We start from the raw sequence: 144179 nt of genomic DNA, 5'->3' as shown, positions 1-144179 counted from the left end.
TACAACTCAGTAAAAAACAACAACAACAACAACAAAAAAAAATCCTATTAAAAAAATGGTGTGTGCTTTGGTGAGTGCTGTGAAGTGTGTAAACCTGGAGATGCTTTGGTGAGTGCTGTGAAGTGTGTAAACCTGGAGATTCACAGACCTGTACCCCTGGGGATAAAAATATATGTTTATAAAAAATAAAAAATTTACAAAAAAAGAAAAAAAAATTGGACAGAGGAACTGAATAGATGTTTTCCCAAAGAAGACATATGAATGTCCAATAGGTACATGGAAAAGTGCTCAACATCACTAATTATGAGGGAAATGTAAATTAAAACCAGAAGGAGATATTACCTCTCATGTTGGAATGACTGTCATGAAAAAAAAGAAAAAAAAAAAACGAGAGAGCAAGTACTGACAAGAATGTGGAGAAAAGAGAACCCTTGTACACTGTTAGTGGAATTGTAAATTGGTGCAACCTCTATGGAAAACACTTTGGAGGTCCCTCAAAATATTGAAAATAGAACTACCATAGGGGCATCTGGGTGGCTCAGTGTGTTAAGCCTCTGCCTTCGGCTCAGGTCATGATCTCAGGGTCATGGGATCGAGTCCCACATCAGGCTCTGTGCTCAGCAGGGAGTCTGCTTCCTTCTCTCTCTCTGCCTGCCTCTCTGCCTACTTGTGATCTCTCTCTGCCAAATAAATAAATAAATAAAATCTTAAAAAAAAAATAGAACTTTTTTTTCATATGATCCAGCAATTCCACTTCTAGGTATGTATCTAAAGGAAATGAAAACAAGATATCAAGGAGATATCTGCTCTTCCATGTTCACTATTGCATTATTCATGATAGTCAAGACATGGAAACAACATAGATGTCTATCAATAGAAGAATGGATAAAGAAAATGTAGTGTATGTATACAATGGAATATTATTTAGTCTTGAGGAAGAAGGAAATACTACATTTGCAACATGGATTGAACATGGATTGAACACATAATGCTAACTAAAATAAGCCAGAAAAAACAAATATTGTGTAATATCACTTATATATGGAATATATAAAAAAAAAAAGTAGAAGAAGAAGTCAAACTTATAGAAACAGAGAGTAGAAAATTGATTGCTAGGGAGTGAGAGGTGGAGCAAATAGGGAGAAGTCAGTAAAAGAATACAAAGTTAAAGAAAATAATTTGAAAAAAATCCCAACACAAAAACCGGCCAGATTTAAAACATACACCCATACATTAATTATATGAATCATGACTATGTGCACATGTTATCAAGGGAAAATATTTAACTCTGAACCACAATTATATGTTATATCCAAGTAGGAGGTAGACCTAAAAGCCATTCTTAAATATGTGACAGTTGATGAAACCTGTCTCCCCAGTCCATATCTCCCATTTTCCACATCATTCATTTCACTGAATGAGTGAATGACTGTTCCTTTTAGTCCTTTTGGATGGTCAGGACTTTTGGGGAACATCAGTGATATGGGCCTCATATTTGCCAATTCGTAAGAACAAAACAAAGGGCTTGCCCACATTGGCCCTCATGCTTTGGGCGTCCTGAGATCCAGAGCTCTGGGTTTGCATATGCCACAGGACATAAGAAGAAAGTGGTGAGTTCATCGTTCGTAGTGATACTTGTTGAACTCTTCACTGCAGCTTTTTTTTTTTTTTTAAGATTTTATTTATTTATTTGAAAGAGAGGAGGTGAGAGAGAACACGAGCGAGGAGAAGGTCAGAGGGAGAAGCAGACTCCCCGTGGAGTTGGGATCCCAATGCGGGACTGGATCCTGGGACTCCAGGATCATGACCCGGGCCGAAAGCAGTCGTCCAACCAACTGAGCCACCCAGGCGTCCCTCTCGCTGCAGCTCTCTTAACTAAGGGTTGTGGCTTCCCCACAGGACCCCCTTCACTTCTCAGGACGTCTCCTCCTCTCTTAAATCTCCTTTGCTCTTTCCCAACACTTCCAAATAGGAGCTGTGCTTCTCACAGGACACTGCTGCTCAAGGTCACTGCTGATGAACAGTCCCAAATACTGTTGGCAATGTACTCTTTGCACACGGTTTCTACCTCAGGAAATGCAGAATGATCCTTTTGCATAAACTGGGGGCATTTAAAATCTTTATGATTTTTTAAAAACATGAAAGTTAAGAGATCATGAGTGTTTTGTGTACTTGTTACTTCTTTCGTGGGTGGTACTCAGTACCACTCAGCACATAATTGTTCTCATGTGTAGGGCACCGCTCCTTTTAATTTTCTCATTTTGGCACGTTTATCCTTCAGAACTGCCAGATCAGAGGACATCATCATTGACAGACACTGAAATCCTCTCTGTTCTAAAGCCAAGTATACTACCAGACTAATGGGAATTAAAGGAATCAAAAAGGCTTTTGGCAAGATATTATCGGCATTCCCAGAACTTTAAAGGAAGGAACTAGCAGGTAGAGCGCCTCTACATCAAACGATTAGGGCCAAGAAGAGCTTCTCAGATTGGGGTGAATGTGGTCATTTGGTGGTAGTTATCTCTGCTCCCCCAGCCAGCTGAATCTGGCTCTCCTTAGCTGTCAAGTGAGAAATCTCCTCCATTAGCATCCTAGTAGGAAAGTGGTTCTCACGGGTCATTTGTCTCTAGAGGGTTATTATTAACGTACACATGTCATACATTCTGTGGGAGCAGCCCTATACATCCATCCTCCTTCTATAATACTCAAGGAGCCTCTGGATTTGCTAGTTAGCCCTTAAAATCTGAGGGCATGAGAACACACCAACTATTGGAGTTATGAGTAAGGGAAAGAGTACATGCTTTAGGTTGGGGGGATAAAGATAACATAAAGATGGCGAGTCAAGGATGACCAAGTTAAAAGGAGGAGTTTGGGAGGCCAAGGGATTGCCAAGGGTGGAAATCTTCACAGAGCTTGGTAGATCCTTTTTTTTTTTTTTTTTTGAAGATTTTATTTATTTATTTGACAGAGAGAGAGATCACAAGTAAGCAGAGAAGCAGGCAGAGAGAGGAGGGGAAGCAGGCTCCCTGTTGAGCAGAGAGCCCGATGCAGACCTTGATCCCAGGACCCTGGGATCATGACCTGAGCAGAAGGCAGAGGCTTAACCCACTGAGCCGCCCAGGCACCCAAGCTTGGTAGAGCTTAAGGGAGAGGGAAAACAGAGATTAACAGAGAGAAAAAAAGAAGGGATACTCAAACCAACTTTACTTTTTTCCATTTTTATTTCAGTTTAGCCTAAGTCTTATTCTATTTACTATCAAACTGATTCTCACCTTCTCTATTAATACTTTATTAATATTTCCCAGAAAAATCAGAATAGTTTTCTCACTCTTGTTCACTGGATTTGTTGGGGGCAGCTCCACTTCCAACAGTTCTTGTGCTAGTAAAGAGTTAAAAGAAAGATCTCTGCCTTAGCAAAGGGAAAGTTTTAATTTTTAATTAATAATGTATTTTTCAGTGAATCGAAATAAGAAACTCAAAGATCTCTGAAGGTTGCTGAAGGTTATAGAGAGGCAAAAGCACGTATTGCACTGGGTGTTATATGTAAACAAGTGTAAACAATGAATCTCTGAAATCCATCGAAAACTAGTGATGTATTTTAGGGTGACTAACATAACACAATAAAAAAGAAAAGAAAAGGACTTCATTATATTCCCTAATTTTTCTTTTGTGGCAACCATTTGTAACTGAATTTATATGTTAATCTGAGACTATTTCTTTCTCAGAAAAAGAGAGAGAGAGAGAGAAAGGGAGAGAGATGAAATGTTTGTAGTGAGACAGTCTGCAGCGGTGGATGTCACACCAACTGAGCAGAGGACTCAGTGGTCAGAGGCAGTAGGCATAACTTCCCAGGCATAACTGACACTTTTCAAGTGCTGTCATCCCCATGATGTCCAGTCTCTACATTATCAGTCTCTCTTTCTCTTACAAATTGAAATGTTGATTGCTTTTTTGATTTCCTACTTACTTTCAAGCTACTTGCTATCTTTCAAGCAAGTCTCCTAATGATTATGAAAGAACTTTACAAGAAGAAGAAATAAATGAACCAAGGATTACTCACAAAGTTCTCTGGTCAAGATGGGCTGAAACATTAACAAAATATCCACCATCCCATAAAACCATTTTACTATGACTTTGTACACATTCACAGGACTGAGGACCCATATATCTCCTTTATATCCATCCCTACGTGTGTACTTTCAGCTCCCTCAAGTCCTTTCTTTATACCCAAGATAGCAGGCTCTCATGTAGTCTGAGTCCTGGGTGTATAGTGTATAAATTATGTGGAGTACATTGACATTCGCTCAGAGTTTTTGATTTTTGATATCTCTTTTGAGCCTTAAAAAGTTAGTTCTAGCCAGATGTGAGAATAATCCAGGAGAGTATTATTCTAGAGTGATCTGAATGGTTTAATGTTGAGAAGGATGGACTTATAGAATAAGCAAAAAACCAAAAAAACTCTCCAGAATCTATTGAATAATAATCATCTAACATCTTGCATTCTGCAGAGTGCTTTTCTCAGACATATATTATGTTGTCAGTAAGTTTGCATGATAACTACCGTACGAGAAAGAAGCGGAGGGATAATTCATGTCTTATAAACATTTGAGGTTCAAGGACAGTGCAAGTCTTATTCAGGACCACACTGACTCTCTGTGGCTCATCTGGAACTTGAACCAGATCTTTTGATGCCCAGTATGAGATTTATGTCATATTTCCACCCAAAATTCTGGCAACCTCATATTTCCTTCATGGTATGTCACAGGTTGGGATCTCCAAAAAGAAGACCCTCAGTTTAGTTCAGGGGTCATTATTAGGGAGTACCCTCGGGATCAATACCTGTGGAACACATAAGGAAGGAAGCAGATAATGCAGAAAGAGAAGTGAGCTGGATGTGGGGCCAGTAGCCTGGGCTGATGCCATGAGGAGCACCAGATATGAGGTGACTCATCAGAGCTGTCATGCATGGAAATGCACTGGGCCAAAATGGCCAACTCATCTCAATCAGTTATTGATACCAGCCACCCTTGGGAGATCAAGTCTTTGTCTGGTGATTCTGGCGATGAAGTGGTCCTTGAAAGGGCTGATAGCTGAAGGCTGCTGACTTCACTCACAGCAGCTGGGACAAGAAGTCCTGCCTTAAAGGGCCATGTGGGCAGGTGGGGGGCATATCTATTTCGCCACTACAGAGAACAAGTAGGAGTTGCAGTTGTGACTCATTCTGCGTAGCTTCCCCCAAGCAAAACAAAAACAAAACAAAGCAACAACAACAAACCAAACCTAACCCAAACAAAAGCCAAAGAAAACCCTGTAGTGACCTTAACTTCAAGTAGAAGCTTTGAAGAATGTTTGCTACTAATGGCCACACACATCAACAGAAAACTCTAGTTCACATTCAGCAAATCTCACCATTTTAGTCTCAGCTTTGCTTATTTGCATTCCAAAATAAACTTGCTAAGCCTTAGGTAGGTGTTAAAGAAGAGTGAGAAGAGAGGTCTTTATGTTCAACAAGTCCATTGTCAAAGAGCACAAGCCCTGATTCCATTTTTAGTGTGCCCTTGCATTTCTCAGACCTACTGTACCTGTCAATCACCTAGGGAGCTCAGATAATGCAGATTGTGCTTCAGCAGGTCTGAGGTGGGGCCTTGATCCTGCATTTTTATTAGATTCCAAGCTACTCCTAATGCTGCTGGTCCTTTAACCATACTGAATATCAAGGTCACCTATGGAAATTTCAAGTCTGTCTTCAAGGGCAAAGGAGAATCTACCTTAGGTAAGCTGATGGAAAGTGATTTGATTACATGCCACCAATTAGCATCTGCCATGTTTGCTAATTACTGTCAGGGAATTTTCCTCTTGGAATGATTCATGTGTGCTGAGACAGAAAGGAGTTATGACAAAGAACTTATACTGACATTTACTTGTGTAACTTAGCTATTGTTTTCAAAATTATGGAGGTTTGCTTTCTTTATTTTAGTTTTATTTTAAGGCAAATCTTTCAGAGAGAATAACTGTCTCTAAAGACAATTGACAATTGATTTCTGTGTTGTTACTTTTTAATAATCTTAAGATATAAATTCTACCCTAACCAACGATTTGGGGTCCTTTCCAAAATGTGTATTTGGCAACAAATCAACGTAGTGCCTTTCTATTCTAGTGTTCATCACCTCTGTTATAGTAACAATCTTACAGCACAGACAAGGAGAACTGTAGGGAACCTTGAATAACACACCACCCACATCCTAATTTTCAGAAAAGGTACAATATTCACACAGCTATTTAAAAGGAAAGCAAGAACCAACACTTTGGTTTCCTGGCTCTCAAACAGCTCTCTTCCTACAATGTTATACTTCTATTGTATTCCTGAAGAATTCTTGTGGATATCTACCATACCCATTTGTAGGTGGGAAGGTTGATTTTTTTTTTTTTTATAGGCTATTTGTGTCAGATTCGGAAAGAAAATCAAGTATTTATTCTTCTTATACTGTCATTTTCTCATCCTGGTCATATCACTTGCACCAAATCAAAGAACACGTGTAGTAAATGAACCTGAATAAAATATTTATGAATAAAATAATAATGTGTTTCGAGCACTTTCTATATTCCAAATACATTCCATGTGTTGAAAATATATTAATTCCTTTAACTTCAAATCATCTAACTTGAAGGGGTGAGGAAACAGCCACAATAAGGTTCAAGAGATATGGTGGAGCTCCAAGAGCTAAGGATTGGTGGACCCAGCATTTCAGTCCAGGCAATCTGGCTCCAGACCCTATTAACTTTGAGTTTGCAACTGAGAAAATTAATGAAAGGAAACCTCATTTAGAATGGAGTTGGGAGGCCAGTAGCTGTCCTCTCATGCTCTACCATTCCTTGTCAATTGCGGACCTAATAGGAAAAGAGGGACCTTGCATGTGGATACTACTTTACCACCCCAGGAGGAGAAAGCAGGGCTTTTCTCTTCCCCTAGCAATATTCCAGCCAATGAGAAACTGTCACATCTCAGCCAATGAAAAGCCACTATACTTCGACCTCCCCGTTTACTCCAATTAGCTTTTCGTTTATAACAGCCCTTCCAACTCCCAACTTTTTTCTAGAAGAGTGTTCCTCTCTTTTGTTCTCAGGTCCTGCCTGTGGTTTGCTGTAGCTTGCTTGTGAAAAAATTGCATTTCTCTGCTACTCCTGAATAAACTTATTTTTGGGGGTGGTGGTGGTGAAATAACTGGCAGTTTTATTTTTTTTTTTAAGGTTAACAAAGTTACGTAACCTGCAGAAACTATTTACCATACAAATGGCCTTTTCCATACTGATAACTTCAGCTGTGTGAGAAGTAATTTATTACAATCCAGTGGGAATAAATTCCAGATAGTTTCTTGTGAGAAGGTCTTCACAGGGCGGAAGGGGAAGAAACAGTAGGCACCTGTGGGGTTTTGAGAGGAGGCAGTTACAGCATTCTGACAGATGGTGTAAAACAGGCTAAGGAGGCTAACAGAAGTAGAGGTAGCCTCCCCTGTTCTCCAGTGTTTCTCCGCAGTGGTGGTGTGGTGGTATTAACTTCCTGTGGCCGCTTTGTCAAAGGACCACAACGTGAATGGGCTTAAAACAACAGAAATTTATTTTCCTACGGTTTGAAGACTAGAGGTGTGAAACCAAGATGTTTGTTGGGCCATTCTCCCTCCAAAAGCCCTTGGGCGGGATCCTTGTCTCTTTCAACTTTGGGTAGCCTCTGCTGTTTCTTAGCTCGGGCGGTGTAACTCCAATCTCAGCCTCTTCTTCACATGATTGTCATCCTTCAGTGTCTGTGTCCAAATTTCCCTCTCTTTATAAGGACACCAGTCCTTAGATTAAGGATTCATCCTAATAACCTCAATTTAACCTGATTACATCTACAAAGACCCTATTTTCAAATAAAACATTAACAGGTACTGGGGTTTAGGGCTTCAATATATCTTTTGGAAGGACATAATTCAACTCATAACAGTATGTTAGTCAAGATTCTGCAAAGAAACAAAACCAATAGGATGGATATCTATCTACCTATACATATAGATATAGATATAGATAGATACAAAATCATTATGGAGGCTGAAAAGTTGCATGATCTGCAAGCTGGAGATTCAGGATAGCTAGTGGTATAATTCAGTCTGAGTCCAAATGACTGAGATCCAGCGAGTTGGTGTATATCCCACTCTCAGAATGGAAGATAAAATGAGATGTCTTAGCTTAAGTAGAGAGGGGAAAAATGGGGTGAATTCCTCTTTCCTCCAACTTTTGTTCTATTCAGGCCCTCTGTGGATTGAAGGATGCCCAAGGACAATCAGAGGGCAATCTACTTTACTGGGCCACTGATTCAAATGCTAATCTCATCTGGAAACACCCTCAAAGGAAAACCAGGAAATAATGCTTAATCTGAATGCTGAAAGCTTAATCTGAATAATGCTTAATCAGACTGGCCCAATGTCCAGTCAAGTTGACACATAAAATTAACCATCACAATATCCATTCATTGCTGGGAGGGATCCAGCAAGTAATTTAAACATTTAGGAAACATTAACAGCAAATCAATTCAGTGCTGTAGTACATTTGACACCGATTTAATTTGTAAAATTGTCAAGGATAATGCTGTGCATGAAATACGCAAACTCAGACTCTGGAGTGATGTGTTTATTTGTCCAGTCTGTTTGCCTACCTGCTTATATTATGTACCAGAGCAGCTTTCCTCAGTGTCTACCTGGTAAGTCCTCTGGCTAATTCTTGTCTTGGAAAGGATCCCGAGATAGAAGTGTATGAGACACTGTAGTAGACCACATGCCCTCCTGGAAATTCATGACCACACTGGCTGTGGTCAAGAGCACAATTTTTTTTTAAATCCTATGTTTCATTTTTGTTGCATTCTAGCTCTCTTACAGCATACTTGACTTTGCAACCCCTCCTTTAAAAAAAAAATATTTCCCTTCCTAAAAATTTTCAGAAATGCTAATCAAGACTTCAAAAACTTATTTTTGATGTCTGACCCTTTCATTGCATTCCTTGCACTGTGTTTGTGTCCCCTTTTAGTGAGCACATCTCTTTCACCCAGCACTTCTCAAGGGCAGAGACTATTTCATCCATCCATCCATCTATCTATCTACCTACCTACCTTTGTTTCTTACTTTTCTGTCCCTAAAGTTAGTGTGATGGTTGGTACATTAAAAAATGCTTCATGCCTTATAAATGAATGAACAAAGTCAGAAAGATACAAAATGTTTCACAGCAGGAAAGTAGTTAAATTAATTAAGATTAATACATCCATGGAAAATCATGCATCTCTATATAGAAAAATAACAAGTATGAAAATTGTGTAACAAAAAAAGTTTTGCAATACAGCAAAAAGAAAACAGTATAATGCAATCATATGTACTGTACACGAGTTTTACAATGATAATATTTGGGTAAAAATCTCATGAGAAGTGCCTGAGATCTCACAAGATTTAGACCATGATCTCATGAGCTTTGGATTGAGATCGCATGATTTCCCTGTGTTCTCACGATATTTGAAATGAGTTCTCACAAGATTTCTATCCAAATTGAGTCACAGTCTGCATGATGGTGGAAGATGACGAGCCAGTGGGTCTTGGGACCAGTGGAGGCAGTTGTGAGCTGTATTGGGAGATGCTGGGAGGCTCATTCATGCCACTGGAGGGAGTGGTGAGCTGCTGTGGAAGAGTCACTGGAAGGCATGGCAATGCCGCTTGCCACCATTGGAGGCAGTGGTGAGCTGCAGTGTGAAAGACTTAGGAAGATGGATCCGTGCAGCCTGCTGGCACTGAGGGCAGTGGTGAGGTGCTGGGTGGGGGACCCTGAAAAGTGACATACTACTGCTTGTTTCTACAGGAGGGAGTGGTGAGCTTTATAGCCTCTCTTTCCTCAGGCTCAGAAGTGGTGGTAACAACCCCTAGAGCCATCTGCCAACTCAGCATTGTGCCCCGTGTCCCTGCGTTTGGTGATAATGGGCTGTCAGGATGGTGCAGGAGGTGCCTCCCAGTGGGGGTCTGGAGCCTGGAGGAAACGAGACCCGACTCATGTTGCATTTGGAACTGATGAGTGTGTTTTTGGAAGAGTAACATCACTTCTCCAAAAAGGACAATAGCATTGGTCAACTTTAGAATGAAACTAATTACTATTTAAGAAATAAGCATGTGTCTCCCCTTGCCCAAGAACTGAAACAGGTGTACAGGCCTTAGATCGGAGGTACTGTTGTATCCCCACCTGACAACACTTCTCGATTCTGGCTCCACGAGACCCGATGCTTTGAACAGCATCTGAGTCAGTCATGTAGCTTGTCACAGGATGTCAGCCTTCAGAGAAAGCATCAGGTACATTGGGCACAATGTCACATCCATGTGAGGACAGGAAGTAAAACTTCTCTTCAACCCCAAACCTCCTGGGCTTTTCTCTTGTCTCTAGTGGAGCCACAAAGTCACACTGAAGCAGCTGTCAGCAATCTAGTGTGGTACAAGAGTTCCTTAGTTTCCCTGTAGGGAGAACATGGCAGGGGATCCCATTTTCTCTCTTCACTCTGGTTTATGAAGGTATTTGGAACATCTCTTTCCTAGGCAATTGCTTTGATTAAAAAGGGAAAATGAGATTTACTCTGTGTGTGTTTTAAACATATAATCTGTTCCTTCATCTAGCAGTGTTTATTCCACTGGGCCTAGGCTGTGGTGGAGTGGCCAGCAGAGTTACGTGGCTTTTTGCGATCAGATGGAGACTTGGATAATGTCATTTGTCAAAGGTGATGTTTTCCTAACTGATTAGTCTTTTCATCCAAAGAGTTACAATGAGGGTAGAGAAAAGATTCAAAATGATTCTAAGGAGATTTTGATGATTTAAAAGTGAAGCTTGACTTTCTAGTTTCACTAAATGGATCATCTGGATAGTTGGACAGGCCGTATTTTCTCTGTAGTTTCATTTTTGGTGAAGTCAGAAAAAGAGTCTTTTTAAAAAAAGATTATTTATTTATTGATCCCCCCCCCAGAGAGATCATAAGTAGGCAGAGAGGCAGGCAGAGAGAGAAGGGGGAAGCAGGCTCCCTGAGAGGCTCCCAGAGAGATCCCAATGCAGGGCTCGATCCCAGGACACTGAGACCATGACCTGAGCCAAAGGTAGAGGCTTAACCCACTGAGCCACCCAGGCACCTCCTGAAAGAGAGTGTTTGGGAATTCTCCTGGATAGAAGCACGCTGGTGGCTTCAAAGGGCTTGGCATCAGGAACCTAAGGTGAATTTCTATAGCTGCTTGCCTGACCCTGGGTGAGTCAGATTATGCCCCAGGTTTTCCATCTCCTCCTTAGGAAATTGCTGGCAGGTAATGCTCTGCTTAAAGCAGAACCGTCCTGCACTGTTGGTGGGCATGTGGGCTGCTGCAGCCACTCTGGAGCAGAGTATGGTTATTTCTTCAAAAGCTAAGAATTGAACAGCCCTAGGATCCAGCAATTGCTAGTATTTACCCAAAGGACACAAAAATGCACATTCAATGGGGGTACAAGCACTGCGATGTTCATAGCAGCATTATCAACAACAGCAAAACTGTGGAGGGAGTCCCAATGTCCATTCACTGATGAATGAAGAAGATGTAGGAGATAGAAACACAATGGAATAGGACCCAGCTTTGCAAAGAATGAAATCTTACTATCTGCAAGGATGCGGATGGATCTAGAGTACATTAAGCTCAGCAAAATCTGTGAGGAAAGACAAATACCCACTGACTTCACCCCTCTGGAATTTCAGAAAGAACACGAATGAACATCGTGGGAGGAAGAAGATAGGTAAATGAGGAAAGAGACTTAAACTTAGAGCACAAACCAAGGGTTGCGGGAGGGCAGGTGCATGGGGGGAAGGGTTAAGTGGGTGATGGCTATTGGGGGGGAAGCACTTACTGTGATGAGATCCAGCTGTTGTATGCAGGTGAGGAATCACTAAATCCTACCCCTGAAAGCAAAGGAATTAACACTGGACAGAAATGAATTGGAATTGAAGTCAATGAAGAAAAGAATAAGACCATGTTCTGCTTCATGAAGAGTGAGGTAAAAATGGAGTGATTTTTCACTTTCCTATTCTGTAGATGATAGTTTTCAAACACACTGTGGTAGGATACACTAGTTTCTTATTGCATAAGGAGTCCTCGGAAAGCTGCAATGAAAGATTCAGATCCCAGAGCGTGTTCATTTTCCATTGATATGTTACTTACCATTTGCCCAGGTAGAAAGGTAAGTGCAGAGAAATATGACAGAAAAGGAAAGAGGATGTTAACCATTCATGAAGTAGCCTTCTCCCTTTCTCATGAAAGCCATGGGCCAGTGTCATTTTGAAAGGGGGGTGGATCCTGGAGCTTTGCAGCAGGCAGGGGAGTTCCAGGTCTGGGTAGAGCTGACAGGGGTCCTGGAGGAGAGCGGAGTGCATTCTGCAAGAGGTTGTGGGCAGGGATGGCTCCAGGGGTGGCTGTGTGTCTCCCGTGTGACAATTGTGACAGGTCAGGGTGGCAAGCAGGTTCCTGGCTGAGGACAGGTGAGGCCCGGGTGGAGAGCTGGCAGAGCCCCTTCTTCTGTGCCCCCAGCCCCCACCTACACACACAACCTTATCATCTGTCCCTGTCACTCTAGTTCAAACTTCTCCGCGTTACCAGGCCAAGACATTGGTTTGTGCTTCTTTCCTTGCGTGTGGGTGAAGTTTTCAAAGTTAGATGGTGGAAATGATGGGTCACCAGAACGTCCGTTACTCTTCTGTTTCCTGCTCTCCTTTCAATCACTGAAGTGGATTAGACCTGCTAGTGGAAGGGGCAATCTGTGTGGGGTTTTTTCCTGTTTTAATTAAACAATGGGGGGTGCCTGGGTGGCTCAGTGGGTTAAGCCGCTGCCTTCGGCTCAGGTCATGATCTCAGGGTCCTGGGATCGAGTCCCGCATCGGGCTCTCTGCTCAGCAGGGAGCCTGCTTCCTCCTCTCTCTCTCTCTCTGCCTGCCTCTCTGCCTACTTGTGATCTCTCTCTGTCAAATAAATAAATTTAAAAAAAAAAAAAAAAAAAAAAATTAAACAATGGGAAAACAGGCATCTGAAATAGTCAAAGAATCCTTTGTGGGAGTTCATGTTTTTCTCTTCCATGAACCACTTTCTGATATTTATAATTATTTTTGAGGGGCACCCTGGTGGCTCAGTCATTCAGCATCTGCCTTCAGCACATATCATGATTCTAGGATCCTGGGATCGATCGAGCCATGCTTTGGGCCCCCTGCTTGGTGGGAAGCCTGCTTCTCCCTCTCCCAATCCCCCTGCTTGTGTTCCTTTTCTTGCTGTGTCTCTCTCTGTCAAATAAATAAATAATATCTTTAAAAAAAATTAGTTTTTAAAATAAAGCACAACCAGGGCGCCTGGGTGGCTTAGTGGGTTAAGCCGCTGCCTTCGGCTCGGGTCATGATCTCGGGGTCCTGGGATCGAGTCCCGCATCGGGCTCTCTGCTGGGCAGGGAGCCTGCTTCCTCCTCTCTCTCTCTCTGCCTGCCCCTCTGCCTGCTTGTGATCTCTCTCTGTCTAATAAATAAATAAATAAATCTTAAAAAAAAATAAAATAAAATAAAGCACAACCTTACAGCTGTAACAGGGTGTGGTGCGCTCTTTGAGCGGGAGAAATGGAGGAGGAGTGTGGGTTGTTTAGGAGCCCAGGGAGTGGCTCATTGTACTCCCAATGGAACACAAGCCCCTGTTAGCATTCCCTAGCTGGCAGGGGGCGGGGGCCGGAGCGGGGGTGGGTGGGTGGGGGATGCAGTGTGTGTGTGGCTGCTCACCTGGTGGCCCACCCTGGCCTCTGAAACCTGACCTGGTGAATCTCTTGTGACTTGAACTGGAGAATTTATGAAGAAAATAGAATGAACCCTGGAGGGTGTCTGCATCCTTTGCACTCAGACAACTCCATGGAGCAGAGGAACCCATCACCTGTGAGGTATGTCAGGCTCCCTGAGGGCATGGGCTTTGCTTCCTGGGAAGAGGTTGTGTCTTCATCCTTATCTGAACCATAGCCATGTTGTTTGGTTATGGAGATCCAGACCTTTATGTGACTATGTCATCATTATTCTGGTTATTTTAAGAAAGCAATCTGGATATTGACTTCAGGATACAAATATCCAAAGGAAAACCACAAGGACAAATACATATATGAGAACCGAACTTGTGGTGCCACTCATTAGTATGGGCAATGTTGGGCTACCCATATGAGAAAAAACACAGAATTCTATTTGGATAGAAGTGTGCTGTGCACACATAGTGTTTGATTCTATCCTTTTCCTTACTTCTCTCAAGGAAAAATAGAGAGTGATTAGAGCTTGGTTTCTGGCTTGAAGGGATGGGAGACAAGAGATTTGAAAGAGCAGTGTTCATGCTGACATGGTGGTCCATGCCCAGTGAGTGAGTGAGTGAAGCTTGGACTTGTTCAGGGAGGATATGGTCCAAGCTTCCTGCACACAGAGTGACTTGGCTGGTCTGCCTCATCGGACCAGTTCCTGCCTTTTGAAGGGCAGCTTGAAGGTGGCTCAAAAGCCTAGGGCGCTGGAGGAATGATCTGGAAAGGACACTTGAGTAGGCCAGTGGAGACAAACCCAGGGAATTCCAGAGCTAACGATGAACACGTTTCTGAGACTGGAATTTGCTTCTCTGTGAGCAGAAGTGAGCTGGGGTGGAAAGCAGTCACTGGGTCTTAGGAGTCATCATGTCAGCAGGTGTGAGCCTGGCAGGAGAGTCCAATCAGATAGCTGGGAGACTGTGAGCCATGGCAGAGGGCCTTCACTCTTGATACACAGGCCAGCTTGCTCCAGGGGCAGAGCTCTGCTCCTGGCCGGCCCTCCTGCTACAGATGTGATAGGAAACTTGCCTCTTGTTGGGTTCTTAAGGCCTCATCTCAGCAGGTGGCTTGGTGGGAAGCAGCCCACAGGCAGCATTATAGATTCTTGCCCAGTGTGCCCCTTGCTGCCTCGGATGTGGCACCACAGATGTCCTCTGCCTGTTGTCTGAATTCAGCCAGCAGCGGCACTTCTTCCAGATCCACAGCCCTGAGAAATCCTTCCTTTTCCTGTGCTGTGTGGAAGAGGTCAGTTTTCATCTGGAACTGAAATCTCAGCTCCTGCCATTAGCTTCCAAGGCCACATGGCACACCAGTCTCCTTGAAGCTCTCGTTCCACATGGGGCCTGTTGTGTGAGACTGAGACCAAACCTGGGCAGCCTGCTGCTGCTGCTGCTGCTGCTGCTGCAGTTCCTTCCTGAAAACTGGAGCAAAGTCTGGTTTGTGATGACGTCCCAGGAAAAAAGGACAGGTGCACCAATCTGCCCCAGGACAGGAGGACAAAGGACATCAATCTCAGGTGTCTGGTGCAGGAAGGAGAGATATCTGTTTACCAGAAACATGGCCAGAGGGAGATTTGGACCCTGGGATGCTTCTCTGCTCAGTTTTCTCAGATGAGCACATCAGACCAGGGGGGAAGTGTGTGTGCTCACCTGGAATTGAGGAAGGTGTCTGGTTTCAGGTTTCACGTGCAAGTAGATTCCTCTTATGGCTCATTTTCCTGATGGCCTGCAGGGTGCAGTAGGGGAACCCATTGTCCCAGGCATCCTGGCTGTGCAAGAGCTCTGGTCACCTTTTACCCCAGGGCTCTGGACAAGGAAATTGGAGGGAGTCAGTGGTGAAACCATCTAAATAGCCCTCTGTTTCTCCCTTGCCAAGATGGACTGGTGACTATGATAGCTACTCTAGAAATATAAAACAGGAGACAGACTGGGGTGTTAAAGGGGATATGGAGATTGTGCTTGCTATTCACATGGCGCCAGATGGGTCTTTACTAGGAAGGTGATGCTTGAGTCAGGTTCTAAAGAAGGCAAGTGATTATCACATCAAGAGCCTTCTAAATCGAAGGGAAAGCATATGCAAAGGCCCTTGGGCAGGAGAATACCAGGTATGTCCAGGAGCAACAAGAATGCCCTGTGGCCACAGGAGACAGCTTAGGGCATGACCTCAGGGAGGTGACAGTAGGGTGACAAAAAGCCATTACAGGGCCATGACCCCATGGGACCTCTTTCACTGGGCCATCCTGGCTAGAGTGTTGAGAACAGATGACACAGTGTTAAGAATGGGCAAGAGAGGTCAATGATGAAGCTTTTCCAGGAGCTCAGGCAAGAGATGGGCTCCTGTGTGGACTAGACAAGTGGTCTTAGAAGGAGGGGTTAGTACTATTCTGGGTACCTATTGAAGATGGAGCTCACAGGATTTGCCAGTGGGTTTGCTATTAGAATTGGGAGGAAGGAGGAATTGAGGTAAATCTGAGCTCTTGTGGGTTGTCCTGAGCGAGGCAAAGAAGGTTTCTGGGTGTAGGAGGTAGTCCGTGTTCCACCTGCTGAGGAAGATGTCTTTTACAGTGTATCTGCTGATGTTTGTGTCCAGGAGAACTTTTAACTTCTACCCCCTCAGCAACTTTCAAGTACAAGTCTCCCCCCTTTTCTCAAAGTTCATGGTAAGATGAAATTTTTGGGAAGATCTATGTTACTACTTAGCTCCAGTAGCAGGAAGAAACCTGAAGAGGATTTCCCTCTTATGAAAAAAGTCAAGAAGTTGGCATCGTGTTCAGCATCTGTTTTGTGGGGAATCACAACAGAGGTGGTGTGCACACCAACCAACTCCTTCCTGGGCACTGCTAGCCACATCCAGCCACAGCACTTTGAATTCCATCTGTGAGCATCTGCTGTGCTTTATCTCCATATATTTTGGGCATCTGTTAGGATGTTTTGTCCTGAGGCCGAAGAAGAGCCAAAGAGAAGGAACTTTTGGTCTCTGAGCATGCTCACTCACTTTTCTGTAAAAATGAATGGTACTTCCTTTTTCAGTTTACACCATTTTTGCTGTGAAAGGTTTCCTAGGAACACTGTACTTTCTTTTTCTTTAAGTTTATTTTCAGCACAACAGTATTCATTATTTTTGCACCATACCTAGTGCTCCATGCAATCCATGCCCTCCCACCCCCCGCTGCTTCAAACCTCTCAGATTGTTTTTCAGAGTCCATAGTCTCTCATCGTTCACCTTTCCTTCCAATTTCCCCCAACGCCCTTCTCCCCTCTAACTCCCCTTGACCTTCATGCTATTTGTTATGCTCCACAAATAAGTGAAACCATATGATAATTGACTCTCTCTGCTTGACTTATTTCATTCAGCATAATCTCTTCCAGTCCTGTCCATGTTGCTACAAAAGTTGGGTATTCATCCTTTCTGATGGAGGCATAATACTCCATAGTGTATATGGACCACATCTTCCTTATCCATTCATCCGTTGAAGGGCATCTTGGTTCTTTCCACAGTTTGGCGACCGTGGCCATTGCTGCTATAAACATTGAGGTACAGATGGCCTTTCTTTTCACTACATCTGTTTCTTTGGGGTAAATACCCAGTAGTGCAATTGCAGGGTCATAGGGAAGCTCTATTTTTAATTTCTTGAGGAATCTCCACACTCTTCTCCAAAGTGGCTGCACCAACTTGCATTCCCACCAACAGTGTAAGAGGGTTCCCCTTTCTCCACATCCCCTCCAATACATGTTGTTTCCTGTCTTGCTAATTTTGGCCATTCTAACTGGTATAAGGTGATATCTCAATGTGGTTTTAATTTGAATCTCCCTGATGGCTAGTGATGATGAACATTTTTTCATGTGTCTGATAGCCATTTGTATGTCTTCATTGGAGAAGTATCTGTTCATATCTTCTGCCCATTTTTTGATATGATTATCTGTTCTGTGTGTGTTGAGTTTGAGGAGTTATTTATAGATCCTAGATATCAACGTTTTGTCTGTACTGTCATTTGCAAATATCTTCTCCAAACACTGTACTTTCGAATAGCGGGGGAGCCTGTACCCCATCCTGCAGGGTTAGCTTTAGTCTCTATACTGCACAATACATTCCATGACCTGTGGATTTTATCACTCAAATATGGCAGCTTTGACAACCTTCACCCCTTTCCCCCACTCCCTGAATCTGGCAATGACCAATCTGTTCTCAATATGTATGCATTCAGTACTTTTTGGATTCCATGTGGAATGTCCATGAGAACCTCTGGTATTTGTCTTTCTGTGTCTGAGTTACTTAGCATAATGCTCCCAAGGTTGATGTTTCCATGTCTGGTTATTGTGAATAATGCTGCAGTGGCCATGGGAGTGCATCTCTCTTTTTGAGGGAGTGTTTTGTGTTTTCCAAAGAAATACTTAGTAGAGCAATTACCGGGTCACAAGGCAGTTGTATTACTTTTTTCCCAGAACCTCCATAACTTTTGTCGCAGTGGCTACACCAATTTCCATTCCCATCAAAAGTGCACAGGGTCCCCTTGTGTACACACCATTGACCACACCTGGTGTCTGCCTCTGGGACGATTGCCATTCCAACAGTTGTGAGGTGATAGCTGATTTTGGTTTTGACTTATGTTTCCCTGACAACATTTAGTGATATTGAACAACTTTTTCCGTATCTGTTGGCCACCTGTATACCATCTTTGGAAAGGATCTACTCACATTTTCTCCCCAGTTTTTATTCAGTTTTTGTTTGGATTCGAAGGAGTGTTTGTGTATTTTGGATATTAGCCTCTTCTCACACATAGGATTTGCAGATATTTTTTCTCATTGGGTAAGTTGCCTTTTAAGGGTTTGATGGTTTCTTTTGTCATGGAGAAATTTCAGATTGATGTCATTCCACTTGTTTATTTTTGCTTTTGTTACCTTTTCTTTTGGTGTCTGATGTAAAAGACTCTTCACCAAAACCAATATAGAGAAACTTACTACCTGTGTTTTCTTCCTGGAGGTTTATGGATTCAGTTCTTATGTTCAAATCATTCATCCACTCATAATTTTTATGTGTGGTGTAAGAAGGTGATCTAATCACGTTCTTCTGCATTTAGTGTTCAATTTTCCAGTACCATTCACTGAAGAGACAGTCCTTTCCCTATTGTATATTTTCTGCTGCTATGTCATAAATTAAGACCATGCATGTGTAGATTAGTTTCTGAGGTTTCTTCCTTCTTTCCTTCTTTTCTTTTTCCTATCTTTGTCTCTCTCCCTCTTCTTTCCTTTTTATTTCCTTTCTTTTCCTTTCCTTTCTCCCTTCCTCCTTCCTTCATTCCTTCTTCCCTCCCTTTCTTTCCTGTATTACAGTTTATTTGTTGGGAAAATATTTTTCCAGTCAGAATATATGCAGTGCTGACTTTACTGTTGAGATCTTTGTACTCTTTATTAGGACTTTCCTCTGACATCTGTGTTTTTGTAAATGAGTAGCTGGCTCTATAACTTTCAACAGGTTGAACATTTGGGCAGAACTACTTAAGTAGTGTTATATTCTTCCATCAGATACCAGATTGTGGTTCTTATGTGATGTTCTCAGTTGTCATGATGGATATCTATATTTCCTTTTCATGGTAGGTTTATTAAAGTGCATTTAATTTCTCTTAAAATGTGGATTCTAAATCTTTATTTTATAATATATATTTATATAAAGCAGCATGTTTAAAGAAAGGCATTTATTGGAAGCAACAGTTGGAACAGGACATAAGTATTATTAATTCCCATTCAGAGTTAATAATTCTATCAGAACTAAGTTTAAATATACCTTTAATATATTAATGAATAGGGGCACCTGGGTGGCTCAGCAGGTTAAAGCCTCTGCCTTCGGCTCAGGTCCTGATCCCAGGGTCCTGGGATCGAGCCCCACATCGGGCTCTCTGCTTAGTGGGGAGCCTGCATCCTCCACTCTCACTCTCTGCCTGCCTCTCTGCCTACTTGTGATCTGTCAAATAAATAAATAAAATCTTAAAAAAATATATATATATTAATGAATAATCTTTGCCAAAATTACTATGATTATCAGTTTCTGAACATTCTATTTTGTTTCATTGACCTGTGTGTCAGTCCCATACTGTTTTGATAACAATAGCTTTGTAATCTAGCTTGAAATTGGAGTGTGCTGAATCCAGGTCGCTTAATTGCTTGTTTGCTTGCTGTCTGTTGGTCTTTCTTTCTTTCATCAATGAGATTGTTTATTTATTTATTTATTTAAACTTTGTTTATATTTATAATCTAAATGTTTTTTCTTCACTTCTTTATTATTATGATCATATAATGTGTTATTTGTTTCAGGGGCATAGGCTTGAGATTTTTTAGTTTTACACAACACATAGTGGTCACCACAGCACATACCCTCCTCAATGCCCATCACCCAGCCACCCCATTCTCCCACCCTATCTCTTTCAGAAACCCTCAGTTTGTTTTCTGAGTCTAAGTGTCTCTTGTGTTTTATCTCCCTCTCTGGTTTCATCTTGCTTCCTTTTTTCCTCTTTTCCCCTATGACCCTCTGTCTTGTTTATTAAATTCTGCATATAAGTGAGACCATATAATAATTGTCCTGCTCTGATTGATTTATTTCCCTAGCACAATACCCTCTAGTTCCATCCATGTCATTGAAAATGGCAAGATTTCATTTTTGATGGCTGTTTAATATTCAATTATATATATAATTGAATATATATATATATCATATATATGATATATATATATATATATATATATATATATATATATATATATATCTTATATCTTTATATATCCTTTCATCTGTTCATGGATGTTTGGGCTCTTTGCATGCTTTGCCTATTGTGGCCATTGCTGCTATAGACATTGGGGTGCAGGTACCCTTCATATCACTACATTAGTATCTTTAGGGTAAATACTCAGTAGTATAGTTGCTGGGTTGTAGGATAGCTCTATTTTCAACTTCTTGAAGAACCTCTACACTGTTCTCCAGGGTGCATTCACCAGCTTGCATTCCCACCAACAGTATGAAAGGGTTTCCCTTCCTCCACATCTTCCCCAACATGTGTCATTTCTGACTTGTTCATTTTAGCCACTCTGACTGGTGTAAGGTGGCATCTCATTATGGATTTGATTTATATTTCCCTAATTTCGAGGGATGTTGAGCACTTTTTTATATGTTTCTTGGCCATTTGGATGTCTTCTTTGGAGAAATGTCTGTTCATGTCTTTGGCCTATTTCTTGATTAAATATTTTGTTCTGTGTGTGTTGAGTTTGATAAGTTCTTTCTAGATTTTGGATACTAGCCCTTTATTTGATATGTCATTTGAAAATATCTTCTCTCATTCTGTTTATTGTCTTTTGGTTTTGTTGACTGTTTCTTTGCTGTGCAAAAGTTTATATCTTGATGAAATCCCAACAGTTCATTTTTGCTTTTGTATCCCTTGCCTTTGGAGACATGTCTAGCAAGAAGTTGCTGTGGCTGAGGTCAAAGAGGTTGCTGCTTCTGTTCTCCTCAAGGATTTGGATGAATTCCTGTCTTACATTGAGGTCTTTCATCCATTTGGAGTCTAATTTTTGTGTATCTTATAAGGAAATGGTCCAGTTTCATTCTTCTGCATGTGGCCATCCCATGTTCCCAGCAGCATTTATTGAAGACACTTTGTTTTTCCATTGAATAGTCTTTCCTGCTTTGAGGAAGATTATTTGACCTTAGAGTTGAGGGTCCATTTCTGATTTCTCTATTCTGTTCCATTGATTTGTGGGTCTGTTTTTATGCCAGTACCATACTGTCTTGATGATTACAGCTTTGTAATAGAACTTGAAGTCTGCAATTGGGTTGCCACCAGCTTTGGTTTTCTTTTTCAACATCCCTTTGACTATTTGGGGTCTTTTATGCTTCCATACAAATCTTGGGATTATTTATTCCAGTTCTGCGAAAAATGTGGATGGTATTTTGGTAGGGATTGCATGGACTCTTTGGCTTGTTCTAGGGAGCATAGATATGGTTAGATGGATTCCTAAGTATCTTATGATTTTGGGTGCAATCCTACATGGGATGGACTACTTAATTTCTCTCTCTCTTTTTTTTTTTTTTGTCACAATGTTGCTGTAGACAAATGCAAGTGATTTCTGTGCATTGATTTTATATCCTGCCACTTAACAGAATTCCTGAATGGATTCTAGCAATTGTGGGGTGGAATCTTTTGGGTTTTCTACAGAAAGTATCATATTGTCTTCAAAAAGTGATAGTTTGACTTCTTTGCCAATTTGGATGCCTTTTCTTTCTTTTCATTGTTTGATTGCTGAGGCTACGAATTCTAGTACTATGTTGAATAATAGTGATAAGAATGGGCATCCCTGTGATGTTCCTGACATGAAGGAAAGGCTCTCAGTTTTTCCCCATTGGTAATGATATTTGCTGTGGATTTCTCATAGATGGCCTTTATGATGTGCACGTGTGTACCATCTATCCCTTCACAATGAAGAGTTTTGATCAAGAAAGGATGCTGTAATTTGTCAGATGCCTTTTCTGCATCTATTGAGAGGATCCTATGGTTCTTGTTCTTTCTTCTATTAAAGAAGAGTATTCCATTGATTGATTTGCCATTGTTGAACCACCCTTGCAGCACAGGAGTAAATTTGATTTGGTCATGGTGAATCATCCTCTTAATATACTGTTGAATCCTATTGGCTACTATGTTGGTTAGAACTTTGCATCCATATTCGTCAGGGATAGAGGTCTGTAATTCTCCTTTTGGGTGGGGTCTTTGTCTGGTTTTGAGATCAAGGTAATGCTCACCTTATCAAAAGGGTTTTGAAATTTTCCTTCCAGTTCTATTTCTTTGAAAAGTTTCAGAAGAAGAGGTATTAAATCTTCTTTAAATGTTTGATAGAATTCCCCTGGGAAGCCAACTGGTCTAGGACTCTTGTTTCTTAGGGGATTTTTATTTTTTTAAATTAAAAAAAATTTTTTAAAAGGTTTTATTTATTTGACAGACAGAGATCACAAGTAGGCAGAGGCAGGCAGAGAGAGAGGAAGGGAAGCAGGCTCCCTGCCGAGCAAAGAGCCTGATGTGGGGCTCGATCCCAGCAACCTGGAATCATGACCTGAGCCAAAAGCAGAGGCTTTAACCCACTGAGCCACTCAGGCGCCCCAGGATTTTTATTTTTTAATTTTTTATTTTTTTCAGTGTTCCAAGATATATTGTTTATGCACCACACCCAGTGCTCCATGCAATATGTGCCTTCCTTACTACCCATCACCAGGCTCACTCATACCCCTACCCTCTCCCTTCTAAAACCCTCAGTTTGTTTCTCAGAGTCCACAGTCTCTCATGCTTTGTCTTCCCCTCTGATTTCCCTCAGTTCACTTTTCCTTTCCTTCTCCTAATGTCCTCTGTGTTATTCCTTATGCTCCACAAATAAGTGAAACCATATGATAATTGACTTTCTCTGCTTGACTTATTTCACTCAGCATAATCTCCTCCAGTCCCATCCATGTTGATACAAAAGTTAGTAACCTCTTTGACATTGGCCACAGCAACTTCTTTTAAGACATGTTTCCAAAGGCAAAGAAACAAAAGCAAAAATGAGCTTTTGGGACTTCATCAAGATAAAAAGCTTCTGCACAGCAAAGGAAATAGTCAACACAGCAAAGAGGCAACCCACAGAATGGGAGAAGACATTTGCAAATGACACTGCCAACAAAGGGCTGATATCCAATATCTATAAAGAACTCCTCAAACTCAATGCCCCCAAAACAGATGATCACATCAAAAAATGGGCAGAAGACATGAACAGACACTTCTCCAAAGAAGACATACACAAGGCTAACAGACACATGAAAAAATGTTCATCATCATTAGCCATCAGGGAAATTCAAATCAAAACTACATTGAGATACCCCCTTATACCAGTTAGAATGGCTAAAATTAACAGGACAGGAAAGAGGAAGTGTTAGAGAGGATGTAGAGAAAGGGGAACCCTCTTACACTGTTTGTGGGAAAGCAAGTTGCTGCAGTCACTTTGGAAAATAGTGGAGATTCCTTAAAAAATTAAAAATAGAGTTATCCCATGACCCTGAAATTGCACTACTTGGTATTTACCCCAAAGATACAGATGTAGTGAAAATAAGGGCCACATGTATCCCAATGTTCATAGCAGCAATGGCCACAATCACCAAACTGTGGAAAGAGTCATGATGCCCTTCAACACATGAATGGATAAAGAAGGTGTGGTCCATATATACAATAGAATATTATGCTTCCTCAGGGATTTTTGATGACTGCTTCAATTTCCTTGCCAATTATGGGGCTCTTCAGATTTCCTTTTCTTCCTGGTTTATTTTTGGTCATTTCTATGTTTCTGGGAATGCATCCATTTCTTAGAGACAGCCTGATTTGTTGACATAGAATTGCCATTCTATGTTCTTATAATTGTTTGTATTTCTTTGGTGTTGGATGTGATCTCTCCTTCTTGATTCATGCTTTTATTGATTTGGGTCCTTTCTCTTTTCTTTTGGGGAAGTCTGGCCAGGGGTGTATCAATCGTATTAATTCTTTCAAAGAACCAGCTCCTAGTTTCATTGACCTGTTCTACTGTTCTTTTGGTTTCTACATTATTTATTTTTGCTCTCATCTTTATTTTTTCTCTTTTTCTTCTGGGTTTAGGCTTTTTCTGCTGCTCTTTCTCCAGCTCCTTTAGATGTAGGGTTAGGTTGTGTATTTGAGACCTTTCTTGGTTCTTGAAAAAGGGTTATAGTGCTATATTCTTCCCTCTTGGGACAGCTTTTGCTGCATCCCAAAGATATTGAACAGTTGTGTTTTCATTCTCACGTGTTTCCATAATTTAAAAATTCACCTTGAATTGACTGGTCGACCCATTCATTCTTTAGTAGGTTATTCTTTAACTCCATGTATTTGAATTCTTTACAACTTTCCTTTTGTGATTGAGTTCCATTTTTAAAGCATTGTGGTCTTAAAATATGCAGGGAATGATCCCAGTCTTTTGAGATGAGAATGAACATGGTGGCCTCCCAATCTCTGGCCCCAGAGCTGAGAGCTTAGGGCCCCCCTCCTCAGTGCACCTTCACAGAAATGTGGCCAATCTTTCATGTCTCCCTGGTTTCTGTCCACAGTCTGTGCTCACCGGACCTGTTACCAAGTGTTTCTATCTCTGGCACATGACCCCGTTTGGGGTCTCCAAACCCAGCAGACTCCTGCAGCATGCTCAGGTACCACTCCTCCTGGGAAAGGAAGGGGCTCTCCCCAGTTGTGCCACTTCTTAGACCCCTTCTCAAAGAGCAATAGCCAGACTGTGCCATGGATCCCAGTTTATGGCAGCCTGTAGCTTTAGCGCCCACTCCTGGGCTCACTCTTTGCAGACAGCTTCTCTCCTCTGATGCCCAGGAGCTATGCTGCCCACAAGCAGCCCTGGTCTTCCTGGGACCTTGAGAATCCTGAGACCACACTGTCCCATTGAGGGTTCTACCCCCTGCTTAGCCACCAGAGTGCCATCCCTCACCAGTGCAGACTTCTAAAGATCCTGATTTCATGCTCTGCTTCCCCTAGCACTTGGCAGTGGCTGGCTGACAGAGGCTCCCTCCCCCCACAGTTTATCTTCCCAGCTATCAACTTAGAGTCACTTCTTTGTACCTCCTATCTTGTGGGAGGTGGTCGCTTTTCTGTTTTAATAGTTGCAACTATTCTTTTCTTTGATCTCTCGTTGAATATGCAGGTGTTCAGAATGGTTTGATAGCTATCTAGCTAAATTCCTTCGACCAGATGAAATTAAGGTCTCCTACTCCTCTGCCATCTTGGACTCTCTCTCTTCTTCTTTTTCCAGATTGCTTTAGGGTTTTTGTGATTCCATAGGAATTTTAGGACTCTTCTATTTCTTTGAATGAAGAATTGGAATTCAGATAGAGATTTCCTTAGACCTGTAAATTGTTTTGGGTACAGTGGACATGTTAACATTATTAACTCTTCTAGTTAATGAGCATGGCATATGCTTCCACTGTTCTGTTTCTTTGAATAAAGAATTGGAATTCAGATAGAGATTTCCTTAGACCTGTAAATTGTTTTGGGTACAGTGGACATGTTAACATTATTAACTCTACTAGTTAATGAGCATGGCATATGCTTCAATTTGTGTCATTTTCCAAATCTTTGGCCAATACATTCACCTGCCAACATGTGCATGTTTTTCCTTCCTTTTCTGACATGTGTTTAGTATACCAGGTCTTTCTCATTCTTGGTTACTTGTATTCCTAGAGAGACTTATTTATTTATTTATTTATTCCTTGATGCGATTGTCAATGGCATTGATCTCTTAATTTCTCTTTGTGAAAGTTTGTCATCAGTATACAGAAATACAAGTTGGGGCACTTGGGTGGCTCAGTTAGTTAATTGTCTGCCTTCATGTCAGGTCATGATCCTAGGGTTCTGGGAATAAGCCCAGCATTGGGCTCCCTACTCAGCAGGGAGTCTGCTTTTCCCTGACCCTCTGCTGCTCTCCCTGCTTGTGCTCTCTCTCTCTCTGTGTCAAATAAATACATTCTTTTAAAAAACGAAATGCAACAGGTCTCTGTATATTAACTTTGTATCTTGCAGCTTTATGGGATTTGTTTATTCTAATAGGTGTTTTCTTTCTCTTTTCTTTTCCTTTTTTTTGTGGACTCTTTAGGGTTTTCTACATATAGTATCATGTCATCTGCAAATAGTGACCATTTTCTTTTCTTATTCATATTTTATATCTTTTTTTTTTCTTCTAAATAGTTTGTCTTGGTCTTTCAATATGATGATGAATGAAAGTGGTAAGAGTGGGCATCTTTATCTTGTTCTTGATCATAGTGGAAAGGTTTTCAGTATTTCACCCTTGAATATAATGTCAGCTGTGTGCTTTTCATATAGAGCCTTTGGTTGAGGTATATTTCTTCAATACCCAGATGGTTTAGAGTTTTTATCAGAAATACATATTGAGGAGGAGTCAAGATGGTGGAGAAATAGCAGGCTGAGACTACTTCAGATAGCAGGAGATCAGCTAGATATCTTATCTAAAGATTGCAAGCAGCTACAAATCCAATGGCAGATCGACAAGAAGAAGAACAGCAATTCTGTTGTTCAACCACTTTCAGAAAATCAACTTCTTTCTGAAAGGTAGAACTGGTGGAGAAGTAAATCCAAGGTGACAGGAAGATAGACCCTGGGGGGAGGGGCTGGCTCCCGGCAAGCAGCGGAGCAATGGAGCAGAAAATCAGGACTTTTAAAAGTCTGTTCCACTGAGGGACATCACTCCAGAGGCTAAACCAGGGTGAAGCCCACACAAGGTCAGCGTGGCCTCAGGTCCTGCAGGGTCATAGAAGGATCAGGGATGTCTGAGTGTCACAGAGCTTACAGGTATTAGAATGGAAAAGCCAGCTACAGAGACAGAGCTGAGGAGTGAGCTCCCAGCTCAGGTTTACCTTGAACCAGTCACAGGCTTGGTGAGCTCGGAGTGTGGCCAGAGGCCACGGAGATGGGATTAATTGGGCACTGTTCTCTGAGGGCGCACTGAGTAGTGGAGCTCCCGGCTCTTGGCTCCTCCAGGCTGGAGATCGGGAGGCCGCCATTTTCATTCCTGTCCTCCGGAACTCTACGGAAAGCATTCAGGGAACAAAAGCTCCCAAAAGCGAACCCGAGCAGATTACTCAGGCCGGCCCCTGGTAAGGGCGGTGCAATTCTGCCTGGGGCAAAGACACTTGAGAATCACTATGACAGGCCCCTCACCCAGAAGATCAATAAGAAACCAGCCAGGACCAAGTTCACCTACCAAGGAGTGCAGTTTCAATACCAAGGAGAGCAGCGGAATTCCAGAGGAGGAGAAAGCAAAGCACAGAACTCATAGCTTTCTCCCCATGATTCTTTAGTCTTGCAGTTAATTTAATTTTTTTTCTTTTTCAATTTTTTTTTCTCTTCTTCTGCTAATTTTTTTTTAACTTTTACCTTTTCTTTTCTAATGTTTTTAACTAGTTTATCTAATATATGTATATATTTCTTTTTCATACTTTTTCATTATTTGTTTTCTTTTTTTAACTGTTTTTTTTCTTTTTTTTTTTCCTGAACCTCTTTTTAACCCCCTTCTTCCCCCTCATGATTTGGGATCTCTTCTGATTCGGTTAAAGCATATTTTCCTGGGGTTGTTGCCACCCTTTTAGTATTTTACTTGCTTCTTCATATACTCTTATCTAGACAAAATGACAAGGCAGAAAAATTCACCACAAAAAAAAGAACAAGAGGCAGTACTGAAGGCTAGGGACCTAATCAATACAGACATTGGTAATATATCAGATCTAGAGTTCAGAATGACGATTCTCAAGGTTCTAGCCAGGCTCGAAAAAGGCATGGAAGATAAGAGAAACCCTCTTGGGAGATATAAAAGCCCTTTCTGGAGAAATAAAAGAACTAAAATTAACCAAGTTGAAATAAAAAAAAAGTTATTAATGAGGTGCAATCAAAAATGGAGGCTCTCACTGCTAGGATAAATGAGGCAGAAGAAAGAATTAGCAATATAGAAGACCAAATGACAGAGAATAAAGAAGTTGAGCAAAAGAGGGGCAAACAGCTACTGGACCATGAGGGGAGAATTCGAGAGATAAGTGACACCATAGATGAAACAACGTTAGAATAATTGGGATTCCATAAGAAGAAGAAAGAGAGAGGGGAGCAGAAGGTATACTGGAGAGAATTATTGGATAGAACTTCCCCAATATGGCAAAGGGAACAAGCATCAAAATCCAGGAGGTTCAGAGAACACCCCTCAAAATCAATAAGAATAGGTCTACACCCCATCACCTAATAGTAAAATTTACAAGTCTTAGCGACAAAGAGAAAATCCTGAAAGCAGCCCGGGAAAAGAAGTCTGTAACATACAATGGTAAAAATATTAGATTGGCAGCAGACTTACCCACAGAGACCTGGCAGGCCAGAAAGAGCTGGCATGATATATTCAGAGCACTAAACGAGAAAAACATGCAGCCAAGAATACTATATACAGCTAGACTATCATTGAAAATACAAGGAGAGATTAAAAGCTTCCAGGACAAACAAAAACTGAAAGAATTTGCAAACACCAAACCAGCTCTACAGGAAATACTGAAAGGGCTCCTCTAAGTAAAGAGAGAGCCTAAAAGTAGTGGATCAGAAAGGAACAGAGACAATTTACAGTAACAGTCACCTTACAGGCAATACAATGGCACTAAATTTATATCTTTCAATAGTTACCCTGAATGCTAATGGGCTAAATACCCTAATCAAAAAAATCACTGGATATCAGAACGGATAAAAAAACAAAACCCATCAACATGTTGCCTACAAGAAACTCATTTTAAACCCGAAGACACCTCCAGATTTAAAGTGAGGGCGTGGAAAAGAATTTACCATGCTAAGGGACATCAGAAGAAAGCAGGGGTGGCAGTCCTTATATCAGATCAATTAGATTTTAAGCCAAAGACTATAATAAGAGATGAGGAAGGACACTATATCATACTCAAAGGATCTGTCCGACAAGAAGATCTAACAATTTTAAATATCTATGCCCCCAACGTGGGAGCAGTCAACTATATAAACCAATTAATAATAAAATCAAAGAAACACATCAGCAATAATACAAAAATAGTAGGGGACTTTAACACTCCCCTCACTGAAATGGACAGATCATCCAAGCAAAAGGTCAACAAGGATATGAAGGCCTTAAATGACACTGGACCAGATGGACATCACAGATATATTCAGAACATTTCATCCCAAAGGAACAGAATACACATTCTTCTCTAGTGCACATGGAACATTCTCCAGAATAGATCACATCCTCGGTCCTAAATCAGGCCTCAGCCAGTATCAAAAGATTGGGATCATTCCCTGCATATTTTCAGACCACAATGCTCTGAAGCTAGAACTCAGCCACAAGAGGAAGTTTGGAAAGAACCCAAATACATGGAGACTAAACAGCATCCTTCTAAAGAGTGAGTGGGTCAACCAGGAAATTAAAGAAGAATTGAAAAAATTCATGGAAAGAAATGACAATTAAAACACAATGGTTCAAAATCTGTGGGACACAACAAAGGCAGTCCTGAGAGGAAAATATATAGTGGTACAAGCCTTTCTCAAGAAACAAGAAAGGTCTCAGGTACACAACCTAACCCTACACCTAAAGGAGCTGGAGAAAGAACAAGAAAGAAACCCTAAACCCAGCAGGAGAAGAGAAATCATAAAGATCAGAGCAGAAATCAATGAAATAGAAACCAAAATACTGATACAACAAATCAACAAAACTAGGAGCTGGTTCTTTGAAAGATTTAATAAGATTGATAAACCGCTGGCCAGACTTATCAAAAAGAAAAGAGAAAGGACCCAAATAAATAAAATCATGAATGAAAGAGGAGAGATCACAACTAACACCAAAGAAATACAAACAATTATAAGAACATACTATGAGCAACTCTATGCCAACAAATTTGACAATCTGGAAGAAATGGATGCATTCCTAGAAACATATAAACTACCACAACTGAACCAGGAAGAAATAGAAAGCCTGAACAGACCCATAACCAGTAAGGAGATTGAAACAGTCATCAAAAATCTCCAAACAAACAAAAGCCCAGGGTCAGACGACTTCCTGGGGGAATTCTACCAAACATTTAAAGAAGAACTAATTCCCATTCTCCTGAAACTGTTCAAAAAAATAGAAATGGAAGGAAAACTTCCAAACTCATTTTATGAGGCCAGCATCACCTTGATCCCAAAACCAGACAAGGATCCCATCCAAAAAGAGAATTACAGACCAATATCCTTGATGAACACAGATGCGAAAATTCTCACCAAAATACTAGCCAATAGGATTCAACAGTACATTAAGAGGATTATTCACCATGACCAAGTGGGATTTATTCCAGGGCTACAAGGTTGGTTCAACATCCGCAATCAATCAATGTGATAACAACACATTAATAGAAGAAAGAACAAGAACCATATGATCCTCACAATAGATGCTGAAAAAGCATTTGACAAAGTACAGCATCCCTTCCTGATCAAAACTCTTCAAAGTGTAGGGCTAGAGGGCACATACCTCAAAATTATCAAAGCCATCTATGAAAAACCCACTGTAAATATCATTCTCAATGGAGAAAAACTGAAAGCTTTTCCACTAAGGTCAGGAACATGGCAGGGATGTCCATTATCACCACTGCTATTCAACATATTACTAGAAGTCCTAGCCTCAGCAATCAGACAACAAAAGGAAAGGCATCCAAATCGGCAAAGAAGAAATCAAACTATCACTCTTTGCAGATGATATGATACTATATGCGGAAAACCCAAAGACTCCAATCCAAAGCTGCTAGAACTTGTACAGGAATTCAGTAGTCAGGATATAAAATCAATGCACAGAAATCATTTGCATTTCTCTACACCATCAACAAGACAGAAGAAAGAGAAATTAAGAAGTCAATCCCATTTTCAATTACACCCAAAACCTTAAGATACCTAGGAATAAACCTAGCCAAAGAGGCAAAGAGTCTATACTCAGAAAACTATAAAGTACTCATGAAAGAAATTGAGGAAGACACAAAAGAAAGGGAAAAATGTTCCTTGTTCCTGGATTGGAAGAATAAATATTGTGAAAATGTCTATGCTACCTAAAGCAATCTACACATTTAATGCAATTCCTATAAAAGTACCATCCATCTTTTTCAAAGAAATGGAACAAATAATCCTAAAATTTATATGGAACCAGAAAAGACCTCGAATAGCCAAAGGAATATTGAAAAACAAAGCCAAAGTTGGTGGCATCACAATTCCAGACTTGAAGCTCTATTTCAAAGCTGTCATCGTCAAGACAGCATGGTACTGGCACTAAAACAGACACTTAAATCTATGGAACAGAATAGAGAGCCCAGAAATAGACCCTCAACTCTATGGTCAACTAATCTTTGACAAAGCAAGAAAGAATGTCCAATGGAAAAAAGACAGCCTCTTCAATAAATGGTGTTGGGAAAATTGGACAGCCACATGCAGAAAAATGAAATTGGACTATTTCCTTACACCACACATGAAAATAGACTCAAAATGGATGAAGGACCTCAATGTGAGAAAGGAATCCATCAAAATCCTTGAGGAGAACACAGGCAGCAACCTTTTTGATCTCAGCCGCAGCAGCATCTTCCTAGGAATATCGCCAAAGGCAAGGGAAGCAAAGGAAAAAATGAACTATTGGGATTTTATCAAGATCGAAAACTTTTGCACAGCAAAGGAAACAGTTAACAAAACCAAAAGACAACTGACAGAATGGGAGAAGATATTTGTTAATGACAAATAAGATAAAGGGCTAGTGTCCAAAATCTATAAAGAACTTATCAAACTCAACACCCAAAGAACAAATAATCCAATCACGAAATGGACAGAAGACACGAACAGACATTTCTGCAAAGAAGACATCCAGATGACCAACAGACACATGACAAAGTACTCCACATCACTTGGCATCAGGGAAATACAAATCAAAACCACAATGAGATATCACCTCACACCAGTCAGAATGGCTAAAATTAACAAGTCAGGAAATGACAGATGCTGGCAAGGATGTGGAGAAAGGGGAACCCTCCTATACTGTTGGTGGGAATGCAACATGGAGGTTCCTCAAAATGTTGAAAGTAGAACTACCCTATGACCCAGCAATAGCACTACTGGGTATTTACCCTAATGATACAAATGTAGTGATCTGAAGAGGCACGTGCACCCAAATGCTTATAGCAGCAATGTCTACAATACCCAAACTATGGAAAGAACCTAGATGTCCATCAACAGATGAATGGATAAAGAAGATGTGGTATATATACACAATGGAATACTATGCAGCCATGAAAAGAAATGAAATCTTGCCATTTGCGATGTCGTGGATGGAACTAGAGGGTATCATGCTTAGCGAAATAAGTTAAGCAGAGAAAGACAGCTATCATATGATCTCCCTGATATGAGGAAGTGGAGATGTAACATGGAGGTTAAGTGGGTAGGAGAAGAATAAATGAAACAAGATGGGATTGGGAGGGAGACAAACCATAAGTGACTCTTAATCTCACAAAACAGAGGGTTGCTGGGGAGAGGGGGGTTGGGAGAAGGGGGGTGAGGTTATAGACATTGGGGAGGGTATGTGCTATGGTGAGTGCTGTGAAGTGTGTAAACCTGGCGATTCACATACCTGTACCCCTGGGGACAAAAATATATTATGTTTATAAAAAAAATTAGAGAAAAAAGAAATACATATTGAATATTGAATCTTGTTAAGTGTTCTTTCTACATCTATTATAACAATCCTAGGATTTTTATCTTTTATTTTGTTAAGGTGATGTATCCCATTGTTGGATGTGCAGATTTAGAATCATCCTTGCATCTCTGGAGTAAATCTCACTGGATCGTGTTGTGTGACTCTCCTGATGTATCTCGAATTAATTTTGCCCATAATTTCTTGAGGATTTTTGCATCTCTTTTTATGAGGGATATTGGCCTTTCCTTAACTTATAACGTCCTTGTCTTATTTTGGTAGCAGGGTACTGCTGCCTTCATAAAATGAGTTTGGACGTATGCCTCTCTCTTCTTTTTTAAGCCCAGTTTGGGAAGGGTTGGTATTAATTCTTCTTCTACCATCTGGTTGAACTCCTCAGTGAAACTGGTCTTGGGCATTTGTTTGTTGGAAGGATTTGATTACCAATTCGCTGATTTTACTAGTGATCAGTCTGTTCATATATACATTTTTTCCTTCAAGGCTCATTCTAGGTTGTTGTTAAGAACTTACGCATTTCTTCTAGGTTGTCCAAGGTGTTGGCCTCTACTTGGTCATACAATCTTTTGTATTTTTGTGGTGTTCATTGTAGTAGCTCATCTTTTTTTTTTGTTTTTTTAAAGTTTTTCACATTTTTAAATTTAAATTCAGTTATTCAAGGTATAGTTTTTGATGAAATGGTCAATGATTCATAAGTTACATATAATGCCCAGGGCTCATCACATGATCACATGTCCTCTCCTTAATACCCACCACCCAGTTACCCCACCCCCCAACTTGCCTCTCCTCTAGTTTGTTTCCTATGATTCAGAGTCTTCCATGGTTTTTCTCCCTCTCTGATTTCTCCCCATTCAGTTTTCCCTCCCTTCCCCTGTGGTCCTCCACACAATTCCTTCTGTTCCACATATGCATGAAACCATATGACTTTTATCATTCTCTGCTTGATTTATTTCTTTTAGCATAACCCACTCCAGTTCCATTCATGTTGATGCAAATGGGCATTCATCCCTTCTGATGGCTGGATAATATTCTATGATATGTATGTACCACATCTTCTTTATCCATTCCTCTGTTGAAGGACATTTCAGCTCCTTCCATAGTTTGGCTCTTGTCGACATTGCTGCTATGAACATTGGAGAGGATATGCTCCTTCTTTTCACTGCATCTGTATCTTTTGGATGAATACCCATTAGTGCAATTGTGGGATCACAAGGCAGCTCTCTTTTTAACTTTTTGAGGAATGTCCATGCTGTTTTCCAGAGTGACTGCACCAGTTTGCATTCCCACCAACAGTGTTAGAGGGTTCCCCTTTCTCCACATCCTTGCCAACACTTGTTGTTTCCTGTATTGCTAATTTTAGCCATTCTAACTGTTGGAAGGTGGTATCTCATTTTGGTTTTGAATTCCCTGATGACAAATGATGTAAAGCATTTTTTTTCAGGGTCTGTTGGCCATTTGTGTTTCTTCTTTGGAGAACATTCTCTTCCCATCTTTTTCCCATTTCTTGAGTGGATTCTTTGTTTCATGGGTGTTGAGTTTGAGAATTTCTTTGTAGATCTTGGATACCAGACCTTTATCTGTAATTCTGTTTGCAAATATCTTCTCCCATTCTGTAGGTTGCCTTTTAGTTTTGTTAATTATTTATTTTGCTGTGCAGAAACTTTTTATCTTAAAAAGATAATTTTTAAGTAATAAATAATTCATTTTTGCCTTTGTTTACCTGGCCTTTAGAGACATGTTTTGCAAGAAGTTGCAGTGTCTAAAGTCCAAGAAGTTGCTGCCTGTGTTCTCCTCTAGGATCTTGATGTGAGGAATCAATTATCTTTTTTACCTGATGTATTTGAGTCCTCTCTCTTTCTTGGTGAGTCTAGCTAAAAGTTCATCAGTTTATCTTTCTAAAAACGGCAGCTCGCATTTTCATTGATCTTTTTTCTTTTTTGTCTCCATTGGATTTATTTCCACATTCCTTTTTATTATTTCCTTATTTCCACTGTTATGGGGCTTTGCTTTTTTTTTTTTTCTTCCCAATTCTTTCCATGTAAAACTAGATTGGTTATTGAAAAACTTTCAGGTGGATTGCTGAAGACCTGAGTTTCTATCAAATTCCCCCTTAGAACTACTTTTGCTGCATCCCCTAAGTTTTTTTGGTTCTCTTTTTCATTAGTCTCAAGATACTTTTAAAATTTCTTTTGATTTCTTCTTTGACCATTTGTTGTTTAGTGGCATGTTGTTAAATCTCCACATAATTCTGAATGTTCCATTTTCTTCTTGTGACTGATTTCTACTTTCACACCATTGTGTGTGGACAAGATTTGAAACAGAGGGTGAAGAAAGCATTCAGTTTAATGGTTAATGGTTTAATGGTTAGTTTCCTAGTTTTGTTTTGCTTTGTTTTTCTGAGGGAAGACCAGGCATTCCATGGAGAAAGGTACATTTTGTGAGACTAGAGTGGGAGGGGGGGGTCAACTTTTGCTAGAATTACTGATTACTACCATGCAGCCTGTGTACCACCACTCACACTGTAGCCCTGATGGACTTGTACTTCCTTAGAAACATTTTTATAAGAGGTTCAGGGGTGGCCTTCTCTAACAGAAAGGTGCCATGTGGGTTCACGGCATGGTCCCAAGTCAGCAGCCAGGATGTATGGTAAATTGGGGGATCAGAACCCAACTTTCTGTGGGAAGTGACAGAAATTGTGCATGGTGAGTTTCATGACAATAGCGGAGGTCCCAAGTGACCCACAGGGTGTTGGTGGTGGGTGGGGTAGTGGGGTCTGTGGATCTGTCTCATCAGAACCTGTGGAATTTAGGAAAACCCTCCTGTTTGTTGAGTTGTGTGTAGACAGGTAGACAGCAGTCTCTGGCCAGGCATGAGGTTCACACTGGACCACCACCAGAGGGGCAGTGTGTGGTGGGAGCCACTGCTCAGTTTCCATGAAAACCGATAGGGATCTGATGATGGTGATTCCTAGCAGCAGCATGGGGAAAGGAGGGCAGTGGTGGTGCTCACTTCCTAGGGTTATGGTCAGGACTAGTCTGGAGCCCACTGAAGGGAACCATGTCTGGCACAGGAGTCACTCAGTCACTGTAGCTGTGGGCACAGTGCCCATGGCACTTTTGTGTCAGCCAGCTCCCATGCTGCTACCTCCTACTTTTCATTATCTTAATGATTATGAGCCTATGCTCTTGCCTCTTGGCCCCCCAGGGTATTGACTTCCCTTCATCTGGCCCTTATCTTCCACCTTGTGCAACCCAATGGCAGGGTAGCCTTCTTGAGAGGCAGTTCTGTCAGTCCCCTGATGGAACACATCCATGGATCCTTTGAAAGGTGAGGACGATGCCCTGACCTGGAAGGGGGCTGTAGGTTCCCAATCAGGAGAGCCACATCTTTATTTTCAGCCTGGCCTCCCCTCCCCTCAGTCCTCCTCAGGGAAGCCATCCGTACTTCCTGAGCTGACAGCTCTGACCTTAAAAACCAATACTGTTTTCTATTTCTCCATGCCTTACTTCATCTGTGGCCTGTCTTTTGAACCTCTCAGTAGGGTTTCAGCAGTCCTGCAGGTCTGTCTTCTCAAAGAGAGGATGACCTCGGAGGGGCAGCCTTCCCTGCCACCTCCCTCAGCATGTCGCTGAGCCCTGGAGCCAGCTGTCCCACTGAGTGTTGAGGGATCTGAGCCAGCCCATCCTGAGCCCAGGCTTGGTCAGCTGTGTAGACTGATGTATGCCAGGAGCCATGGGCTAGTTTCTCTTTCTCAGGCAGGCAGTTTCTCTTTCTCATTCCTTCCTCCCTCTCCCTCCCAGAGGTAGCGCAGAGCGGCCTCCATGCCCCACATCTTGAGAACCCTTGATCGGTGCCTCCTGCATTCAGCTGGTGAACTTGGTGTTTTTTCATTGCTTCTGTCTCCCATACCCATACCCATGGCAGTTCCTGAATCAGGGGAGGGATCATACCCTTCTCTGTACTTCCTCTTCCTATCCTGCACTGAACCCACCTACCTTTGTGTCTTCAATAGATGTGCTTGGAAGCAAGCTCATCCACAGGGAACCTATTAACCAAATGGATCCAGGTAATGACTACTGAATTAGTGATCTAGGATAGAGAAAAAACCTGCTCTGAAACCTGTCCCACACTCTGTGACCATCTCATACCAAAACAGAAACAATAATAGCTTTCTGGATTATGAAGTGGCATCTATCTCTAGTTACACTCTCTTGAATGCATAGATGCTGATCCTGGGTGGAAAGGGACCATGGCTCCTGTGGGCTGGGATTAACAGGTAAAATATAAGAATTCAGTGAAATTTGAAATAGAGGCATAGAGTGAATAAACATTGTTGAGGAAATACTCCCAAGTAGGGCATATGAGCATTGTGTACCAAAGCTTTTTCAAATAAGTTACTGAAAGAAAAGTCTTTTTTATTTTATTTTAACTCCAGTTGAGTTAACATACAGTGTTATATTAGTTTCAGGTATATAACAGTGTGATTCAGTAATTCTGTATATTACTCAGTGCTCATCAAGAAAAGTGTACTTTTAGTCCCCTTCATCTTTTTCACTCATCCTTCCATCCACCTCCCCTTTGGTAACCATCAGTTTGTTCTCTATTGTTAAGAATATGTTTTTGGTTTGTCTCTTTTTTCTCCTTTATTTATGTATGTTTGTTTCTTCAATTCTACATAAGAGTAACATCATATAGTACTATCTTTCTCTGACTGATTTCACTTAGAATAATAATCTCTAGATCCAACCATGTGGCTGCAAATGGCAAGATTTCATTCTTTTTATGGTTGAGTAATATTTCTCTCTCTCTCTCTCTCTCTGTGTGTGTGTGTGTGTGTGTATACACATCTATTATCTCATTTATCACTTTATCAACAGACACTTGGGTTGCTTCCATATTGTGATCTTGTAAATAATGCTTCAAGAAACATATGGGTCCATGTATTCTTGTGAGTTATTGTTTTCATATTCTTTGGGTAAATACCCAGTAGTGTGATTGCTGAATTTTAGGGTAGCTCTATTTTTAACATCTTGAGGAACCTCCATACTGTTTTCCAGAGTGGCTGCACCAGGTTACTTTTTCACCAACAGTGCGCAAGGGTTCCCCTTTTTCCACATCCTCCCAACTCCTGTTATTCCTTGTGCCATTCTGACAGTATGAGGTAATAACTCATTATACTTCTGCTTTGTATTTTCCTGAGGCTGGGTGATGGTGAACATCTTTTCATGGGACTGTTGACCATCTGTATTTCTTCTTTGGAGAAACATCTGTTCATGTCTACTATTTTTTTTTAACTGGATTATTTGTTTTTTTGGGGTGTTCAGTTGTATCCATTCTATATATTTTGGACACTATCCCTTTATTGCATAGGATATTTGCAAATATCTTCTCCCTTTCAGTAGGTTATCTTATTATTATTACTTCTTTGTAGTTCTTCTGCTGTGTGGGAACTTTTTATTTTGACACAGTCCCAGTAGTTTATTTTTGTTTTTATTTCCTTTGCCTCAGGAGACAGTATAGAAAAATGTTGCTTTGGTCCATGTCAAGAAGTTACTGTCTGTACCCTCTTGTAGAATTTTTATGGTTTCAAGTCTTCCATTGATGTCTTGAAACAGTTTTGAGTTTATTTGTCTGTATAGTGTAAGGAAGCAGAGTCATTTCATTCTTCTGTGTGTAGCTGTCCAGTTTTTCCAGCACAGTTTGTTGTAGAGACTGTCCTTTTCCTTTTGATATTTTTGCCTGTTTTGTGTAAGAGTAATTGGCCACATAATTTTGGGTTTATATCTAAGCTTCTATCCTGTTCCCTTGGTTGCTGTGTGTATTTTTGTGCCAGTACCATACTGTTAGAATGACTGCAGCTTTGTAGTATAACTTGAAATGTGGAATTCTGACTCCTCCAGCTTTGTTTTTCCTCTCAAGATTGTCTTGGCTTTTTAATATTTTTGTTGGTTCCATACACATTTTTAGGAGAGTTTTCTTGAGTTCTTTTTGTTTAACTTAAATTTAATGAGTCAACTTATAGCACATCATTAGTTTCAGATGTACTGTTCAGTAATCAGGTGTGTACAACACCCAGTGCTCATTGCATCATGTGTATTTTACATGAAGAGTCTCTCATGGTTTTTCTCCTCTGATGACTTTCCATTCAGTTTCCCCTCCCTTCCCCTCTGGTCCTCTGTGATGTTTCTTCTATTTCACATATGACTTAACCCATGTGCCAATTATCTTTCTCTGATAGGCTTATTTCGCTCAGCATAATACTCTCCAGTTCCATCCAGGTAGATGTGGTGGTAAGTCTTCACCTTCTCGGATGGCAGAATAATATTCCATTGTAGATATGGACCACATTTTCTTTACCCATTCATCTGTCCATGGACATCTGGCCTCTTTCCATAAATTTGGCTAGAGTGGACATTGCTGCAATGAACACTGGGGAACATGTGCCACTACTTTTCACTCAATCTGAATCTTTGGGGTAAATACCTAGTAGGGCAATTGCTAGGTCATAGGGTAGCTCTATTTCAGGTTCTTGAAGAAACGCAATAACATTTGGTAGAGTGGCTGTACAAGCTTCAGTCCCACCAACAGTGTAAGTGTGTTCCCCTTTCACCACATCCTCACCAACATTTGTGGCTCCCTGCACTGATAATTTTAGTCATGCCAACTGTTGTAAGGTGGTATCTCATTCTGGTTTTGATTTGTATTTCCCCGATGGCTATTGATATGGAGCACTTTTTCTTGTGTCTCTTGGTTGCTTGTATGCCCTTTTGGTAGAAAGGTGTGTTCATGTTTTTACCTATCTCTTAAACTAGGATGGGGTAGTTCCATGGAGCATGCTTAGGTGTGGAGACCTTCACAGACATCTGAATTGAAGGCTGGAGTTAAGGAGAGTATCAGCCTCAGGCTTTGTGCTCAGTATGGTATAAAAGTACAAATAAGCAGGGATTGGTTCAATTTCATTCATATTTCTCCTGCTCTAATTCCTGTCTGAAGTTCCAAAAGGCATGATTTTGGACTTTGTTATAGGATGAGCCCTCTGCTTCACTTAGATGTTCCCATTCCCTGGGGATTTGGAGCTAGGCTTCTGGGTGTGGTCCTTTAAAAAGCCAACCTAAGATTAGGGTTGGGGCCTAGGATTGTGGCAGGTTCAATCTGCCAGCTGTGTGACAAGACTCTCAGTTGAGGGTGTGGGCCAGGATGAGTGTCAGGGCCCAGGTTTTTGTCCAGTAGGCCACTGAATGTGGGGGGTTGCCTCAGGTGGGCATGCAGATTTCTTTTGCTCTGAATGGTTTCTGGAGTTTCAAATGACATGGTTTTCTTCTGGGTGGCAGGCAGAGCCCTCTGGAATTGCTTGAGTGTCTCCAGCCCCTGGGGCTTTGGTGCCAGGTTTCTGGGCCCAGACCCCTCTGAGCCCAATCTAGGGCCAGGGTTGGGGTCAGGTTTAGGGTCATGGGTTTGGGTCATGAATTAGGGTTAGGGGTAGAGGTAGGTTTAGGGGTTTGCTAGAGTTAATTTATTTGCCTTTTAATACAAGATGTCTGTGCTTAAATAAGACACTTTCTTAGAGTATTTTACAGTGAGTAAAGGTTAGCATGTAACCCAAATAGTTACAGAGAAGAACCAAATGTTCCAAAGCAACACCTAAGGCAATAATTTTTCAGTTTTATGTTTTATGGTCAAAATAATTAAAAATCAAATTGCTCTGTCACTCTTCTTACAGATGGATTCCCTGGCCCTATCTTTCTAGTCTTGGCTGAAAAGCATCTTCTCAGCGGGTTTCCTTAATGGGCCTCTCTGAATAGGATGACTCTCTTAACCCTTAGCCTACATTCCTTCCTGTCATTGATCCATTGCTTATATCCCACACTCTTTGTAAATTCCCACGTAGGACTAGAGCTACACAGTTGCACTAAGTAGATACCCTATAAATATTTGTTAATTGAACAAGTATGACTTTCTTTTTAATAAAAATATCCATGTTTTATCAGTGAATTTTCATCATTTCAGAATATATTTGGAGAAATCTATTGCTCAATGAATATACATCTGTCAAGGCTGTGACTTTATTATGTCCTGTGTCATGCTTCCCTGAGCTTGCTGGAGCACTCATGACACATGTATGAAGCTCATCTTCAAACCTTAGGGGTGAGTTCTGTGAAGGCGCTGGGGGACATTTCGGGGGCTTGTCCTGCTGGACACCACTGTACCATCTGGGGCAAGATGTGACATAAGCAGCCCTAGCTTTTCCCATCTTCCTCTACCCTCTGTCAGCATGTGGGTTTCCCACCAACCATATCTTTGCAGACAAACTCTGAGATGGCCTATGGCTTGGGACTCCACTGACATCATAGAGTCTTGTTATAACTAGTGTCAGAGCTTTGGCCCTGACATGAACTTTATTCCCAGAATATGCCACATGAACAGTCCCATGAGAGTCTGGGAGTCCTGGAAAGTTCAATGGGTAATTGTAGCTTTAGTTAAAGCCACTCTGGGGGATCATGCTGGTGGCCATCTCCCATCTCAGACTGGTACTTTTGCTGATTTCCAATATGACCTCGGAGAGTCACTTCATTGGAGCTTCAGGCTCATCATTTCTAAAATTAGGAAATGTTTTTAGATTCATTTATTCATTCAAGACTATGGAATGAACTCCTAGGAGATTCTAGGCAATCTCAAAGATGGATTCTATCTCAAGAGTTCTGACTTCCATCCCCTCCGCTCCTGTTGAGTTCCACTATTGGACACAATGGCTATTCCATGGAAATTCCCTAGGGCAACATTGGACTAGCAAGTGTCTTCAGGATGTGCCCCCATGCCTTCTGATGTGACTGAGGGACCACGAGCAATTCTCAACCTAAACCAAGGTTTTGGCTGTGCTGCCTTACTTGCACAAAAATAGTTGTGTCTGGATCAGACCTTTACTACAACAGCTGATCCAGCTTAGTGAGGACCTTGCCCAGGACACTAGCCCCATGACACTGTGAAGGCACTCAGAGTCCACAGTTGAGCCATGCAAGGAAACAGGTGATTCTACATCAGGGTAGATGATGCAAGGTGTAGTTTCATAGCAAACATGACAAAAAATATTTAAATGACAGAGTAGTATGTTGTTAAATGTACTATTTATACTATGGCAGTGATGGAAAAAGTGAACAATGAGGTCAGAAAGGAGAATGGTAGTTCCAAGAAGCAGGATGGAGTCATCAGGGGGTAGGGGATGCCTCATGGAGGAAGGGACCAGGAAAACTGTCACAGGTTATGACATTGCATCATTAGGGTGTGTGCTCTGCCTGACCCATGACCCTCAGGGGCATTGGGGGCATTCTATCTCCAGAGGATCTACAGACTGCAAATTGGCCTGAGCAGAGTTTCTATGGTCTGTCTTCTTGGTTCCTGGGTGTGATTCTTTCTCTGCTTCTGGAGGTTGTTGATTCTCCTTTTGTATTCTTCTGAGATGCATTATTTTGTGTGGGTTCAGTACTGTTAGTTGGCACAGATTTTTCCTTAAAAGAAGTGGAGTAGAAGTCATCTTTGTTTCCCAAGTTGACCTGAATAGATTCAATAGTAATGGCCTTTTCCTAGGCTCCTGGGCCTTCATCTGCTCGCCAACTCTGAGATTTTAGACAACATCATGTATTCTTAATAGGTTGAAAGAATTCATCTTGTTTTTTAAAAATTCAGCAAAGTCACAATTTTCGTAATCTATGAAATGATCTGTAAACACTGAATGAACAAGGCTTGACAGGATGAAGGAAGAATTGGCTTTGTAGCGGGGTTTGCACCAGTGCTTACTCACTGTTTCCCCCATGTGGCCACTCTCCAAATAGCATTTGGCCAAACCTGTTCCAGCTTAGATTCAAGGGAGACTAAGACAGAAGGTTGGTCCCTTAATTTCTTAGCTCCTAAAACCCATCCTCTAATTTATGAGTAATATTCTAAATTGAGTATATCTTTACTATATATTAGGGTTAGGGTCAGTGTCAAGTTGCATATCTCAACTATGGACAGCTTTTTGTATATCAATCTTACTTGCCTAAAGTGATTTTAGAAAATGAAATGAGAGAGGGTATAGTCACCAAGTTATTGTCACTGAGCACATTACCTGTCCCAGGAAATAGGTAACTAACATAATTATTGTTCCATTTTAGCTGAGGACCAGGAGCTGGTCCTACAGGTACCTGGCAGGTAACATCCGTAGCCAGGTGCCCATCTCCCCCCAAACCCCACACCCAGCTTAGCACATCCTCTGCTCTGCTCAAGGGCAGCAAACAGATGGACCAGATGCAGGTGTGACTCTCTCCTGTTAGGCATGGCTTGCTTCCAGCAGGTAGAGAAGTGGGCCAGCTCACATACACATGACCTGTTCTTTTGGTTCCTTGCTATCTGCCTCCCCTTTCTCTCGCCCTGGTCCTGAAGCTTTAGCTCCTGTGAGAACTTGGATTTGGAGATTTCTGTTGACATTTCAAAGTGTAGATCTGTGTTGCCTTTGTTCCCTGTCCTTGGGTGGGAAAAGTCATTATATTCTGAAAGCAACAAAAGGAATATCAAGTGTGCTCACCTCAGACTTGAAAGCAATGGCAAACTACATACTTCAAATTCTACACAATCAGCTTTAGGGACTCATAGACACATGTAAAATGAAATCATGCTGGAAGAAATCTTGTTACCAAACTTTTGCCTTGCAGAAGACAGTTTAGGGACACAGCCCCTTGTCCACCCTCTCATTTCCAGTCTGGCCAATGCCCAGTCACACTGACACATGTGGCCACACAAGGGGACAACTATGACATCCTCCTGGAGCACTCTTGGACCATTGCCCCTTGGTCTGGCTAACCCTGAACAATCCCAGTCCTCCTGAGCATCCCCCAGAGTGACACAGCTGTGATCATCCTCTTGGAGCATTCCTGTGCCCCTGCCCCTGAGTCTGGCCAACACTGCACAACCCCAGTCCTCCTGAGTGTCCCCTTTTGTGGCATTTGTCACACAAGGCTGTCACTTGTCTCTCGGTCTGTCCTTTCTGCTTGGAGTAGATGTCTTTCATGGATGCCTGGCTGGATAATAAGTGGGTGAATGGTTTAGGGGTTTTTTGTCCTGGAACAGCAGGCATCCTTCAAAATCCTGATGGGCAGGGTGAGTCTCTGTCCTTCTGTGTATCCCCAGCCTTGGTGAAACATAATGTCCAGGACAAGGATTTGGGAGTCCTCCCAGATGAAGTTTGTTCTATGAGAGTGGATTCCTTCTGAGATCATTATGGAACCACATTGCATGGCCGTTCCTGTAAGACAGAAAGCATGCTACTGTATTGTATTATCCTTGCACAATGTGGCTAACAAAGAAGAAACACACACTCACACTCACGAGTTCACACTTACACCTCTGTTTCTGAGCATCACTACCATGTAAACTACAGTGAATTCCCTTTGGACTGCAGACATGTAGATGTGCAACTCAAGGTGTAAATAGAAGAGGATGGAGATGGCATTGTAGCTAAAAGGGTGGAAGTCCTTGCCTCTGGGGGTGAAGAAATTAGATTTTATCCAGAAGACATTACGTTATACTCAAAGAAGTGATATGATCCTAGGATCTTTGAGACGAGGGATGGGCACAGACTTTTCTGTGAAGTCTTCTGTAAAGATTTTCTGTTAGGTGTTGAAATCCATGTAGTATCTCTGACAATGACTCCATTCTTGCATTGTGGCTTGAAAATATCCACAAACCATCCATAACTAATGTTCCAGCAATTACTGATAGACAGAATACAGGGGGAAGTCCCATTTGGCTCATGGATGGTAGTTTCCCACACCCCAGATTTGCAGCATGGTGGATAATGGGGAAAAGGGCTCTTCTTTTCCAATGGCAGAGTGGAAGTACACTGGGATCTAACCTACCTAACACCAGCCCCTCCACTTAAAAGGAAAAAAAAGATGATAGTGAGATTGGCCAACAATAAAGGCCTCAAGAATTCCCCCACATTTCTCTGTAGGCTTCGAGTATTCCATGTTTGTCTGTGATTGAATTCCATGTTGGGTATTGTTTGGCTGAGGATGTCTCCATTGCCTGGCAGATATATCTGGTGTGTTATATACCATGCAGATGGTCATCTTGTTCCGGCCAAGACCATGAGCATATTTAGGGTTCTGAGTTAGCAGAGGATCTAGCATGTGCGGGCTTCAGGACAAGTCTGATTCAGCCCTTAGCAATGTTATGGAGCACCTGGCTTCCTAGACCCTCTGTGGCATTGGCATAGGCCTGGCCAAGGCCACTTCTGTAGTCACATTGGACAAGTCCCTGGCTTGGATGGTCCACCCCACTTCATTATCTGGGACCAGGTCACATGTTCATGGATGAGCCAATTCCTGGAGCCAAGGAATTGAGCTGTGTAGACTGCCACAGGTTGTTATGATCTCTGTTGTAATGATTTTTCTAATGGTGGTGGTGGTAAGATCTTCTGGAATGCCTCTATTAATAAAATGAATATTAATTTCTAATAGTAAGTGGGTCCAAGGTGCTGGCTTAGCACCTAGCATCTCAGTCCCAGCACCTTGGTAATACTGTACTACTCTGCAGAGACAATGGATGAGAATGAACAAAGTGGATGGAAACTGGTCTGGAGTGCACAAGGGAAGCATGTGTGGGTATGTGTAGGGGAGTGGGGATAATAGCTCTGGCCAAGCTGTATCTCCAACTTAACTAGGTTTGAGAAGGTGCAAGGAGTCTTTGGTATTTCACCACCCATCATTTTGCAGATGAAGAATATGCCTTTTTCATGGAGTATGGCAAGACTTGTTCCAAGTATTCTCTAGTTGGTATAGAAGTCAGGAAGGGCAGCATATTCCATCTGCTAGGATATGTGTGAGAGGCTGAGTGCTCTCAAGAAGGTATCTGGCTTTCGCAGGGCTCACTGTGAGCCTATACACAGGACTGACAAAGACAGTTCATGATTTTGTTCTGAGGATGGAGTACTGGAAGAATGTGGTGCCCTGTGTAATCTTGGGAAGGGGGCAGACCTGGAGTCCACTGTAGAGTTACTTTGTGGGAGTGGTGGTGATCTGCAGCATCCACTTCATGATATGTCTGTCTTTTATTGAGTTCTGGGTGTGGTTTCTGTGACTTTGTCCTAATGGCTGTGATTACCAAGGAGTGGGATTTTTTGACTTCCCTGTAAGAGTTGGTCCACCAGGACTGGGGCAAGTCCTATTTTGCTGCTGAGAAGTGTGTCTCTAGTGGTTGGAGTGTGTATTACAAGCCTAGAGGTCAATGATGGGGTGGTTACAGTGGTCAGCAGGCTGTTAATGATTTTTATGGGTGAATTTCATAGGATGAGATGTTAGATGTTATGGTTAGGGATCCTCAATAAGTGCCCATAAAGGGTGCTTTTTCTAAGTTTCATATTCAATATCTTTTTATTGCTTCTAAGACCCCTTCTTGTACTTGGTATTCCAATGAGCATTCCATTACAACATTGCCTGCATTTTACCTGTGTGTTAATGAGGATTTGAGAAAGGAAAATGTTGTCAATGCTTCCACAAATTGTCCACTGGAACAGCCAAATAATAAATTCTTATTTTTTTACATAAAATAGGAAGTATCTGCTGTGATTCTTAGTTTAAACCAGGGGATGGGTCCTCTTTTGGTAGTGGTAATGAGTACCATAGGCCTTCCTAGGGAACATTATCAGATTCTATTGGAAACTTGGTGTTTGTTATTGTGGAAGAATCACAAGTCGACCAATTATTTGTCTCCTGTTTCATTTTCCGTGAACAGTTATATGATATTTGGTTTCACACCTCTATCATTGTGAAATCATCCCAACCTTGGCACCAGCTTGCCCTCATCTGCCAAAGGTATGTTTGGGCCAAGAAAAAATATGCTTCTGGGTGACTGGAAGACTCTAGGATCAGAATGCTGTCAGTAGGGAGTTACTGGGATCCTAAATTCCAAACCAGCTCCTGACACCCAGATGAAATACGTTACAGATTTAGAAATTTCAGAAAGAAACTTTGTGTCTATGATGATAACTGAACATCCCTAAACCTAACCTTAACCCTTAACTTTAATGCTGAAACCTAACATGACCTTAAAGCCCAAACTAGAACCCTGAATCCCAAACCTGAAATTGAATCCAAAGCCTGGAATCTGAACCTGAGCCCTGGAGTCAAGCCCTAAACCATGAACCTGAACCTTAAACCAGAGTTCTGAGTCATGAACCCTGAACCCAAATCCCAGTATGAATCCAAGCTCTAAATTTGACCTTGAACCTTATCCCAGATGCCCTGAGTCTTAAACCCTAAATCATAAACATAAAGCCCTAAGCTCTAACTATTCCCTTGCCCCTCACTCAAAGTCCTCATCCTGACCCTGATCTAGAACTCTGACTGAAACCTGAACCTGAATCCAAATTCAAACCCTTTACCACACTGTGTTTATGCATTCACCATTGATGGACATTTGCAGTTTCTACCTTTTGATTCTTGTGAACACTGTTTGGGTTGAGAGCTAGGGCTGGGGTTTTGGATTGGGGTCAGGGCCAGGCTTGAGAGCAAGTTGAAGTCAAAGTGTGGGTCTGCATCAGGGCCAGGGTCATGTTTGGGGCCACTGTTTGGGTCAGGAATTGTTGTCATTCCATATTGTTTCCAACTCATTGTTCCTTAGCTATTTTTGGAGAAGTTGGGGGATATTGGGCTCCATGCAGCTTGAATTTCCAGAATGAAATGGCTTCAGCTGGACCCCGGGAGGGAGCAGGTGCTTCCGCTGAAGGGTGATCTCCCCTAGTCCTGCACTACGTCCACCCCCTGCAGAGGGTGCAGGACCCCAGCTCCTGCCCTGAGCCTGGCCTGAGCAACTGCAGCTGGGACAGGAGACCAGGAGACGGGCCTCCTCACGACCCATGGTGGAGGCATCTGGAGTATGTGGGGCCTCTCCCATGCTGACAGGACAAGCTGGGGAGCATGTGGGTCCACATCCACATGGACAGGACCTGCTATGGAGGACATGGGGCCGCGTCCACACTGAGAGCAGTCCAGTGCCCTCAGGACCAGCCACTGGAGGAGAGGAGAAGGTGAGGAGAAGCCACCTGAGCAGGGACTGGTGAGGGGGTGTGTGGTCTCAGGACCCCACAGAGGAAGGGAACATTGTATAGACACTGGAAATTCCATGATTTTGTGTGTGATGACGTGGTCTCCTGTGGTGCTGAGTATGGGGCTGTGGGGTCTCCCCTTTCTGGTCTCCTCAGGTCCCACAGCTGTTTGTGCATATTCAGTTCCTGGGGCTCCTCAGACAGTGTACGTTGGGGGGCAATGCCCGCCTCAGTGCTTTTGCTCCTCCCGCCTTGGTCCTGCAGGGTCCTTCCCGTGTCCACACCCGCTTCAGGGTTGGTCTGGTGTCTAGAAGTTCATGAGTGACAGTGCGGACTCCCTAGTTGGCTTTGGGGAGAGTAGGTATTTTCCCAGTGTCAGTTCTTGCCTGAGCACAGAGTTTCTTCCCATCTCCATGTGTTTCCCTTCCTGTCATCAGTGTCTCACGGCTGTCAGAGGACAGGCCTGTCACCTTCTTGGTTCAGGGGACTTCTAGGTATCTTGTTCTTTTGGATGCAGTAGTAAATGAGATCATTCTCCATAGTCTCTTTTCTGTTGGTTCCTTGGGAACACATAGAAATGCTATTGATTTGTGTATATTGATTTTGTTCCTTGCAAGTTTCTTAAATTTATTAGTTCTGTTCACCTTAAACTCTGCCAGCTATTTGGCCAGCAAAGTGGGTTTATTTGGGAAGAGCAGAGAATGGTGACCTGGGATGAGCAAGCTATGGGCACATCACAGGCAAGTGCAAGAAACAAAGGAGAGGAACATTTTTTCATGGAGAAGGAGGAAGAAGTTGGGAGGGTTGCTTAGAAGGAAAGTTCACTGGAGAAAGGCAGGGGTTCGAGGTGATGAAGGATTCTTACCAGCCGAGCTGTGGGGATGGTGGATCTCTTGTAGGAGATGAACTCTCGGGCTTCCCCTGTGGAGCCTGGAATGGATGAGTCTCTCCTGTGGTGGATTGTAGTGTGGAGTCTGTAATGGGCATTGAGCGGCAGGTGCCCCCTTCCAGTCTCCCCTTCTGGCGTCCCCAGTCCACTTTACTGAGAATTCCCTTTATGCTTTTTCACAGTTCTAACCAGGTTGTGGTGCAATGTTGTGGAAAACTGGAATTCCAGATCCCACTGCTTCTACTGCACCCAAGACACGGGGCCCCCCGATTTAAACCTCCCATGAGTCTCTGGCTAACGTGTGGCCTCTTCCAAGGGCAAGGGGCCTCTCCATGGTGGGTGAACTGGATATGGGAGGGCTTGGCCCCCATCCCAAAGTCTGATGTTCTCTCTGCTTCTGTGATGTGGTGCTGATGTGGATGTTTGGAAGAATCATTTACTCTGTGGTGATTTCAAATCTGCATTAACTTGTCACAGCAGCACAAATATGCTTTATCTCCACACTCAGTCTCCCAGCTGTCATTTCTTTACCACGTTTGCCACTTCACATGGGCTACTTCAGTGCATTTTACCCCGAAGCAGGACACTATCCTGTGGAAACACCATATAACCCCAAGTGAGGAAATTGTGATTGTTCCCACATTTGAACCCAGAGCACAGCCATTTCAGCTGTCACCACCTCACTGATGGTCTGAAATGTCTTCTCCATTCAGATCCAGTTCTCTTCTTCTGGAACTTTTTCCAGGACTTTCCCTTCTTTGGGTAACCTTGATGGATTTAAGCAGCACAGACGGCTCCAATCTGAGTGGTATTTCTATATGGCTTATGTCACTGGGGCTGTTTTTAGTGTCCATCTACCTTGTGACATGCATTGTCCTTCATGCACTTTTTCATGGTGACTGAACATAAGAACGTTGACCCCTTAAAACATTTCAGGTACACAGTTGTCTGGCCTTAGCTGAGTTATACATTATTGTACGTCATTCTCCAGATCTTTTTCATTCTCTCTGAGGGAGACTGTATGCATGAGATGCCAATTCCCCATTGCCCTTTCCCCTCAGTCCCTGAAACCACATCCAGCTTTGTGTCCCACACACCTCTTCCAAGTGGACTCATAGAGTGTCTGCCCTTCTGTGACTGGCTGATTTCAGTCAGCATAATGACTTCCAGGTTCAATCTGTGTTGTAGCCCATGTCAGAACTCCCTTTGTTTTTAAGGCTGAATCGTGTTCCATCATGTATAAACCACATTTTTTTTTTTTTTATCCATTTATCTGTCAGTGGACACTTGGGTTAGTTCCACCTTTTGGCTGTTGTGAGAAATGCTGCTCTGAATAAGATACTTCTACTTTCAGTTTTGGGGGGCATATAGGCTGCAGTGGAGTTCTGTGTTTAATATTTTTAGGCAACAATAAATGAACTATTTTACTTCATTCCTTCATAGGGCAGAACAAGATTGCCATTTATGGATCTACCTCATTTTGTTTATCCTTTTCTTTTTGGGGGTGTTTAAATTTGTTTTCAAAAGCTTTTTTTTTTTTTTTTTTTGGATGGACATTTGCATAGTTTCTAGTTTTTGCTTATTGTGAGCATGGCTGCTATGAATATTTCCAAACATTTTTGTTTGTTTTTTTGAAGCAGTGTTTTCAATTTTATGGATATGTATCTAGGAGTGCAATTTTTTTTTTTTACCATATGGTGATTCTGCTTTGATCTATTTGGGTAAATGCCAAATTAATTTTAATACATAGACTGCACTGTTTTTCACAAGCGAGGTTTAAGGTTTTCAGTTTCTCAACATCCTTTTGTTATTTTTACTTTTTTAAAAAAATTTCTTTTCAGTGTAACAGTATTCATTGTTTTTGCACCACACCCAGTGCTCCATGCAATATGTGCCCTCCCTAATACCCACCACCTGGTTCCCCCAACCTCCCACCCCCAACCCTTCAAAACCCTCAGGTTATTTTTCAGAGTCCATAGTCTCTCATGGTTCACCTCCCCTTCCAATTTCCTTCAACTCCCTTCTCCTCTCCATCTCCCCATGTCCTCCATGTTATTTGTTATGCCCCACAAATAAGTGAAACCATATGATAACTGACTCTCTCTGCTTGACTTATTTTTACTTTTCTTGATCTTAGTGATTCTACTTGTGTAAAAGGACAATCTAATTGGTTTAAATCTTCATTTACATAAAGACTAATAATGTTTAACATCTATTCATGTATTGTTCACCATTTGTACGATTTCTCTGGAGAAGGGTCTATCCAAGTCCTTTGCCCATTTTAAAATTGGGGCTGTCTTTTTGTTGAGAAGTTGTAAATCTCTTTATATATTCAGGGCAACAGACTGTTATTAGATAAATAATGTACAAATATTTTCTTCCATTCTGGGGGCTGTCTTTTCACTTTCTGGATAGTATTTTCTGATGCACAAATATTTTTAGTTATTTTTTACATTTCTTTTTAAAGAGTGAGTGAGAGAGAGTGTGGGAGTGGACAGGGACAGAGGGAGAAGGAAAGAAAATTTTAAGCAGGCCCCACACTTCATGTGGAGCGTGATGTGGGGCTCAATCTCAATCTCAATCTCAATCTCATGACCCTGAGATCTGGGCCAAAATTAAGTGTCAGACAGCTAACCAACTGAGCCACCCAGGTGCCCAGGACAGATTTTTAATTTTGAGGCTATAATTTTATCTATTTTTTTCTTTCCCTTCTTACATTTATTTTTTCTTTCCCTTCCCTTTTTCTTTTCCCTTTTCTTTCCCTTTTAGATCTGATTTGGTGGCATATCTAAAAGCATTGTTAAATCCAAGATTATGAAGATTTATCCCCATTTGATTTTTCTAGAGTTTATAATTTTACTCTTACATTTAAGCCTTTAACTTATTTTGAGTTAATATTTATATGTGGTGTGAGGTAAGGGTCCAGTTCCATTCCTATATACATGGGTATCCAATTGTCTAGCACCCTTTGTTGAAAAGAGCATTCTGTCCCCCCAGCATAATGTTGTCCACCCTTGTCAAAATTCAGAGGACCATAGATGAAGGGGTTTATTTCTGGAATCTCAGTTAAATCCCACTGATCTGTATGCATACTTAACTTTTTTTTTTAAATTTTATTTACTTAAAAATTTTTAAAATATAAATTCAATTAGTAAATATAGAATGTATTATTTATATCAGGGTGTATGCATACCTTTATGACTATCACAATGTTTTATTTACTGTTGCTTTTCAAAAAAATTTTTTTTAAAAGATTTTATTTATTTATTTGACAGAGAGATCACAAGAGGCAGAGAGGCAGACAGAGGGACGGGGGGAAGCAGGCTCTCTGCTGAGCAGATGCAGGGCTGGAGCCCAGGACTGAGATCATGACCTGAGTCCAGGACCAAGATCATGACCTGAGCCGAACAAAGGCAGAGGCTTAACCCACTGAGCCACCAAGGTGCCCCTTGCTGTTGCTTTTTATTAAGATTTGAACTTTGGAAGTATGACCTGTCTCCTTTGATTTTCTTTTTCAACATGGTTTTGTCTATCTTGTGGTCCCTTGAAATTCCATATGACTGTTACAATTAGCTTGTGCATTTCCTCCCAAAGGCCTTTGTGAAATTTCTTGGGAAAACATTGAATTTCCACATTACATTGTGTACTATTGCCATCTTATCAATAGTATGTCTTTTCATCACCATGGGGTGTCCTCAGATTTATTTAGGTTTCCCTTACTTTCAGCAATGTTTTATAATTTTCAGTGTATAAGATTTGTACCTTGATTACATATATTCCTAAGTATTTTGTCCATGTTGGTGTTCCCTAAAATGGAATTATTTTCTTAAATTCCTTTTTGGATGATTCAAAAATTGCTAGTGTATATAAATAAGAGAGATTTTTGTGTATTGATATTTTTCCTGTAACTTTGTGGAATTAGGAAACTGGCTGTAATCACTTTTTGTTGATTCATTAGGAAGCTCTCTATATAAGATGATGCCATCTCTGGTCTCTGAGTAGACCTAGTTCTGTTTCCTTTCACATGTGGATTCCTTATTTCTTGCCTTATTGTTCTAGGTAGAACTTGCAGTACAATACTGAGCAAGGAGTGAAAGCCAGCATGATGGACTTGTTTGTGATTTCAGAGTAGAGCTGTCAGTCCTCAAAATGGAGGATGATGTTTGATTATGGTTAGGGTGGGGTTAAGGTTAGGGGTTAAAGGTTAGTGTATCCCTGTCCTCTGCTGTACAGAGCCCATTCTTCTCTGGTAAGCAGAGTGATCTTTTCAGAACATAACTTTTGAGCCTCTTTGTGACCCAGCTGCCTGTCCTCTCCAGCCTCACCTCTCTCACCATATCTCCCTACCCCTGTGGGCCTCCCAGGTGTGTGGTCATCCTACATGTGCCTCTGGCCTGAGTCCAAGCCTTTACATTCTCTGTACTCTCCCCTTGCTTCATGTCTGGCTTGTTCCCCTGTTGGCTGGACCTGGATTTGCCCCCCAGCGACCTGACTCATGTCTGCTGGATGTGGCCTTGCCCCTATTTTAATGTAGTGCCCACTTTCCCTGTGTGAGTGATTTCCTAACTTTCCAGGTATGGGGAAAACACAGGGAAGTAGCCTTAGTGCCTGTGTGAAAAAATCAGTTTCAGGGCACCTGGGTGGCTCAGTCATTAAGCATCTGGCTTCAGCTCAGGTCATGATCCTGTGGTCCTGGGATTGAACCCCACCATGTCATGCTCTCTGCTCAGCAGGGAGCATGGCTCTCCCTCTCCCACTCCCCCTACTTGTGTTCCCTCTCTAGCTGTCTCTCTCTGTCAAATAAATTAATAAAACCTTAAAAAAAATCAGTCCCAGAGGAGCTCACCACACTTGCTGACCTGACTCATGTCTGCTGGATGGGGAGCTGCTGGATGGGGGAGCTGCTATTCCAAGTCCCCTCAAAGAGACAAGACTTCCAACTTCTTGGGGCCAGGGAGAGGTAGACCTAGACCTGGAAGCTTACATTCTTGGATTCATGGCTAAGGCCTAAGCAAGCCCCCTCTTCTTCCAGTGGTCCTCTTTCCCCTTCCCTGCCCATGGGCTAGACCTGATTCTTGATCTGGGGGAGTTCAAGGGTGACCCCTCCGAGGAACACCAGTGGTTGACTGATGGACCTTGTCAGCAAGAGGTCCAGTAGCCTTCAAGGGAGGACCCTATAGGGAGTGGAGACAGCTATAGAGGGGCCAGCAACAGCCCACTCAAAACAAAGTGGAACAGGAGACCAGCCCTGCTGATTCTATTCAGTTTGTAGGCCATAGAAAGGAGGGCTGTGCCCAAAGGTGCTCTACTCCTGGCAGATAAGGACAGGACCTACATGGGGTCAGCCAGGGGAGAACGCCTAAAGGGTTTGCCTGGGAGCTCAGCACATGGGCAGTGTTTCTGGCTCCAGCATGCTGACTGTGGGGTTGGTTTCCCACCTTTGAAGCCTCAGGCTCCCTTTTGTATGATGGGGTGCTGATGGCCCCCATCTCTGGGAGTAGAAATTAGGGAGGCCCTATGCAGTGACTTGCTCAGGACAGGCTGGGACAGTGGCTGTTGCTTAAAGCAGCGCAGGGCCTGCCTCCTTGAAGAAGCACACATTCATGGCCCCCAGCTCTGGGGTCCTGGTGCCAGCCTCTGACAGTGACCCTCCTCCCGCCTTGTCCCTTGTCCTTGTAGATTGGTGGTCTTCCTGGAGCTGTTCCTGCAGAGATCAGAGAAGCCCATCATGGTGGGACACAGGGTCACCTACTAGGTCTTCACCAACCAGTGGGCTGCCTGGTCTGTGTTCCCTGCCCCCCTGAGCTGGCTAGAGAGTTGTGGGATGTGTCTATGCAGTGCATGGCGATGGTCAGCCACTTATATGTTCAGGGCTTCCTCCATGAGATGGACAATCTTGTGTGTGTGGATGTGGACATGAAATTCTGGGATTATGTGGGCATGGAGACCCTGTCCCCCCTCTTTGGCACCCTGCACCCCAGTTTCTACCAGGTGGCCCTTGAAGAGACTTCAAGAGACTTCAGGTACCAGCACTGGCCACAGTTCTAGGCCAGTGCTGGGGACCAGGGTGAGGTTTACTACATGGAGGCCTTTTTGGGGGAGCTGGTGGTGGATGTTAACTGACTGACCTTGGCCTGTCACCAGGTGATGAGGGTCGACCTGGCCAATGTGGCATGATGTGAGCCACTTGAATATGTATCTGCTGGACCACAAGCCCACCAAGGTGCTATCCCTGGAGTACCTGTGGGACCTGCAGCAACTGGGCTGCCCTCACCATGCCCCACCCACCCCCTATGCTCTCCACCCCCCATTGTGAAGAAGCTGAGATTTGGGCCATGCCCAAGAATTATCAGGATGTCCAGAACTCATGAGAGGCTGTCCCAGGAGGACCTGTGGGACCCAAAGCTGCTGGTCTGTACCCTGGAGGACCTGTTGGACCCACGGCACTGGGCTGCCCTCCCCCCACTTCATGAAGAAGCTGAGATTTGTTGTGCTCAAGAATCAACAGGACATACAGGACTCATGAGAGGCTGTTTCCAGAGGACGTGTGGGGCCCACAGCTCCTAGGCTGTTATCTGGAGGACCTGTGGGACCCATGGTGACTGGCCTGTTCTACCCCCACCTTCATGGAGAAGCTGATATTTGTGACAGTACCCAAGAATCGCCAGGACATCCAGAACTCATGGGGGGCTGTCCCCATCTCCATCAGGGAATGCTGTCCTGAACAGAATTGTCAGGTCATGTTCTTACTTCTGTCCCCTCAAGACAGACCATGGAGCCCACCACTATCCACATGGGCATGTCCAGGGCCCCCAGCTGTATCTGCCCACAGGAGGCTTACCTGGGGACACACAGTCCTCTCTTTGTGGTCACTACATTTTGATAGCTTCTGGGTCATTTGTAGCAGTGAACAGGCCCAGTTTTATGTCACATGTTTTTCTGTGTCAATGCTGAGCAACCATCTTAAAAAAGAACAGTTGAGGGAAAAGGTTGTCTTCCTGGTTCTAGACAGACACTGCCTGGTAGGGCTGGGAATGGTCCTGCTGATCTGTGGAGGCAGAATGGACTCTGGTTGGGTCTTTCTCCCAGTCCCTGCACCTTGCCACGACCATAGGGCTTCAGGGTCAAGGGTGCACTGAGCCACCTTTCAGACATCCAGACCCCTGACTGCCAGAGGTCTTGACCATGGCCACTAGCTCAGCCTCCAAGAGCATGGAGCCCTCTGGGTTATGTACGGTTTCTATCTTGGTTTTATTTTTTATTTTTTACTTTAATTTAATGTAATTTAATTTTAAAAATTTAAATTCATTAGCCAACATCAGTATATCAGTAGATTTTTAAAAATTTTTAAAATTTTTTATAAACATATATTTTTATCCCCAGGGGTACAGGTATGTGAATCGCCAGGTTTACACACTTCACAGCACTCACCATAGCACATACCCTCCCCAATGTCTATAACCTCACCCCCCTTCTCCCAACCCCCCTCTCCCCAGCAACCCTCAGTTTGTTTTGTGAGATTAAGAGTCACTTATGGTTTGTCTCCCTCCCAATCCCATCTTGTTTCATTTATTCTTCTCCTATCCCCTTAACCCTCCATGTTGCATCTCCACTTCCTCATATCAGGGAGAGCATATGATAGTTGTCTTTCTCTGATTGACTTATTTTGCTAAGCATGATACCCTCTAGTTCCATCCACATCATTGCAAATGGCAAGATTTCATTTCTTTTGATGGCTGCATAGTATTCCATTGTGTATATATACCACATCTTCTTTATCCATTCATCTGTTGATGGACATCTAGGTTCTTTCTATAGTTTGGTTATTGTAGACATTGCTGGTATAAACATTCGGGTGCCTGTGCCCCTTTGGATCACTACGTTTGTATCTTTAGGGTAAATACTCAGTAGTGCAATTTCTGGGTCGTAGGGTAGTTCTACTTTCAACATTTTGAGGAACCTCCATGCTGTTTTCCAGAGTGGTTGCACCAGCTTGCATTCCCACCAACAGTGTAGGATGGTTCCCCTTTCTCCACATCCTTGCCAGCATCTGTCATTCCCTGACTTGTTAATTTTAGCCATTCTGACTGGTGTGAGATGATATCTCATTATGGTTTTGATTTTAATGTAGTGTTCAGTGATTCAGTGATTGCCTGTAACATCCAGTGCTCATCACATGTGCCCTCTTTAATACCTGTCATTCAGCTACTCCGTCCCCCCAACCCCCTCCCTTCTATAACCCTATTTGTTTCCTGGAGTCCAGAGTCTCTTATGGTTTGTCTCCCTCTCTGATTTCTTCCCATTCAGTTTTCCCTCCTTCCCCTGTGGTCCTCTGCTCTATTACTTATGTTCCATGTATGAGTGAAACCATATAATAATTGTCTTTCTCTGCTTGACTTATTTCACTCAGCATAATACCCTCCAGTTCCATCCTTGACAAGGTGAATGGTGGGTATTCATCCTTTCTGATTGATTATTAATATTACATTGTATCTATGGACCACATTTTCTTTATCTGTTCATCTGTTGAGGGACATCTAGGCCTTTCCCACAATTTGGCTATTGTGGACATTGCTGCTATGAACATTGGGGTGCAGGTAGCCCTTCTTTTCACTACATCTATATCCATCTATATCATTGCTGTAAATACCCGGGAGTGCAATTGCTGGGTTGTAGCATAGCTCTTCAACTTATTGAGGAACCTCCGCACTATTTTCCAGAGTGACTGCACCAGCTTGCATTCCCACCAAGAGTGTAAGAAGGTTCTCTTCTCCACAACCTTGCCAACACTTGTTTCCTGTCTGGTTAATTTTAACCGCTCAAACTGGTATAAGGTGGTATCTCATTATAGTTTTGATTTCTATTTCCCTAATTTTGAGGCATGTTGAGCACTTTTTTATGTGTTTCTTGGCCATTTGGATGTCTTCTTTGGAGAAATGTCTGTTCATGTCTTTGGTCTATTTCTTGATTAAATTTTTTGTTCTGTGGGTGTTGAGTTTGATAAGTTCTTTCTAGATTTTGGATACTAGCCCTTTATCTGATATGTCATTTGAAAATATCTTCTTTAATTCTGTTTATTGTCTTTTGGTTTTGTTGACTGTTTCTTTGCTGTGCAAAAGTTTCTATCTTGATGAAATCCCAACAATTCATTTTTGATTTTGTATCCCTTGCCTTTGGAGACATGTCTAGCAAGAACTTGCTGTGGCTGAGGTCAAAGAGGTTGCTGCCTCTGTTTTCCTCAAGGATTTGGATGAATTCCTGTCTTACATTGAGGTCTTTCATCCATTTGGAGTCTAATTTTTGTGTATCTTATAAGGAAATGGTCCAGTTTCATTCTTCTGTATGTGGCCATCCCATGTTCCCAGCAGCATTTATTGAAGACACTTTGTTTTTCCATTGGATAGTCTTTCCTGCTTTGAAGAAGATTAGTTGACCCTAGAGTTGAGGGTCCATTTCTGGTTTCTCTATTCTGTTCCATTGATCTGTGGGTCTGTTTTTATGCCAGTACCATACTGTCTTGATGATTACAGCTTTGTAATAGAACTTGAAGTTTGCAATTGGGTTGCCACCAGCTTTGGTTTTTTCAACATCCGTTTGGCTATTCAGGGTCTTTTCTGCTTCCATACAAATTTTGGGATTATTTATTCCAGTTCTGTGAAAAATGTGGATGGTATTTTGGTAGGGATTGCATGGACTCTTTGGCTTGTTCTAGGGAGCATAGATATTTTGGCAATATTTGTTCTTCCAATCCATGAGCCTGGAATGTTTTTCCACTTCATTGTGTCTTCCTCCATTTCTTTCATGACTATTATATATTTTTCTGAGTACAGGTCCTTTGTCTCATTGGTTAGATAGATTCCTAAGAATCTTATGGTTTTGGGTGCAATTCTACATGGGATGGACTCCTTAATCTCCTTAACTTCTCTATTGTCACATTGTTGCTATGACAACAGCAACATTTGTTGCACAAATGCAAGTGATTTCTGTGCGTTGATTTTATATCCTGCCACTTAACGGAATTTCTGGATGAATTCTAGCAATTTTAGGGTAGAATCTTTTGGTTTTTCTACAGAAAGTATAACATTGTCTACAAAGAGTGATAGTTTGACTTCTTTGCCAATTTGGATGCCTTTTGTTTCTTTTTGTTGTCTGATCGCTGAGGATAGAAATTCTAGTGCTATGTTGAATAGTAGTGGTGATAGTGAACAGCCTTGCCTTGTTCCTGACCTTAGGGGGAAAGCTCTCAGTTTTTCCCCATTGAGAATGATATTCGCTGTGGGTTTTTCACAGATGACTTTATGATATTGATGTATGTACCATTTATCCCTACAATGTGAGGAGTTTTGATCAAGAAAGGATGCTGTACTTTGTCAAATGCTTTTTCAGCATCCATTGAGAGTATCATAAGGTTCTTGTTCTTTCTTTTATTAGTGTATTGTATCACATTTATTTGTGGGCATTGAATCAAGCTTGCAGTCCAGGAATAAATCCAACTTGGTCAAGGAGAATAATCCTTTTAATGTACTGTTGGATCCTATTGGTTAGTATTTTGGTGATAATTTTTGCATCCATCTTTATCAGGGATATTGGTCTGTAATTCTCTGTCTCTGTCTCTCTCTCTCTCTTTTATAATTCTCCTTTTTGATGGGGTCTTTGTCCAGTTTTGGGATTAAGGTAATTCTGGCCTCATAAAATGAGTTTGGAAGTTTTCCTTCCATTTCTATTTTTTGGAACAGTTTCAGGAGAATACGTATTAATTCTTTAAATGTTTGGGTAGAATTCCCCTGGTAAGTTCTCTGGTCCTGGGCTCTTGTTTGTTGGGAGATTTTTGATGACTGCTTCCATCTCCTTAATGGTTATGGGTCTGTTCAGTTTTTGTTTTTTTTTTTTTTCTTCCACGTTCAGTTTTGGTAGTTTACATGTCTCTAGGAATGCATCCATTTCTTCCAGATTGTCAAATTTGCTGGCATATAGTTGCTCATAGTATATTTTTATAATTGTTTGTATTTCTTTGGTGTTGGTTGTGATCTCTTTCATTCATGATTTTACTGATTTGGATCTTTTCTTTTGGAGAAGTCTGACCAGAGATTTTTCAATCTTATTAATTCTTTCAAAGAACCAGCACCTAGTTTAATTGATTTGTTCTATTATTCTTTTGGTTTCTATTTCATTGATTTCTGCCCTGATCTTTATTATTTTTATTTTTATTCTCCTGCTGGGTTCAGGCCTTTTTTTTCTTTTTTCTTTTTTTTTTTTCTGTTCTTCCAGCTCCTTTAGGTGTAGGGTTAGGTTGTGTACTGGAGACCTTTCTTCTTTCTTGAGAAAGGCTTGTATTGCTATATACTTTTCTCTCAGAACTCTCTTTGCTGTGTCCCAAAGATTTTGAACAGTCATGTCTTCGTTTTCATGAATTTTAAAAATTCTTCTTAGTTTTCTGGTTGATCCATTCATTCTTTAGTAGGCTGCTCTTTAACTCCTTGTATTTGAGTTCTTTCCAACTTTCCTCTTGTGATTGAGTTCTAGTGTCCGAGCATTATAGTCTGAAGCAGGGAATGATCCCAATCTTTTGGTACGAACTGAGACCTTACTTATGACCCAGGATGTGATCTATTCTGGAGAATGTTCCATGTGTACTAGAGAAGAATGTGTATTCTGTTATTTTGGGATGGAATGAGCTAAATAAATCTGTGATGTCCATCTGGAAAAGTGTGTTATTTAAATCCTTTATTTTGGGGTGCCTGGGTGGCTCGGTTGGTTAAGTGACTGCCTTTGGCTCAGGTCATGATCCTGGAGTCTTGGAATCAAGTTCCACATCAGGCTCCCACATCAGTAGGGAGTCTGCTTCTCCCTCTGACCCTCCCCCTTCTCATGCTCACACTCTTTCTTATTCTCTCTCTGTCTCTCTCAAAAAAAATAAATAAAAATATTTAAAAAATAAAGTCTTTATTTCCTTGTTGAAATCCATTCTGATACTCTGTGTCTTTTGATGGGACATTTTTCCCATTTACATTCAGGGTAACTATTGAGAGATATAAATTTAGTGCCATTGTATTTAGTGCCTTCCAGAAATTGGTCACTTTTCTGTTCCTAGAATTGCTGTTCTTCTTCTTTTCATCTCCTGTTGAGTTTGTAGGTGTTCAGAATTGTTTGATAATTATCTAGTTGAACTCCTGGGATCCAATGATATTTAGGTCTCCTACTCCTCTGCCATCTTGTCCCACCCCCTCACTCTGAATATTTCTGTTACCTAGAATATTGCCTGGCATAATGGCACCTGATAGATATTTGTGAATGAATGAATAGCTCAAATGAGATATTCTGTGCTTTTGCTTATGCACCATTCTACTTCTGAGCTTTAGTTTATAAGTCTGTAACAACTATTTTTGTATGGAGTTCCTTAAAGGCCTTTAAAAATTTATGGGTTTATTCTTTTAACTTAGTTATGTTCCAAGTAGGTGATATTGCCAAGTAGATTAATTCCAACATAATGAGGTGTTGTGTGTATGTACATGTCTGTAAAACCACACAGTTGTGAATGAATAATGCTTGACCTCCAGCAAGTTAAAGGCTACATGAAAGCAAATTAAAGGCTACATGTAAATCACTGTTCAGTATAGATGTTACTGTATTATTTGTTGCTATATGATGGTGGTCACATGGTTAGACCTCCTGTCATTGACTTTGGATGCTTATAGTTGTCAGAGAACATAAAAATGGACCTGATCAATCACTCTACTCCTTAATGTGCTGAGCAGAAGAGTCTGTCTCTCTTTTTTAGCCTCATTCTGGCCTTATATCCCCTCTCCAAACACTGCCTACACAGGGAGAGACAGACAGACAGACAGCAATAGAAAGAGTCAGGACAGAAGCAAGGAGGCAAAGAAGAAGATTTAGGAAGAGGTAGGAGGAGCGTGACTGTGTGTGTGTAGTGAGAGAACAAGAGAAAAAGAGCAATAAATGTCAGCAAAAAGTTTGAAAGAGGGAAAAGGAAGAAGAGTAGGAAAAAGATATTGCAATAAAGAGGAATGTCCTGTGGATAAAATGTTAAGACTGGTACATATTTGGACTTAACCTCTGAAGACAACTCTAGAGAAGTTGTCTCACTTAGCCTCTTTTAATGGAGTGTGAATTACCTGCCCTTGAAGATGACCTTGTCACGTAGCACTATGGCAGCTCCAGGTAACTGTACAAGGCCTGTTTGCTGACTGAATAAATGAATGGCAATAGAAATTCAGACGTGATTCACTTCCTTTAAAAACGTGTCTTTTTAGAATCATAAATAATGTCCAGCTGTTTTCTTATTGGCCGAAAAAGAACATGGCAGGACTCCAAAGATGGCTCAGCAAAGGGCAGGGCTAAGGCTGGAAAGAAACAGTTGTGAATCTAAGTTAAACTCAGCACCTGGTGGGTTTAGAGTTAGCCCCTATTCAGGACAAAAACTTGAGGCTTTTCTTTTTTTTTTTTTTTTTTAAAGATTTTATTTATTTATTTGACAGATCACAAGTAGGCAGAGAGGCAGTCAGAGAGAGGAAGGGAAGCAGGCCCCCCACTGAGCAGAGAGCCCGATGCGGGGCTCGATCCCAGTACCCTGGGACCATGACCCGAGCCGAAAGCAGAGGCCTTAACCCACTGAGCCACCCAGGTGCCCCGAGGCTTTTCTTTTTTTGAACAATAACATAAAAGAGGTGGAAATGAAAAATTCAAAGTAAGTGAGGAACCAAGATTTTTTTAAGGATTTTGTTTTTAAGTAATTTATATACCCAACATGGGGCTTAAACTTATAACCCCAAGATCAAGAGTTGCATGCTCTGCCAACTAAGCCAGCCAGGTGCCCCGAAACCAAGCATTTTTAAGGGAGAATATAAGCCACGGAAGAGTGGAAAAAACTAAGACAAAAGGTTTTGTTATTTACTGAACACAGAACGATACAGCCTTTGATCTCTAAGGCTACTGCCAGCTACATAAAAACAGGAAAGGTAAATCAATTAATATCCACTGGCTCAGTCTCTATGATGGCTACCACATGATCTGAGGTTTCCACCCTACTCCATCCAGTGACTCTTCAGTAATGTGTGTAAAACTTTTCCTTAAGATCCCTTTCTGGATCTCATACTTTTGGTGGACATGTCTGCACATTCTGACCTGGTCAAATAAAAATGAAGAAAAAGTAAGAAGTTTATATAAGCTTAGGTCCTGGATTGAAAATAAAGGAATTGAGAGGAAATTTATATAGAGAGCCACCAGAAACTTCATCTCCCCTCTCCAGCTTAGGTCACTTATGTAGTTTGAGCCTATGGGATTTTTCTATTAAAAATCTTCCAAACAAATGACTTTGATGGGTTATGAATCCATTTGTAAAATACATCACATGTAAAAATACATCACTTCTAGATAAGTTTGAGAGAATCACTGATTCTCGGGAGGGAAGTTAGAAATTTCGACAAGCTTGTATGACAGTAGACATTAAAAAAAAATAAATGTCAAGATTTAATAAGAGCTATCAAAATAAGCTCCTTATATTTATAATTATTTTAAGTGAGTTTTAAACATTGATTTACTTAGCTATGATGGATATAGAGAGGTTGAAGCCTGGGAGGGGCTTATGGAGGATAAAGAACAGGGGCCCCAGAAACTTATTTATACATTTATGGGACAGGTGGAAAAAGAGGAAACTCATAAACGTGTTAGAAGGAAGAGCTAGCAAAGTAGTGTCGAACAGGAGAGTGGTGTCCTTCATTCCAAGAGAGGAGTTTAAAGGAGGAGGTGGCCATCAGTGAGAAATTCTTCAGAGAAATGAAATAGTTAAAGAAAGGAAACTGTCAGTGGAGTTGTTATCATGAAGATCTCAAGGAGGGGAGCCTCTGTGGAGTGGTGAAGGTAGAGGTATTCACCTGTTGAGAAGTCAAAACAGTGATGACAGAGAGTTTACCATCCTTTCTAAATGTTTAGCTATAAAGAGAAGGTGAGAATAGGCAGATGCTAAAGCAGGGTGTTGGATGGCAGGACTGTCTTCTTAGATATGAGAAATTGGAGCATTGTGAGCTGAGCAGAAAGGGCCAGCAGAGAAGTAAGGTTAACGGTACAGGGGAGGGAGTTTGTGGCTGATGGAGCAAGGTTTAAGGCAGATATCAATTTTGGGTCAAGGACCACCTGTTGTATCCTAGTTGTATCCTATGAGTGGAATTAGATATGTTGTGTCTTTACCCTAACAGCATTTTCCCCAAGAATATTCCTAATCATAAGTGTTTAACATGCCTGTGCATTTGTGTTTTCCAGGATAATGTAGGTGGTAGTAGACCTATTAATCACTTAGGTAAAGAGACTCGTTTATGATTTGTAGTTAATTAGAATGGTTGCTTGTTAATTATATCACTGTTTGTATTCCTAGATTTTACTTATTGCTGTACTCTTATAATCTTCCACATATTAGGAAAGCCTCATTGTCTGAGACTTCATTTCAGAATTCCAAAATAGAATAGGCCCTGTAAGCCTCCTGGAAGAAATGGATTTCTGAACATTGGTGACCTGTGCAATGTATTATCCCAGGGAAACTGAGAGTTAGAACTTTATTATCCTCTTATGATCCTTGAACTTAATATAAACTTCTGGATTTTTAAGCCACATGGACTTGGTTTAAGTGGTTTAATCCACATTATAGATATTCCCCAAAATGGGACAGGACATCAATTTATGTGATATGATCTTAAGAAAACTCAGTTATAGAGAATAGAAGAGATTTAAAGGTATTTGTCTAAGGTGTTATAAGTAGTTGATGACTGACTACAACTATGGCACTAGACCCTGACTTTGACTCTGTATTTCTTTTCCCTGAAGGTGTATTGTCTGTAGCAGGAAAATATACAGTGTCCACTACAAAATCGTTACTGAATCAAATACCCTAGCACCATGAATTTAGAGAATCAGTAAACAGGTGAAAGTTTTATTGGTTCCCAGACAGTCCAGAAATACTTTCTTCTAGTATCTAAACTAGTTGTGAGTTTATAATTCAAAGTAGTTATGCTTGTTCAAGTCCTAGAGGTAAGTGGTTTCATCGTGAACTGGAGCTGGGCTATTCAGATGCCTAAGGCACCCATTCTTGGATCTGCAATTTTGTCATTTAGCCTTATTATTTTCTATATCTTTATTTGTAACCGATTTCTTCCATATGTGTCATGTAGACCGAAGACTATTCCAAAGACATACATTGAGTAATAGGTTTCAATCAGCTTACAGGGCTTTAAAAAGTATTCCTCAAGGACTTTGAGTTCTCCTACTACAAAGCCATTTAAAAGAATACTCTAATTGCATTTTTTATTACTGGCTCAGAAATAAACATTTTCTTTATTAAATATGTATCTTCCATCTTTCAGAAACACGATATTAGACAACTGACATATAAACAGATATATATATAAGGATAAATCTTTGTAATCAGTCTTTCTTTTCCTTATTCAGGATATAAGAAAATACAAATAATTATCTACAATGCTTTGTTTCTAGAGTAAAATTGCCTAAGGCTGTTTGTTAAATAGGACCATATGCCCGTTGATGCTACCTTGGAAAAATTAAAGAGAAATATGTCTTACATGTATTCCTTGTTAATTTTGGAAGATCCATTTCCTTCAGACCTCTCCTGGAGCATTTATAAAATGATGGGGAACGTGATTGGTGACAATTTACCATTTTTCATTTTTATCATATGTGTTCTTTGAATCTTTGCTTTGCTTACAAACTGGAGTGAAGAATCATATTGGGTGAGATAAATTCTTGACAATGTAGCATAAGTATATATGTGGCAAATTACCCAATAATGACTTGATCTGGTACCAGAGTCCCCTTAAGAGACAAACATCAGGGTGATGGGCCTGCATTTGTGGACTCATGATCCCCTATAGAGACTAGGTGGTTGGGGCTGCAGAGCTGTAGTGTATGGCGGGGTAGAGGGATGGTATACTGCCACCTGGGAGCTAAAGCTCAGGTATATGTAATCCCACTTAATTTCCCTCATCATCAAGGCCTCTTTCAGCAACTGCAGTGCGCATAAACTCTAATTTTGATTACAAATAAACCTTAAGAACAAAACAAAATGATGTATGTAAGCTTACCTAGGTCTAACACAGATAAACCATGTACCCTCTTTTTGTATACTCATTTGAGACTCCATGTCGATTTTTTAGAGTATCTTTATTTCAAGACCAGACATTAGTAATACATAGAAACATGGTGAGAATGTGGATTGGATAATTTGCCCCGTTTTTTCCTACTGAGAGATGGCACAGTCTATGGCCTCTTATATTCTCAAGTCATGTTTACTTGCTGTTTGTATTGTCATGGGAAGCGGTTCAAAAACAGAGGTGGGTATTTTCATAACCATCCAGAAATACCAGGTTTAGAAGACAAGTGTAACCTAATACAAAAGACCTTACCCAATCCAAATAAAAGACCTATTTGCTAAAATCAAACATATTTCTTACAGGTTTCTATTTATATAACAGTACAGAATAAGAGTGTAGATCATTAACCCATTAGTATTGTTTTATACTATCTGTTGGCTCACAACTGACTAGTATAGAGCTTCATTTTTTCTGTGAAATTTGCTGCCAACTTCCCTAACATACCTGACCTTGTGCTTTTCATGTCTGTTACTTAACAGTGAGAGTGTAGACATTCACAAACAGTTCCCAGATGCTTGATGCGTGGGCCATGCCTGATGCTTTTCAAGAATGAGAGACACACATTTGTGCTAAGATCGAAATACTCTGGGCTCAGGGTCTATTGCTTATTTATGTTCCTGATGTTGTGAAATGTATTAGGAAACAAATCATTTGATGACCAAAGACTGGCAAAGGACATTTAATAAAATGTCAGCAAATAAAGAAAAGAAGCTGGGAAGTAACTCACTGTAGTGAAAAGACAAGATGGAGGAAAGTTTGAAACCATAAAGGAAAAGTTCAGCCTACTTAATGGAGAGGAAAATTATTTATAGAATCCTAATGGAAAGATTTGACTGATGCAAAAAAATATTTCACTTGATCAAAACAAAATGGTTCTTTTAGTCACTATTAAGCAATAACAGGTAAATTACCAGAACTGCTGTGACATATGAACTCTAAGGTTCTTTCTTGGATGCTACTGGGTCCCCATAATAGGAGGTAATCAGGAGTTCTCAGTCAGCTGCTTACATCCCACTCATTAAAGGCACTCAGAATGAAGCCAGCAATGAAGACATTCAGTTATTCCCTCATGCTTTGGAAAAAGGGGGAAGAGAAAAATTTAAGATATGTCTTGTTAATTAAGGTGTTGTGTTTCCTAGCTATAGTCTCTGTCAGGAGAAACATGGTAACAGCTAATAAACACTATCTGTAGACTTTGCTTTAACATAAACATAAAATAATATGTGGACAAATGCAAAATATAACTTTATTTACCCGATTTTTTTCCACATATAAACTTTCATGATAACAACATGTCCAGGTCTTTACCATTACTTTTCATCCTCAAAAATCAAATCTAAACTCACTGGCCTTTTTGTTAAAAAGAATGGGAATTTCTCTGAGTATGCAAATGGTCCCAATCAAACCACTGTTCTTAAATCCCCTTTAGTATCGCTCATCAATGGGTTCTGTGAAGGCAGAACAGGCAATAGGGATACCGCTGTACGGAAATTAGACCTGAAAGTTACTAAAATATAGCATTGACAGTTCAGGTGCCCTGAACTGTCTTGGGAAAACTGAAGAAAGATATCTTATTTGAGATCTCAGCTCTATCGACATTAAATAATATCCAAGAAGGCAAACGGTACTAGGTTTAGTCAGTGTGTCTTTCTGCTTCTCCACTGGATGCGATAGCTTTGTGTGAAAATCTTCTTTCAAAGTTTCTACTCCTTTGGCCTCTGGAGGGCCAGGCTTGAGGCAGGTAAACATTTCAGAAATCTTTTTCCATCAGTATAGCAGAATGCTGATGATTTCATTTAACATTGAAAAAACAAGGGAAGAGATGCTAAGATTATGTTATTATGGCTACACTGGAATTAGATGTCCTGAATGTTTTTATTTTGTAGACAGTGCAGCCCAACTTATAAGCAGACTATGCAGTGCCAACATGTGGGTGTTCACTGGTAGGTTGGTCATGTTGACTAGCTGTAGATCAACTGCACATCAGCCTACTATACACGGATTCACTCATGCATGTCAGGAACATAAGGGTGAGAAGAACCCATACGTATAGTTCTCGGCACTGTTGATAAATAGTACAGCTTCCCCTGGAATGTGGTGCAGGCCAGAAGTCATTCTGCTGTGCTCTCTGTGTAGAAAGGTTTGGTGTTGGTGGTGATGGAAAGCATTGCAGACGTCATCTTCCAAACACTGTACTTGTCTTAAAGGTAGTCCACTAAAAGTCCAAGGATCTGAAACCATTACTAGGAAATTGGTTTCACTGTACCATCCCCAAGGGTTATTTTGTTCAAAACCCCAAGTTTAAGTGAAGAGGAATCATCTGTCCACACAATGGATGTAGAGAGACTCTTTTTTTTGGTTTTGAAAATCGATTTCCTTCGATGTTTGTGCAGCAGCTGTTTCAACTTGTCCTTGAAAAAGCTGGTTGTGAGAGTGTAGAGGATTGGATTCAAGGCACTGTTTACTGGAAGGAAAAAAATGACTATCCAAGAGATGATTGTGCCTGGAGAGGGAAATGAAGTGTGGAAAATTTCATGAAGTGGAAGTGTTAAACAACACAAATAACATATAACATTTTGTGGTCAGTGCTATTTGGGGAGGGCTACCCAGTTCACTCAAGTTTTCTTTCACCTTATTGAAAATCTGTCTGTTGGAGGAGCATAGGAACTATGAATCCAACGTCCTACCATTCTGAATTTCAGTAACTATTTGGTAGTTTGTTGTAAGGTCAAATGAGAGGAGGTATGTAAAATACACTTCATAGATGTAAGTTGATATGTAATTTATTTTTCTTGTTTTCTTGATAGAAAAGTAAGAAAATGAGGAAATACTTCTTAATCAATATGTCAGTGTTGAGAAAACATCTGGTCCAGGGTCATATCTGACCTGGGTCTTAACTCCACTCTTGAAAGCCCTATTCCAACCATCCTTTCCAGAGTGGAGGCTGAAGTTGTGAAGAGCAAACAAGAATACATCTTCCAACTTAATCAATCTTATCTTGTGAAGCATTACAGATACTAGTTAGAATATTAAGGGAAAGATGCCACAAAAAGTCCTTTGTGAGGAGAAATTTGTGATGGTAGTGTCCTTTCCAAATACATCATGCACTTGGTTAGGATGAAGTGTGTTTTCCCCTTTATGCACAGCCTGCTCTTAGGGCCAGACACTTAGCTACGGGACTATGGGCAAATTACCTAAGCTCCCTGGACCTCAACTACCCTATCTGTGGAAGGGGCTGATGATAACTTACTTGATCGAAGTCAGGGGGCTGGGTCAGAGTCGGCGGCTCTGCTGACGTCCCTCTTCAGCACTAATACCTGTGATCCTCTGACCCCACCACACTATGCTGCCTCTTTCCACGTCTCCAAAGATGCAAGGAACTCCCAGCTCAGATGAAGAGCTGAATCCTAAGACCAGGGATATGTTCCCTGTCCCACCCCCTTTGTCACCTTCTCTTTCCTAGCCACCGTCACAATTTTCTTATCCTTTAAACACCATTACTTGTTCTTCTTTGCCTTGTTTTGTTCCTTCCATCTTTTCTGTTCTTCTCTTTCTTTTCTATTCTTCCTGACTGCTTATCTGGCCTTTCCTCCTCTCCTGCTATCTCTCCCTTCTCCTTTTGCCTGTTTGCCTTCCTCTTTTCCTATCCCATCTTCTCTTTCTTGTCCTTATTTATTTTTTTGAACTGGAAAGAATATGGAAGAAAAATATCTATATTTAGCATATCTTAGATTTATTAAAGTTTCATATTACTATATCACTTGTATTTATTTTTTTTTCAATTAGACAATATGGACAGTGCATGATTGAAAAAAAAAAAACAACAAATCAAAACAGAACAAATTAAGTTGCTTTTTGTCTGTTACATCCCCAAATGAAATTGTGACCAGGAATGAGACTTCCCATTCAGTCTCAGGGTAACTCACTTTATAAGGTCAGCAGGTGAGTTCTGAGAAAGGAGCGCTAATGCTGCCTTATCTTTCAGGCTGATCACACATACTATCAGTGACATGCCATGGTGGAGCACACCCCAGAGTTCTTGGAGGGTGGGCACAAGATGGGTTTAGTTCAGTGAGTACAGCATTTCCTACAACACATGGGAAGTCAGGCAAACAAGAAGGGGCTTAGTAAAAAATGATCAGGGCTACTCTCCTAGGTCCACTGATGTATTCAAGACAAACCTCAAAGTACTCTGCTACAAACATAGAGAAAGACTGATGTATGGCCCATTAAGGATTTCATAAGACACTTTTTTTCCTATTCCAGTTTCCCATCATGATCTGAAATGTCATAAGCTTTCAAGGACAATGACTACTCCTGTAGCTCTCTGGTACCCTGGATCACCAGACATCTCCTGATTTTAAATCAGACAGTGTTATGGGATGAATTTTGTCCCCCACCCCAAATTCATACATTGAAGTCCTAACCCCCAGGACCTCAGAATGTGACTATATGTGACAGCCCTTTAAAGATGTCATTATGCTAAAATAAGGACATTGGGGTGGGCCTTAGTCCAATTTGACAGGTGTGCTTGTAAGAAGAGGGAAACTTTCCTATATGAGAGATACAATGGGAACGCGCACAGAGGAAAAACCATGTGAGGACACAGTGAGAAGGTGGCCATCTGCCAGCCAAGGAGAGAGGCCACAGCAGAAATCTGTTGACACTTTATTCTGGAATTCCAGCCCTCCAGGACTGTGAAAAATAAATTCTGTTGCTTCAGCCACCCAGGTCGTGTTACTGTGTTACGGCAGCCCGAGCCGAGTAATACAGAGAGAAGGGCCTCAAGGAGCTGACGGACTCACAGAATAAGAAAACTGGAAGGCATTCGAGAGGCCTTATGAAAATCTTCTCAGTGCGGTGAGGTGACCTCCCTACATTTCCTCAGCTGCTCAGTGGCGGGGTTAGGACAGAAACCTAGGACTCCTGCCTCGCTTGGTCCTTCTTCCACCACACAAGGCTGCCTCCTCCCACACCCAAGAAAATCAAGTGCCCGAGGTGAGGAAGGACATCAGAAACATGGAAAGAGAAGCTGGGGACGTTGATGAGATCATCCTCCCACCCTGTTCCATCATTCTTGGACCAGCGCAGCATCTTTTGTTGAACATGCATGTATTAAATAACACTATGTGAAAAACACTGTGGAAAGATGAATGAGACATGGTCCCTAATATTCTGAAGCTTATAAACTGAGGGGAGCAATGAACATATTAAAAAATAACACTGGTAAGAAGTGGTTCAGATGAGGCTAATAAGTAAAGTATGAACAAAATGTTACAGACATTTAAGCGATTGAGTTGGATGGGAGTGGGTTGGAGAGAGGTATGGAATGGCACCATGGGTGAGTGAATATTTGGGTTGAATTTTGAAGGATGAGAAGGGCTATTTAGTAAGCTTAAGTCTTACAGATTGAAGATACAACACAGTTGGAGAGAACAACTTCAGCAAAGGCAAGGCATTAAAAAGGTGCCGAAGAAAAGAATCCCAATAATTCTGATGGGTTCTGGATCACAGAATACCCGAGGGCAGAGTGGGAGGTAACATTTCTCAAGCTGATCCCAGCATTTGGACTTTATTCTATGAGCAATGGAGGCCAAAGGCCATTTTAGTCTTATTAAATTTGGAATGTAAGGATATAAACATTGAGATGCCCAGGAAGCTGTAGTAGACCGGACAATTCAGACTGGACAATTCAGCTCTCGTCTTAATGAACTCTGCTCCTCCCAGCCTCTAGGCTCTCCCCTACCCCTAAGTAATGGCACACGCATTCTTGTGTCCTCTGCTCTCCCTGCCCAGTGGAGGTTCCCAAGTAGTCATCCCCGATTGCTCTCTTGACCTGCACATTCACACCTTACATGGCTTCAGGGATGCCTCTGCCTTGCGGTCAGGCTAAATGGACGACAGGTGAAGGGGGAGTTGTGGATGTTGTGTCATTTTGCAGTGAGACAATGACAAGGCCTCCCATGACTCTGCACAAGCTGGAGGGACATAAACTGTTCCAGCTGTTGGTTACTTGTACATTCATCATACTTTTGTAAGTGCTTCTGAAGTGCCAAACCATGTGTAACACTGGGGTGCCAGGATGAAAAAGACCCAATCTATTTCACAAAGTTAGGCCAAAGCCCCAGGGTGGGGGGCTCTCCATGGCTGTGATTTCTAGATCCTAGAAAGGGGTTCAGATGAAATCCTAACTCATGAAAGATTTTTTCCTCTAGTTGAAGTAGGCATGTGGGTGGGAAACCTGGCCCTCTGGATGAAGCACTTGAGCAGAACATCTGACATTCTGCAGCTTGTGTGACAACCACAGGGTAAGGACCATGAAGTAGACCTGCAGATCTCAACCAGGGGTGTGTGTCTCAGAAGCACGAGGGGAACTTTTCCAAAATCCCAGGGTACAGCTCTTTGCTCCTATAGATTAAATCTAGAAGCCCAGGGAGGAACCTGGGCATGTGTATTTTGATTTTGTATGTTAACTCTTGATTAAGAATCACTATCTAGGGAATTGAGTTAGTTATTTTTCCTAGCTCCTGTTTTCTCATCGTTCTTGTCTGGGTTATACCACTACCCAGTTTCTATCTTAGATTATAAAATGTTGAGAAAAATAATAGCTGTTTGCACCAAAGTTGTAGTTGTTTACAGAGAATTTACTATACGTCAAGCACTGTATTCTGACCTCGTCAGGGAATGTAAGATGGCACAATGTACTTGGGAATAATAGAAGGGACTGACCTGGTATTTCCACCCGGAAGAGGGAGAGAATTTTAATTACAAATACAGGAATCCAGCAGATGGCATCAGAGAACACTATAAAAAAGAAACGATTTGCAACAGCCACCTCTCTTCCAATGTGATTCCTCACTTCTGAAGTCTGCAAGGCAGTTTTTTTAATGGAACAGAACATAATAGTATAGGAAAACACAATGATGAGAAAAGCCAGCAAGTTCACACCTGTTGGAAAAAGCACAGCTCTTAACATCTCAGGTATAAATCAACAGTAAAATACTGTGTTACATAGATGTTCATTATGGTGCCTCTTCTTACGCTGTAGTTCCAAGAAACATTCTTTTGTATAAGCCCAGTTGTAATCAGCTGAAAACCTTGAATCTAAGCCTATAAGCTAATGGATTGCGTTTGCCGAATCAAAAAGATATTGGAAATACACAAAACTTTTATGAAGAGTTACAGATCTCTGAAATTCAGTTACAGATCTCTGAAATTCAGATCTAGGTGTGTATCATGAGGCAAATTTTAGCTTTTTTAAAGTCAGAAAAAAGCTCTTTTCATTTTTTGCTCTCTGCAGATTCAAATTAAAGGATTACTGTAATCATATGTACACCTCAAAGAATAAATATGATTCCGTTTCTTTATCTTATAAGTATGAACAAGATAACCTTGGAATATCAAGAAGATAATAGTCACAGAAACACTACTTCTCATGGTTTTTTTGGTCCTAAGTAAAAATAATATATAGAACAAAAATCCATTTTTTCAGATACCTTATAATAATTTAAGCTAAGATTCAGAACCCTTTAGACTTGTTTTAGAAAAAATATATGTATAAGAAAAAATAATAAATTCAACTATTAATTTTTTTAGGGTCAAATATGTTTGGACGATTCTCACTGAACATCACTATCTTAGAGTGTTGACTTCTCAGTCACTTTGTTATATTTTTCCTATAATAAAATTCCTAAGAGTAATGATCTTATTCCTCACTATGCACATAAAATATGCACACAATTTCAAAGTTGTTTAAAAAAATGTTCTCTGAATCTAGACTATGTAAGACAGGTGAAGTCTAAAGGAAAGTCCTATAAATTCCCAGTGTTCTATTGTTTTTATCTAAAATATTTCACATTCCACAGAATCTCATAATAAAGCCACAAAATAGAATTTTATAAAATTGGTTTATGTTGGGCCTCTTGTCAGAAACTTCAGTTAGGAACAATAGAAAATGACTGTTAAGATGACCCCCTGATGCATATTATGAAAACAGATGTGAACAGACCAAAAGTGTGTGTTCTGAAAGCAACATAGGGATGTGAGAGGTTAGCAACAGAAGATACTGGGCGAGGGGCATAAGGAAACTATACTATCTTTGCAACTTCTCTCTAAATCTAATTCTGTTCTAAAATAATGAATTTGTTTAAAAACTGTGTATTCTTATACTCTTTAAAGAGAAGAAAGGGCTCTAGGACTCCTACTCTCATAGATAAACCAAGTGTATATAGATGATGAGATACGTGTGTGTGTGTGTGTGTGTGTGTGTTACAGTTACTATCTCATTGTCTATCTGGAATACATCACAGGTGCTACACCCATTTTAGCCTATCTCACAACCTTTAAGATCCAGCCAAACCTAACTCCTTGGCCCTTCATCTGAACCTGTTCCTTGGTTATGGACCTCTACATCCACTATGTCTTTTTCCTGGAATAGACTTCATTTAGCTAATACCTCCTTATCCTTTGAGACCAAGGATTTCAATTCACTTCTACTGGAAAACTTCCCCTGGTGCTTAGATTTGAGGCTCCTTGAACATCCAGTACTCCTTTTTTACAGCATTTGTGAATCTGTGATGTAAGAATGTGTTTACTTGTCTTTATTCCCCTTTCTAGTGGTGGTCTGTGAGGGCTGATCTGTTGTATCTCCAGTGCCCCAAGTAGTGCCTGGCCTATACCAGGTGCTTAATAAATCCTTGATGAATGAGTGAATATAATGTAGTGTGTGTGTGTGTGTGTGTGTGTGTGTGTCTCTACAAAGTGTATCTATGCTAGGAAGAGCTTACAATATCCATGAAAAAATAGCTATAGAACAGATAGTATGTGAAGAGTATTATTAAAGTGGTGCTAAGAAAGTGTATTTCTCAGAAGAAGAGAAGGAATAGATGAAGAGCTGTGACTGGTGGTTAGACCCAGTGGGTGCTGGGTCACTGCAAACTCATTGACGATTGACCTTGAGAGTAGCAGGAAGTCACTGAAGGTCTTGGAAGGGGAAACAGTCTTTTGGATATTCAGGTAGGGAACAGGTTACCAGGAGAGAGAAAGCCTCCAAGGCCGAATGACAAGTAAGGGCTAATGTAATAAACCTTATTTATAAGCCCTTGGGGGTTGAGGTAGTGAGGTTTTACATGAAGGTGCTAGTAGGTACAGACTAGAGGAAATAGAAGGCAGAGGCATAGTTGGATGAAAAAATTATCCAATGTAAAAGAAAGGATGATAGAGCTTATTGACCACTTTGAGGAGTAGAAAAGATGAGAAAAAGGGAATTAAAATGATAATACTCCCCTAGTTAAAAAATGACATGGAAATTGTCTTTAAGCAGGAGGGTTACCTATTAGGCAATAACAAATGCTTTTTTCTAACCTTAAAGAGCTAAACTTCCCATTCATTTTTTTTTTTTTTAAACAGAGGAAGTAAGATCTTTTAAAAATTAGGGGGAATTAAGAAAACTGAAAAGTGAACCATTTTATTCAGCACTCTTACATTGTTGACTTTAGAGCTGCATTTACCAAAGACAATAAACATTCTTGGTATTTCCATTCCAATAATCTCCTGCCAATGAGTTTCCAGAATTTTATTATTATTATTTACTTATAAGTCATATCTAGATTGTAAGAATAAATGATTTCAGATAACTTGGTGGGGTCACAGTTCAAGGCACTAAAGCTCAGAGTCACGGTGTGAGAATCAAAGGGTCTTACAGATAATAAAAGACTATCCAGAGATCTTGACAGTATGCTTTTGTTTCCCCTACTAAATCTCTATAGTTAAACGTTTAATAAAAACTATCAATACTTAGTAAGAACTTTTCTTTCAAAAAGGACCCAGTCTGGAGTAAAACTGTTTACTTTCTGAGGTGGACAAACACACCTTTGCTAAAATTTCTGGTATTTCCATCAGAATTACGTTGGTTCAGAAAATGAGAAATATAATTTACCTAGGAAAATTCCAAGAGAATACCCTTTGCTTCCAATATCTTCCGTTTGGTCATAATACAGTGGGAAACATACGCCATTTTTTCCATAAAAGTTTCCAAAATAATCTTCATTCCAAAATGGAATCACAGCTATTAAAAATCCCACAATCCAGATGCAAATGAGGATGACTGAGGTCTGCCCTTTTCCCGGACGGATGTTACTGAAGGGAAAGACAATGACCAGGAACTTCTCCAAAGTCAAGTATGTCAGGAGCAGGACGGAGACTTCAGTAGATAGCATGGCCAGGAACCCCATGAGGCGGCATTCTAAACTCTCCATCCACAGCAGCGCATACTTCTGATATTGCCCGCGGTATTTTATATCAAAAAAGCCAATGAAGAACAAATAAATACCCATCAGGCAGTCTGCACCTGTTAAAGAACCAATACAGTGTCTGTTGGTAGTTTCCAGCGTCTCTGTTTTGGTTTTTTAATTAGGTCTTCCTCCTCCTTCTTGTATTAAACGAACTAATATAAACACTGACAACAGTCTCTAAAGGACAAGGACTTCAGGAAAGTTCTCCTAATTCTAAGGTCTTTGATTTATAGTTAAAAAAAAAATGGCAGAGTGTGTGTGTGTGGGGAGGTGGTAATTTGTGTGGGGCAAGCTAGTTTTTGAACAGCAAACAAATAGTACTTGCATAGTTAATAAAGAGAATGTTTTCTGGGCTTGAGGAACATGGGTGCTATCGTCATCAAACGTTAAACAGAGTTTAGTTTATAATCCACAACCTGTCCTCCATAATCTGTCCATTGATTGATTCATTGGCTCCCTGTTACCCCATTTCCAAGATAAATAGCGGGTGCTGGGTCACTGCAAACTCATGCTATCGAAAACAGAGAGCCAAAGAGAACAGTAACTTCATACTTAGAGAAAAAGCTGTACAGCTCAGATAATTTATATTAAGTGCCATTGTTGAAGGCCAGTATGTATCTTGTGCACAGGTCACAGAAGACATCCTAAATCCATTTAAATAGGAAACATACTTACAACAAAGGATTTTGATGGACGTAGCGTGAGTCGTATTTTCAGCTTTAATGAAAGATCTCATGCCAATGACAAAAAGATTTCCAAAGCAGGTTATGAAAGCTATAACCCACACAAATATTCTGAGGATATTGTTAGCCAAGAGGTCCTCAAATGAAGAAATGCCGTCAGTCAAGGGCATACATATGCGGACATGGGGAGCATAGGAGCAGTATCGAAAGTTTGTGAAATAACTAAATTCAAAGGGAAAAAAAGAGTCACTTTACAGCAATGACAGAGAAACTACAGTTGCCATCCCGTATCAGAGCTACCGCTCTGTCAGGTATGCAACTTCACTAGGCCTGTTTATTTTTGTGTAGTAGTGATTATGCAATTATAGAATTCCTCATTAAATAGGACGTTACTCTAGGCAGTGTGCTTCTTGGGAAGATGAAGAACCCTAAGGACACAGAAATTCCGTGTCTTGACTTGAGATGAATTGGGGGGACATGAGAATGTGAAGTCTCCAGGACTCCATTGTCCTCATCACATTGGATGATTCTCTAGGGTGTTATAAAAAGGAAATTGTCTTTGTTACACTGATCTACAGCAAACACTCAGGGACTTGGGTTTGGGATGTAAAGGACCTATAGCAGCTCACTGAAAACATCTCTGTCTTGTACTTTGTTTTAAGTATACTCACTTAACCAGCCTCTTTCTCCCTGACACTGGCAGGAAGGGAGGGTCTCTGAGACTAGGAAAACTCAGTCTCACGGGAGCTAGGAGAAGAAGCAGATTTCATACCAGGGCCTCATAGGGCTTAAACAATTTCTAGAGGCAAATATAGGTTTGTGTTGGATCTAGGTGTATGGACGCTTGAAATGTTTGAATTGGGAGTTCATGTGGCTTATTGCCATTCTCCAAACCTGTGTGTTTAGGCTTCCCCCACCGCCCCCATAAAACATATTCCATTTTTGTTTTCTCATACCATCTCTTGTAGCTCATTTCTCTTCGTCTAATCCTTTTTTTTGCCATCTCCCCATTCAGTTTTGAGACTAGCAACGTGAACTAGCTTTACTTGGCCGTGGACTCAAGGTCCCTGCGGTTGACTGGCTGCCCAGACCCACCTCACCTTCCCTTCCTTCATTGTTCATTCCATTCAGGCATATTGGCCTTCTTCCAATTCTCAAAGGAGCCAGGCTCACCCCCCTCTTGACACTGCAGTGCTTTTGCTGTTCCCTCTGCCTGGAAGATTCTTTCCCTAGACATTGCCAGACCTGGTCTCTCCCTGCATTCAGGTCTGCTCAGACATCACTTCTCTCTTCGACGTGAACCATCTGTATCCTCTTTGGGTCCTTTCATCTTGCTATATTTTTCTTCACAGTGTTTTTTCACAATTTATTTGTTCACTTTCTGTTTCCCAAAGCTAAATGGAAGCTCCATGGGCAGACACTTCTGTCTCCTGTTTGTCCTGGGTTCTCAGATCTAGAACAGTGCCTGACACATGGGAAGTACTCAACAAATACTTTCTAGGTGAGTAAGTGAAATATGGAGAATTTAGTGCTGGGCTTGTCAGGTAGAGAAATAGGGGGCAATCATTGCCCTCAAGCAGCTGACAGTCTAGCTTCCTGAAATCATCTATCCAATTAAAGGAACTTGATATATAATTGCCTTTTTATCTTCTCCTTGCCTGGAGTCTTTGGCACACACTTGACTTAACCTCTTTGTTCCTTTAAGTTTCCATTATGTCCCCTGTCTTCAGATGGACCCACCTTGGGTCTCTTGGCTATTCATTCTCTCCTCCTGCTGTGACCATGGCACTGGTTGGCAGGTGGAAGGGCAGGGGATTATGAGGTGGGGACATATTTCAATAAATGATGGACAAATAAGTTGAATAACTAGGTCACTTAGTAGGGAAATAACCAACTTAACACATTTTCTGTTAATTGTTCGGTCCTTCTTGACCTCAACCCAAGGTTCATATTTTAAGTGACGCCTTCTCTATCAAGTTCTGAAAAGGTTGAATTTCTCTATTCTAAGAGGACTTCAGATTCTACCCCCAACAGTGAAATGATAGCCTCATTAAGTAAGTATCTACTGGTGCCACAGAAAGAGAAATTATGAAAAACCATGTGGATATGCATTAAGTACTTGTCTTTTAGTAATCACACCTACTGCAGACTTAAACAAAATGTTCTCCCAAAAAAGCACCTTCACACCAACCATTTCATCCACTTGCTGCACCCAACGTGTAATCTTACACCGAATCCTCCCTATTGTTGTGGATAACAAGGGTTAATTTTTGAAATCATGAACACATAGATTACACAGTTGATAAAAATGAATCATGTCATAAACATATATATTAACACAACTTACACAGTGTACTTTAGCCAAATATATTAAAGTGACATCAAAAACTACTATAAAGATTAATTACCTCCATTTTGTAATGCACTTAGTAACAGTAACAACACCTGGAATTTATATAGCACCTTTCTTCCTAAGGGCTCAAATCTTAGAGCAGCCGACTGCTCATTCATGTGAGGTGAATTAATGTTTCCAGGTCTCCTGAGTACCATTTAGCCAGGGACTTCATCTTGTGTAATGTGTGGCATTCTGGTACCCTGATCTCTTATTGGGCCTCAATTGGATAAACAGCGTGTTTCCAGAGAGAAGTGTCATTCGTGTCGGCACATCATTATATTGAACTCTATTTGAACAGGGACCAAAGGTGACAAAATTAAAAAGTTCTCAATAAAAAAACTTTTCTTGCATATAAACACATTGCAGTGATACATTAGACAGTTTATACTAGAATATTGGCAATACTTGGCCATGCTTACTTCTCCATTCTTTCATACATACATACATGTGAGAAAGATTCGTCATGGGTTGAAACATCCGTGTGTTTATATTTGGAATCTCTATCCTTTCCAGGTCTCTGGAAAATATGCACAATAGGTTTCATGTTTTCAGGACTGAACTTTAATAATTGCATTGTGTGTCATATGCTAGATACCATACTTCCAAGTCTTATTACCAGTCCAAATTAGGATGAAAGTTTTACAGTAAGCTATCCTAGAAGATCGCCATTTCTATTTATGACTACTGTAAGTTGGAGCTGATTTGGTCACTTCATATGCAGAATTACATTCTAATAGAACATTCTCATACATTTCTTTGATTTAAAAATGGCAGTGGTGATTTGTGTGATCATGAAATTGGCTGCCTCGTTTGATTTTATAGACCACGCCATGTGAGTTTTAGAGGCTTTCAGACAGGAACTCGTATTTCCAACCTGAGAAAATCACTGAAGTAAGTTTTGTGAGAACCTGGATTTGAATGGAAGCATAATGCCTTTCCTTCCTCCAACCCTATGAGATATCCTGGAGGGCTCCAGTGGGAACCCCTATATTCCTCATTTATCCAGAAGCTTCTTCAAATACAGATTCTTTGAAGACTGTTTAGGGTGGCATGAATTAAGGGAGTCTGTCATGTTCTCAGGAAACAGATGGAGAGAGGAAAGTCTAAGAAAACGGAAACATTTACTTTTAAGGTTTATTTTGAAAGATGTTTGATTCTCACTCAGTTTCTTTTTTGGCTGATCTGAATAAGGATTTCTTGACATGGTTCTGAGTTTTCCTTTATCCATGGAGTCCTTCACAGAACTGCCTTGTTCTTTGGCAGTCAGAAATGAAACCTTGTGGAGCAATTATACTCCAGAATTGTCCCAGGGCCTCTTCTGTAGGAAACTCTTGAGTCATTTTTAAAGGATTTGTTTCCCTCGTCTTTCTTTTGCCCTCTGGCTTTCTCCTGGATTCACCACAGTTTTCGCTCTACATGGATTGTGTGATTATTTGATTAATAGCCACTAGTCTCCAAAGGGGCAGAGGTTACTATATCTTGGGTGCCCAAGCCAGTGGTATGGATAAATTGGTGACCAGCAAATGTTTGAAAAGTAAATGTGTAAATGAATTAAAAAAAGAAAGAAATGAAACAATAAAGAAAAGTGTTGGGTAAATTGTTTCTAATTTGATTTTTAGAAAGGCATGCTATGATAGCATGATAATTTAGCTTTTAGAATTCAGTGTGCAGTAAGTGAAAAATCATTTTGTTCACATCCTAAGGCCTATTTTATATGAAAAAACAATATGCTATATATATATATAACATATTTAACAAATAACATGTATATAACATATAACACACACATATAACATGTATATCATTGTTCTTTTTTTTGTATTCTTGCTTCTTAAGAACAGGAACCAAGTCTTTTTCATCAGTGGATGCTCACCTATACATATTGAAAGGGAATCTAAATCTGAAATTAATTTCCAAAAGAAAACTATTTAGCAAGAGGAAAAAGTGATATTAAAGATTAGTCTTTAGAATTAAATGAACAAAAGCTTTAGGCTGTGGTCACGTAACGTGTATGTCCTCTGCGTAAAAACAAACAACAAACTTGAACCAAAAATGGTTATTTCTGGGAAAGGAATGAGGAAGTTCAAAGAAAAACTGGCAGAGTTCTTGATGGTATTTAAACCTAATACATTTGAAATTTAAAAATACTAAACAACATTAAGTGCCTGAATATTCATATTGGTGGGATAATTTTTTTCTTTACTTTTGAAATATAGAAAGCATACACCATAGATCAATATCAAGGAAACTGTTGTAGCAAAGGGGAAAAGAAAAAGCAAGCAAGTCTTACATAATTGTTTTTTTTTTTTAACCAGTTTTTCAGTAACCGAACTACAGAAAATTTAATTTTTTGGGAGGATTGCAGGTTGAGATTTTTCCATGTAAATCTGGTATAGGTAACTTCAAACAAAGAAATGTTCTTTAAACATATTGGATGGTTTTCGTTGTCATGCAGCACATACTTGATGATAACAATGATATTTACAACTGTCTGATGATACATGTTCAAGTAAAAAGCTCTCTGTGTATAAAGCACCCATTTAAAAATAAATGTGGTTCTGAGTAAAGTACATCCACTAAAATGATAATCAACATGTCATTATATTTCACTTACAGAGACTGAAGTTGTTTAAGACTTTCAAACTGGTTCTTGTGGAGATACAAAAGAGGATTGGACGACAGATTCCTTTTGTACCATCAGAAAGAGGGAGGAAAGAAGCATCAGGATGTTATTATTTTGGAAGCTCAAGATATTGCCATTTAAATCTGATGATGGTGGGAAAAAGAACTCACAGTTTTTGTAGAAGCTTCAGGTCTTTAAAGATGTGAGGTGGTAGCTCCATTATCATATTGCTAGACAGGTCCCTGTTGATGACAGTGAAAACCCAACACAGTTACATTGGAAATAATTGACAGGGTTATTACTTCTTACAATTATCATCATCCCATTTGATGTAACAGAAAATATGATCTAATTTAACCCACCTGATAACTTGTTACAAAACAAGGCTGTATGAGACAGACAAATGGATATGTTTTCCATCACTTTCAGACATGTGACATTTTGCTCATCCAGTTCCTGTCTGGAATTTCCTCTCAGTCTCTTTCCAACACATTCCAACCTGGCTTCAGTGTCTACTTTGGGTAATTTTCTCTGTTTCAGGTACTCTCTGTACACTTCAATCATTCATTATTTCTTTGACTCCTCTTTGTTTCAAGTATGTAGTATCTTGTTTATCCAACTGTATTACAAGCTTTCTGAAGCCAAGACCTATGTCTTCTACTTATTCTGCATTCCAGATAAGACAGGATTGGCCACATATTATCTGCCCAGACACTTTCAAATGAATAAGTTTGCACATTTTAAATCTATTTTTAAAAAGATATTAAAAATGTAGAATGAAATATATTAGGACTGTCCAATCCACGAAGAATCATAGGGAACTGCTTCTGTAGAATGTAGAAAAGGATTTGCTCATATCAGAAGGAATCAGGACTCTTCAAGGGTCCAAAATATCCTTCTGAAGGAAAGATGTTCCAAGGTGAAACAGACATGCAATTGCTTAAGACTCAAGCAAAAGATCTTATCTATTTTTGATGTTTTGGAAATGCTAATGAATATGTGGAAGTTATGAATAACTAAGACTCACGTCTCTTTCTAAAGAACCTTACAATTAGAATAAACAACTAGATTATAAAACAAGGAAGTAATGAAGTAAGTGCTATTATAGATATACTGATAAAAAATGGAGGAAGGAGTTAAAAGTCAGGAACTGTTTGAACAAAGCTTTATGATTTTCATAGCTAGTATAAAAAAAGAACAGCTTTTTAGGTGAGAATTAAGCAAGATCAGTGAAACAGAAACTTGAGATTTAATGACAACTTCTGGAGTTGGCAAATGGTCCAGCATGGGTGGAGGATGGAAAGCATAGCGAGATACAGAGGAAATGAATCTGGAAATGAGCATGGAGACAAAATAGAAGGGCCGTGAATACATTCCAAGGCAGAACTTCCTTGGATAGTCCAGGGCTTAGTACAGGCATCAGAACCAAAGAGGATGCTTATAAAAAGGGCACATTCCTGGTGTCTACTCCAGAACTATCACCTCAGAATCTCTGGGAGGGAGCCTGGTAACATGGATTTAAAGCCAGTATCCCTCGTGATTCTTCTGAACATTAATGTTGAAAGCTGACAACAAAGAGTGAGAATATGAAGCAGGAGAGCGGCATATTATGCTCTGGTTTATGGGATGATGGTTCTGTCAGAAGCATGAAAAGTCGGAGAATCAAACAATGGAGACCAGGCAGGGGGCTTTGGCCCTGGACCACATGAAAGCTGATGAGGGCTTAAGGGGCTCAGGGGCAGGTCTTACCATCTGATAGGACATGAAATGTAAGGAGGTTTGGAGGGAAAGGAAGAGGCTTCAAGCCCGGCTGCCAGGAAGGATGCCATACTGCTATGATAGTAAGTTCAGGGAAAGAAGCTGGCGGGAGGGAAGGGTCATCTAAGAATCCATTGTAACAGATTCCTTTTCAGGTGCTACCATGGTATTCAAGTGTAGATGTCCCGCCAGCTGGGAGTTCTGATCTGGGGCTGCAGGTAAGACAGGACACCTGGGTCTAGAGCAGAAGGGAAGCCACAGGTATGCAAGGGTCAGAGAGAGCACAACAGAGCAAGATGATGATGTCTTGTGCGGCTAGAAAACACCCTGCTAGTGTTAGGTTGAAAAACTAAGTGCAGCCTTTTGGAAGAAAGGACTTTAGTGGCCTCACCTAAATGTGCTTTTCCTCTCCAGCAGGGTTTGTTGTCATGAAGGCATAGTAAAATTGTTTAACATTTTTGTAAATTCTGGAAGTAAAAGTGTCTTGTTCAAGTTAGTTCTGTAAACTGAATTTCTTGCTTTCACTTACTGATGAGCAGTGGATTGGAATAGATGATTGGTGATGTTTTAAAAAACAAGCTAATATCTCTTAATCAGGCTCTTTTTTGGGGTGGGGGGTGGGAACGTGTGTGGCTCTGCCTAAGCATAGGATGAAAAGAGGATCAGAATATTTTTCAAAATGTGGACTCCATACCACTGTTTCCTTATGTTTGTAACATGCTCGTGTGTGTCCTGGGCTGCTTGCCTGCTCTACCCTATATCCCAAATCCCTATTAACCCTCTAAAGTCTCATCAGGAGTGCCCTTGTGAAGAATGAGTGAGCGATTCTGAGGGAGCTGCCTTTCACTTTTTGCCATAAAATGACAATATTTTTAGTTCTAATGCAGTGTCTTGCACATACTAGGTACTTAGTAAATATAGGTGGATTTGGTTTGTGATACTTAAAAATTCATTTGAGTCAATTATTCATGAATTAGTTTTCAAATTACTCTTCCTATTTTCCACAGTACTTCTTGGATTTTGAAGTGAGATATAAAGAATGGGGGAGAGATTAATTAAGAAATTAATTTCCATTTTTAGGCTTCATACCAGGAGGAGTTCTGTACCCGAGTCATGCCCCTTTGTAATGTAACAGACTTAGTTTTAACTTCTAGTGATACACAGTTATGGGGATAGCAACAAATTAATAGCAAGATAGATGCTTTTAAACGTTTTAGCTCTACAAAACCTATTTGAGCAGAAAAAGTTACATGAGCTCTCTGAATATTTTTCAATAAACCCGATCATTCTAGACATTTGTGTTTGCTTCATCAGCTCTGCAAGTCATAATTTCTCAAGGGATAATAAGCATCTTTGTTCCTTTGTTCGGTCATGATTAATATGATTTCAGTCAGTCATTCATTTAGCAAGCAAGTATAGTTATTGAGAATTAACTATACTCCAGCCATTAGAGATAATGATCCTGGAGTTTAAGGAGCTCTGGAAAACTCATTTGCTTCAAAACACACACACACACACACACATACACTCACCCAAGAAAACAGGGAGAGAAATTAGAGTAGGCTAAATCCATATTAAGCCCAGTACTTGATTTTAATTTGCTTTTGACTTTAGGATAATGTTGATTTTCTTAATTGATTTTGAATATCCAGGAGTCTTCAGGATTTGGTTGCCACTAGTGAAAAAGCAGCCTCCCTCATCACTTAAATTTATAATCTTGGAAGAAGCAATCCTATTTTCCTAGTAGACAATGCTACTTACAGTTCTCCTAAATTTTTTAATGAAGAAAATGTCTTCTCTGGAACAAAATCAATTTGATTTCTAGGCAGAAACCTGTAAGACATGGTGAGAGTCAGCACTGTTGGTCTGTGTCTGCTGTAAGAACCAGTTCTCATTGGGAGATGCCACTGATCCGGGGGTAATTCCACAAGGCCTCCTTTGAAATCTCAAAGTAAGGCTTGTTCTGGTGTGGAACTTAAGGCAAGAATTTCTCACCAAAGATATCCATGTGTTCTCTCTAGGAAATGCTGCTGTAGGTAATTTGAGGGACTGAGTGTAGTCTATGAAGCTGCATTTTGTTTGGATTCTGATTAATTCAGAAAATGTTCATTTCACAATATGCACACACAGATGTCAAATTTGTTAATTAATTAGAGGATACTTTGAGAGGATTCTTGTATAAGGCACATTCCTTAGGAAAATGCCAGAAAGAACAAAGCTTAAACAAACCCCATATCAGTTTCTGGGGCCACAAATGTATTTTAAATTGGATGGTGGTGGGGAAGAGACTGGTTTTATATTTTCTTTGTCTAGAAATGGAATTCTCCAAGACATACAGTAAAAAGAGGGGGTCTACCACTAGCTGCTTTACAGAGGTGTTAACAAATGAGATAATGAATGTGGCCGTGATTCAAACGCTACATGGAGTTATAAAATAGAAGGTGTCAGTGGAATTTGTTTGGTTTACCAGGGTATGCTCTCATTATCTATGAGAAAAGGAATCAACTCTTTGCATCTCTTCAGTGGGATAGTCCTTCTTTAATCATTAAATATGCTAGTCTGCGGTCTGATTGATAAATACATAGACTGGCAATAACCTCATCTCTTAGTTCATTGAAAAACAGTGGTTAGACGACTACAAAAAACTAAACTCCAATTTTTCTTATCCAACCACCTGTGCAACCATCAAACATTACTAACTGCTTACTACATGTGGAAACTATGATTCAATCCGAAGCGAAATTCTTGTGTTTTTACCAGTGCAAATGTGCCATAGCCGATCCACGTGCGTAACAGTGCCCCCACTTCAAAAAACATAATCAGCAATCAGAATCACCAATCAGAATCTTTGGGAAATCAGAATACATTAGATATTCTTCCCTTAAGAATAAAATTATTATTTTTTCTTTAGAGAGAAAGAAGAGACATCAAGGGATAATTGCTCACTGGCAGTAACAGCTAACTGTGGTATAGCTAACCGTTTTCACACACATTATCTCATTTCCTTGGTGATCACAGTGTTAGATGCCAGCTCAGCTGAGAGGATGCACGGAAATAATGATTGCCCTCAGCAAGAAGGAGATCAGCTGGAGACCTAAATGCTGGGCAGCTACATTGAAGGCTGGGCCCCACCATCAAAATCGATAAGTCTGTGTGTACATTTTCTAGGACTGCAGTTTCAGACAGAGGCTGTAAACAAAACACGACTTTAAAATTCCTTGTCAGTGTTTTCTTTTGACTTCCAAATCTATTGGGTTTCCCCTTGGTTTACTGATTTCCATTATATACTTACAGCACTGTGAGTGAATTACATGACAGAAAAGTGGAATTCGTAAGATATTTTATCCCATTGCCTTCCAAATCCCTAAAAGGCATGGAGAAGAAATATTTTCAGTGTTTTTGCACAAATCACATGTCTACAGGCACTTTTGTTGATATAACAGTTCTGAACTTTATATTTTACCTCATTCCAATTTTTATGTTTTCTTCCTAATCATTGCAGGGTTAATGATATAATTAATATTATGCTTCTTTTCCCTTTCCAGTTAATGTTCAAACTTAATAAAATTGAGGGAAAGGGCAGCCCAACATTTTGTGAGTGTCCCTCTGTGCTAGATTCCATGCTATTAATTAACATTACATTGCCACCATAATAGGAGTAACCACCATTTATTAGAGTTTTACAGTGTCAGGTACTCTTCTGAGTATATAAAAGCACTCCTGGAAAGTTGGTATTATTCCCTCCTCCCCCTGTTCATTTACATATGAGGAATGTGAGGCTCTTGGGAATTCACTTAATTTCTGGTCACACAGCTGGTAAATGGTAGAACTGACCTTCTAACCCAGGTCTGTCTGTATCTAAAGCCTAGACACTAAAGCATGGCATCATAGACCCTTATAATCTCACATTCCTCTGACATCACACAGATACTTTGGTCTCTATTTTGCTAAAGGAGAAAATCAGGCAAATTTATCTTCCAGATACCGAACACCAGAGTCAGGATATGTATCCATCTTCATGATGGAAAGCAAATGCTCTTTCTTTTATTTTGTTTTTTTTTTTTTTTTTTGTTTGTTTGTTTGTTTGTTTTTGGTGCTGAAACCCAGAAATGAAATGACCGGTCTTTCTACCATGCTTCTGAGAGGCTACTGCTGAGTGTCGCGCTGCCCCAGTGTGGCTGGGACAGCCCCCAGCATCACCTGGGAACTCCTCAGAAATGCAGACTCTCAGGCTCCATCCCAGTCCTACTCCAGGACTGAGGTCTTCGTTTTATTTATTTATTTATTTATTTAAAGATTTTACCTATTTATTTGACAGATAGATCACACGTAGGCAGAGAGGCAGGCAGAGAGAGGAAGGGAAGCAGTCTCCCTGCCGAGCAGAGAGCCCCACGTGGGGCTCGATCCCAGGACCCCGGGACCACGACCCGAGCTGAAAGCAGAGGCCTTAACCCACTGAGCCACCCAGGCGCCCTGAGGTCTTCGTTTTAATTCCAGTATAGTTCACAGACAGTATTATATTAGATTCAGGTGTAAGATACAGTGAGTCAACACTTCCATACAACCCTCCGTGCTCATCCCAAGTACCCTCCTTCAGCCCCATCACCTATTTCCTTCATCCCCCGACCCAGTTCCTCTCTCTCTGGTCACCATCAGTTTGTTCTCAATAGTTAAGAGTCAGTTTCTTGGCTTCTCTCTCTCTTTTTCCTTTGCTCATTTGTTTTGTTTCTTAAATTCTACCTATGTGTGAGATCATATGGTATTTTTCTTTCTCTGACTGATTTATTTCACTTAGCATGATACTCCGCCCACATCGTTGCAAAGGGACTGAGGCCTTAACTAGTCCTCGTATTGTCTGAGATGTGTGCTAACACTGGAGAAGCACTGGTGGAATTAGTGCATCCTGCTAGTGATCCCTTATGACAGGACATCCCACCATCAGGGAGCCCCCACCTTGGGAGCACTCGAAAATTACCTCTCCCAGCAGTTCCAAAGAAGAAGACAGAGGCAGCTTTCTTGCTAAGTCTCTTAACTTCTTTTTATTGTTTGCTTCCTATAATCTTCTCTGTATATGACGATAGCTATTTTGCTGATTCTGAACATTTCTCAGGTTAACATTAAAATCACAAATTCTTTTGTCCTTCCCTTTTAAGTTTTATTTTATAGCCATCCAGGTGGTCTTGTAGGAACTTGATATTTTTTTCAGCCTTAAAATACTGTGGTTAAAATAATAAACACTGTACTCTCTTTAAAGTCCAAATATTGTTAAATGGAATGGGAATAAATCTTTTTACATTTTGCAAGTATAACAGTAAGGATTTAAGAGTATAGCCCTACTGATGGCAAGTGAGGGAGGAAAAGCCTGGCCAGGTCAGACTTTTTTCTGTCTCACTGGATTTTTATGGGACCGACCTCTCAGTTCTTTGTCCTCTTGGTTTAAAGGCCCTTTTCCATGTGTGATCAGACAATGCTACGAATGATAAATTTTTACTGGGTGTAAAAATTTCCCCCTAGTATTTGAGGGAGCCTAGAGTGACCACGAGTATGCCAGAACCCTGAGTTTTGACACTGGTTTCTGATCTACTCTTGGTTGTTGATGTCCATTTTGGGGGGCAAGTCTGGACTTCTGATCTTTTTCTGCTACCATCACTCTTCCCTGTTTGCTTCTCATTGTGCAGATGTGCTTATGTGTTTTCTTTCTTAACAAGTTTCATTCTCATGTTGTTCAGACTTTTATTTCCCTTTCAGCAGTGGCACATTTACATGAGACCTCTATTGCCTTAAGAGTTTTTTGATAACAAGTATATAAATAATAAATAAGTAAGTAAATCAATCAATAAATGTATGTATGTATGTATGTCAGTAAATAAACACAAGGGCACCTAGTAGTTGTAACAAGTAATTCTAAGTCTAGCTCAGAAAGAATCAAAAGCTGAGGTACTGGGGCACCTGGGTGGCTCAGTGGGTTAAGCCTCTGCCTTCGGCTCAGGTCATGATCTCAGGGTTCTGGGATCGAGCCCCGCATCGGGCTCTCTGCTCAGCAGGGAGCCTGCTTCCTCCTCTCCCTCTGCATGCTTCTCTGTCTACTTGTGATCGCTGTCAAATAAATAAATAAAATCTTTAAAAAAAAAAAAAGCTGAGGTACTAGTTTTATCCTCGTACGATTATTGAATCCCTGATTTGACCATGAGAAGTGTTCTGGGGGACAGTACAATCAGCATTTCACAGGGCAAGAGATAACAACACCGCCTGTCTCTGGAAACTGTGAAGATGAAGGTGGCAGGGAATGGGGAGTAGAGGTAGTGAAACCATGAAGTAAACTAACTAAATGTGTTTTTTTTGTTATATATTTTTTGATTTTATTTATTTATTTGAGAGAGAGACAGTGAGAGAGAGCATGAGCGAGGAGAAGGTCAGAGAGAGAAGCGGACTCCCCATGGAGCTGGGAGCCTGATGCGGGACTCGATCCCGGGACTCCAGGATCATGACCTGAACCGAAGGCCATCGTCCAACCAACTGAGCCACCCAGGCCACCTCAGTTTACATGTTTTAAACAGGTATTTGTTCAAAGCTAACAAGGGGTGGAAATGGTTTAGTACATTCATTTCACAAAGATCTGTTGAGCAGTTATTGTGTGCTGGTCATTGTACAGATGCTGGGATATAAATCCCAAGGTGGGTTTCTGCCCTCATAGAATTTACAGAATGGTGGGGAACAGACATGTAAACCAATGGTTCTATGATAGCGATAGCAAGATAAGTATGCCGTATAGGGACCAACTGGCATGGTGGACGTCTGCCCATAGTGTAAAAGAGGCAGAGGGGCAGGCAATGAAATTGACTGGCATGTCAGGGATGGCCTCCTGGAGGGGATGTTTAAGCTGACCTTTGAAGGTGATGTTGGAGTTAACTAAAGAATAAAGGAGCAAGACTTTCAGAATTGAAGGGATAATATGTGCTCGGGGAATTGATTGTAGCACTTTGGTGCATCTGGAAGGCACATGAGGGGGAGGAGGAGGATGGTAGACTACATGGAGGAAGGGACAGAAAATGGGGGGCCTTGGGTGCTCAAGTGTTAAGTCTGAATTTGACTTGTACACCCACTGGAATTTTCAAAAGATATTTAAACCAGGAAATAACGTAATTGGTTTTGGGTTTTGGGAAGAAGATCACCAATGGCCTTTTTATGTGATCATGAATTAACTTCAGGTCTAGTTTCCTTAATCTGGATGAAAGACAAATTAGCTCCGAAATGCATACTCACATCCAGTTGAGCTGAGGCATTTGGGCACACATCTGTTTGGGAAGGGCTTCTAAGTAGTTATTAACCATAGACCTTTACACAAAGAAGATGTTAATTAGAAGCAAGAAGATATGCCACTTTAAGAAGAGCATTTTTATTATTTCCACCATTTGGAAAGTTGCATGCTAAAATCAACACACCCCAGATAAAGAATAAACACATAACTACCTCTTCAAAATGGTGTCTGGAAATGTGTGGAAAAGGAAGCAGATGTCAGAGAAGCTATGAATATAAAAGTATGATATATAACCTGGGAATAAACATTGGACAGTTTAATTTTATGAGATGAAAACAAAGTATATATTGAGTAATAATTTTGAAGTTCATGGTAATTTTCCTTGTAAACTTTTAATTTGCAATCATTTCTAGCATCCTACATTTAGAATTTTTTCTTAAGGGAAACATCAATCACTTATAGTATTAAAAGGCCGCATCGCAAACTGCATTAAATCTAAGAAGTGACAGCAGGGGGCACTGGGGGAAAGAAGACAACTCATCAGCATGTTAAGCTGCACGATTAATTTATGATATTGTGGTTCCTTCTGGCAAATGGAAAAATAATGATGCTATATGATCAACTATAAAGGAATATAATAATCCCCTGCTGATAAATCATTCCAGTGTATTAATAAACAGTGAGAATGTAATTATGAGAATAGCTCTTTTGGTGGGACAAAGATTTTGGAATTTTTAGTGACTCTTGCTGGGCAAAGGCACATTTCCCTCTGTTAAAAATGTAGTCAGAGCTGAATTCCCAGGAGATTCTGATAGATTTAAATGTAGTAAGCAGATAAAAATGAATACTACCTTTGGTTAACCACTGCAGGCCAAACATGCTTTAGGATTAAAGGAAATTAAAGGAGATCAAAAAGCAATCAACCAGTAAGCTTAAATGGTCATGGTCAGCTTTCCTGACCATGAGCCACGGCCAGGGAACTGCAACAGTAACTGTGGCTAGACACACAGGAAAGGTTTTGACTAATAAAAATGTTAGCAGGCTTGAGTTTTTTAAAGCTCTTTTTGAAAGCTAGTGTTAGATGTCATTGCAATTTATAGACAGATGTATTGAAGGGTAAATGAACACTTACAAGAAAAACAAGGACTTTAATCCAGTAAACAACTTCTGTGAAATTCTGGTTATTGGATTGTCATCTAGAATTCTGAGAAAACATATCACAAACATTTCCAACGTTAGAGACATTTATGAAATAAAACCAGGAAACAAGAAGAGGCACATGACAATCCTGTCTCCCCCAACACCTGCTCTCCTCCCACCTGCCCGTCCATACTTGGTCCCTATCCTCTTCCTTGAAAGCTCCTCCTTCACCCTGGGTCTTTCCTCATTCCCACTACCCTCCATCCCAGTTATTACAAGCTCTGTCCTGATTGTTTTCTCTGCTTGCATCCACCTCCCACTGGACTTTAAGACCCGAGTCACACCCTTCACCTTTGGATACTTGGGTCCAGCACAAGCTGAATTGTTAATCAGCTGACTACAGACTCAGTGAAAGCTTTGACCTACTGATTGACTGAATGAAGAGTGAGTGAGAAAAAAAAATTCTTAGGAAATCACAAATGGTTCTTTGGTTTCATGGGGTTTAAATGACACATTTAATAAGGTCTATACAAACAAACTCGTTAGGAGCTCTGAGGGTGAACGAGCGGAAATATTCATATATTCAAATCACCAATCTTTTTTTTTTTTAAAGATTTTATTTATTTATTTGACAGACAGAAATCACAAGTAGGCAGAGAGACAGGCAGAGAGAGAGGAGGAAACAGGCTCTCCACGGAGCAGAGAGCCCGATGTGGGGCTCGATCCCAGGACCCTGAGATCATGACCTGAGCAGAAGGCAGAGGCCTTAAACCACTGAGCCACCCAGGCGCCCCCAAATCACCATTTCTAACCATATATGGTATTTTCCTAGAAAGAAATAGACTAAAGGGAAATATGCCTTCTTTTCTCTTGTGCCTTTGAAGCCAGGTACCCTTTCCTCTTACTCTCAGGGTTCCTTGAGGGTAAAATTTGGAGAAGGGAGTGACATTGGGCACCTTCTATATGCCAGGAGCTCTCCATGTGGCCATTTATATATGCTCTGTGATTTAATCCCCAAAACATTGCTTTTAGAAAGGAACTGTGATTATAGTTTACAGATGAGAAAAAAACAGCCAGCCTCTGAAGATTAAGAAAGTTGCCTGGAACATTAAGCCTAGGACTTGTTGAAGGACTAGGACTAGTTGAAGTTCTGGCTTTTCTACTAGGCCAGACCAACCTACAGAAAATGGGCAAACTGACACATAGAGCCTTCTAACTGCCTCATGTTTATTTTTCTGAGGAAAACACAAACATCTGATGTGGGACTCCTCAGTACAGAGCTGGTGGCTAGCCTGGGAAGTAATGAAACACCACAACTTACCGTATTTTCAGACCTTTCTATGAATGTTCTGGAAATCAAAAAACTCCTTAACTTGGACCTTAACCATATGAGTTGCTTGGGTAAAATGCTCCAGATTATGTGACAGAAAAATGAGTATAATAAACAAGATCCATAAACAGATGGAAACTATAAGCATTGATGTATATCATCAAGACTGCTCTTTTGTTGGGGAAGGAAAAGCTGGAATACTTACAGCCAAGTTAGCTGATGCAAGTCTTTGAATACGCCGGGTCTGAGAGTTGTAATGCAGTTGTGGCTGAGATACCTATAAATAGCACGAGCAAGTCTATTAAGCAAACTCAGTACTCCATTTTAGTCATATATAATTAGAATAGGAGCTGCTGCTGATGATTATGGAGTATGGACATCTGTTTCTGAAAGCACCCAACTGGATAAGAAGAGGGGGAGAAATCAAGGAACAACTGGGAGATACAGATAACAAGCCTAATGTGTGCGACCCTGGGGCCAGGACCAGCAAAATGGCCAAAAGTAATGGGTGGAATATTGTATTTTGTTAAGAGTATAAGAGTAGGTTATTTTTGCTTTTGTCCTTTTTGGTTCCATTCTTAGTAGACTAGTATTTTAAGAAAACATACAGGTAAGTTAGCGAGGGTTAGAAAAAATAAAATGCTAAAACATTGTGGAAATGACCCAAACTTGAGAAGACAAGGTTAAGGAGAGCTTTTATAGCTGGTAGAACTAGGAATCTTTTAATAATTCTTTTAGCATAATAATTAATCTAAGTCCTTTGTGATAACAGTTCCTCCCACTTCGCTATAGATAAGTCAAGTCTTCAAAAATGACCATTCTACCTTTATAACCTTCACTTAACATTGTGCTCATAATTATAAAGAAGTTACTTACAATATTTGCAGGTTATGTAATCCAAAAAATGCTTTCCTGGATATGTGTGTAATACAATTATGCTGAAGAAATCTGGTGGGAATAAGATAGAAGAGTCATGTGATTATGGTTTAGGCTTTTTATCAAGTTGTTGAATGTGGTCTGCACTTTCTTCATCTAAAAAAAGTTTGTGAAACTGGCTTATAAAGTCCCAAGTCCTACTTTTATGTTGGGCAGTAGAGGCGTTGCCCATGAGAGATGGCTGTGAACTAGCTAATTCTTCTTTCCCGCTAGCACCCATGCAGTGAGATTTCTGCCATCTCTGGTTTGCACTGCTGAGCTCATGTGTGATGAGTTTGAGGGTCGAAGTGGTTTTGTTTTGCAGTTTTCTTATTCTGACTAAAGAGAGATACGCCCCATGTGAGACCAGCCAGTCTCACTGTTGAGCTTTATTTTTTCAGGGCAGGGTTCTAACTTTAATTCCCCATTTCTCTTCATTTTATTCCCATGGGAAAAGGAGAGGGCAAGCCTTATTCTTTTCTATTTTGAGATGCAGAATGAGAAGCACAAAGGGAATTAGGTGCTCAAGGTCAGGAATGGCATGAGTAGTTGAACCGGAGCTAATACATCTACTTCAGCTCACCAGGTCATGATTTACTTAACCCCTGAAGCAATTTTGCAATATAATATTCAATAATAGCACCGTTGGAAGTATCTAAGCAAATAATTTCCATTTCCTGTGCTCATTATACAATGGGAGGTTAACCTTGCATTCATATTTTCTAAAGGTATTTAGGAGTAGGAAATGTCCAGTAATAATAGTAACTAATGACTACATCATCTTTTGAATGGCTTCCCTATCTCTTATTTTTATTTTATTTTATTCTTTAATATTATACAACATTTTCTTGATTGTTAGGGTACTTCACTGCAAAACTATTCATAGAACATGTTCTCCTTCAGCATCTGAATTTTGTTATAATGTAACTATTCATTCTCTAGCTAAGCTTCCCAGCCGTTGAGTCATGAAGGCATTATAGGTGTGTCAGGATGCTGAAGCTCTCAGACGTTCAGGTAAAGCAGAGATGCCGTTCCCAGTTATCAGCTATTATAGTTATCATCTATTACCCTAAGCGTTAAATATTGTCATTTTCTCTATGTACCACCAAGTGGAAAATGTTGGTACTACAGAGCACAGGCATTACATCCATAGATACACAAAATATCAATTTCAATCCCACAAAGTAAACTTGAAACCCATAGAGACCTCATACCCTTCCAACCCTTCTCCCCCTCCACCATGTCTATGAAGAGATGCTTCCCATTGCAATGTAAGTTGTGCTTTTGGTTTTCAAGTTCTGCTATGAATAGAATGAATCCATATAGATCAATATCTGTTTTAGCATTTCAGAGCTCTTGAGTGATGTAATGAAAATTAATATAATGAATTGTGTTAAAATAGTAAAGGAGACTAGAAAAAGAATATAATGTTATAATACAGGTATATTGAAGTTTCTCATGAAGATAAGATTTACCACCTAACTAATACGATTTATATTTTATTCAAGATAATGAATTTTACCTACATGCTCTCAATCTTGAAGAGATGGGCAGTCATAAATTGTGAATTTGACTTTGTGCTTTCCATCTGCATGACTCACTGGACATGTACAGCCTCTGTGCCTTCCCTGACATGAGTTAAGATTCCAACTCCTTAAATAACTAAGAGCCTCTAGTCTTCTGGTTTGGCTTCAGCTTGCTGGCTCCCCACAGATAACCAGAGTTCCAAGTCCCCTGTCTCAGACTTAGGCTAGTGAATTTTAACATGATCCTGTGCTATCCCCTTTTCTCTTTGCAGAACAGAAGCTTAGTGAGTATGAAGGAAAATTTGGAAACATGACAATTTGGCAAGTGGTGTCCTCTTTTTATTCAGAGCTGAGATATGAGCCCATTTAATATACTTTACATTGAATGGCTTTTCTAAGAATAACTTACTGGTTCATGAATTCCTGCTGTTTCAGCTGTCAGGACTTTTCAAGCAGAAACGCCAGGAATTTATGTACCTGAAACTAAAGCAAATAAATGCTTTAATGACATGCATGTTTATAGGCTATTTTTTAATGCAACATTTTGTATTCATGAACCAGGCAGACTCCTTGAGCTACATTTTGTTGCCAATGATTGCCTTGACCTAGAGCCATGTCTAAGTAGGAATTTCTAATTTATATAAGGTTTATGTTACAATAGGGAGGAGAACTGCTATTGGTTTCCACGGTAGTGGTGATAGAGTATTACATCAATGTTATAAATTATATTTTATTTCTCTGAAAGATCATCTTAAATGTCCTCCCCCCAACATTAGAAAGTCTTGATATTTTAAAAGGTTATTAAAACGAGTAATCTGATCAACAGTAAAAGCATTCAGATAAGTTGAACAACATTTAGTCATCTGGCAATTAAAATTTCATTTTGATTTCTAAGTTTATTTTTTTGGGATGCCAAACTGACCTCAATCCACTGAATATTTAGAGCTTTCTAGACCACAGACTCACTCAAAGTAAGATTCAGTGATCTCTTAGGATATATCCCAGTGCATAGAATGATGAGTGTGATGTTGGCTGTGGGCAAGATCACAGAACAGGCTATTTCGGACACTGCCTGTGAATGCCTCAGAGAGAGAGAGTAAACAGGGGACTACATGAGAATCAGGGCATGTTGGGCCAACTTGATTTTTTTTCTTTGAAAAACTGATCAGTCCTAAATTCAAACAACTATGTGCCTGACCTTGCTTATAGGTCTACTAGGCATTGATCAAATGGCTTTATGATTGTTTTATGGACAAGATAAAGAACAATATACATTATTTGAAGGATGATGATGGAGGAGTCAGGAAAAAGTATTCGGCACTGTCCTCTTCAATGTTTTATGCATGATTTGGGAAAGGTGGTTCATCTAATTTTGAGATGACAGAATGCTAGAAAGAACAGCGAATACATTGAGTTTTCCAAAAAGTTCTTCACAGTCTGATAAGAAAAGCTGACTCTAACAACATGAAACTGAATAGAGATAAATTTATGGACCTACCACTAGCTCTCAAATGCCGAGTGTACAAATGCAGGATGGAGTAGCCATCCCTGAGCGGAAACAAATGTGGCATGGGACTGGGAATTTTAGAGGCGTGATTGGTAGGAGTTAAGGGAATGAAGCAGCCACCAAAAAGCAAATGTAAGCTTAGGGCATATAGAGTTTAGGAAGGAAGTGTTGCTAGCTTTCTCCTTCCCTGCTCTGGTTATGTCACAGTGAAAATATTGCATTTATTCTAGATACTACATGTAAGGCAAATGTAGGTGAACATATACAGATTAGTGTGACCAGAATGATGATTAGATATGAAACCAGGTCCTTTTGGGGGAGAATTCTGCTTGAAGAGACTTGTGGGTGTGCAGCTTGAAATACCAACAGTTACATGGATGGTTGATTGGGTGTATTCTGATCAGTTTCATGGCATAAGTCTAAGAAAGATGGGAAGCTTTGCCAGTAGTAGAGTTTTGTGACAGGACAAAATTTATTAACACTCCTTAATATTTCTTTTCCTTGGCTTGCCCTCATTCCCTTCCTGGCTTATTTTTCTCCATGGCCCTAATCAGTATGTAATACACTAAGTATTTTTAATTTTATTATTTATCCTCCTCCCTTGTACTTTAAGCTCCATGAAGAGAGGGCTTTTTTTGTAGGTGCCTGGTACCTCTCAGGTATCAAGAAATATTCATTGAAAGAATGAATGAACATGTGGTTTCTTCAGCATTTACCCTCCTGTTGAATGCCACCAAGGGTTCTGGGGGTTGTCCATTCTCCGGACACCTTCTTTTGGGCATGGTTTGGGCTTTGTGACACAAGTTATTTGGGTTATTGTAATGCAGAATGGGGAAGGAGAGTAAGACTGGAGGGAAGGGTGTGTCTAAGGCGAGGGGCTGGAGAAGGAGGAGAAAAGGGCCTGGGTGAACTCATGAGCTACTTTGCGATATTTGGGTAATGTTTATGAAGAACTTGAGTTATTTTCAAATCAAAGTTTGGTTAATGGATGTTTTCATCAACAGTAACAATATTCTGAGACAGGACCATGCAACTAAGCTTCCAAAGGATCACAGTCAGAGGTCTGGGTTTGAGGCCATACTCTAATAATTGTCAGCTGGCTGCCTTTAAGCAAACAACCCTTCTTCTCCAGAGTAGGTATCCTCATTCCTAAAAGGATCTCATGATGTCTGCCTCGATCTCACAGATTTTGGGGATCAAAGTCCAAGTGGGAGTTCCAAATGCCGACTTCTTTGTAAACTTTAAAAAGTGTTATATAAATAAAAAGAATTGTGTCGTACTTTGCCTATAATAGATAGTTAGTGAATATTTACTGATGATGGTCTCCTGATCTCTTTTCTCTCAGTCTCCAGGAGAATCAACCTGCCTAGAAAGCATCAAATAGCAGCTTGCATTGAGAGAGCCTCTGCTGGGTGATGATGTGGCCCCTAGGCTTTCTCATACAAAGTAGAAGTCAATATTTACTTGGAGAATTTTCCAGCTGATCTGGGCAATTAAGGTTAATCCCTATGTTATTTCACTGGGAAAAACTGGGGCCTTAATTATCAAAAGGAGTGATTCCATATTCTTCCCTTAAGTGGGCTAGCTTATACTATGGTAAATAAGTATTGACATAGATCAGTGGTCCACAAAAGGACTTGGTCTGAGTAGCTGAAATTTAACTGTCTTTTGCTTGATTCTCTGGTGATGGCTCTGCCTTCCCAGAAGTCAATTTGTCCCCACTAAGAGGGCAAACATAGAGAAGAGAGTTCTGCATGGGGTAGGACAGTATGGATTAGTAGAACACTCAATCTGTTGCTAGAATGATTTTTTTCCATCTCTAGTTTCTGGTTATTATAAAATAAACACTGCATCAGGCATCAGAAGATAGGGGCTCTAATTCTGGCTCTTCCACTTCCTAGTTGTAGATCCTAGTTAAATCATTTAACCATTGCAGACCTTAGTTGCCTCCTGAATAACAAGATTTAATTAAAAATTCATAAACTTTCTATGACTCTAGATCATAGAATTGAAAAAGGTACCCTACAGCATGAGCCTTTCCCCGCTTCCTTCCTGCTATTGTATTTTTCCTCCCTTGAGCATTATCCTGGCAGTTGCAAACATAATATTGATTCATAGAATGAACATGTGATTCTAAGGAATTCCAGTAAGATTAGCAGCAGTATAGTGAGGATTTCCTCTCTGGAGGTATCTGGAAACCCAGAGAATGTGCACAGCCACTCCATGGTGATGATGTCAACATGACCACATGCTCCAGGATGGTATTTATAGAGATGTGAAATGATATTTACAAAGGCTGTAATCAAATGCAGGCATGATTATCTCTGTTCATATAAGATTCTACCTCACTTATGGACTTCCTTCAGTGACTTCTTTTCCTATATGAGAAAATCTGTACCTAAATTCATGAACAGGGGCGCATGGGTGGCTCAGTGGGTTAAGCCTCTGCCTTTGGCTCAGGTCAGGATCCTAGGTTCCTGGGATCGAGCCCCACATTGGGCTCTCTGCTCAGCAGGGAGCCCGTTTTCCTTCTCCTCTCTCTGCCTGCCTCTCTGCCTACTTGTGATCTCTGTCAGATAAATAAATAAAATCTTTAAACAAACAAAAAATTTCATGAACAGCATAGAATTGTTGATGGCATTTTTAACCAAATACGTCTGTCCAGTGTCATCCAAAGATCAGATTATTTTTATTCTTTTTAACATATTTCACATTTCTAGAAACTTTTTACGCTGAAGGATAAAACAATATGATTGTACTGCCAAGGGACCTTACAACATTACCTTGTTATTTTTTTTTTAAGATTTTATTTATTTATTTGACAAACAGATCACAAGTAGGCAGAGAGGCAGGCAGAGGGGGCGGGGAAGCAGGCTCCCCACTGAGCAGAGAGCCCTATGTGGGGCTCGATCCCAGGACCCTGAGATCATGACCTGAGCCCAAGGCAGTGGCTTAACCCACTGAGCCACCCAGGTGTCCCTACCTTGTTAATTTTTAAATCTAGTGTAACAATCATCTTGGCAAGTATAGAAACTTGATCTCTTCATTATCCCAGACTGACTGGGCTCAGAGGAACTGACATACAGTAAGCAAATTCATGAGCATTTGAATATTCTCAATTTCTTTATTTAAATAGGAGGTATCCAATTTCACCAATAGAAATGTTCTTATACCCTATCCAAGATAACTGCCCAAATACTTCAGTATGAATAATTTGAGAAGTTAATGCACTCATCATAACGTCGCTTGGTGAGCAAGGAATCAAAGCAAAGGTAATCTCCATCAAAAGATAGTTCATGCTAGTTATGGTGGAAATTAACAATCCAACCCTGTCCTCCAGAATAGACTTCTCTAGGGAGCATGTCTCCCAGATCCTGGTTTTCTTTCTTGGAAGATAGCATCTTGATACTTTGTTTCTCTCTGACTACGATTTCTTCATTGCTGACTGTGCTGTATTTATTAACATTTTCTTTTCTCAGATATGCTAATATCACTGATTTCACTAAGATTGTGTTTTGTTCATATTATCCTAGGAGATAGTCTATATTCTTTCATTATGTGTTCTAAATGATCTGAACATTCTGGTCTATACTAACATTCCTCTTTAAATTAAAAAGTGCATCAAGTGCCTCTGAATCTACAATGTCATTTTCCAAATGATCTTGGAAATTCATATGGAACTATGTGTTTTCTTATGGAGATGCCTGATCTCAACTCCAATTTAATTTTCTAAAAATAGTTTAAATAAAATCAATTCAGCTACTTTATATTATGAAATGGAAAGATAATATGCTAGTTTTCAAAGCTTAATTTACTAATATTAATTACATTTGGAAAAATAAATTACCTGATAAAGCTTATCAAGTTTATATTTAATTTAAAAAATAAAAGGCAGGGGTTCCTGGGTGGCTCAGTGGGTTAGAGCCTCTGCTTTCAGCTCAGGTCATGATCCTCGGGTCCTGGGATCGAGCCCCGCATCGGGCTCTCTGCTTGGCAGGGAGCCTGCTTCCCTCTCTCTCTGTCTGCCTCTCTGCCTACTTGTGATCTCTGTCTTTCAAATAAATAAAAATAAAATCTTTAAAAAATAAAAATAAAAAGATAAAAGGCATCTTAAATAAAACATCATAAAGATTTCTTCATAAAAGCACTATTAATAGCTACTTACATCTGTTTAAGTTCTGTGTATTTGATGAAAACTTTATCTGGAAGACTGTGAATTTTGTTTTTCTTAAGAGACCTAAAATAACAGTTAAAGCAGACTTCATTACGAGTTTAATGGCGAACCAAAGTTATCCCTAGAAAGTGCATGCTTGAAAACAGGATATTTAATGATACTCCATGCTACTTAACACACATCTGAAAATGACTGTAGTAACTGAAAACTTCCTCACATGAGAATGAGAAGTCCATAAAACAAAATTAAAGCAGTTTGCAAACATTTGACAAGTCTGGCCAGTTAGTATCATAGACTGGAATGTCTATTGTGATTTAACATCTTTACTCTCTGGGTAATTTAACAAAATACAACAAGCAAAACCACCACCACCACCACCAACAACAAAAACAACAGATAATCCTAACCAAATCATACTTGCTCAAATTATAACATGACTGTAATTTCTGAGACTCTCAGAACATTTTTGCAAAGTACAGGAAAACTTCCACAGTGATAACACAGCTAGCTTCATGGACCTTTTATATCTTTGCAAACTTGGACAGTTATCACTATTTAAAATAAGAGAAAATAAGCTAGTGGTTTTCTTTTTTATTTCCATCTTTAGTTGTACAGTATTGGCATTTTGGCAAAAACAAGAGATCAGAAAGTAACTGAAATGAACACTCCAGACCACAGACATTTGTGAGCTAAATGATATCCAGGCAATCTAACACTCTTTAAAACCTGTTTTCTCTGGAGAAGAAGCGTGAGGAATTCTCTGACGGCTGGTGGTTTAAAGGGAGCTTCTATTATTTTGCTAGTATACAAGTAACATAAAACAGAACAAGGGGAGGTTAGATTAGACTACATGGTTTTCATATGACTTTATAGGCAAATATCAGCACGTTGTGAATTCTACTCACAGTAATGTCGTATTGTTGGAAATCCTTGGCACAGACTTTAAGCCGACATTTACACATTCCAATTCAGTTCCTTTGCAGTCACAGGGTTGTGGATACTGATTTAGAACTAGGGGGCAAAAGAGTAGTATTTCACTGGGAAAAAAATACTTTTCTTTAATTATGACCTTATCTCTAATACATGACATTGTTCTCTCTTCACTGAATGTATAACATTTACACCTTCAGGGCACTAATATGGGTCCATAATAAAAGCAAGTAAGAATTCTCACCTAGTCAAATACAGGCTAATGTGATGTTTCATCTCAGTTCTAGCTTCCAGTGGTCATTTCAGAGGCACTTAGCAAGTGATTAGAAAGAAACCACAGAAAGGTTTAAATGGCAAAAAAGTGTATAGTGAAGCAAGATTAAGTTCTCCTCCATGAAAAACATTACTATGATGGAGTAAATCTGTAATGGGTATAATTGTGTCAGTTTAATTGAATTGCATGACACAAAGAGGTTGCTCAACAAATGCTTGTTGAGGGGCGCCTGGGTGGCTCAGTGGGTTAAGCCTCTACCTTCGGCTCAGGTCATGATCCCAGGGGCCTGGGATCGAGTCCCGCATAGGGCTCTCTGCTCAGCAGGGAGCCTGCTTCTCCTCATCTGTCTCTCTGCCTATTTGTGATCTCTCTCTCTGTCAAATAAATAAATAAAATCTTAAAAAAAAAAACAAATGCTTGTTGATTAAAATTAAATTCCATTCTTTTTCCCCTTTCAAACTTCTGGAGCTGGTAAAAAAGAGATGCAGTTTCTGCGAGACCCTCCATTGTGCCTTATTAAAATCGACCAAGTTAGATCCCCACTTACTGTGGTTCTTTGTTTTTCATTCCTATAAAGATATAGTGGAAGACAAAAATTGTAGAGAAGCTATAAGGCTGAGAGAACCAAAGATCCATCTATCTGAAACATTCTGAAGGGGGAAAAAAAAAAACAACTTCTGAATTTACTGTAGAGAAGCTTACATAGTTATTAAGATAATGTCATATAAAGGAGTGAGAAATCCAAGGAGAAACCGGGCCAAGTTGTCCCATAGGACAGATAATCACACTGTGTGTGTGTGTATGTGTGTGTGTGTGTGTGAGAGAGAGAGAGAGAGACAGAGACAGAGACAGAGACAGAGGAGTGATATTTATGGAGCACTTGATTTTGCCTCTGATCCTATGAGTAACTCTTTTGATGGGAGCTAAGAAAATGAGGATTATTTTCCAATTTTTATATTTGCTATTATGTATTTAAATCTTTATAAGTTCTTTCTAATTGCTCTGCTTCCTTTAAATCACTTTATCCAAACTTTAAAAAATCAATTTCACTGAATTTTGGTAAATTCAACAAACGTTTATTGAGTACTTGCTTAATTCGAAAGATGTATTCTAGTGTATAAAATTCTGAATTCTATGTTGTTTATAAGTTTATGCTAATTAGCTCAACTTCTTAAAGCTGAGTTCAGAATGTTTACTTCAATGTTTATTGACATTAAAAATAGTGGTTATTATTAGATGGAAAACCTAGTGTTTGAAACTTTTATTTCCTAATAAAAAAATCCAATGTAGTCAAGCTGGGCCTGTTGTCTAAACCAGCAATGTGAACATAGATCCCTCACCTGTAAGTCAGTGATACCCATAAACTCTGGATTCTTCTTTATAAATGCTTCTTACATCTCTCTCTATCTCACTTTTCTCACTGACATTTTCTGGGCTCAGATTCTGAATATTAGTTTGAAGTATTATAGGAAACATAATGATTAGTATCTCTTTCACCATACTTTCTCCTCAGCCTTGGCAAGGTTGACATTTGGGGAACCTCATTCTCCACTGTGAGGGGCTGTCCGTACATTAGAGGATGTTCAACAGCATCCTTGTCCTCTACACACTAGATGCCAGTAGCAAACACCAAGCTGTGACAACCGAAATGTCTCCAGACAATTGTCAAATGTTCTCTGGGGGCAAAAGTTGCCCAGGGCTGAGGACTGCTGTTCTATTCCATTCTCTATAATTCTGTCTCACACATGCCCCTTATCATGTGCTTCTGCCTATTCATTAAAAGAAAATAAGCCCACAATTTTGGTGATTGCCCAAAATTGTGTACAGCAGTGATCTGCACAATGGGATGCATACGAAGTGACCTATTGTGGTTCAGGAAGAAAATACTAGAACTTTCAGTTATATTTATTTTTAAACTTTTAATTTATCATGTTTATATTTGATCCTCCTGTGATGTATATGAAAGCATATAGTAAGTGGTGATTATAAACTGGTTGTTACAAAGTGTATAATATAGTATTAATATAGTGTTTAGTGTAGGTACATTATAGATACATAATATTATACATACATAATTGTACATGCACCTTCATAATTATGCCTATATATACATTATATGCATGTATGTAACATAGGTATGTATAAAGACATGATTTTATGTACAGGGTAGAGGCCAATGTCTAAAGTGTGCACCCAAAACCTTTTATGGGCTGGCCTCATCTTCTAGGTCTAGCTCCAGCTCCTCTGCCCCATGCACTCAGAACCACTGGGAAAGACATCGTGATCTTTACACCTTCCTACCCCAGTGTTTTGCAGATCTTGCTTCCCAGCTTGTCCTGTTACCTCCACTCATTCCTTCATCCAGGGACTTCTATGTCCATCTCAATGTCATCTTCTCTGAGAATCTTTCCCCACCCCTAACACAGTCTTCATTTCTTCCAATGCGCTTTTACATTCCCTTGTGCAAACATCATTCCTGCAGTTTAACACTACGTTGTACCTTCCCTGCTTCCATGAGGATTTGTCTTTCTTGCTACAGTATGAACTATTTGCGAGTTGCAGCCACATCTTATTTATCATTGGACACTCAGTCCTTAACATAGGGACTGGAAAGTAGTTGGTGCTCAATATCTTTATTGAAACACTTTCTTCAGTAAAGGGAAAAAGATCTTTAGTATTTGTCATAATTATTGAACATCTATATATTCTGGTAATCATAGGCTAATACATCAAATAAACATGAATAAAGCACACTGTTTTCTTCCATCTCTCAGTCCCATGGCAGACAACAGCAGACAACAGAGCAGCTGACCAGTGAAACACATTGAACTGAAATCGAAATTCCAGAGGGAATTTAATCACACTCCCCATATGAATCCATGCACCGCAAATCATGTTGCTCACAAAGCTGATACTGAGTCTTTGAATCAATACCACTTACAGCACTCCTGTGTTAATGCCACATTATTAGCATTTCCATGGACTGTGCCAAATATAGTCGCCCATCCACTAGTGTCTCCTGCGAAATGGTGATGAATATGTGTCAGTTATTCTATAATTCAAATATCAAATTACAAAACAAAAGTATAAGAAATTGATAATCAAATCAGTTAAAATCAGTTTAAGTAATTGAATGATAACATAGATGTAAGGGAGAAAAAGCTAGGCCAACATTTGGAGTTTTCCCCTTTTTTGAGGTTACAAATATTTCAAATGTGTGTATTGGAAAATATGGAATGGAAATAGATGACTATTTTACATATATATCCATCTTGAAAATGTTACTTGTTTCTAATGCTGACAGTTTAAATGTTTCATCTTTAATTTTGAAACCCTCAGAAGAAAATACAATCTGAATTGTTTTGTCATCTGCATATTGCTGCATATGTATATGTAGTTACGTACTTGATAGGTTTAATGACTAATAATAAAATATGTGTCACCTGACCTTCTTAATAAAGCAAAAGCAAAGTGCCTTTTAATAAAGACCATCTGTTTCTATGGAGTGAAATCATATTTTCTCAATGTGTCCGAGGACACAACATGCTTATTTGCCAAATTCCCTTCTCCTTTTCTGCAAGAAAATTCTACTCTTTTTAAAAGAGAAGACTGGTTCTGAAATATCATTTCTTCAATATTTGCTATTAAAATGGTAAGATACATATTATAATACACCATACTAAAGTTCATACAAATAGAAGGGTAAATTTAAATAGTTTTCCACAGGTCCCCTTTGATGCCTGAAACCTTTAACTCGTTTCTATTTTTTTTTTATTAATACCCACAATGGTTTTTCAAATGATTCTATTTGATGCCTTCACACAAATTATTTTTAATTTGCATTCAGAACACCCTCATGAGGTAGATAAACATGCAGGGTGTCTGATTCCCATGCAGTGGAGAGGGAATGCCAAACATTTGACTGACTTGCCTATTGGCATCCTGAGAGCTGCCCTCATCACTGAGCAGTGTTTGAGCACCTATGATATACTCTATTGTCTTAGGCTCTGGGGCCACCAAAACAAATAAGACACAAAGAAGAACTCTTCTCAAAAAGTTCATGTCTAGTGAAAGAAGTACAGTGAAGAGACAAGGCAGCCCTTAGTATGACTATACAGGTATAGCAGGATGCCGTGGAAACAGAGAGAAAAAATGCTTATCTTAGACCGGTGGGAGAGCTTCAGGGTAGGGAAGTGGGGCCAGGGAAGCCAAGTCTCTCAGGTGAAAAGGGGATGTGACCTGCATCCCAAAGAGGAGCATGAATGATCCACAGAAGGTGAGGATGGTAGGTTCCATGAGTAGGAAGCATGCATGAATACTCAAGGGCAGGAAAGCAGATTCTAGAGACAGACACCTGGCTTTTCTGGACGATGTTGTCTCACTTTGATTGCTAGTTGGGCAATTCCAAGGAAGGGTAGTTCTGTGTGGTAGAAGACACACAGGATTTTTTAAATTGCGGAGATCTGGGTTCTAGTGTCTACTCGCTCATTAGCTCAGTAACTGGACATGTCAACTTGGCATCAGCTTCTTCAAGTAAAAATATACTTCTTCAAGTAAAAATAGTATTATATTAGACAATATATACATTCCCAACATACAGATCTGAAATGGCCTGTAGGACTTTTGGTGATCTGGCCTCAGTCACCTCCTCACCCTCTATATCCTTGTTCACTCTGCTCAAGCCATACTGGCTTTTCTGTCCCACAAACATATTTTCTTATTTCACTGAGCCTCAGGGCCTTTGCACTTGCTCTTTTTTTGGTCTGAAACTCTGTTTCTCTACAACTTTTCATGGTTTGGTTCTCAATTCAAATGCTATCATCTCAGAGAGGTTTTCTCTGGTTGCATCTTTAAAATAGCCCTCCCTTCATGACACTTTCTATTCTATCATTTTGTTTTCTATTCTTTGTGGCACTTACCACTCTCTGAAATATTTATTATTTAAATAAGTATTAATATTTAAATACATTTCATTTACTTATGTACAGGTTTACAGTCCTCCTTGTTCACATTGCCCATGTGAACTCCTTGAGGGTAAGACCTCCTCTCCCTTAAGCCTGCTCTAGTTGGGTGAGTTGAACAGCCCCTGGCACATAGTGGGGACTCAATATAGATCTGTTCAATAAATCCATTCTCTAGACAGAGCCCATTCACACTTTATGAAAGGTATTCTTGTAGCTGAACCAAATTACCGAGCCAAAAAGAGGTAGTCCTAAGAAGACATTTAAAATTAGAATATGGGCATCCAAGTAGATTTCAAACTATGACTTTAATTTTTATCAATTTTATATTTCTGATTTAAGCAACTTCTACCTGTGAAGATTCTGGTCATCTCACAAATAAATTTGGGGCGCAATTATTTGTGTTACAGTAGGATTCCCTGGAGAATACCAAATCATCTCTTTCCTTTCAGGACAATTATTATTTGGTCCACGCACACTCTGAGGGCATTCACAAGGGGAGGTGGGCATCTGGAGCTGAGTGGGGAAACTCACCACAGTTGTCCTCATCAGCCCCATTCCCACAGTCATCCACACCATCACAGTGAAAAGCACGGGGTAAGCACTTGGTAAGATTCCCACAGGGAAAGTATCCTTTTTGGCACAAAGGAGTGATTGTACTGCCTTCAGTCAGTGGAAAATCTATGCAAAAGAGGGGACAGAAATATTGTTAATAGGGCTAAACTCTTTTCATGGCATCCCGTTTAAAAGAACCCTAAAAGTTGAGTTTGTCTGATGTTATTATTCCCAGCACACAATTTCTTTGAATAATATTCTTAATTATAACATTCTAAACAATCATGGTCATATCTAACCCCAGCTGTATCAACAATGGGACCAACGTTCATTTTGAACTAATTTCAGGAAGGCAGTAGTAAATAAAACTAAAGTAATTTGTCTTACTTTCATGTGAAATCAAAGAGTTGTCCACTCTTGGAAACAGAAACGTAAAGCCATGAGCTAACAGAATTAAATAGAAGGATTTATTTACTTTTTAATCCTTTATGAGAAGGAGTTGAGGTGACATAATAAAAACATACATGCAAAAGGACAGCTTAAGAGTGAATTAGAGAGAAATCTAGAACTACATTTGAATAGGGAGATATAATGGTAAGTAATGACACGTAACACTCACTGAACTTACTGTGTCCCAGGACAATTGCCCAAGGGGTTTAGCTCAGTCATTCCTTCTACCACTATGTATGGGTGATATTTTCCTTTGTGTTTCAGGTGTAAGGAACTTAAGTGCTGTCATCAGTTTAGAAAGACATAGAAGGTTTGTTCTCTGTCCTTCTGCTATATTAAAAAGTGTGATATCACCAGTCCAAGGGAGCTCCTGGCCTTGATGCCAACCTTCAGTGGCAGAGATAGGAACACCTTGCTAATGCTCCTTGCTCTCTTCAATTAGTTATAATGAACCACAGTCATGACTGAGTGCCTCTCTTTCAGTCAATTTTTGTGAAGTTTTGTCTTGCATTCCTTTTAAAAAAATACATGACTTCCACAATTATACTAGAGTATTTGCAGAAAGCATCTCTTTATTTTCTGGAAAGTACTCTTTTGAAATTCAAAGAATGTCTCTTACATCTAAATTTCTGAAATGTTTTGGTCATCCTATCCACAGAGTAATTTTCTCAAAGTTAATTACATTCTTTTTTATTCCTTTTTTATTTTCTCATTCGACTTAGCCACTGTTCAGCTTTTGTCCTCTCTTATGTTCCCTGCACAAGGAGGCTATTTTTAATCCGCCCTTGAAGAGAACTTACGCCCCTTGAAATGCAGCTTCCTGCTTTAATTGATATCTTCATAACACAATGTATGGGGAGAGAGGATATGAGAACTAAATTGTCTTTCATAGGGAGGAGGTTCATAAAAAATAGTTTAACATCTTAGAAAACACATAATATTTGGTATGTCTTTGTTCACTTTGTCTAATTTTCACTTCCCTTTAATAAGTACACAGAGAGACACAAAGAGAAGCTGGCCCTCCTGGGGGACAGCTGGACATACCAATGCAGACTCTACTCCAGACGCTGCTGCTGCTCCATCCGCTACGCCTTCCCTAGATGGGGAGGGTGGCTCTTGGATGCTTTGCTACACATTGGATTTTTGTTCTTACCAAAGCAAAAAATACTTGTTTTGCTGTTGTTGCAGTGGTCGATGAGTGATTTACTCTTAGCCAGTTGGCATAAGACCAGTCAGGTCTGACTGTTTCAGGGAAATTCTGCTGCATGGCTCTGGGAGTTGGCTTCTTAAGCCTATTCACACAGGGAAAGGTGTACTGAGTCACATATTTTTAAGTCTCTCCTTTCTTGTAAACATTTCTGAGGAGGGAAGATTTATAAAAAACTAGTAGTCCTCCTGTGTTTGGAATGTAGATGACTGAGAGTCAATATATCTTAGTGAAGCAGCTTTGAAATTTTTTATGATACTAACTCACAGACATGTATTTAGTGTCACAATTCAGCATACAAACAGACTCACACTGAAAATAAAATTTCTTGACATATAACTTGCTTTTTACTTTGTGGGATATACTCTGATCATTGGTATTCTATCTTACTCACATTTGGGATTACAAGCCACTAAACTGATCTCATGATCCACTAATGGTATATGACAAATATTCATTCGTGATGAAGTACTCTGGGGACCATCAGACCTGCCTAGACTGGAATTTTCTCTGCCACTCACTAGACTTCAAGCAAACTACTTAAGCTCAAAATTTAGTTTCCTCATATTTAAAATAAAGTTCATGTAATATCCTCCCTCTGGATGTGTTTCAGGAGCTAGATAAGCTAATGCTTATGAAGTACTAGAGAGTGCCTGGCCCATAATAAGCCCTCAGTTAATGTTGGTATGAGGGCAATTTCAACACAGAGCAAGAAAATAGGACTTTAAGAAAGAAACTCTAAAGTAGAAAGAAAGCTTGCTGTGCCTTAGCATTGAAGAATTTTTTATGTGATTTCTAAGAAAAAAATAACAGGGACCAAACGAAAGCTTCCCCTACTTCCTCAGGTTTTTCTATTTGAAAATCCATATGACATATATGGTTTCTATTTTAAGCAGCCTCAAATCACTTTGAAAGCTAACAGGGAGTTGTAAGTGTCAGAAAGGCAATGAAAATGCCCTTACAACCTCATAATAATAGTATACTCTTAATGACCTAGTAAAGATGATTAGACATTTCATTAAAGACAATTTTGAAATAGAAAGCTAAGACATTTTGAAGGCAATATATTGTGTTCCCTTGGGGGTTTACCGTGAAGGTAACCTTGAATTCCTTGCGGGCTGAACCTAACTAAGATCCATCTCCCAGATGCAGATTCAGAGCAAGATAAGTAATCAACTGTCACAGACAAGAGGGAAAAACCTTATTTCCCTGTCCCTGGAAGGAAAATGGAATACATCTGGCAAGTTAAGGTGAGGAAAGGGGAAGGGAGAGACTAACCATGTGCAAACTGAACTTATCATTACATTCCTCTTAGCCCCTATTTTGCACTCAAAAATGGCATCTTCCTGAAGACATTCTCAAGGTATAAATTTTATGTGGAAGGAAAATAAATAAATGAAATCTATTTCTTATGCCGTCCCTTCTGTATTCTAAATCCCTTTTGTTGAAGTGCCTGGTGCTTACTTGATGCTCAGTCATTTTTTTAATGAATGAATGAATAAATGAATAAATGGATCATTTAGGGATAAAAAGAATTGAAGGAAGAGCTCTTTTCAAGATTTAAACTTCCCAAAATTGCAAGCTTGTATTTTTATTTTAATAACAAAAATATTGTTTAGTTTTCCAAGTACTCCATTTATTATTTTTTCCTGCTCATTATATAATTTAAAATAATTAAGAATTCCTGCAGTATTTGGCACATACTGAAAAAGAATCAATAGCAGTCTGTAGAAAGCATATTCTGCCATCTAGTCTTCCTGCCATCTGTGGAAGTGGAAAGAGATAAGTTTTTATTGAAACTTGGGGATTATTAAAATGGAGGATGCCTACATAAAAGCTATGTTGATAGCTTCTGCAGCGATTTCTATGGGACCCTTGCCAAACACACAGCTGAGGGGAGGTTCGAACATGTGAGAGAAAATTGCTCAGTGAGTGCTTCTTCTCTCTTCTGGTCAATATTCTGGACATGTCCGTGAAAAGAGCTTTTTAAATGACTCCTTGATAGCCTTTTGAGGCCAACTGGACTGCTGCCCAAGACATTTTTTGTTGCCTGCCAACGCCTTCCTCGTGTTACTGGGAAACAACAGGTGAAAATGCTTTTTTAGGCCCTCAGTTTAAGAATCCATGGAGATGTGCAAGTCCCTCTTTGTTTTCTCTGATTCTTTGCCAATAATAGTCCTGTGTGAAGCTGAAGAAAGCACTTTTCCCTTCAACCTGGTGTTCTGGCTGAGATTCTTTCCACACTAACACCAGGGATGACAGCTCTACAGTCTCAGGGGGAATATACAGGATCCCGGCCAATGAGGCCATTTCCCAGAATGCTCCACTCCTAGTGGAGTTCAATTCAGATGCAGATGATGCCTCTGCTATTGACTGAAGAGCCTGCTACTCTTTCCTCTAAAGAGAGGCAGCACCAGGAGAAACAGTTATTCCACATGCAGAAATGTTAACAGTGCCTTCGATGTGCTAGGTCATTAGGGTAGACAACGCCTAATCCTACCTAGAGCTGAGGTGCTAGGATGTCTAAGAGAAGCATCAACTCTGTTCACGATGCAAAGCAAAAGCAAATCCAGCTCAGTCACTGAATCCACCTTCTAGAAGCCCTCCTATTTCTAGGAAGAGTCTGAGCATCATAAAAGCCCACTCTTGTGGGATGGATGATTTATTGTTTGGTGGTAACAAGTAAAGTCTTTCTAAAAAACTTTTATGCTAAGGTGAGTGGGCAGAAATTGGCCTCTTGTTTGTTGTTTTTTTTTTTTTAACTTAGAAATCTTATGTTTTTATGCCTCTGTGTGGTCCTCCCTTCCCTGACAGTATTGTGTGACCATATCAACCAGGTTGTATAGGATTCAATCCAGTTTTATTTACACATTTACCCACCTACTTTTCATTTTAAAGACTGCTGCCTTAACAGAGTTTCTCTAAGCTTCTATCTCTGACATGTTCTTCTGGGACAAACCAACCATCTCAGCCTGCGCAAGTCCCTCAGGATTCTATTCACAGATGTTCTGCAGAAACTACCACCCCATCTCCCTCTGAAGATGATTGTCCAATGTTTGAACAAACAGATTGGGGGAAATGATGAGAAACCAGGTGGAACAGAGTATAAGCTCAACAGATGTTTAAATTAGAAAACAAGAGAACTTCAAATTGCCAGTATCACCATCAACAAGGATGGATCTCAGACCCATGTTTTCCTTCGCTGGGTGCCTTTATGTGGCTTATGAACTAAATGTTGTGTCCCTTAATGGGTTATAAAAGATATAAAGACAACAGGAAGACTTCTCTTCCAAAAATATCTCAGCTACTCACCATTAAACTGCTTAAACCTCACCTTAAGGATGAATTCTTTTAAGTTAAAATATTGTCTTTTAGTATTTAGATACCTAACTTGTTCTTCATGAGTTTGAGAGACTTTTCTTCTTAAAACCTGCCTGAGCACAATGCACTCGGAGAATGATCACCGTGGTGGATGAGAGGCAGAAGAACATGGAAAGAGTGCTTGTGAAAGTGAAGCCTGATGGAAACTTGGCATGAGAAGTGTGGAAGGGAGTGAGGGTGGCTCCCTTTCCCTTCTCTTGCTCTTCCAATTCACCCCCAGTCTGCTGACTGTTCTGTCAAGGGAATTTCATCAGCTCTTCCTCCTGTTGCTGGTAATTCTCCACAATTCTAGTTCCACTGACTTACAGATTTACCTACATACAAAACTCTGCGTGTGCCTGGGCAGGATGTACCTCACATAAGCATGGGGCACCATTCACATAGACAGCTGGTATTGAGCCAATAGAAGCCAACAGTCCTAGACTGAGGCCCTAAGTGCTTCTTTGATGACAAAGGATGAAGATCTCCTTCCCCGCCTGTGCTGAAGTTGTTCATCTATGTTCTATATTCCACTTGACCTCATGTTCTCAGAATCTCACTCGTTAATTATCATCTTTTACTTCTATATTTTAATATCCCTGTTTCTCCACCATTTTTAAAAAGATTTTATTTATTTATTTGTCAGAGAGAGAGAGAGGGAGAGAACAGAAACAGGGGGAGCAGCAGTCTCCCTGCGGAGCAGAGAGCCATCCCAGGACCCTGAGATCATGATCTGAGCTGAAGGCAGACGGTTAACCGACTGAGGCACCCAGGTGTCCTTCTCCACTGGTTTTTAAATATTAATCTTATTCAATCAGATCTCACCTTCAAAACCAACCAACCAACCAGCCAATCAAGCAAACAAAATCAACCAACCCATCAACCCAAATTCTACTGTATCTGCAGCAGAACTGAGACCCACTTCTCTCTTCAAAATTAAATTTCTCAAAAATTCATACAAGTCAATGTCTCCACTTCTTCACCAACCTTTCTGTCTTCAACCCACAGTGTTTGGTCTTGGCCTTGATGCTCTGCTAAAAGTCTCCCATTGGAATCATGTCCTCTTTGTTATTAGAAGCAGTAGATATTTTATAGTCTTCCTCTTACTCAGTTCTCTGTAGCATTTGACACAGCCAACCACAGCCACCAGGCTGAAAACCTTTTTCTCATGGCTTTGTGATATCTCACTGCCCTGGTTTACTTCTGCTCCATATTCTCTAAAGCTCATATATCTCTATATATCTCATCTATATCTATATCTATATCTATATCTATATCTATATCTGTATAATCTATATCTATATCTCATTGATGCGTTGGCTCCTTTTTCTTTGTCAACACCCTAAAGATCATTGATAAGCATATGGTCAGAGACTTCTGAGACCATCAAGTCAATTAAAAAATTAAAAGGGACCTGCAACAAGTTACTAATATTTTAGTTTGTCAAATAAAAAAAAATTAAAACCCTAAATTACAATTAGGGTATTACAATAATGATTTATTAGAAAACAGCATTTTATCATTAAAAATTACACCAAAAAAATTACACACAAAAAAAGACAATCCTTTAAAGGAATACACTTAGCTTTATGAAAAAAAAAAAAAAACAAACTCATTTATTTATGCTTTTGGACTGGTAAAACTTTCATTCCTGATAGCAGAGGCCTGGAACATAGTGTTTGGAACTATGTGTGAGAAAATCGAATTTGGCAATGTTATTAGAATTCTTTAGAGAGCTTAGCCCTCTGGTCTATAACTCACAAATATTTTCATTCAGTCTGTCATTTGTCATTAATTTTGCTTATGACAGGGGATCCAGAGATGGATGTATCAAGTTCTGACTTTAAAATAAGTATGCAAACTAAAAATAGAAGGTAGCTTGCTTGATTTAATAAAAAATATCTGTAAGAACTGGTAGCATATAATATGCTTAATAATGGAATTTTGAAGGCTTTCCCTTTGAGACTGGGAACAGGACAGCAATGTTCACTATTTTTATATCTATTCAACACTGTAGTCAAGGACTTTAGCAAATGTAGTGAGACAGGCAAGTAAATTGATGGTTTAAATATTGGAAGAGAAGAAATACAACTGTATTTATGAATGATATGATTGTGAACATAAAAAACAAAAAAATTACTAGTATTAGTGAATTCAGCAAAGTTTCTGAAAATCAATGTCATTTCTCTATGTCAGCAACAAACAATTAGAAACAAAAATGTTCAAAAAATACCTTCTATTATAGTATCAACAGTGTTCTATATTTGGGGATAAATATGTAAAGTATGCCAAGTGACATTAAAGACACAAATAAATGGAGACTTAATATTTTAAAGATGTTAATTCTTCCCCCAATTGATCTACAGGTTCAAAGAAATTACAGTAAAAATCCAGGAGTGTGTATGTACATGCACATAGAAATGGATACATTGTTTCTAAAGGGCACATATTTCTAGAAGCTCAATAAGAGCCTGGTCAGTCTGGAAGAAGTGTGCAAAGCAAAAGGATTTATCTGTAAACTAAGACTTATTACGAGGCTACAATAATTTATGTAGTGTAATACTGGGGGGAAAGGGTGAACAATAGACAAATCGAATAGAATAGAAAGTTCTGAAAGAGACAGATGTGAACGTTTGATTTATGACCAAGTGGCACTGCAGAACAGCGGTAGGGGAAAGGTGTTTCTAGGTGGATTATATTTAAATATTAAAGGTAAACCAATAGACTTTCTGGAAGATAAGAAGGGAAAAGTCTTTATGGCTTTGGGGTAGAGATTTTAAGGAGACTACAATAAAACAAATGAACAAACAAACAAAAAACCAGAAAAGAAACAAAAGCATTAATCATAAAGGAAAAGAGACCCGAATTAGACTATATTAAAAGTAAGAAGGTCTGTTGCAAAAAAATGAAAAAAGATATCATTAAGAAAGTGTAAAGGCAAGCTACAGAGTAGAAGATGGTTCAGAAAATTTGTAATTAGAATATACATATGTGTGAGTGTGAGTGTATGTGAGTATGTGTATGGGGGGCAGGGAAAGGGAATTCCTATAAATTAATGAGTAGAAGAGAGTAAATAGAAAATGGGCAAGAAACTGAAGAGACATGTAACAAAAGCGTATACACAAATGGCCAAAAAACATTTGGAAAACCATTAAATCTAATTAGTACGTAGGGAAATGCAAATTAAAACTATAATCTATCACCACAGACTACCAGTATGACTCTAATGTTAAAAACCACTGATTCTATACTATTTAGCGAGGATGTGCGGCTATGCAAACTCTCATGCCCCAATGGGGTGTTCCTTGGAGCAAGGGTTTGGGAAACCATCTGTCATTATCCGCTAAACTCAATGCCTTGAAAGCCTGATGAGTCAGCAGTTTTATTTCCGGGCATGTGCCCAGAGAAATGCACACACCTGTGTGCCCAGAGACTCAGACAATACTCACAGAAGCATTCTTCATAACAACCTCAAACTGGAAGCAAACCCAAATGTCCTCAAAAATAAAATAGATAAAAATTGTGGTGTGTTCATTAATGGTATATAATATAGTATTGAGGGGTGCCTGGAGGCTCAGTGGGTTAAGCCAATGCCTTCGGCTCAGGTCATGATCTTGGTGTCCTGGGATTGAGCCCCGCCTTGGGCTCTCTCCTCAGTGGGGAGCCTGCTTTCCCCTCTCTCTCTGTCTGCCTCTCTGCCTGCTTGTGATCTCTGTCAAATAAATAAAATCTTAAAAAAAAAATATATATATATATATGTATATATATATATAGTATTTTTTTTAAAGACTTGTGATCTACAGAACTGTAGGAAAATCAATTTATGTTGTGTGGGGTTTTTTTGTTTGTTTGTTTAGATTTTATTTATTTATTTGACAGAGAGATAGAGAGCAGAAGTAGGCAGAACAGCAGGCAGAGGGAGAGGGAGAAGTAGGCTCCCTGCCAAGCAGGGAGAGTCTGATGCGGGGCTCGATTCCAGACCCTGGGATCATGACTTGAGCCGAAGGCAGAAGTTTTAACCCACTGAACCACCCAGGTGCCCCTGTTTTGGCATTTTATTTTATTTTAAAGATTTTATTTATTTATCAGAGAGAGAGAGGGAGAGCGAGCGAGCACAGGCGGACAGAATGGCAGGCAGAGGCAGAGGGAGAAGCAGGCTTCCTGCCGAGCAAGGAGCCCGATGTGGGACTTGATTCCAGGACGCTGGGATCATGACCTGAGCGGAAGGCAGCTGCTTAACCTACTGAGCCACCCAGGTGGAGGCGCCCCCCTATGTTGGCATTTTAAAAAAGCTTTTATTTATTTATTTGAGAGAGAGAGAGAGAATGAGAAGGGAGAGTGCAGAGGGAGAGGGAGACGCAGGCTCCCCGCTGAGCAGGGAGCCCCACAGGGGCTCTGTCCCAGGATCCTGTTCCAGGGATCCTGTTCCAGGATCCTGGCTCACTGACTGAGCCACCCAGGAGTCCCATATGTTGGCATTTTTGCTTAAGTTATGTACCATTGAAAGGGAGAGGTGGTTAGTTTCTCCTGATTTCCAGGTAGATTCTATGTAGGTGGAGGTAAGGTGGCCCACACTGACTTATAGTATATGCTCTATGTCTGGGAGTCAGGTTATAGCACAAATAATTTCCTCATGCTTTCCTCTTTACAAAACTCTTGCAGTTCACTCATACAATGGATAAACATCACATTGCATTTGAAAAACCCTGTGCTCTTTGTGAGGGCCACTTATTTTTCCAAGTAGATAATTTTAATGGTAGTTATAGCAAGAGTGGCATTTATAAGTGGAAGTAGGAAAAAGCCAATAAAGGACTAGTTTCTGAGCAAAGGAACAGAATTCTTCACCAACACTCAGCATGGAGTATTATCCCTTTCCTGACTATAAGTAAGTTTACCTAAAGACTCTCTTATCTCACTCTCAGAATTTAAGACTTTTGAGGGCATATTTTTGCAGTAGCCCACCATGGAAGAATGGAAGTGAATCAATATCCTTTGAATTTCTTATATTTTGTGAATTTACATGAAAGAGAATTAAGAGTAGAAATATCTACAATAATAGATAAACTATTTTTAGCCTATGTGGTTGAGCCTGAAAATCTCAGACAAACGGGTGAGTATGAAAGAGACACAGATGTGGGTGGGGGGAGGGCAGAGGAGTGAGGAGAGGGCCTGAATTCGCACTCTTGTCCTGCGATAGGCAAATGACTCTCTGGCATCCGCTGACTGGACCATAATCAAACAAACAAACAAAAAAAATGGGTAATGAAAACCAGGGGACGAAATAAAAAGAGGATCTCACTCTAAATCAGAAGAGATGCCTCCCTAGTCATTTTGTCATGGATTGACAGATTCTTCCAAAAAAAAAAAAAAAAAAAAAAAAAGGGAGTGGTGATTAACATCAGGACTACCTCATTGTTAAATGTGCAAATCATTTATATATTTTTTTTCTACCCACTAAGAGGCTGTATATTGATCATTAGACAATATGGGTTCAGCTATTCCCTTGCTAAATATTTAATTTGTTCATATAATTCTCAAAATTAAGAAAATTTCAAGTAGAATTAATATGTTACATCATGCAGTGAACCCAATTAGCAGCCTGATATGCACAAGGAGTATAGCCAGGAATCAGCATCTCTTCTTGGAAAAAAGCCTACTTCTATTTTGATGGGCTAACTGTAAGAGCAGTGTTTCTAGAGATGTTATCCATAAGACAAATTTATCAGATCACCTGGCCTGATTCTGTACAGTGCAGAGTCCTGTCCCCTAGCCTAGACCTCCAGAATCTACTGGGGGCGGAATCCTAGAATCTATTCCCTTAACATCACCACAAGTGGTATTTAGAAACCCAGCAGATATAATGATATTATGGCTGAGGCTAAGAGATTATTTGGTATGCTGAAGGCAAGGCTGGTAAAGGATAAGGCAGTGACTCGAACACAGTTCTGCTAACCCTGTCTAGCCTCCTTGCCACACTGCTACCTCCCCTACCCTAAATCTTAAATTCGTATGGCACTTCATTTTAGTACTCCAAATCTCTGGTTTGTGAGCCTATCAGTGTCCATTTTCTGATAAAGCAAAATCGGAAGAATGAAAACTACCTTCTTTTCTGAGCTTCTGCATCAAGGTGTTCTGATATGAGCAAGTTCTGAATATGCTCTCCACAACTTTTCCATAGGCACAAAAAAGATTGATACTATGTTTCTTCATTAAAACATAAAGCTCATAGCAGAGAGGACTCTCCACAAATACAAACAAAGCAAAAGCCACGGAGCTAGCACCATAGGTGGGACTAGGCCTGGGCACGAAAACCCTTTGTGATAGGGACTGAATGCAGCCTGGGCCAACAGGTGCATGGACCTACAGGGCCGAGATCCCGATGATGAATGGGGGATGACCACCCAAGGTTGTGAATTGGAAATCTCCCTGCCCATGCCAGCAGCGAAAGAAGCAGTAGTGCTTTGCAAACTGAACACAAAAGATTCGAAACTGGTAAAATCCCCAGGATTCAAACATAAACTAATCTCAGATCTGAACACTTCAGTGGGTGATGTCGAAGCGATGATGGGATCCCTCCGAGGGAGAGGCATGCAGGAGGAAAGTCCCTCTGACTTTATGAAAATGTCCAGGGCTTCAGAAAAGGGAGGATTCATCCCCGGGGAATTAGATGATAGTATTTTAAAAAGAAGTGTAAATCTGTATGATTAAAATTCTCAAAGAAATAATGGAAGGAAAAATATAATGAGGTAGGAGTGGAAGTTTATAAAACCAGAACAGACAGATTTAAATACAGTTGGAATTATTGAAATGGAAAATATCATCACCAAACATTTTTTAAAAAATCTGAACAGATTGAGTAAAAAATAAACTGGAATTACAGGAAGGAAGAAATAGTTAAAATGATCTCTCTCTTATGGTTTGTGACTCTTAATCTCACAACAAACTGAGGGTTGCCGGGGGGAGGGGGTTTGGGAGAAGGGGGTGGGATTATGGACATTGGGGAGGGTATGTGATTTGGTGAGTGCTGTGAAGTGTGTAAACCTGGTGATTCACAGACCTATACCCCTGGGGATAAAAATATATGTTTATAAAAAATAAAAAATTAAAAAAAAAAAAAAAAAAAAAAAAAAAATGGGTAAATATGAATAATGTGATTTCTATGTATGTAATGTATATATGCATGCATTATATATGTACACACACATATGTGTGCATATATATTTCAAAATGTTACTAAATATTAGTTCTGGTGATTGGATTATAGAACACTAATTGGAACTTTTTCGTGCTTTTCTGTATTTATCAATGCTTTCAAAATAGTAGCTATTTTTTGTAATAAAAAAGAAACAATAAAAAAAAAAAAAAAAAAAAAAAAAAAAAGCACAGAAGACAAGGAAACTACTACAGATTGGAAGAGACTAGAGAGTAAAAAATTAATGGATGTGGGATGCTGGACAGAATCCTTGAACAGAAAAAGGACATTTGTGGAAAAGTAAGTGAAACTCAAATAATGTGTGAAGCTTAGTTAATAGTATTGTGCTGATGTTCATTTCCTAGTTTTGAAAAATATACCATGGTCACATCAGATGCTAATATTAGGGGAATCTGGGTAAGAAGTCTATGGGAAATCAGTACTATTTCTGCAACTTTTTCATAATCAAAAAATTAACTCAAATAAAAAGGGGTTTTTTTAAGGTTTAAAAAAAAAAATGATCTCTCTCTTTCATTGAACACTTATTCTAATAATACAGAACTTCCCTGGGGAAAGAAAATAGTCATATAGCACTGGGGAGAGTCATGTGGCATGGGACAGTTGGTAATCTGAATAGGGTGATCGTGAGTACAGATTTTTAACACCTTAAAAGAAACCCAATTGGTGAAACATTTATTTGAGAATTTATAATTTGCTTTAGAATCTAGAAAGTTAATATGATGCATATGCTATAAATGAGATAACATTCCCTGCTGGGTGTGGGGCAAAATCATATGATCAAACACATATTTAAATTCACGAAATATAAGAACTCACATTTATCTGTATCACAATGTGTGAAATTTTTCAATAAAATGATAAGTGAAGAGTCTATATGGCTTACGATCAATTTTGACAAAAGAGTTTATATCCTCCGTTTTCAGAGCTTTCTGGATTTCAGAATTGTCAGGCAATTACCATGGACCTAAAACACGAGTGCACGGTGGGGTTGAAGTTATAAGGAGACACGATATGTATAAGGAATGAGCTTGTGTTGGGACACGTGCTCTAGCAATGTGAGCCAAAGAAATGAGGACCGCCGACCAGGCCAGGAGCCACTGGGACCAGCCACAAACAACAGCAAGGAGACAAGGGCCTCCGAGGGGGACAAGACAGATACAGGAAGTTCTGGGCAGGAAGCTCAAGAGCGACAGGAGGCCATGAGAGGTGAGGCATGCTTGAGGAAGGAGGAAATGGAATGGCAGATGGATTCCAAGGGGAGATGACCAGACAGATGCTAACAATCAAAGCAGAGTAGGTATAGGAATTAGGGGGCTTGAGCTATGGAAAGCGGGAAGCTTGAGTCTGAGAAGGTAAGAGCTCCAAGAACAAAAGAGTTGAAAAGTGGAGGCAGCAAGATGAGAGAGAAGAGGTTTCAGAGGCCAGGAGGCTTGGAGGAGACCACAGTGAGAGGCCGAGCTGGAGAAATGACAGCAAGAGAGGCTGCGCAGGCATCTGAGATGGGTGTGTGCAGAGGTGAGGAGAAGAGGGGGTAAATGTGGTGGGAGGCGAATCTAAGCAAGGGTCTGCTGTGGGACTGCAGGAGATGGGGGGGGGGCCCTTTTGGGAAAGAGAGAGGTGTAAGCAAGAACAGAGGTAAGGACAGAAGCCAGAAGAACAGTGGAGAGAAGGAGCAGCATAAGACAAGTGGTCTACCATTTTATCAATAAAGCCAATTCCTCATTTGAAATTGCTTTCTAATCTTATGATGTTCAAAAATTTATTTAGTCACAGGAGCATAAATAAATCAGTTTACTTTGATTGGAAGACACTCTTCTGAAGTATTTAACACGGTTGAAATGATTGCAAATTTAATTTTTTTCTGCACATACCCAATGACTGGAAGTATGGAGTGAGAAACTGATGAGTGTGAATAAAGCATAGAAGACAGGTTTTTTTTTTTTTTTCATTTTCAGATAATTCATGTAAAACAAGCACATTAATTTTTTTCTGATGAATGTTAAATTATATATTAACCAAACAAATAAAAAGTAAACCAAGCCACTTTGGGCTCTTAAATACTATACATGGATGTAGAAATATATATATAGTATAAATATATGTATAAATATAAATACTAATATATATAAGTATATTTATCTATAGTATTAATATGTATTCCAGAAAATGTTGTGCATTTATCATTATATAATTATGTATGCAAAAGCTATTCTTAGTTAACTGAATTTTATTCAGGCCACAGTTTTCTAGGTAGGATAAAAGTGTAGCATATTTCAATACTAACTTATTTGAAGGCATACCAACCTTTTCCTCTAAAATCCAGGCAGCAGCCAATTTTGTTAGTTCTAGTAAGAGTCCTTAAAACTCCTAACATATCTGGTCATATTTGTTTGTAATAAGATGAACAAATGAATAACGTCTGGTCCAGGGTGTATTTACTTAGTGCCTTTAGAGAGAACATATCTCAAATAGCTTTCCCTTCTGGGCTTCTGATATTTTCCCTCCTGGCTCACAGTGGGTTCCTTTCAGCCTTCAAGCAGGTGAGTTTCTTTTTCATTAGTGGTGCCTCGTTAGCCTCTCTGTATGACTGGCTTGCAGTATAATTGATTTTCACAGCTCCCAGCAGCATGATGTAATTGTGTGAAATTAAAATTTAGTTGAAAACCTTTTCTGAAGTCACAGCAACCAATCAGAAGTGACGTTACTTGGAAAAGAAGCCTCCAAGCTGAGCTTTGAATTTGTCCACTAGGGGGCAGTCAAATACTGCTCACTTCAAAATACTGTTCGGACCCTATTTCCACTGACTCCGTATTTTGAAGGTTTGCAAGTTACTTAAGTAGCAACTGGTAGTTCCCGAGTAGCATTGTAGGCATTCATGCTATTAATTTCCCACAGAAGCCCGGACTTTTTGGTTGGTAATATTGTCCATAATTAGTCCACAAAAAACTTTTTTTGAGGAGGAGGTGGTTTGAGGCTGGTTAATAAGGATACCCAGTGAATAAATTGATAAAATACATGTATGGAGTTATAAGAGGATATGTTATCTTTACTTAACAGTTAATGTCTGTAGCTTAAGTTAGTCAGTTTCATTCATCCCTTAGGCATTCAAGGGTGATCCTAGCCAGAAGAGAAAAGATAATAGCAAAATGTCTACATTTTACTTTTGTTTAGCTGTGGCCTAAGAATCTATCGCAAATATTTAAGTAAATTTAAGAAGCAGTCTGTGCTCTTACATAATTCTGAATGACTTTTCTTTATTATAGCCTAACTGCTTTATCTATCTATAATTTTATTGTGAAAAAGAAGGTTCACTAATTATGTAACAAGTGATTATTATTTTTATAAAAAGGAGTAAGATATCAAAGCATTAGTATGTCTAATTTTGAAAATAAATAACTTTAAATATAAAGGGTTAAATTGGCAATTAAAAGTAATGTAAAATCAGAAAATGAAAATTTCCAGGGAATTACAATTGAAATTACAATTGAAATATTTATTAGGGTGGTACTACGGATCTGAAATACGGCATATACTTAGAAATAAAACCCCAAATCATCTGTTTAAAATTTCTTTCCTTCTTTTTTTTAAAGAATACCATTACATTATGGTCAACCTTAAAACATTATTTCAGGAATAGATGTTTTTCATCCCAAAGATTTTGTTTTTCAAAATCAATTAAATGCATTACCACAAGCAAAAGCAGAACTATAGTAAAATTGGTTAACTATAGTTGCAATCCCTGTACAGTTAAGAATTAAGGGCACAGATGACCTCTATAAAGTGTTTTGGATCCAAGAACCTATTTCTTAACTTCTATTCTTAAAAATCATACTAAATGGAATATTACAAATGTACATAAGATATGAACCAAAGGAAGACCTTAAATCAAAGAAATGGACTGCTTTCTACAACAGTACTTCATGTCAAGTGAATTCATATATTCTTTCTCTTTAAGAAACACGTAAGATCACACTTAAATGATAACTTATGTTTTCATAGAAAAGAGTTTAAATTCCAAAATAAAAATCATGTATTAAAATAATATTTTAAAATAATTTCAAACAAAATTTTAATATTTCAAATTCAAACTAAATTTAATATTTTAAAAATATTTTATTTGTTAGTTTGTAAATAACTGCTCATAAGTACTGCATTTTATTTCGAGATTATAAATGTTCAGTTGAGTTCATTTTTGAGTTTATTAAAAACCTATAACAAATTTCTCAGAAAATAAAAATAATTTCAAATTCTTTTACTCTCAGTTTTATCAAAATTCTTTAAGAAAAACTATGAACTTAAACAGATATTTTGAATAATAATAATAATAAAACTCACATGCCGTGGATCTTATATAGAGATATAAGTGTACAAGCTTATAACAAAACAAGTCTATATTTTTCTTTAAAAATATGTGAAGATTAATTTTTTTTCTTAACTTTACAAGAAAAATACCACTAACTTGAAAATTACCAGCTTGGCTGAAATAAAAATCTTTAAAAATCAAGAACAGTAAAGAGAATTATCTAAATAGGTATACTTTTGTACATTTTAAATGATTTTATTTTATATAGGTTGGTCCTTATGGAGAGCTTCTGATTTTTAGATTTATCTGTGGCTTTCATTTTTTTTTTTTTTTTTTTGCAGTTCCCAGTTTAACTATGTTAACAACGAAACATAGCAACTAACAGTTACATGCATTTTATGAAGCTATTTCAACAGGTTGAAGTTTCATAAGGCAACATTTTAATTTATTAATTTGTCATCCTTTTGTTACAAATACTAAAAATTATTTTCTCCATTATAACTGACATGTTCAACATTGTTTTTTAAAGATGTTTTATCTACGATTTTAGTAACACATAAAAGCAAGTTTCCATGAAAAATTTGTTGCTAGGATGGGACTATAAGCAATTAGTGATCATGACAATGATCGTGTAAACTAGATGTCTATTTCTCAAACACTGCACCGAGTCTATTATAAATATGTTAGAACTAAATAGAAATATTCTATTTCCTATTCTTTTGGAATTGCACTCATTTAAGCGAGAAAGTAGCAGCCTTACCTTTGATATCTATCAGGACGATGAAATGAAGGAGAAGGAACATTGCAATCAGTCTGAGGCTGAAGAGATGTTTAATACCAGAAAAATAACAATAGGTTTACAGCAATTGAAGTATTGGATGTATCCTCCTTATACCTCCGAAGGAGTTCTGATATAGTAACTTCTGTCCTCCCATGTGTCTGAGCATGCTCACAGCTAGAACCTTACTGGCATGAGGGGAGACAGTCTTGTCACTAGCAGCCTATCTTTTTCACTCTTTCTTTTCTGTTTCATTTTATTTTAAACCTACAGTTGTATTCTTGGTCGTTATTTCATTATAGGATGGACAGAGAGGCACAAAGAAGACTTTGGAATTGTTAGATAGGAAACATTTTATTTAAATCATGTAAGAATTGTTTCCCCTCAAAGCATGTAGTGCAATTTGCTCTTACTTAAAATCCAAACATACACAGTTCTTACATACGAAGGGATATAGATTTTCACTGATTAGGTGAGGAAACTACGAATATGTTTTTTAACGCAAGAAACAAATGACAAAAAGCTACTTACTGACTAATACACAGAGAATACCTATGCAAGTGTACTTAAATGTTTTCAAATAATATACAGAAAGATAGTAATAATGAAAATATATGGCCTTGGGTTTAATAGTCACTGTAAAACACTTGCACAATATTTTAAACATTTACTTCTTCTATAACCATATTCCTTTTTTGAAGTGGATAATTTTATTCTTGCCTTCAATTCTTGTTGAACGCCTATTAGAAAACATGAATTACAGCTTAGTTCTTACATCCTGAGAGCGGCTTCTAACACAGCAGAGTTAGTGCAAGTTCAAGTATAGGAAGGGAATTTTGGTCGATTCTAACATTATCAGAAAGACTTCTACACAAGTTTGTTGTAGGATTTTGTTCTCAGAGTATATGTTTTACTAACTGAGAAATGCCTACGTAGACATACAAAACAGTTTGTAGTCTTGATTTGGACAGAGGATTTTGTAGGTGAATGATATGGATTCTCTTACATATTATAAATCGTGTTGTTAATGATACTGTTTGAAAAACTATCCTTTGATGACTGGATATTGTTGTCACAAATCATAAGACAAGGGGTTTTCATCATTCTTTCTTTCATTCCAGCCTTTGATAGAATAAGGATTCAAAAGGAATTTGAAAGAGAAAATATTTTATTGATCACATAATGTACTATTTCTTTCTCTTTTAAGAAGTGAGCTAAATTTTTCTCCAGATACATTTAGATGTGTTCTCTCCTTTTTCAAACCAAGAAGGCAACAAAGGAATCAAGTATAAGATGAGAAGAAAAAATTCAAAATCTTTTCTTACATTTCAGGCACCTTTTTTCCTTCACTAGCCCTGGAGTCTTTTCAAATAAAAATTGCCTAACTTCGCTTTAAAAAAATCAGGGTGATCAGTTTTTCTTACATTTTGTGTTTTGCTGTCAAGTGGATGGATGCTGGTTTCCGGTATTGAAATATTGAGCATGAATTTTTAAGTGTAAGAAAATGCCAGGAATTGCCCATCACAAATCTATTTGAAGTTTAAGTATATAGTTCACGAAAACACAATTTTTAGAGAAAGAAGAAATGTCAAGATTTCAAAGAATTTACTAGGCTCCTTCATGAATACTAAGCCTTGGAAATAGATTTAAATTGCTAAAAAGTTGAACCACCAGCCCTTCGTGTTAGGCTTTTCAGAGCTAATCTTTGAAATATTAACGCACACACAAAATTCAGAACTCAGTAATTACAAATAATAGTTAAGAACATCTCTGGTTCGTTACTGATTTCTAAAGGCAGAAAAGGACAAGTATGGAAACATTTTTCATTTAACATGTTATAACTTCTATTTATCTAGTGTGAACATTCAGCCTTTTGAACTGAAACTGAAATGGTTGAAATGTGCACAAGATATGATGTATGGGTTTTAAAAAGGGTAAATGAATTTACTCTTGAAGACACCGCTGGGGAGGAAGTTCCAGAGAGGGTTTCCCACAGCTGAGAACAGATGTGCAAACGGATTCATCCCAGGATATTAACTTCGAATTTGCACAAGTGTGCTTTATTGATCCTTGTCTGAATCTGATCATTCCTTTATGCCAGTCCCTGATGGCTAGCACCCCTGCTTTTAGGTAGAACAGTAAAACTCATGTAAATATGTATTTATTATATAGAACAATTCAGTATCATTCTGCATAGCTGGAGGGAGTTTATTTACAGAAAGCTCAGATTACCTAGTTCTGTCAGGGGTAGAGGCAGGTTGGGGCATTTTCCTAGTTTCCACTGTAACTGTTAATCTTGTTTTAGACACCATTGTTACACATAAAGCTCTGAGCTCCAGGACACAATTTATTTAAATATTGCCAGAAAGCCCTGATTTTGACACATTCTTAGAATTATGTGATAATTTTTCATATACGCTATAATTCATTATCTTGCCAAACTAATGTTTTCATCAAGATGTTTCCTGAACATTCCCGGTGCTTGATGCCAGTATGGGCTTGAAACACCTCTTGCTTCTACAAATTATTTTGCTTTTTATTCACAAAACCTTATCCATTCGCTATTTACTAAAATTTTTGGTTTGGGGAGAGAAGGACAGAGTGATATTCAATGAATGAGTTATCGTAATAGATAAGATTTGTTCTCAAAAAAGTAAATTACAAAATAATAAATATCAGAATTCCAAGTTTATGACAGCGGGCCGACAGTGGCAATGTTCACTTGCGTAGTCTACCTACCGTAAATAAAGTTATAGTAAAGCCTTAATAATTCAGCCGTATTAGCCAAGTATTTGTGATAATTATTGTGAGCCTTTCTTCATGAGATTACGTCATTAATGTATCATTCAGTAAGTGATATTTTGAGTAACCTTTCCAGCAGGGGTAACAGATCTATATGCACCCTATTGTCAGAGCAAACGGGACTGAATCATATGTAGTCAAATGTTCTACCACTAAGCTATACCCTCGGACTGAATCCTATGATCTCATTAGCACAAGCTGTCAGTCAGTTAAACAAACCCGTCCTGATACTGGGCCCATTTTGAGTGAGAGAGTCTAAGTTAAGCCTTCTAACTCTGATGTTCTACGTTTAAAATAATTTAAGTCATGCTCCATTTATCTGGGAATCTCAACTCTTGGCAAATGCAGCTTTTAGGAGCATAGCTATAAACCCAGAGGAAAAAATATCACCAAGACATCCACTACTAACAGTGTGGTAGATTAGATATTCTGAAAGGTCTTCTTGCTTGAAAATAATAGCTACTGCATAAAACATTTTTTATTGCATTTCTGAAGTCTTTGAAATGAGGGGAATTAAATAGAAGAGGAAAAGAGAAGACAAAACCAAACCAAAATGCTGAAATGGCAATGAAGAGCAGTGAACAAAAGGAAAGGGCAAGGTGCCCCTGCAAACGGATGTGGATATTAGCACTGCAACTTTTAGACCAAGCCTTGAGTCAGTGGCAAGTTCTGAGGCCGCATGTCTGCCTCCTAAGAGGACACAGCTGAGCACTGTTAGCACCATTCTAAACAAACAAGAACCCTGTAGGAAATCTCCATTTAGATTCTTAGGATTGACCCAGACTAACATTAGCTCATTATCAAAGATCAACGGAGCGCACTTGGGTGAAAGTCAGCAGAAAAAGAAGCAATAGATTTAAAACCCCAGCAGTTACAAATATTGAAATGATCAGTTACAGAATATAAAATGTTCAAAGACAGAGACATACATGAGTAAGAAATAACAAACCATTCAAAGGAAAAAAAGAGAATTTTTAGAAGTGACTAGCATATTATGGAACTTAAGAACTCAATAGGTAGGTAAAATAGTTGTTAAGATATCATTGGAAAAAAGTTATACATTGGAAAAGGGGGTGAAGAAATTACCCAGAAGGTAGTACAGGCAATGAAAAAATTTAAGAAAGTTAAAGAGATTTGAAGGAAAGCATGAAAAGTTTTAACGTTCAGGTAATTAGAGTTCTAGAACAAGAGATAATGAGAATGAAGAGAGACAGTATCTGAGGTGATAATGACTGAGCATTTTCTAGAAAGGATAAAATATAAAATTTACTCATATAGGAAGACCAATTTCTAGTGGGCAGTGCAAATAACAGTAAGTCCACTTCTAGACTTTTGGCATCGAAATGGTATAACATCCAATATACAGAGAAGGTTTAAGAAGAAACCAGACAGGAAAGAGAGCACCGGCAAATGCTAGACTTTTCAACAACAATGATAGAGGCCAGAATAAGTACTACGGCTCTCCAAGTTCTCGGAGAAAATAGCTGGCAACTAAAACCTGTGTATCCAGGAGAACCATGTTTTAAAGGGACCATTAAATAAAGTCAAGCGTGGGATCTATTAGAACGGTTAAGTAGGTACCAGAATGAAAGGTGGAGATGAGAAGTTCAACGGCATTTCAGGGAAGGGAGCAATGGTTTGAGGTGCAGAGACTATTAGGTAAAACTGGAGCTCTGCCCATCTTGAATCATGGGTTGAGAGATTAGAAAGTAACATCAACTATTCTCACAGTGATATTAAGACATAGTCCAGGAAGGCTTAAGGGAGAAGGAAGTCAAGCAGATTCTTGTGTTTGTGTAAAACTGAGAGAACAACAGTATGGGTATTCAAAGAGTGTATCAGAGGTATTATGGTACATTATTACTCCTAATTCTTCCACTCCCCGTGAAAGGATTACACACACCCATTTTCTGTCGTGTGATTTGGCAATACTTCTTATAGGTAGTGTGTACTTCTCTGATCCATTGAATTTTTCCTTGACCATGAGACCGTTTTGATCAATGCGACGTGGCCAGATAGGGCATGTGCCACATTCCAGCGGAAGCTTTACATGTCTTTGCATTGTGTGGTGTGGCCTTTTGAGTTCCCCTACTCCTTCGTGGGATTGAGGGTGACATGCAGCATGCTTGACCCTGAGTTGAGCTAAGCCCAGAAGAGCGACAGATGACCAACAGACCTGTGAGCAAGGCGTGTGTGTGTATTATGGAAAGCCACTAAAATTTTGACTTTATTGTTGCTCTTTTGATTGCCACAGCAAACTTGATCCAAACAGATAGCTAGAAGTCATCAGTCCTGTCATTTATTTTTCAGGACAAAAGCTGAAGACATTGACCTAGAGGCATGTGCTACGTATATTGAATAAGTTAATGTGCAAATCCCATTTTTCTCTGTAGAATTTTTCTTCTTTTGGAATACCCCCTTCGTGATACTGTTTTCCTAAATTTCTTAGAGTCAGTTAAGTAGGGACTACTTCCAGAGGGGGCATTCCTGCCGTTGTTCACAAAATGATTCTTAAACTTTAACTACATTCTTTGATTTTTCTGAAATTCTGTGTAATATGACTAAACTTCAGTATGCACTTAGTAAATATGTGCTGTTTTCTAGTGCATTTGTATCATGGTCTCTAAGTGCCTACCTTTTAAAGCTTCAGTTAACATAAAATAAATTAGAACACTATTTGATGACTGCTTTAATTTTCAAGTCTGTGTATTGAGTTTACCCTGAACGAATGTACTTTTATTTATAAAGCATGATCATGTATATTGTTGGATAATGACCTTTGATTTAAAGTGAAAAACCACAAATCATTTTTATCTCGATTCTTTTCGAATTCATTAAGCCAGCTCTTCGTTTTATAGGATCATAAAATCAGAAACTTGGCAAAGCCTGCTGAAGCCCTCAAACCAGCTAGAATGCTCATAATGGCCATTACGCTCATTCTCTTCCCTTACTTCGCCTCTTGCTTAAGGATGAGCACTGATCTGTGCACTGTTTCCTCACATTGTTACTTCACCTCTTGACAGCTGGATGAAATATCCAGGCAAGCGCCTACAATGTTAGCTGCAGATGCAAGAATGAGCAAGAGGAAGGCCCCAAGCAATCAATATATTGGATCATCTTGGATGACAGAATTAACTGCTCATCGTTAAGCACCTTGTCACAACTCATGATGGGTATTTTTATTTCATCTGTTGACATAGGCATTCAACAAACACTTACTGAGTTTAACTGTGGTTTAAGCTGAAGAGTGAGGGAGTGTGACTTGTAAGGAGGCCTGGGCTGACGGGAGCTGTGGGGGAAGCCAAGAGCTTGTGTGGAATTGAAATGATCATGTGAAATGTTTTTTAAACCATGGAGAGAAAGGTAGACTTTTAGTGTCTGGAAGGGGAGAGCCGTTGAGAAGCTTTTTTTTTTTTTTCCCATTTCATTTTATTTTATTTCTTTTCAGTGTTCCAGAATTTATTGTTTATGCACCACACCCATTGCTCCATGCAATACGTGCCCTCCACAATACCCATCACTGGGCTCACCACTCCTCTCCCCTCCAAAACCCTGTTTGTTTCGCAGAGTCCGTGGTCTCTCATGGTGTTGAGAAGCTTTAACCAAATAGAAAGGGAGAAAAGTTGGCATGACCACTGTGGAAGTTGAACAAGGAAGGACAGATCTGCAGGTAGAAGGACCCATCAGCTCTACTGCAGTGGCCCACAGAGACGCATGAGCCAAGACTGTGGTAGAGAAAATGGAGAAGAGGGAACAGGTGCAAGATATATTTAGGAGGTAGAATTGAAGGTATATGATGAACAGTGAGAGGAAGGGGGAGAGAGGGAAGTCTTGGTGACTCTCAGATCTTCAGATTGAGCCATTTAGTATGAGAACTAAGAGAAGTATCTTACCAGACACAGCACTGAGTGACTATTTCCATGTGCTGAATTTGAGGGGACCGAGGGACATCTCAATAGCAGTGTCTAGCCAGTAGGTGGAAATAGAACTTAGGATTCAGGAATGAGATATAGTGTGGGAAACAAGAGATTTCATTCGTGAAAATAATTACAAATAATTACAAATATTATTATAACAAAGGGATTAAAATGCTTCAGCCAAAAATTTTAAGCCATCTAGTTGCTATACATCAGAAGATGGTCATTAGAAACCAACCCCCCCAAATCATTAGAATTCTAAGGCGCTCAAGGTACCAGGGTTACATGTAGCTAATTTCAGACTACTATCTCATGAACATTCATTCTATGAGCAGCATACATGAGCTCCATTTGGACAAAACAAAGGAAAAAAGCTAAGAAAAGAAAAATTTTAATACCACCTGGGTAGTAGATGAGATTAGGTAAGTGATGATATGCACATGTGCATATCCAAGCACGCATGCAGAAAATTAGCTAGATCCCGTTAATATGATGCCATTGGATTTTAGAATGGATAGTTAAGGCACACGAAGCCAGCAAACAAGTGAGAGTAACCCCAAAACTCTGTGAAAATTTTATGGAGTTTTATTTTCACAACTTTTGAGTTAGCGGCTAAGTTTATGAACAAACTGTTGAGCCCAAAGAGCTCACGGCAAACACAGGGCCTTGTATGTCTTTAGATGGCATACATTGAACTAGTTTTGGAGGTTTCTTTCTTTTTTTTTTTTTTAGATTTTATTTATTTATTTGACAGATAGAGATCACAGGTAGGCAGAGAGGCAGGCAGAGAGAGAGAGGAGGAAGCAGGCTTCCTGCTGAGCAGAGACCCCGATGTGGGGCTCGATCCTATGGCCCCGAGACCATGACCTGAGCCGAAGGCAGAGCCTTTAACCCACTGAGCCACCCAGGCGCCCCTAGTTTTGGAGTTTAAAAACTGTTTTAATTACTAATTTTAGTGAATTGAGTCTTTGTTGAAATTTATAACAGATATCAATGACATACTTTGAACGCTATACTTGAATGCTTCTCATTTAATGTATTTATATAAATAGATTGCCTTTCAATTAAAAAGTAACCCTTGACTATGATCAGTTTTTCACTACATGAAACTCTGAGCTCAGGATATACTGCAGAATCGTTGTTGTAAAAACATATTGGATTGCTTTGGATTTGGCAAGTCTCCCACCCATGGGCCAAATTTGGCCCCCAGCTCTAGTTCATCTGAATCTTGGCAAATATCCCCTATGTGAGTTTGGGGCCTGCCAAGAGCTTCTGCAGCCCCCAGTGTGATTTTATGGCTGGGACTATTCCATTTGGGGAAGAGTCTGTGAATGTTTAATGAGACACTATGGAGAACTGTGCAGTGCAGTTCAAAATGTCAAAGAGCAGCAGGGTTGGCTTCAGGTGACTGCCCCTCAGATAGCAGAATCCTGGAGAACAGCAATTAAGCCTGGACTTCCTCTCGTATGGAAACCACAGGGCTTCTCCCTGGCTCTCACTCCTCCCTTCTTTCTCCCCTTCCACCTTTTTAGCGCTGCTCTAGGCACATAGGAGACCCTCAGGAAATACTGTGATGTTTCCTTATCAGTCTTCCTCTTTATTCTGTGTGTTTCTCTCCATTTCCCTTACCTTTCTGGTCTGTTTTCTCTCTCCCTCCATGTCTCCCTGCTTTAATTAATAAAATATGAAGCTCAAATAGATTTTGATTAAAATAACTTTCATTCAATAATAGAATTAAAATTTCTCCCCTGTGAAGACTGTTAGGATTCATGTAATCCATGGAGGAGTTGGTAAATTGCCCATGTTATAGTTCATGGAAAAGGAAAAAAAAATTGTTTTTAAGCCTTAATTGATTTCTCTGCTTAATATTATAAGTTCCTGATAGAGCTGTTTTATTCCTTATCATTATTTGATGAACTAAATACCATTGTTATAAAAATACTAAAATGATTTTTAAGGTACCAATACTGAAGAAAGCAAGTTTCACTTTACTTCTTTCCACAATATTACTTGACTCTTAAAGGTTTATTTTAAATACTCAGGGTATTTAGTCATTTTTGTCTTTTAACTTTTGAAGAGAGAGACACTTTAAGAAAAATAGCATCCTGATTCTAAGCATATTACATAAATCAAGAACAGATATGTGCTAAGCAAATGATACTTAATTATGGTTAGAAAAAGTGCCCTGATGAAAGTAATCTCTTTGGATATTCCTCCTCTGAGATGTCTTCCCTGGAGGTTCTTTCCCAACTCGGGGTGGTGCATGTGTACTGCATGTGCTTTGGGATTCCCTTGGGGTCTCATTGCAAATGAGGTAAGATGGATAACTCAGCCAGTGTTGAAGTAGGGGATGGAGGGACCCCTGAAGCTAATTACTGATGGCGAAAAAGCAGAGCTGGGAAGGTCTGGAGAGTGTTTTTGAGTTATCACATCCCTGGGTAACCCATAAAGAAGTAAGCGTAAAATAGTTCAACATCAAAATGTGGGAGCAAAATATCGAGAACTTACATGGATGAGGTCTGCATCAAATTACACAACGAATCCAAGAACACAGAACTTCTGAAGAGCTGGGAAGAACTCTTCAGGCCCTTGGAAGCTGTTCTCTTACCAATGCCAGAGTAGCTGCAACAGTCTTGAACTCCACTTCCTCTTGGAGAAGTTGGCTATGAGCACAGGAAAGATGTTTCTAAAGAAATGAGAGCCTGCATTGAACAGAACATGCATTGGAGAAGAATGTTGTTTTTCAAAATTCATGTGAAGCTGTGCAATGGCAAAACTGGAATAAAAATAACTCGAATAGCAGAAATATAAAGACAATAAGACAATGCAAGGACCAATAAGGTAGATATGCTGAAAATCATATCATTGAGTCTTTGCAGACATGGGAAAGGAAAACTAGTCATTCTAGCCCAGTTTCGAAGGAATACAGAGTAATGCTGTGAAAGCCAGGATATAGAAGAAAAGACTCTGAATGGGAACAGAATAGAAGCGTTTCCTCCAGTTAGTTCCTGAGCAAGGAAGAATTAGATGTTGACATTAGCACAAGCAAAGTGTTGGTGATTTGCTTATCCACAATTCACTCAGTCACTGCTGCAGAGTGAATTCTATAGGGTAACTGAGTCATTCCAATCGGTTCTTTGGTTGTATTTTCAATACCCTATTTAACGGATGCTTGCAGATCAGAAATTGTAAAACTTTTGGTAGTAATTTCAAACCTCCATAAAAATAGCAACCATATTATTAGTACAAAAAATGCCTGTATACTCTCTAACCAAATTCAGTTTTTGTTACTGATTTGTCCTATTTGGTTTGTCACTTGCTCTGTTGATTGATTGATCAATCTATTTGTCTGATCAATCTATCTAATCTATCCAATCTATCTAATCTATTGATCAATCTATCTAATCTTATATACATTTTATTCTGGATCACTAGAAGGCTAGTTACATACTGGATGGCTTTTAAGTACTTCAATGTATATTTCATAAGAATAGGTATTTTCTCTTATATAACCATAATATACAGTCAACATCAGTAAATTTAACTTTGATGCAACACCTTAATCTTAACCATCCATATTCCAATTATGTTAATTGACCAAATGATGGTCTTTTTAGCATCATCACCCTGGTACAAGATCTAGATGAGGGCTAGGTGTTGCATTTGGTTATTATGTTTCTTTCTTTCTTTCTTTTTTTTTTTTTGTTGTTATATTTCTTTATTTTATTTCAATCTGGAATATTTCTGTAACCTTTTGTTGCCTTTTATGACACTGATATATATTTTTAAATTTTTTATTTCTTTTCAGCGTAACAGTATTCATTGTTTTTGCACCACACCCAGTGCTCCATGCAATCCGTGCCCTCTCTAATACCCACCACCTGGCTCCCCCAACCTCCCACCTCCCGGCCCTTCAAAACCCCCAGATTGTTTTTCAGAGTCCATAGTCTCTCATGGTTCACCTCTCCTTCCAATTTCCCTCAACTCCCTTCTCCTCTCCATCTCCTCTTGTCCTCCATGCTATTTGTTATGCTCCACAAACAAGTGAAACCATCTGATAATTGACTCTCTCTGCTTGACTTATTTCACTCAGCATAATCTCTTCCAGGCCCGTCCATGTTGCTACAAAGTTTGGGTATTCATCCTTTCTGATGGAGGCATAATACTCCATAGTGTATATGGACCACATCTTCCTTATCCATTTATCCGCTGAAGGGCATCTTGGTTCTTTCCACCAGTTTGGCGACCATGGCCATTGCTGCTATAAACATTGGGGTACAGATGGCCCTTCTTTTCACTACATCTGTATCTTTGGGGTAAATACCCAGTGACACTAATATTTTTGAGGAATATATTCCCTGCTCTTCACTTTGAAAAAATACCATTGTTCTCATTTTGGAGTTATCTGATATTTCCTTATGTTTAGATTTGGGTTATGCTTTATAGGCCAGACTACTAAAAAGTGGATGTGTTCTCAGGGCATCACATTGGAAGGCATACAAATTCCATTTGTCCCTATTAATAATGTTAATATAATTACTTGGCTAAGATATTTTTGATTTTGCTAATGTGCACAAATAATTTTTTTAAATAATTTTTACGGATTGCAAACTAATAAGTAATCCATAGGGAACCACTTTAAAACCAGATATTTCCCCCCTCAAACAAGTTTCTTCCTATATTTAGCATCCATCAATTGTTGCTGCCTGATTCAGTCCTTACTATGATGGTTGCAAAATGCTGATATTCCAATTCTAGCACACTTTCTAGATTTACTAGTGCATAATAAGCATACTGTAGTAAATAGGAACTCACTTTTCTTGCTCCAATAATTCATTACTACAAATGCAGTTTATCCCCTTCAAGTTGGCTCCCATGTACATGACATAACCTTATCATATCTTTTTGATCACTTGTATACTTCATGGCATGAGCAGACACTACTGTTCTACCCCAGCCTAGGAATCAGTCTCTTCTTCAAGGAGTTCTCATCCTTATGGTAGAGGATGGCATCAGAGAAGACTATTTGGGAGAACTAGTTCACAGCTGCACTGAAGAATGTGGGGGGATGGTGGAAGACCTGGCTAAGGTTTTGCTTACTGACAGAATCTGAATGTGGTTTTGTTTTAAAGTGTGTTTTACTGGGGCGCCTGGGTGGCTCAGTGGGTTGAGCCACTGCTTTTGGCTCGGTCATGATCTCAGGGTCCTGGGATCGAGTCCCGCATCGGGCTCTCTGCTCAGCAGGGAGCCTGCTTCCCTCTCTCTCTCTGCCTGCCTCTCCATCTACTTGTGGTCTCTCTCTGTCAAATAAATAAATAAAATCTTTAAAAAAATGTGTTTCACTAGCAGAGGAGAGGGGACTGGGAACTGGAGAATGAACAGGAGGCTACAATTGACATACTTAATCCACGAATCTGTTGCCAATGAAGATCTTCACAGGCAACCTTGCCCTCATTCAGAAACTTTTGTGTGGTTAGGACCTTGGTTTATTGTGGGGAGTTAGATTGCTTCAGCATCTAGACTGTAAACTTCCTAAAGGACCATTCATACCTGATCACCTTGTACCCCCAAACTGCTTTGTACACTGCTGATCACCTGATAATAGGTAATTAGTAAATAGTTCTTGACCGAAGAGCCAGCAAAGGTCAAAGTAAAATGGGGTTAAGACTCTTTACCACCCTCAGTTCTTCCTTTGTCTTCCAGGATATCAAACATTCCCATTCCTTTCTCTGACTGCTTCCACAAAGAACTTTGTTTTGTTCACTCATTAATCTCCTCTTTCCTACCCAAGTGAAAGCCTTGGGTTTCAGTCCTTTACGCTCAGTCTTCCTGTCTCTATGCTTTCGTCTAGTAACTCTTATTTATTTTATAATTCAGCCATCCTATTCCAAATGTGGATCTCCAGCTCTGACTCAGTCTAAGTGTCAGCTTCATGTCTTTTTTTTTTTTTTTCCTTTGAAGAGGAAGGGCAGATGCCGCCTACCCTTTTTAAAAATTTAGTTTAATTGTACTTAAATTCAATTAATTAACATATGCTGTATTATTAGTTTCAGAGGTAGATTTCAGTGATTCACCAGTTGCATGTAACACCCAGTGCTCATCACATCATGTGCCTTCCTTGATGCCCATCACCCAGTTACTGCATCCCCCCACCCCCATCTTCTCCAGTAACCCTCAGTTTGTTTCCTATATTTAAGAGTCTCTTATGGTTGTCTCTATCTCTCAGATTTCATATTGCTTAATTTTTCCCTTCCTTCCTCTATGTTCCTCTGTTTTGTTTCTTAAATTCCACATATGAATGAAATCATATGATGATTTTCTTTCTCTGATTGATTTATTTCACTTAGTAGTATAATACCCTCCAGTTCCATCTACCTCATTGCAAATGGCAAGATTTTGTTCCTTTTGATGGCGGAGTAATATTCCATTGTGTATATATTCTACATCTTTATCCATTCCTCTGTTGATCGACATCTGGGTTCTTTCTATAGTTTGTGGACATTGCTATTGTGGATATATATAGCTATATATAGCTATATTATATTATATATAATTATGTTATATATAATATAGCTATTGTGGACATTGCTGCTATAAACATTGGGGTTCAGGTGCCCCTGTGGATCACTATATTTGTATCTTTGTGGTAAATACCCAGTAGTGCAATTGCTGGGTTGTAGGGTAGCTCTATTTTTAACTTCTTGAGGAATCTCCATACTGTTTTCCAGAGTGGCTGTACCAACTTGCATTTCCACGAGCAGTGTAAGAGGGTTCCTTTTTCTCCACACCCTTGCCAATATTTGTTGTTTCCTGAGCCGCTAATTTTAGCCATTCTGACAGGTATGAGTTGGTATCTCATTGTGGTTTTGATTTGTATTTCCCTGCTGCTGAGTGATTTGGAACATTTTTTCATGTGTCTGTTGGCCATTTGGATGTCTCCTTTGGAGAAATGTCTGTGTATGTCTTCTACCCATATCTTCACCGGATTATTTGTTCTTCTGGTGTCGAATCTGATAAGTTCCTTTATAGATACTAACCCTTTATCTGATAAAACATTTGCAAATATCTCCTCTCATCCTGTAGGTTGTCTTTTGGTTTTGTCAACTGGTTCCTTTGTTGTGCAAAGGCTTTTTATCTTGATGAAAGCTTCATGTCTTTGACTGGTGATGGGACATTTCTAATTTAATATCCCATAATCACTTACTTGTTTCCTTTTCCAGTATCTCCCTTCCATTCAGGCCCATATACCCTCACATCTACCTACCAGGGAGGGCTCCTAACTGGGCTATACTATGCCTCTCTAATGCAGTTTATGTCTCACTCCTAGATTACCCACCCTGAAATAACATTTGACACATTGGGTCAAAAATTTCCATCATTCCCCACTGCCTTCATAATTAAATCTGGTGCCTTTATCTTGACTTTCAAAGTCTTTCTCTCTAATCTTATTTACCACTGGCCACTCCATGCTTCCTTGACTCCTGCCAATCAACCCACCTTAACAGTTTTCAAATACGCCCATGATTTTTCACCTATAACTTGTCACTCACGTACTCTTCTTCCTGCCTGCAGTGGTTGCTCAAGAATCTATATTTGCTCAAGAATCTACCAGTATGTGATGTGTCCTCTAAGATCTGGTAAATGTCCTGCTACTTTCTTATCAAACCTTTTCCGGATTTCCCAGCTCACAGAGATTCCTCCCTCCTCTTATGGTAATTTTTGTCCATAATATACAACTCATTGCTATCTATATAGCTTTGTGATGTTATCTGTTCCTTTGGTTATATGTTCTCATTCCTCTTCTAAACTCTAAGCTCTTTGATGGCAGAGACTTTGACGCACACAGTGCATTAAGTGGCCTGGATAGTTATTCCTTTATAATTACTTGCTCATTGCTCATTTGTAATATAAAAGCAAGATCATAGCTGATTTCAGAATAAGGCATAAAGAATAAAAGTTGGAGACCTTTCCCTAATCCTGGGAACTTTGTTCTCATGATCAGTAAATGAGACAGGACATTTAAACCTGCCTTTTCAAGTATGGTTAAACTTGATTCTTTTCTAATTAGTAATTCAGTTCTATCATTATAAATTTAATAACTGATAACTTTTCACTTCCATAGATCACTTCATAGTTTGCAAAGTGTTTTTACAGACCTCGTTTAATCTTTATGACAACTTTGAAACAGGAAGGGTTGGTATGATTCACCAAGCTTTTTATGGGTGAGAAGTTAGGGCTGATGGAGTTCAGATGGCTTGCTCAAGGTCATTTCACCACTGACCATGTATCTTTTAGCTCCTTGTCCAATGCACTTGTACTATTTTAAAGATACACATTTTATGATTATTTCCCAGTTGTGGTAAGATAGGACTCACGACCTCTGTTTGGTCTGTCAGCTCAAAACGAAACCCAAAACTTGTGTGGCTGAAAAGACCAAGACCAAACATGCCCTGGGAAATGGAACAACAGTGTCCAAACCCATTGCATTTCAAGTTGAATCAGAAAGCCAACTTCATCATTTTTAATGAAGAAAATGACTGCCAGAATCATTTGGATAAGGAATGTCAACATATTTTTCTCCCAGTAGTTAATCCTGTTTTGGAAACCAAACATCAATTTATTATATTTGAATAGAGATTTTTATGGTTATAGTTTACAAATCACTTTCAAATACATATTCTCTTTTGATCTACCCATCATCCCTCAGTGTCAAGCAGAACAGATATGATTACCCTCCCTTCAATAGGAAGGGAGGTTGCTGGTAGGCTCCCTGGGGCAGAGGTCATATAGATCTTCCCTAATACCACCTGATTTAGGGTTCTGGAAGAGGGACACACAAGGGCAAGGAATCTTACATATATTATGGCATTTATTGAAATTAATTACTGTTCTTCCCCAAAGCCCTGACTTTCCCGTGTGATTAGTTGTGAAATGAATGAGAAACAAAAAAGAGTTCTTTGATACAGAAGGGTGAACAGGAAAAGTATATAAAAGAACAACATTAGAAGAAGGAATTAAGACATCTGGATTCCACCTTTGGTCCTGAGGAGAGATAAAGAGGGAGAGTCCCTCTTGAAAGGGATAAAGAGGAATAAAGGGATAAAGAGGAAAAAATCCCTAGAGATTGTGATGAGGGAAAAATAACCTGGAGAATAATCCAGGTGCCAGAGGGGTGTGGAAGTCAGGGAGTCTTCCTGTTCTCAACCTTTGCTGGACAGTGGGACAGCAAACCACCTGCTGTTATACTCAGTGAGTGTGTGGACATTGGCTGTGCCCAAATGAAGAACAAAAAATCATTAGCAAGCCAGGGGTGCCAGTGAATCTCCAACTAACTATAGAAGTGAAGCCAAGAGAGGGTTCCCTCCACCAGGTTCCAATGATCCCCATAGATGAGATTTACTGGTGGGTCACAGAGCAAAGGGGTTCTCAGAAAACTGCAGAAACAGAAATCTCTAGCATGGAGAATAGAGGAAGTGCTATGGAACACAGGCAACACCCAGAGCTTAGAGGAAGTGCTGTGGGACACTGACAGCATCCAGACCCCAGGACCCAAGAAGCCAGGCCCAGAGCAGTGTGAGGACAGAAGGGAGTGTGCTGGTCCTGGAAGAAGGAGAAAGGTGGCCTCGTCTTGCCCAGTGTGACATCTGAAGACAGGGCAGCCAGGAGAGCAACCAGGAGAAAACTTCTGGGATTTTCCAGCCAGACAGGAGAAGTAGAGGTAGGAGATCCTTCTTTATATCATAGCTCATCATAAAACAAAAACACCAAAACCAACCAACCAACCAATCAGCCAACCCAGCAAAATCTATACCCCCCAGGTCACTTATACATGGAGCAAGAAAAATTTAAAGAGGTAACAATGAAGATCATTCCAAGGAAAGTGTTCCATGCTTGTGAAAAAGAGAGAGGGTCTTTGGTTTCATCTACCAAGTAAAAAAACAAGCTATACATAAACACCACCAACACCTGGGAGCTTGGTACAATGTTCTTGGTAAGAATAAGAGCTCTTGGCTGGTCTGGATGTGAATGAAGGCAGACATCTCTTGTTAGAAAAGTACATCACATGCAGCTTTCAGGAAAGTTCTTTGTACCTGCTCAACTTGGCTCGAGCACAAAAGAAGAATCATCTTACCAACCAGTGCCTGTAGAATTACACACTTTGGGTTTAATGCCATTGGCAGGGAACAAAACTATTTGAGACACTGTGGCAGTGTGTTAGCTCACCAGGGCTGCTATAACAAATTACCACAGACAGGGTGGCTTGAAAAACAGACATTTATTTTCTCACAGTTCTGGAGTTTAGAAGTCTGAGATTAGGCTGTGGGCAGGTTAGGTTTTTTCTGAGGCTTCTCTCCTTAGCCTGTAGATGGCTATCTTCTCCCTATGTCTTCACGGACACTTCCCTCTGTGTGTGTGTTTATGTGTGCCCTCATATGCTCTCTTAAAGAACACCAATCATACTGGATTAGGGCCCACTGGAATGTCCTCATTTTAACTTAATTATCTCTTTCAAGACTGTATCTTCAAGTACAGTCAAATCCTGAGGTACTGAGTGTCAGGGCTTTAGCATATGAATTTTGGAGGACACACTGCAGCCCATACCAGGCGGGCACTCGTGAAAATGAGATCGGAACAAACCTTTTGTGAAATAATAAGAAATAAAATATATATTGGTGTCTGCCTCTGGTTCCTGATATTTGGTTTTCGACTCTGGTTCTTGACACAGAGCTCCTCAAACACTTGTCATTTCCTGGGTCAATAGGAGTGTCTTTTGTTCTAATAAAGTGGCTTTCAGTGGGCTCCTGGATGGGCGCTGGTCATTAAAAAGATAGAGTTACGGTTAAAAGCTTGGAATTTTGGCCCCTCCTCTTTTTCTCAGGAGAAGGGAGAGGGGCTGGAAATTGAGTTAATAATTGATCATGTCTACATGATGAAAGCTTCATAAGCTCCTAAATTGCAGGGTTCAGAGAGGCTTCCCTGTGAATGAACACATCCATAGTCTGGGAGGGTGGCACACTCCACTCTACCAGAACAGAAGCCCCTGCGTTCAGGACCCTTCCACACTTCACCCTATATATCCTTTACATCTGGTTGTTCAATTGTATCTGTTCAAGTATCTTTTGTAAGAAGTTGGCAATAATAAGTGAATGGTTTTCCTGAGTTCTGTGATTTGCTTTAGCAAATTACTGAACCTGAAGAGAGGATCATGGGGAGCTTTGATCTGTAGCCAAGTTGGACAGAAGTTGTGGTAACCTGGGGACCTACTGTTGGTGATTGGTATCTAAAGTAGGGAGCAGTTTTACGGGATGAAGCCCTTAACTTACGGGATCTGAGCTAACTCTGGTTAGAGTCAGAAATGAATTGAATTATCGACTACCCGTTTGGTATGGGAAATGTGGTGGTTGTGGGAGGGAAAAACATACATCTGGTATAAGGAGTATTGTGAGTTTGAGAGAAGGAAAACACGGTGTGTTTTTCACAGATACACTTGTACACTTTTCTGGGAAAACAAACAGCTCATTTAGAAGCAGG

General features: G+C 39.8%; 1 protein-coding gene and 1 pseudogene across 1 annotated transcript; one reads left to right on the top strand and one right to left on the bottom strand.

Annotated features, from left to right (window-relative positions):
- Nucleotides 1-48044: 48044 nt before the first annotated feature.
- On the top strand, nucleotides 48045-68501 carry LOC123389017 (annotated as a pseudogene).
- Nucleotides 67250-125986, bottom strand: RXFP2 (relaxin family peptide receptor 2; the record flags this gene model as incomplete). Its single annotated transcript, XM_013044885.2, has 18 exons — nucleotides 67250-68799; nucleotides 73026-73244; nucleotides 76234-76644; nucleotides 77264-77493; nucleotides 80112-80183; nucleotides 82281-82352; nucleotides 82460-82531; nucleotides 85809-85880; nucleotides 87340-87411; nucleotides 91311-91382; nucleotides 92438-92509; nucleotides 93981-94052; nucleotides 94652-94723; nucleotides 101889-101960; nucleotides 102803-102908; nucleotides 106043-106120; nucleotides 108597-108743; nucleotides 125911-125986. Coding segments are annotated over 18 exons (2247 nt in total), but the record flags the coding sequence as incomplete, so codon positions are not given.
- Between the last annotated feature and the right edge of the window lie 18193 nt (nucleotides 125987-144179).

The sequence above is a fragment of the Mustela putorius genome, unplaced genomic scaffold (assembly GCF_011764305.1).
Source record: "Mustela putorius furo isolate JIRA1106 unplaced genomic scaffold, ASM1176430v1.1 tig00003942_pilon_pilon_pilon, whole genome shotgun sequence".
Taxonomy (NCBI): Eukaryota; Metazoa; Chordata; class Mammalia; order Carnivora; family Mustelidae; genus Mustela; species Mustela putorius.
The sequence above is the reverse complement of the archived record's forward strand: the minus strand, read 5'-3'. Positions and strand labels throughout refer to the sequence as shown.